The sequence below is a fragment of the Chiloscyllium punctatum genome, chromosome 47, assembly GCF_047496795.1.
Source record: "Chiloscyllium punctatum isolate Juve2018m chromosome 47, sChiPun1.3, whole genome shotgun sequence".
NCBI classification, from domain to species: domain Eukaryota; kingdom Metazoa; phylum Chordata; class Chondrichthyes; order Orectolobiformes; family Hemiscylliidae; genus Chiloscyllium; species Chiloscyllium punctatum.
The window spans coordinates 57,403,111-57,547,289 of NC_092785.1; the positions used below are offsets into that span (position 1 = coordinate 57,403,111).

The 144,179-nt window shown below is 46.1% G+C and overlaps 2 long non-coding RNA genes across 6 annotated transcripts; one reads left to right on the forward strand and one right to left on the reverse strand.

The window, feature by feature from the left end:
• The first annotated feature begins 2,219 nt into the window (after nucleotides 1-2,219).
• Nucleotides 2,220-61,781, forward strand: LOC140468639 (uncharacterized). Of its 5 annotated transcripts, none has more exons than XR_011955778.1 (7): nucleotides 2,220-2,299; nucleotides 5,761-5,843; nucleotides 12,737-12,841; nucleotides 24,466-24,592; nucleotides 31,448-31,575; nucleotides 50,059-50,128; nucleotides 61,543-61,781. It is a non-coding gene; the product is annotated as an uncharacterized lncRNA (long non-coding RNA). The 5 variants fall into 5 exon arrangements; XR_011955776.1 differs by lacking the exon at nucleotides 61,543-61,781 and adding an exon at nucleotides 54,250-55,647; XR_011955775.1 differs by lacking the exon at nucleotides 61,543-61,781 and having other exon boundaries at nucleotides 50,059-50,243.
• A 4,261-nt stretch (nucleotides 61,782-66,042) lies between these two features.
• LOC140468637 (uncharacterized) lies at nucleotides 66,043-92,347 on the reverse strand. Its single transcript, XR_011955766.1, has 3 exons — nucleotides 92,227-92,347; nucleotides 78,654-79,231; nucleotides 66,043-70,274 (listed from the first exon to the last, which is right to left on the reverse strand). It is a non-coding gene; the product is annotated as an uncharacterized lncRNA (long non-coding RNA).
• Nucleotides 92,348-144,179: the final 51,832 nt, after the last annotated feature.

The following is a 144,179-nucleotide window of genomic DNA, read 5'->3' on the forward strand; positions in this document are numbered from 1 at the left end:
GTGAGATATCTGAATTTCATGAATTGGTTCCTATCGCACTTTGATCAACAAAAATTATTCTTGGTTGAATCTACTCAAAGGAGAAAGTGACGACCAAAGAAGCTAGACATCAGAGTCAAAAAGTGTCATGCTAGAAAAGCACAGCAAGTCAAGCAGCTTCCGAGAAGCAGGAGCATTGATGTTTCGGGCATAAGCCCTTCATCAGGCATCACAGGCTTCAGAAAAATAACTGGCATAGACTGATGCCAATATATATGTACACGGGTCAGACCATGTTACTATCAGATTAGAGACTAATTTCAGATTTGGTACCATTCAGTGCAACATTTCAATATGATATTTACATATGTACCTAAAAGAGAAGTTGTCTAAAATTACAAGCTCTAGAATGATTTTACGATTATACTTGGAAATAAAGCTGGTGAACAAGAATGGCAAAGTGAAGTCCCATCAGTATCGCCTTGGGCAGTGTCAAGTAAGAATTTGACAACAGAGTTGCCACTTTAGTGTAACTTGCAGACTGGCCAAATTGCAGCAAAAATGTGTTCACTTTTATCTGCAAACTATTGAATGCAAAATCCTCCTAGCACAGTAATGAGGCAGAATTTTGGGATGTCATTTTAAAAATATATTATTTTCAAAGTTACTCACAATTAAGAGTGATCATTTGGTGCTGTCTGCATAACACAATATGAAGAGGAATTAACAAAAAAAAACATTATAACACAAATTCAGAGTCACTAATTCATTGATATTGCATGGGTCCAGCATTTATAAGTAATCAATTTTTAAAAATAAATACAGATACATTTACTAACTATATTGGAGTACAGTCAAGTTTCTTACTGAACTGTGACAGGATTGGACAGAGTCCACATGGATTTAAGAGAGGGGAATCATGCTTAGCAAATCTACTGAAAGAATCTACAGAGTTGAATATTAAATTAAGAAATTGCAGGACAATTAGAAAAGCTTATCAATAAACATGGTAGACTGGGTTTTGTGAAAGAGAAACTATATTTGACAAACTTATGACAATTCATTGAGGAGATAACAAGCAGGGCTGATAAAGGGCAATCCAATGATGTTCTGTATTTGGATTTTTAAAATGCAAATGATAAGGTGCTACATAAAAGTTAATTGCACAATTTCGGAGCTCATGGTATCAGGGTAATGTATTAGAATGGATTGAGGATTGGTTAACCACACTGGCTGTTGCTGAGTCCTCACTTGCAGTGCTGTATACAATGTTAGCTCCCATATTTAATAAAGGATAAACCAACATCGGAGACTATTCAAAAAAGATTCACTTAGCTACTTCGACGACGAAAGGGTTGACCTGCCAAGAATAAATAAGCAGGTGTGATCTTATGGAAACAAGATTCTGAAGAGTTTGACAGGGTGGATGTTGACTAGATCTTCTAGCACCAGTAAAGTCTCAAACCAGGGGACTTTACAGAAGGGATCATTGATTTTAGAAAAAGTAAGTGTTTTTTTTCTCTCATTGAATGGCTAGAATTTTCTCGCCCGAACTTTTGTGAAAGTTAAATGCGGGAGGGGAATGGTTGGCTTACTCTTCGGAGGGTTGTTCTGGCTTGTTGGGCTGAAGGGCCTGTTTCCACATAGTAGGGAATCTATGATTCTATCTCAAATTATTTTAAAAGAGGGCAGATAGATTTTTGAAATATTGAGCAGTTGAGGGCTATGCGGATCAAGCATAAAAGAGGTGTTGATGCCTGGGTTGGCCTAGCCATGATCTGATAGAATGGGGCAACAAGCTGAAAGAGATAAATTGCCTACTCCTGCTCCGATTCCTTGAGGCTCCGTTTCATGTTTTTCATGTCTCCACAGAAGAGTGCGATACAATGTGCTAAAGGTCTCAGATGTTGTGAAAATGGGGTGTTTATGTACTGATTCAGATGGCATTGACTCATCAATCACAGCTATACAGTCATGAGTAGGAAGGCAATTCCCTCCATGAATAAAGGAAATCTACTGCAGAGCTCACACAAAGGGAATTCCTACCCTCAGTAAACTCTCCCATCACTTTACCCAACACATCAGCAAAAGTAGGATACACTGCGCATGCTTTATCTAACAAAGGGCCCTCGGGTGATTGATGTCTACACCGGACCAATGAAAGGACGGTGGGCGGGGCTGGAGGACCTAGGGGAGGTTGGTCCTCCAACCAATCAAAGTTAATGAAGGGCGGAGCTAAACTAAACCATGTGATCACCCTCGCGCGCGGTGCAGAGTCACTGTAATGAATGTTCGGGAAGTTATGGAGAGAAAGGATACGGTAAGGAAAGAAATAAACAGGGAAACGGGAGAAAAACTGTGTTGCTATGAGCGGAGAGGTTTTACAAATTGTGCACGTCGGAAAACACAAATTTAAACGCCTCAGTCCCGTGTTTGCAGTAAATGGGGAATTGCCTCAGCGCGGCTACAGGGCTGAGTGAGCGCCGCCATTTTTATTCGGGGCAATGACTCACTGGACACGTGCGGAGCCGCCATCTTTGTAGGGGGCAACGTGCAGCCAGGCGCATGTGCAGCCTTTCTCGAGTGTAGAGTCATTGGGATCATAGCAGCCAATACTGCTCTGATTCACCTCTGGGCTCCCTCATAACCACTTTGTCAATATATAGCTTCGTCAGTCTCGAAAGTAATTTATAGACAAAGGGTTTTTCTCTGCGGTCCAGCCCCTGACCATGTACTGCTCTATTATCAGATTACTTTTTTCTTGAATATTTTTGAGTCAAGAATTCTTTTTTCCAACAAGCAAGTGTATTTTCCTTCCATTTCGAACTATCAAATTCTGCACCATTTTCATTACCTGTAATCCGTTTTGCACTCCCTGAAACATCAACTGTGTTTCTCCTTCCACAGAAACCAGTGATTAATGTCAAATCCCTGTTGCCTGTGGAGAGGGTGATGTTTGACTTTCTTGCACAGCAGCAGTTTGTGTGGTGAAGGTGCTCCGACAATGTGGTTGGATAAGAGACATTACAGAGTATTCATTCAGCAACAGTGATGATGATTTGAAAATAATGTCCAAATCAACAACTGTTTGTATTTCTATTATCATGCTTATAATTTCACAAAAATACTATTGAGAACTTTAGCCATAAGGCCAGAGATGGAGATATTAGGTCAGGTGACCAAAAGCATTGCCAAAAAGCAGGTTTTGAGGGATGTCTTAAAGGTGGAAAGCAAACCTGTGAGGTTTTGGCTGCGAATTTCAGACCATGCTGCTTCAGCAACTGTAGAAACAGCCACACAGATGAACTAATGAATTAACAAATGGTTGAGAGTCTCGAAGAAAATGGGTTGTCGAGGTCTCAAAGTGTGTGTGGTGCCGGGAGCTAGGGATTATCACAGCCAGGAATTAAATCAAGTGTGAAAATTTTAAATTGAAGGATATTGGCCAGGTGCTGGCAGGTAAGACTACATTGGGTTGGTGTATCTGGTCGGCATGGACGGGTTGGACCGAAGGGTCTGTTTCCTTGCTGTACATCTCTATGGCTGTATGCTGTTGATTCTAATTAGGAGCCTTTTGATGAATCAACAAGCAGAGATTTCGACTTTCTTGAGATTACAGGGAGGTTGAATGTGGGAAGCTGACCCTGAGTGTGTTTGGAAAATGAAGTCTGGAGATAACACACAACGGATGAGAGTTTCAGTACATGAGCTGAGATGAGGGTGGAATCAGCTACAATTAGTGGTCTTGGAGTGGGACTGAGTTGTCACACTCACCTCGCCTCACCTCTGGGATTCACCTGGTTGTCAGGTTGTGAATCAGGGCAGTAACACAATCGGGAGCTGAGTGGCCCTGGTGGTGCCTAAAATGAGTGTCACTCAGCTGGCTGTTGCTGAGCAGCTACTGCTTGGTAGCCCTGTCAATGACATCTTCCATCACTTTACTGCTGGTCGAGTGTGGACTGATAGATGGAAATTGGCTGGGTTGGATTGCCCTGTGTTTTTGTGTTGAACATCCCTGGGCAATGTTCCACATTGTCGGTAGATGCCAGTACTGGAGCGGTCCTTGGCTTGGTGGGTGGCAAGTTCTGGAGCACAAGATATCAGTATTATTGCCAGAATATTTGCAGGGCATGTAGCCTTTGCACTACTTAACCATTTCTTGATATTATTCAAACTGAATCGAACTGGCTCCAAACTCACATCTGTGATGTTGGAAACCACTGGAGAAGGCTGAGATGGGTCATCCCACTTTGCACTTCTGGCTGCAGATTGCTGCAAATGCTGTTGTCTTATCTGGTGCATGGTGTGTGAGGCTCCTCCATCAGTAAGGGTGGGGATATCTGTGATGCTTCCTCCAGTGAGTTGTCTAATTGTCCATCACCGTTCACTACTGGGTGTGGCAGAACTGCAGAGCTCCAATCTGTTCCATTGGATGTAGGATCACTTAGCTCTGTTGCTTGCTGCTGATGCTGTTTGATATGCAGGTAGTTCTGTTTTATAGCTTCACCAGGTTGGCACTTCGTTTTTAAGTCTGCCTGGTGCTGCTCATGGCATGCCCTCCTTTACTGTCCATTGTAATGGGTGAGTGCGGGATGTACAAACCCATGAGATTACAGATTGTGCTGGAGTACAGTTCTGCTGCTGTTGATGTCCCATAGTGCCTCAGAGATACCCAGTTTGAGATCCTACATCTCTTCGAAGTCTGTCCCATTTAGAACGGTGATAGTGCCACTCAACACGATGGAGGTTTTTCTTAAATTTAAGGCAAGACTTTGTCTCCAAAAGGAATGTGTGATGGTCGCTCGTACTGATACTGTCATGGCCAGATGGATCTGCCGCTGGTCAATTCATAACAATGAGATCAAGTATGTTTTTCTCTCTTGTTGGTTCCCTCCCCACCCGCTGCAGATTCCGTTGGGCAGCTATATCCTTTAGGACCTGGTCAGCTCAGTCAGTAATTCTGTTGCAGAGCAAGTCTCGATCATGGACATTGAAATCCTGTACCCAGAGTACATTTGACACCATTTTACTTCCTCAGTGCTTCCTCCAAGTGTTGTTCAAAATGAAGGAGAACTGATCCATCAGCCGATGGAGGACGGTACGTGGTAATCAGAAGGAGCCATGAGACCTACTGGTCTCCGGAGCCAATGCTGTGTACTCCCAGGGCAAATCCTCCCTGTCTGTACACCACTGAGCCACCACATCTGCCTGGTCTGTCCTGCCGGTGGGACAGGACATATCCAGAGATTTCAGGAGAAAGTGAAGACTGCAGATGGTGGAGATCAGAGTTAAGGGTCTGGTGCTGGAAAAGCACAGCAGGTCAGGCTGATGAAGGGCTTAGTCTTGAAACGTCAATTCTCCTGCTCCTCGGATGCTGCCTGACCTGTTGTGCTTTTCCAGCACCACACTCTCGATATCTAGGGATGGTGATGGTGGTGTCTGGTCATTGTCTGTAAGGGATGATTCCGTGGGTATGACTATGTCAGGCTGTTCCTTGACTAGTCTGAGACAGCTCTGCACATTTTGGCACCAAAATCCATATGTTAGTCTGGAGGACGTTGCACCATCGAGAGGGCTGATTCTGTGGTTGTAAGTTCTGGTGCCGTGTTAGTTGCCAACTGGTCCATCCAGTTTCATTCCTGTGTTGAGACTTTGCAGTGATTAATACAGTGAGTAGCTGGCTGGGCCGCTATCAGGTTGGCAGAATTTTTTTTCGCCATTGACAATGGTTTCATGGAGGTCATGAAATTCCTAATACATTGTTTTTTTTCTTGAATTCAGATTCCACCATCTGCCAAGATGGGATTCGAATCAGGACTTCAGTCGTTTGTTTTAATATTCTGGATAAAAGCTAAATACATCAGGTTTGTTCACTTATTTTAAATTTCACTAACCCTGGTTTTGTTTCTTTGTAAAACACTGTCCATCACCCTGTCTCCTCCATCCTCCCCTCCAACAACAAGTGAGGAGCACATGGAGTTTCTCTGTCACTAAGACTGAGATAATCCGATCTGCTGTTTCTCTCCCTCCCACTAGCCCACTGAGCCAAACTGCCTCACGTGGTGTTCCTGGTTTTTGTCCTAAACCTACATCTTTCTCCAGTCTCTTGCCAAGCCTTATCAGAGCTCACCTTGACCCTTTACCCTAATTTCGTTAAACTCACTTTCCAACTCTCTTTCCTCCGCTGCCGCCTCATCACTCCCCTTTGCCAATTCATAGATATTGTTCCTTGTTCTGTCTGTTGGTCTTTTTTGGTTATGTCCTTCTCTCCCATTCTGTGAAAAACTAATATTTGACCTCACCGTTGTTGGAAAATCCTGCTCCATCTCCACTCTCCCTTTCCTTTCTGAATTCCTTGCATTTGGTGTCCCTCAACGATCTATCTTTGGTCTCTCCTGTATCTCACGTACATAGTGCCAGGAGGTGATATCATCCAAAAACACTGTGTTAGGTTTGACATGTACACGGACGATGCCCAGCTCTCCCTCCCCATCATCCCTCTCCATTACTCCACTGTTACTCAGTTATCAAACTGCTTATCACATTCCCACTACTCGATTAGCTGCAGTTTCCTCCAATGAAACATTGTCATGGTTAAACCCATTGCCTTACCTTTACCTTTCTGCTGAGCCCCTCCCTCCCACTGGGAACTCTCTGAAGCAGAACAACACTCTTCACAATATTGCTGTTATATCTGACCCCAAGGTGACCTTCTGATCAGACATCCACACAATCACAACACCAGGAAATCCAATCTCTTAAACGTTGCTTTTCTCCACCTCACCCCAGCTCTATTGCTACTGAAACCCCTTACCCGCGTCTCTGTTGTCTTAAACTTGAATCCAAAACAGAACCCTTGATTCCGTGACTTAGAATCTCGTTTCAGACCCCCCTCTCAGTATTTACCCTCAGACACATCCTCTCAGTATTTGTCCTGTCAAACCCCTTAAGAATCCCATCTGTCTCAATGAGATCACCTCTCTTTCTCCAAAATCCAGTGAGTAGAGTCCCAACCTTTTCAGCCTTTATTTAAAAGATAATCCCTCCAAACCAGGGATCATCTCATTGAATCTTCCCTGAAATGCCTCCAATAAAGTGACACATTTCCTTATCTAAAGGGACCAAAACTGCTCTCATTACTGCAGATATGGTGGTCTCACCAGCACTTCCACACGTTACTCTCAGGTATATACTCCAAACTCTAATACTGAAAACTTTTGAAACAAAACATTCGATTCCCCTTCTTGATTCCCTGTTGTAACTGTGTGGTAGCTTTCTGTGTTTCCTGAACAATTACCCCTGGTCCCTTTGTGGTGCAGCTTTCTACAGTTTCCACCATTTAAATAGTACTTTGTTCTTTATTATCTCCTCCAAAATGAGTAACTTCCCATTTTCCCAAGTTACACCCCATCTGGCAACTTGTTGCCCCCTTCTCCTGTGCATCTCTCTCTTTTCATAATCCTCTTAGACCTTTACAGTTGTGCCTTTTCTAGGAGATATCCCCCCTTCTCATTCTTCCAAGCATTTACTGGGAGCCCTGGGCAGTGGGAAGCAGACAGAGTTGCTATCTTTTTAGGGATACGCTTTGGAGTGATTGGGAGGATCTTCCTACCCATTGGTCAGGATGGAGACAACTTGCCCATCGTTAGACATTAGCCTTTCACCCCCATGTCTTATTGATGAGGCAGAGCGGCAGCACGGAATGAAAGAAAAGAAAGTCATTCTTGTTCCCCATATCTCACTGGCGCTTGGATCATTTTCTCCAATGTGTCAAAGAACTGCTGTGTTCAGTCACATGAGATCTCCAGTTGGAATCTCCTAGAAACCCACAGATTTCCCTCTGAGTTGACTGCTGTTGTCCTCAAGGGTAATATGTACAGTAATCCTGGGCCACGAGGAGGGGATGGTGTGAGTTTCTAACTTGAACTGAGAGTGACAGATTTTATAAACTTGAATTACAGGATATTTATTATAGGTGGACATTCAGATAGAAATCTCAGTATATGTCTGCCAAACTCTAATTGCATTACTCAGTATATCAGGACCTGGATATTCGCATTGTGTGTGTGAGTATTGTGTTCCAGATCAATCCCATTTGCTGCTTAAAAATTCTCCTTTGAATCATCGCATTCTCTCAAAAGGTCTCCCCAAACCTTCAATGTGTCATGTAATCCTTTTATGATGACCTGATGAGTGTAAGGTTTCTTATTCTAATGTGTAATTTTTGTATAAGGATGTCTCAGAGAGGGAGCAGAATATTCCTAAAGGGGAGAATAACCATTTTGAGGGGAGGCTGTTGTTTATTGGTATCAATAACATAGGAATAGAAGAGTTCACATTATTGGATCATTGGAATCTCTTGTGGGGTAGAATTGACCTCCATCAGAAGGATGGATTGTACCTGCACTGGAGAGGAAGAGTTGCTAGTGCTATTCAGGAGGCATTAAACCAGTGAAGGATTGTGGGTAAACCGAAAAAAAAGTGAGGAAAGAGCTAAGTCTGAGGCTGGTACAGTTCAGACGTCAAATAGTCAAGGCAGGCAAAGGGCATGGCAGAGAACGAGGTAGGACTGAGCAGTTACACTGCACTTATTTCAGTGCAGGACGCCCGATAGGTCAGGCAGATGAGCTCAGGGCATAGTTTTGAACATGGCACTGGGATATTATGCCAATTATAGAGGCATGACTCAGGGATGGATAGGACGAGCAGCTTAATGTTCCAGTGTATAGATGCTATAACAAAGATAGAAAGGGGGCAACAGAGCAGGGGGGGAGGTATTTTTGATAAGGGATAACATTACAGCTGGGCTTCAAGAGGGTATTCCTGGGAGTACATCCAGGCAGGTTATACAGGTGGAACTGAGAAATAAGAAAGGGATGATCTCCTTATTGGGATTGTACTATTGACCCCTCCTCGCCCCATTCCCAATAGTCAGCAGGGAATTGAGAAGCAAATTTACGAAGACATCACTTATCTGTAAGAATAGTATGGTTGTATACAAGACTTGACCTTTTTTATTCATTCACAGGATGAGGGTGTCACTGGCTGGGCCCAAAGGGCAGTCACATTGCTGTGGGTCTGGAGTCACATGTAGTCCAGACCTGGTAATGATGGCAGATTCCTTCCCTGAATGATATTAGTGAATCTGATGGGGTTTTTTTTTCGCAACAATCGACAATGGATTCATAGTCATTCACAGATTCCTAATTCCAAATTTTTATCGAATTCACATTCCACCACCTGCCCTGGCAGGATTCCCACCCAGGGCTCCAGAACATTATCTGGGTATCTGGATTATCCGTTTAGCGAAAATATCACTAGGCCATTTGGCAGGATGAGTGAGTGAGGTATCCGTAGGACAGCACATCGGCACCAAAATTCCCATGGTCTCTGCAGAACATAGAAAGGGCTGGGGAGGGAAATATATTCCTGGAGGTGGGGTATGACTGTAGGTAGCAGAAATGGCAGAGGTTAATGCGCTGTATCTGGTGATAAGTGGGGTGGCAAGTGAGGACCGGTGGATTATATTCTTCTTGTGGTTGGAGGGGTGGTGTAAAGGCGAAGGTGCAGGAAGTGGAGGATCTGCATTGAAGGGCATTGTTGATCACGTGGATGGGAGATGTGGTCCTTGAAATAGGAAACCTTTCTGGGATGTCCTGGAGTGGAATTGCTTCTCCTGGGAGCAGATATGGCGGAAGCAGAGGAATTGAGAGTACAGGATCACGTTTTTACAGGAATATGCTAGAGGGTAATCAGGAGAGTAAAAAGGGGACATGACATATCTCTCGAAAATGGTTTAAGGAGAATCCAAGGAGATTCTACAAATACATCAAGGATAAAAGAATAACCAGACAGATTATAGGACACCTTAAAGACCGAGAAGGTCATCTATGGAACAACAGGAAGTGGGAGAGATACTATGCTATTCTGTTCTACAGAGTTTGGAGAAATAATAGTGATAACTTGAAAAGTGTCCATATTACAGAGGAGGTGGTACTGCATGTCTTAAATCTTAGCAAGGTGTATCCCAGAAATTTGTGGAAAGCTAGGAAAGTGATGGCAGTGCCCCTCCCTGAGATATTTATACCATCGTTTGTGACAGATGAGGTGCTGGAAGACATGTGTCATTATTTAAAAAGTGGTAAGGAAAGGCCAGGGAGCAAGAGGACAGTCACCCTAACGTCAATGGCAGGCAAGTTGTTGGAAGGGATTCTGAGGGATAGGATTTACATGTATTTGGAAAGACGAGGATTGATTAGTGATAGTCAACATGGCTTTGTGTGTGGAAAATTCTGTCTCTCTAACTTGATTGAGTTTTTTTGAAGGCAGACTGTGGACGTTGCCTATATGGACACTGAACGATGTTCACAAAGCAGACTGGTTAGCAAGGTTAGATAACATTGAATGTTGGGAGAACCCAACATTTGGATACAAAACTGGCCTGAAGGTAGGCGGCAGAGGGTGGTGATGGAGGGTTGCTTTGTGGACTGGAGGCCTGTGAGCAGCAGTGTGCTGCAGGAATGGATATTGGGCCCTTCAATAAATGACTTGGATGTGAATATATGAGGTATGGTCAGTACGTTTACAGATGACAGCAAAATTGGAGGTGTAGTAGGCTATGAAGAAGGTTAGTTCAGAATACGACAGGATCTTGATCAGATGGGCCATTGGAGCAAGGAATGGCAGATGGAGTACAATTTAGATAAATGTGAGCTGTTGTATTTTGGAAAGGCAAATCAGGGCAGGATGTATGCACTTAATGGTAAGGTCCTTGGGAGTGTTGTTGAACAAAGAAACCATGGTGTGCAGTTTCATTGTTCCGTGAAAGTGGTGTTGCAGGTAGGAAGGCTAGTGAAGGTGGCGTTTGGTATACTTATTGGTCAATTATTTGAATACAGAAGCTGGGACATCATATTGTGGCTGGACAGGACATTGATTAAGCCATTCAGGAATTCTGTTTTAAGTTCAAAATTCCCTGTTCTGGGAAGGATGTTGTGAATCTTGAAAGAGTTCAGACAAGATTTACGATTTTCCAGGGTGGGAGGATTTGAGCTAAAGGGAGAGGCTGAATCGGCTGGGGTTAATTTCCCTGGAGAGTCAAAGACTAAGAGTTGATTTTAGGGATTTATAAAATCACGAGGGGCATGGATATGGTGAACAGCCGGAGTCTTTTCCCCCCAGGTCCAAAACAAGAGCACATGGGCTTAAGGTTGAGAGGGCAAAAATTTAAAAGGGATCTAAGGGGCTACGTGTTCAAACTGAGCTGTGTGGAATGAGCTGCCAGATGAAGTAGTGGAGGCTGATAGAATTACAACATTTGAAAGGCATCCGATTGGTTACATGAATAGGAAGGGTTTCGAATGATACGGACCAATAGCTGGCAAACGGGACTCCATTAGTTTAGGATTCCTCGTTGGCATGGTCCAATTGGAACAAAGGTCTGTTTCTGTGCTGTATGTCTCTGACACTAATAAATGAAAATAAGATGTGTTCCTCTTTTGTGGAGAGCTAGCAGAAGCACAGATAATTGTCCTTGGAGCCGAGAAGGTTAAGCAATGATTTTGACCAGGTGCAGATTTGTTTCCAAGGTATTTAATTTGCAGAGAGAGAGAGAGGAATTGTTAACAACGTCACAATTTTGGTAACTATTTTCAAGTAATTGGCAACTATGCAGGGTGAATATGTGAACATTATTTTATTCAGTAAATTCTGAGCATCCGGAACAGTCTGAATAGCAGCTGGACACAGATTCAGCAGTTATTCATAAACAGATTCGGAATTTTACTTTTTAAGCAAAGATTTGGGGGGCTATGGGCAAATGGGAGGGGAGTTGGGACAGATTTGCAGCATCTCCAGAGGGAAAGAGTACAGCCCCAATGGGCTGAATAGCCCCCAGCCCCTGTGCTCTGTGATACTGCCCCATTCACTGTGAATGATGAAGCTCATCCCAGGGTAGAGAGGGAGGATACCACCACTCCACCTCACAATGGGCCTGATGTCAGTGTAGGCCAATAGGAGGCAGAGGGTGGGACTGGAGGACCAGGCAGTACCAGTTTGTCTTCCAACCAATCGGAGTGAATGAGGGTATCCTTAAGGCTGGATTTAAAGAAAGGCACATGTAGCAGAGATTTGAGAAACTGGAGGAGATTAGAGACAGGGAGCTTTCTGTGGCTGGAGAGGAATTATATAAATAACGAAGAGTTGTGAGGCTGGATGAGGTGACAGTGATCAGGAGAGTTGTGAGGATGGAGGAATTTGGAGTTAGTGAGGATTAGAGTCCTAATGTTATCCAGCAAGGAAACAGGCCCTGTGGTCCAACCAGTCCATGCCGACCATAATTCCAAACTGAACTAATTGTACCTGCCTCCGCTTGGTCCACATCCATCCAAATATTTCCTATTTACGTACTTATCTCTCTGAATGTATTTTAAATATTGTAATTGTATTCCTCTGGAAGTTCATTCCACACATGTAATTTTTAAAAAAAAAAAACCCTAATGTCTTTTCTCAAATCTTTCTCATCTCTTCTCAAAATGAATGCACCCGAACTTTGAATTCCCCTCTCTCCCGGCCATTCACCTTTATCTACACTCTTCACGACTTCATAAACCTTGTAATAAGGTCACCCCTCAACCTCCTACACTCCAGTGAAAACAGTCCCAGCCTCTCCTGATAACACAATCCCTCCATTCCCATTAACATTCCAGTAAATCTCTTCTGAACCTGCTCCGATTTAATGATATCCTTCCTATAACAGCACAACCAGAGCTGGGTTTAGAATTCCAGAAGAGGCCTCCCCAACATCCTGTACAACCTCAACATTACGTCCCAACTCCTATACTCAAAGGTCTGAACAATGAAGGTAAGTCTGATTGAACACCTTCTTAACCACCCTGTCTACATGTAACACAAACTTCAAAGACGTGAAGCCCTTGGTCTCTTTGTTCCATATCACTACTCAACGCCTTACGTTTAATGAGTGTAAGTCCCGCCTTCGTTTGTTTTATCAAGATTTATTATTTTGCATTTATTCCAATCCAAAAATCCTTTAAGTATAAAGGCAGTAGGAATATAATTAAGAGGGAAATCAGGAGGCAAAAAGGAGACATGAGATAGCTTTGGAAAATAGGGTTGAGGATAATCCAAAGGGCTTTTATAAATACCTGAAGAACAAAGGCTAACTAGAGAGAAAATAGAGACCCTCAAAGATCATCAAGGCGTCCATTGTGTGGGGCGAGATAGGGAGACAAGTATTTTGCATTAGTGTTTACTGTGAAGAAGTACATGGGAGATATAGAATGTGGGGAAATAAATGGTGACATCTTGAAAAAAAAGTCCATATTACAGAGGAGGAGGAGGTGCTCAATGAGTGGCTAAGGAGCTGGTGCAGGGGAAAAGGATTCACGTTTTTGGATCATTGTTATCAACTCTGGAGTAGAGTTGACCTGCATAAGAAGGATGGATTGTACCTGATCTGGAAGGTGTCTAATATCGAGGCAGGGAGACTTGTTAATGCTACTCAGGAGGCAGTAAACCAGCGAGGAGTGTGTGTAATTGCAAATAGATACTGAGAAAAGAGGTATCTCTGAGGCTGGTACAGTTCAGAAGGCAAATAGTCATTGCAGGCAAGGGCAAGGCACAGAACAAGGTGGGATTTAGCAGTTACACTGCATTTATTTCAATGCAAGAGGCCTGACAGGGAAGGCAAATGAGCTGAGGGTATGGTTTTGAACATGGCACTGGGATATCATGGGTATTATAGAAACGTGGCTCAGGGATGGAAAGGACTGGCAGCTTAATGTTTCCGGGTATAGATGCTATAGGAAGGATAGAAAGGAGGACAAGGGGAGGGGGAGTGGCATTTTTGATTAGGGACAGCATTATGGTTGTGCTTAAGGAGGACATTCCTGGGAGTCCGTACAGTGAAGTTATTTGGGTGGAACTCGGAAATAAGGAAGGGATGATCTCCTTATTAGGGTTGTCGCATGGGTTTCATCTGGGTGCCCTGGTTTCCTCCCACAGTGCAAAGATATGCTGGGTAATTTCGATTATCCAGGCTGAATTGCCACAGTGTTCAGGGATGTGCAGGTTGGGTGGATTATCCAGGCTGAATTGCCACAGTGTTCAGGGATGTGCAGGTTGGGTGGATTATCCAGGCTGAATTGCCCACAGTGTTCAGGGATGTGCAGGTTGGGTGGATTATCCAGGCTGAATTGCCCACAGTGTTCAGGGATTTGCAGGTTGGGTGGATTATCCAGGCTCTGGATTAGTGGTGCTGGAAGAGCACAGCAGTTCAGGCAGCATCCAAGTAGCTTCGAAATCAACGTTTCGGGCAAAAGCCCTTCTCGAAACGTTGATTTTGAAGCTACTTGGATGCTGCCTGAACTGCTGTGCTCTTCCAGTACCACTAATCCAGAATCTGGTTTCCAGCATCTGCAGTCATTGTTTTTACCTCCTGGATTATCCAGGCTGAATTACCCACAGTGTTCAGGGATGTGTAGGTTGGGTGGATTATCCAGGCTGAATTGCCCACAGTGTTCAGGGATGTACAGGTTGGGTGGATTATCCAGGCTGAATTGCCCACAGTGTTCAGGGATGTACAGGTTGGGTGGATTATCCAGGCTGAATTGCCCACAGTGTTCAGGGATGTGTCGGTTGGGTGGATTGTCCAGGCTGAATTGCCCACAGTGTTCAGGGATGTGAAGGTTGGGTGGCCCTGGGAAATGCAACGTTACGGGGGAGGTTAGGCGGCTCTGAGGGTCAGTGTCGATGTGATGGGCTGAATTGTCTCATTCCCCATTGTTGGGATTCTCTGATAATTCTATTAGTTTTAAAATAGTTACAGAAAATAATAGACCATATCTATAAGTTAAGTTTCTAAATTAGACAAAGGCCAATTTTGACAGCACAAGGGAAGCACTTTCAATCTTTGTTTGTGGGAGGTTATTCCCAGGGAAAGGGATGGCTGGAAAGTGGGAACATAAAAACATAAGGAATAAGAGCAGGAGTAAGCCATCTGGCCCCTCAAGCCTGTTCTGCCATCCATAAGATCAGGGCTGATCTTTTCATGGCCTCAGCTCCACATTCCTGCTCTCTCACCATAACCCTTAATTCTTTTCCTGTTCACAAATTTACATTTTGCCTTAAAGGCATTCAAGTTGATAACATCAAATGCTGCACTCGGCAGGGAATTCTACAGATTCACAACCCTTTCGCTGAAGAAGCTCCTCCTGAATTCAGTCCAAATCTGCTCCCCCTTATTTTGAGGTTATGCTCTAGTTTCAACCGTCCCCAGTGGAAATAACCTTCCAGCTTCTATCTATCTTACCCCCTTCATAATTTTATTTTTTTCGTCTCCAACCTCCCATTCTTCTAGATTACAATGACTCTAGAACCAGTTTTCTCAATCTCTCCACATACACCAACCCTCAACTCCTGACTCAAACTAGTGACCCTCCTCTGTACTCCCTCCAGTGTCAGTCCATCCTTGCTAATGTAAGGGGACCAAACCTGTACACAGTACTCCAGGTGTGGCCTCACCAGCACCCTGTACAGCTGCAGCATAACCATCCCTCTAGCAATGAAGGACAATATTCCCTTCACTGCCATAATTACCTGCTGCACCTGCAAACCAACTTCCTGTGATTCATGCACAAGGACAGCCTGCTGCATGTTTTCACCATTTCATCATCCAGTTTGTTGTTAGTCCAACCAAAATGTATGACCTCACATATCCCAACATTGAACTCCATCTGCCAGATCCTTACCCACTCACTTAACCTATCTGTATCCCTGTGCAGACTTACAGTGGCCTCTGCAGTCATTGCTCTACCTCATCTTTGTATCAAATGTGAACTCTGACACTGTACACTTGGTCCTCAACTCCAAAACATTTGTGTAAATTGCAAATAGTTGTAGTGCCAACACTAATCCAAACACCCATTTATCCCCATTCTTTATTTTTTGTTGGTTAACCGATCCTGTATCAATGATAACACATTACCCATAATGCTGTGCATCTTTACCTTATTCAGCAGCCTTTTGTGTGGCAACTTATCGAATACCTTCTGGAAATCCAGGTACACCACATCCCAGGAGTCTGCCTTATCCAACGCACTCGTTGTATCCTCAAATAATTCCAGTAAATTCTTAAACATGACCTGTCTTTCCTGAATCCATGCTGTGTCTGCTAAATGAGACAATTTCTACCCAGATATCTCAACACTAATTCCTTGAGAGATTCAAGCATTTTCTCCACTACAGAAGTTAAGCTAACGGGTCCTTTTTGAAAAATAGTGGCACCACATTTGCAGCTTCCAGTCTGTCAAACCCGTCCCAGAATCCAACAAATTTTAGTGAATTATCACGAGTCTATTTGTTATTCACACACTCCTCTCTTCCTCCCCCCCCCCCCCCCCCACCTGCCATCTCCTTTAGTCCCTGGGATGCAATCCATCAGGGCCTGGAGACCCATCTACCTTTAGGCTGTTATCTTTCCCAACATTACCTCTTTACTGGGAATGATTGCTTCTCTGTCCTCCTCTGCCATTGCCTCCATAGGCCTGCGACAATGAGAGTACACAGACAGTATGTTCCTGTTAAGGCCAAGGATGGTAGGTGTAGAGAATGCTGCCTGTCGAAAGAAATTGAGGGCCTGGTCAAGAAAATGAAGGAGGGATATGGCAGGTACAGAGAGCTGTTTTTGTGTGAATCCCTAGAGGAGTATAGGGGCAGTAGGAGTATACTCGAGGTAAACCGGGAGGGCAAAAAGGGGACATGAGATAGCTTTAGGAATTAGGTTTAAGGAGAATCCAAAGTGATTGTACAAATACACTAAGGATAACGAGTAACCAGGCAGAGAATAGGTACCCGCAAAAATCAAGGCTGTCTGTGGAACAGCAGGAGGTGAGAGAGATTCTGTATGAGCGGAGAGGTTTTACAAACAAAATGTGCACGTCGGAAAACACAAATTTGAATGTCCCAGTCTCGTGTTTTCAGTAAACAAGGAATTGCCTCAGTGTGGCTGCAGGCATGAGTGCGCGCCGCCATCTTTATTTGGGGCAAAAATTCACTGGACACGTGCGGAGCCACCAGCTTTGTAGGGGGCAAGGTGCAGCCAGGTGCATGTGCAGCCTTTCTCTGGTACAGAGTCATTGGGCAGGATTTACACAGAGCACATTCAAACTCAGAGAAATGGATGTTTATTTCGGGATTTGTTTCGTCATTCATTTAAATGGCTTGGTATCGTAAATGAGTTTGCAGGTCATACAAAATTGGAGGTATTGTGGATAATGAAGAAGGTTCCCTCAGATTACAATAAGATATTGATCAGATGGGGTTTAATTTAGATCAATATGAGGTGCTGCATTTTGGAAAAGCAAATCAGGGCAGGACTTATACACTGAATGACAAGGCCCTGGAGATGTTTGTAGAACAAAGAGATCTTGGACTGCAGGTTCATAGTCCTTGCAAGTCAAGTTGCAGGCAGGTAGGATGATGAAGAAGGTGTTCAGTATATTTTCCTTTATTGGTTTGAGCATTGAGTATTGGATGTGGGAGGTCATGTTGCTGTACAGGACATTCGTTAGGCCACTTTTGGAATAGTGTGTGCAGTTCTGGCCTGCCTCCTATCAGAAGGGTGCTGTGAAACTTGAAAGGTTTCAGAAAAGACTTACAAGGATGTTGTTAGGGTTGCAGGATTTGAGCTACAGGGTGAGGCATAAAAGGCTGGGTCTGTTGTCCCTGGAGTGCCATAGGCTGAGTGGTGATGTTATGGAGGTTTATACAATCATGAGGGGCATGAATAGAGTAAATGAACAAGATGTTTTCCCTGGAGTGGTGGTGTCCAGAAGTAGAGGACATTGCTTTAGGGTGAACAGATAAAATTTCAAAGGGGCCTAAAGGACAACTCTTTCATGCAGTAGGTGGAATGAGCTGCCAGAGGAAGTGGTGGAGGCTAGTACAATTAAAACATGTTAAAGGCATCTAAATAGACACATGATCTGATTAGGAAGCATTTACAGGGATATGGGCCAAGTGCTGGCAAATGGGAATAGATTAGGTTTGGATACCTGGTTAGCATGGATGAGTTAGACCGAAGGGTCTGTGTCGGTGCTATACATCTCTATGACTGTGGGATCATAACAGCTTACACTGTTCTGCTTCATCTCTGGGCTCCCTCATGACCACTTTGTCAATATCTTGCTTCCTCAGTCTCGAACAGACCCATTGGTCTGTTTAGTATTTGACTATTATTTTTACAGACATTTTTGTAAGTTAATTTTTCTCTGCCGCCCAGTCCCTGACCATGTGCTGCTTATTAATTTTTTTCTGGAAAATCTTTGACAGTCAAGAATTCTTTTTTCTAATTAGCAAGTGTATCTTCCTTCCATTTCGAACTATCAAATTCTGCACCATTTTCATTCCCTGTAATCCGTTTTGCACTCCCTGAAACATCAACTGTGTTTCTCCTTCCACAATTACCAGTGATTAATGTCAAATCCCTGTTGCCTGTGGAGAGGGTGACGTTTGACTTTCTTGTACAGCTGCAGTTTGTGTGGTGAAGGTGCTCCCACAATGTGGTTGGTTAAGAGACATTACAGCGTATTTATTACAGCAACAGTAAAGATCTGAATATAATGTCCGAATCAAGAACAGTTTGTAGTGTTATTATGCTGCTTGTAATTTCATAAAAATATTATTGGGAACTTTAGACATAAGGCCAGAGAAGGATGATATTAGGTCAGGTGACCAAAACCATTGCCAAATAAGCAGGTTTTGAGGAATGTCTTAAAGGAGGAAAGCAGACCTGTTAGGTTTTAGCTGCAAATTTCAGACCTTGTTGCTTTGACAACTGTAAAAGCAGCCACACAGGTGAAGTAATGAATTAACAGGTCATTGGGAGTCTCGAAAAGAATGGGTTGTCGAGGTCTCAAGGGGTGTGTGATGCAGTGAGCTAGGGATGATCACAACCAGGAATTAAATCAAGGGTGAGAATTTTAAATTGAGGGATGTGGGCCGGATGCTGGCAGGTGAGACTAGATTGGGTTGGAATATCTGGTCAGCATGGACAGGTTGGATTGAAGGGTCTGTTTCCAAGCTGTACATCTCTGTGGCTCTATGTTGTTGATTATGAATAGGAGCCTTTTGGTGGATCAACAAGTTTTGGTACAAGGGAGTACTTGGGCAGCAGAGATTTAGTTTTTCTTGAGATTACAGGGAGGTTGAATGTGGGAAGCTGGCCAGGAGTGTTTTTGGATAATGAAGTCTGGAGATAACACAAGGTAGATGAGAGTATATGAGCTGAGATGAGGGTAGAATCAGCTAGAAATAGTGGCCTTAGAGTGGGACTGGGCTGTCACCCTCACCTCGCCTCTGGGATTCAGCTGGTTGTCAGGTTGTGAATCAGGGCGGTAACACAATCGGGAGCTGAGTGGCCCTGGTGGAGCCTAAAATGAGTGTCACTCAGCTGACTGTTGCTGAGCAGCTGCTGCTTGGTAGCCCTGTTGATGACATCTTCCATCACTTTACTGCTGATCGAGTGTGGACTGATAGATGGAAATTGCCTGGGTTGGATTGCCCTGTGTTTTTGTGTTGAACATTCCTGGGCAATGTTCCACATTGTCGGTAGATGCCAGTGCTGGAGCGGTACTTGGCTTGGTGGGTGGCAAGTTCAGGAGCACAAACCATCAGTATTATTGCCAGAATATTGGTCGGGCCCATAGCCTTTGCACTACTTAACCATTTCTTGATGTTATTCAAACTGAATTGAACTGGCTTAAACTCACATCTGTGATGTTGGAAACCACTGGAGAAGGCTGAGATGGATCATCCCACTTTGCACTTCTGGCTGCAGATTGCTGCAAATGCTGTCATCTTATCTGGTGCATGGGTGTGTGAGGCCCCTCCATCAGTAAGGGTGGGGATATCTGTGATGCTTCCTCTAGTGAGTTGTTTAATTATCCATCACCGTTCACAACTGGGTGTGGCAGAACTGCAGAGCTCCGATCTGTTCCATTGGATGTCGGATCACTCAGCTCCTTTGATTACTGCTGATGCTGTTTGATATGCAGGTAGTTCTGTTTGGTAGCTTCACCAGGTTGGCACTTCATTTTTAGGTCTGCCTGGTGCTGCTCATGGCATGCCCTCCTTTACTGTCCATTGTGATGGGTGAGAGCAGGATTTACAAACCCATGAGATTACAGATTGTGCTGGAGTACAGTTCTGCTGCTGTTGATGTCCCACAGTGCCTCATAGATACCCAGTTTGAGATCCTTCATCTCTTCAAATCTGTCCCATTTAGAACGGTGATAGTGCCACTCAACACGATGGAGGTTTTTCTCAACTTTAAGGCAAGTCTTTGTCTCCAAAAGGAATGTGTGATGTTCGCTCTTACTGATACTGTCATGGACAGATGTATCTGCCGCTGGTCAATTCATAACAATGAGATCAAGTATGTTTTTCTCTCTTGTTGGTTCCCTCCCCACCCGCTGCAGATTCCGTTGAGCAGCTATATCCTTTAGGACCTGGTCAGCTCAGTCAGTAATTTTGTTGCAGAGCTAGTCTTGATTGTGGATATAGAAATCCTGTACCCAGAGTACGTTTGACACCATTTTATTGCCTCAATGCTTCCTCCAAATGTTGTTCAACATGAAGGAGCACTGATTCATCAGCCGATGGAGGATGGTACATGGTAATTAGCAGGAGCCATGAGACCTACTGGTCTCCGGAGTCAATGCTGTGTACTCCCAGGGCAAATCCTCCCTGTCTGTAGACCACTGTGCCACCACATCTGCCTGGTCTGTCCTGCCGGTGGGATAGGAACCAGCTGGTCATCTAAACAATGGGAGTGAATAAGGGGCGTGGCTAGTGGGATGACACGTCACCAGTAACTCTGCCTGTGCAGTGCCACGTGACTCGGCAGTTTGTGAATGTGGGAGATGCAAACAGGGAAGGGGAGAGTGGCCTCGGAGTCAGGGAGGTAATGAGGCAATTTAGACTGGGAAATTTTAATTACCCTCTGTGCGGTTCATAAGTCTGAATTAGAAACTCTTAGTCCCGCGTTTGCAGCAGATGGGAAAATGGCTGCGGCCCTCAGGCGGTGACAGGTTCTGGGATATGGCCGCCATCTTTATTATGGGTAAGGTACAGTGAGGCGCATGTGCATGTCCCCTTCCTAGGATGGGGGGGGGGGAGGGGGGGTGCGATTTGAAGAGAGGCATTTACACATCAAGCACATGCCAAGAAAAAAGTATGTCTTTATATACTTCCTGTACTGACTGTGTGAGTTTTGTTTTGTGAATTCATTTCATAGGATATTAAATCGGAATAATTGAGGCTGGGATCTCAAAAGCAAGTTTTTACAGTCAATGGAGTCATCAGGATCTGAATATAATTGGCATTTAACTGTGGAAGGAGAAAGTCTGTCTGATCTGTTTGTGGGAAAATATCCCCAATATTTTTGTTAAGCAGAAAGATGTACAAATTCATGGTTGGGTCACCCTTTGGGTATGTGCTCTGTTCTGGGCCGTGCAGCAGAGGAAGGAGGTATTGGCCTGAGAGGGAGCACAGATTTATCCAGATTACACCTCGTCTCTTTGTAAGAACTCTCAGATTTAGACCCAATCACCCACTCCATGATGTTAAGCTGCAAACTTCCCATTAAAAGTCCTTTTGGACTCAAATTCCAGTACCTTTTCAGGTGGAATGTTCCAGCTTCTGACAACTGTCTGTTCATTCAGAAACTACTGAGGTCCATGTTGACTCTGGGGTTACAAAGGGCTGAATTGAAAGATGAGGTGCTGTCCCTGAGCTCCCATTGAGATGCATTAGAACAGTACAGGAGGCTGAGGGCAGTGTAGGTGTGAGCAGACAATGAAAATGACAGGGCTGCACTGTGAGGGCTGCTTGGCTCAATGAGAGTGTTTTGGAGTTGGATGTAAATAGTGAGGTGAGACAGGGAGAAGGTGAAGCTGAAACTCCGTTTTAGTTCAGGCCGTTCAGAAATTCACAGTCCCAATGGGAACAGCCAGTTTTTAAGTGATACCTGTGGAGTATTTGTTAACAGTTTTTAAAGTATTTTTCCTGAGGGCAGTTGAGAGTTAACCACATTGCTGTGGGTCTGGAGTCACATGTAGGCCAGACCAGGTGAGGATAACAGTTTCCTTCCCTACAGGACATTAGTGAACCAGATGGGTTTCTAACATTCGACAATAGTTTCATGGTCATCATTCGCCTTTCCATTCTAAATTGTATTGAATTCCGATGCTGCCATCAGCCATGTTGGGATTCTAACCCTAATCCTCGGAACACTGTACATATCACTCATCTGGCAGGAATACCATTAAGCCATTGCCTCCCTTTTTAGCAATGTTTAAAAGAAATTTCCTTCATTCTGCGTGTACAATTAGAGTTAAAATACTGTAACGTCCATGTGTCAGCCTCTCCAAAAGGTCAATCAAAAGAAATTTGTTTGGGAGTGAAATATTTCACTTTTTTGGGCCAGTTTATTCAACAAAAAATAATCTAAATAAAAATCTTATGCCTCGGGCATGTAATTTCTGAAGCCGGAGGGGGATTACAGAGACAGGGAGGGTTGTGGGGCCAGAGGGGGATTGTTGTCCAAACATCACTGTGGTGTACATGGACTGCAGCATTTCAGGGAGGCGGTTAACCACCACTATCTCCAAAACAAGGAAAGGTGGCCAATAAATACTGGTCTGGGCAGCAAAGGCAACCCCCAGTGAATAAAACCAAGCAGTGACCTCTCTGAGCTGACTTGCTGTGAAGTTAAAACCTTCTCTGGAAATGGAGTGGGCAGAGATGAGAAACAGTGACATTTCACAGCTGCCCTCAGAGAGACCTCACCCTTGGAAATACTCAGAGCCGGGGATCAGCTCAGTGAGTTTCAGTCTCTTCAAATATCAATCTTTGTCGGTTTTATTTTATTTAATCTACAATCGTGAGTCCGGTGAGGATTTCTTTTTAATATCTTAGGGTCTCTTGATTCAATGTTTAAGATATAAAACGTAAGCATTAAGATATTCTCGGGCAGTATTTTTCGAGCAGTCAGACTGTGCCTTTGTCTTGGTCTGTAGATTGTGAAGGCGCAGAACTGGCCTGTTGTAGAGTGGCGTGCTGTTCCTGTTGGATGTGGGAGATTAGGGAGAGTTTCAATAATCTTGATGATTGTGTGCAGGAAGTGTGATTGCAAATCCTGTTGGATCACAAGGATTTGCGGAGGAGTGATTAAAGGCAGTGAGGAATTGACAGGAGCCGGGGAGTGTGATAGGTGGCAGTGTCAGGAATGCAGAATACTGCAGATACAGTCAGGTAGATGGGTTACCGCCAGGAAAGCGAGTAGTGCTAGGCAGGTACTGCAGGAGTCTCCCGTGGCTATCCCCATCTCAGACAAGTATTCTGTTTTGGAAAATGTAGGTGGTAATACACTTTCAGGGGAGTTTAGCACTGACAGTCAAGTTACTGGTTCTGAGACTGGCTTCTAACATAATGTGAGGTATATCCAGTTCCACAGGATCGATGGTGATAGGGGACTCTCTAGTCAGGGGCACAGTCTGCCGTTTCTGCAGCTGACAGTGAGACATCGGAATGGGGTGGTGCTGCCCTGGTGCCAGTGTCAAGGATGTCTCTGAGGGAGCAGAATATTCTCATAAGGGAAAATAACCAGTGGGAGGTCATTGTACATTGGTACCAATGGCATAGGAAGGGGAAAGCATGGGGTCCTGACGAGCAGGGAGACTTGCTAGTGCCACTCGGGAGGCATTAAACCAGTGAGGGAGTCGGGGTAATCCTAAAGAGATAGTGAGAAAAGAGGCGAGTCTGAGGCTGGTACTGTTCACCAGTCAGACTGTCAAGGCAGGCAAGAGCAAGTCACAGAATGAGGTGGGACGGACCAGTTGCACTGCATTTATTTCAGTGCAAGAGACCTGACAGGTCAGGCAGGTGGGCTCAGGGTATGGTTTTGAACATGGCACTGGGATATTACAGCAATTATAGAGGCATCACTCAGGGATGGATAGGATGAACAGCTTTATGTTCCAGGGTACAGATGCGAAAGAAAGGGGGCAACAGAGCAGGGAGAGAGGTGTTTTTGATTAGGGATAACATTATGGCTGGGCTTCGGGAGGATATTCCTGGGAGTACATCCAGGCAAGTTATTTGGTTGGTCCTGAGAAATAAGAAAGGGATTACCATCTTACTGGGATTGTATTATCGACTCTCTCCCAATGGTCAGCGGGGAATTGAGACACAATTTTACCAGGACACCTCAGTTATCTGTAAGAATAATATGGATACAATGATAAGTGGTTTTAACTTTACCAACATGGCCTCGGAGTGCTGTAGTGTTAAGGGCTTGGATGGAAAGGTATTTGTTCAGTGTGTACGAGAACATTTCAGAGTCAGTTTGTAGGATGTACCTGCTAGAGAAGGAACAAAACCTGACCTGTTTTCTTTATTCATTCACAGGATGAGGCTGTCACTGGCTCGACCAGCATTTATTGCTGCGTTTACCCAGAGGGCAGTTTACCCAGAGGGCAGTTAAGAGGCTGGTACACGTTGCTCTAGGTCTGGAGTCCCATGCAGACCAGACCAGGTAAGGATGGCATTTTCCTTCCCTAAAGGTCATGAGTGAACCACATTGGTTTTTCCAACAATTGACAATGGACTTCTTGTCGTCACTAGATTTTTTTCCAGATATTTATTGAATTCACGTTCCAAAATCTGCCGTGATGGGATTCAAACCCGGGTCCCCAGAACGTTATCTGGGTCTATGGATTAACTGTCTAGCGATAAGTTCACTCCGTCATCGCTGCCTGTTAGGAAATGAGGCAGGGTGAGTGACTGAGGTATCAGTGGAGCAGCGCATCAGCACCAAAAATCCCACAGTATTGTGGCTCAGTGGTTAGCGCTGCTTCCTCAGCACCAGGGACCTGGGTTTGATTCCAGTCTCGGGCAACTGTCTGTGCTGGAGTTGGCACTTTCTCCCCAGTGTCTGTAAGGGTTTCCTTCGGGTGTTCCAGTTTGCTCCCACAGTCCAAAGATGTGTAGGTTAGTTGGATCAACCATGTTATATTGCCCATAGTGTCTAGATGCAGTATGAGGTTTTGGGATGTGCAGGCAAATCTCTGCCTGATGTGAAAAGCTCCTTTTGGGGAGGTGTGTCCGCATTTCCCATGGCGGCAAGGGAGGGTCAAGGGTGTGGAGCGTGGGTTGGTGGGAGGAACAAGGAACCGAACAAGGAAAGTGCAGTGGGAATGGTCTCTGCGGAATGCAGATAGGGGTGGGGAGGGAAATATGTCTCTGGTGGTGGGGTCTGACTTTAGGTAGCAGAAATAACAGAGGTTAATGCGCTGTGTCTGGAGATGAGTGGAGTGGAAGGTGAAGACCGCAGGGTTATATTCTTTATTGTGGCTCGAGGGGTGGGGTAAAGGCGGAGGTGCGGGAAGTGGAGGGTATGTGTTGGAGGGCATTGTTGATCAAGTCAGAGGAAAATTACAGTCCTTGAAGTCGGCCTTTCTGGGATGTCCTGGAGTAGGATCCAAAGAGATTAAACAAATATATCACAGACAAAAGATTAACTGGACCAGAGAATAGGACCCCTTAAAGGTCAACAAGGCTGTCTATGGAACCACAGGGGGTGCAAAAGATATGGAAATATTTCACTTCATTTTTACTGGAGAAGTGTATGGAAGCTGGAGTGTTTGGAGAAATAAACAGTGATAACTTGAAAAGTGTCCGTGTTACAGAGGAGGTGGGACTGGATGTCCTAAATCGCATTAATGTGGATAAAGCCCTGGAAAATGATCAGATGTATCCTAGAACTTTCTGGAAATCTAGGGAAGTGATTGTTGGGCCTCTCCTGAGGTATTTGTATCGTTGATAGCGACAGGTGAGGTGCCATTATTTTTTTTTAAAGTGGTAAGGAGATGCCATGGAACAAGAGAACAGTGAGCCTGAAGTCAGTGGCAGGCAAGTCGTTGGAAGGGATTCTGAGGGACAGGATATCCATGTGTTTGGAAAGGTAAGGAATGATCAGGGAGAGTCAATGTGGCTTTGTACATGCACAGTTGGGTCTCACTAACTTGAGTGAGTGTTTTGAAGTGACAAAGAAAATTGATTAAGCCAGGCGGTGAACGTTGTTAATATGGACATTCAACAAGGTTCCACAAAGCAGACTGGTTCGCAGGGTTAGATAACATGGAATGCAGGGAGAGCAAGCCATTACAAAACTACCTTGAAGGTAGGAGACAGAGGATGATGGTGGAGGGTTGCTTTGCGGACTGCAGGCCTGTGAGCAGCAATATGCTGCAAGGATGGATATTGGGCCCTGAAATAAATGACTTGGATGTGAATGTATGAGGTATGGTCAGTAGGTTTACAGAAGACACCAAAATTGGAGATGTAGTGGAGAGTGAAGAAGGTTAGTTCAGAATACAACAGGATCTTGATCAGATGGGCCACTGGAGCAAGGAATGGCAGATGGAGTTCAATTTAGATAAATGTGAGCTGTTGTATTTTGGAAAGGCAAATCAGGGCAGGACTTATACACTTAATGGTAAAGTCCTGGGGAACATTGCTGAACAAAGGGACCTTGGAATGCAGGTTCATAGTTCCTTGAAAGTACAGTCACAGGTAGGCGGGGGAGTGAATGCAGCATTTGATACGCTCCCTGTTATTGGTCAATGCATTGAATGCAGCTGTTGTGACGTCATATTGTGGCTGGACAGGGAACTGATTAAGGCCCTTCTGGAATTCTGTTTTCAGTTCCAATCTCCCTGTTCTTAAAATAATGTTGAGAAACTTGAAAGGTTTCAGAAAACGTTTGCAAGGATTTTGCCAGGATTGGGACGGTTTGAGCTATTGGGAAAGGCTGAATAGGCTGTGAGTATATTCCCTGGAGAGTTGGAGGCTGAGAGGTGATCTTATAAAATCATAAAGGTATGGATAAAGTGAGCAGTCAGGGACATTTTGCCAAGTTCGGTTGGTCCAGAACTAGACGGTACAGGCATAAGGTGAGAGGGAAAAGATTTAAAAGGGATCTAAGGGGCATCTTATTCATGTTGAGGGCATTGCAAGTATGGAATGAACTGCCAGAGGAAGGGGTGAAGGCTAGCACAATTGCAGCATTTAAAAGGCATTTGATTTGGGTACATGAAGAGGAAGGTTTTAGAGGGATAAGGGTGAACCGCTGGCAAATGGGACTCCATTAATGCTCTCCGTTATTGGTCAATGCATTGAATACAGAAGCTGGGATGTCATATTGTGGTTGGACAGGACATTGATTAAGCCACGTCTGGAATTCTGTTTTCAGTTTGAATTTCTCTGTTCTGGGAAGGATGTTGTGAAACTTGAAAAGGTTTGGACAAGATTTACAAAAACGTTGCCAGAATTGGAGGATTTGGCCTACAGGGAGAGGCTGAATAGGCTGGGGCTATTTTCTCTGGTGAGTCCAAGACTGAGAGGTGACTTCATGGAGATTTATAAAATCACGAGGGGCGTGGATAAGGTGAGCAGACGGGGTCCTATTTCCTCAGGTTAGGTGGGTCCAAAACTAGAGCACCTGGGTTTAAGTTGAGAGGGCAAAGATTTAAAAGGGATCTAAGTGGCAACGTTTTCAAGCTGAGTGTGGTGTGTGTATGGGAGGGGCTACCAGATGAAGTAGTGGAGGCTGATAAAATCACAACATTTAAAAGGCTTCCAATTGGGTCCATGAATAGGAAGGGTTTTGATGGATACAGGCCAATAGATGGTAAATGGGAATCCATTAGTTTAGGATTCCTCGTTGGCACAGACGAATTGGACTAAAGGTCTGTTTCTTTGATCTTAATAAATTAAGATGCATTCCTCTATTTTGCGGAGAGCTAGCTGAAGCACAGATAATTATCCTTGGAGCTGAGAAGGTGAAGCAGTGATTTTAACCTGGTGCAGATTTGGTTCCAAGGTCTTGAATTTGCAGAGTTAACACTGTCATAATTTTTAGTAACTACTTTCAAGTAATTGGCAAATAATACAAGGTGAAAATGTGAACACTATTTTATTCAGTAAGTTCTGAGCATCTGGAACAGTCTGAACGACACAGATTCAGCAGATATTCTGAAACAGACTTAGAATTTTACTTTTTAAGGAAAGATTTGGGGGGCTATGGGCACGTGGGAGGGGACTTGGGACAGGCTTGCAGCAGGTTGAATAGCCCCCAGGCCCTGTGCTCTGTGATACTGCCCCATTCACTGTGAATGATGAAGCTCATCCCAGGGCAGAGAGAGTGATCAGCCCTCCACTCTCATCACAATGGGGCCCGGCTGATTGACGGCAGCTCCAGACCAATGGGAGGAGAGTCTGTGCGGTCCTGCAGCCAATGGGATTGAATGAGGGGTGTGGCCAGCAAGACAACACCTGTCCATGAGCTGTGCAGGTGCAGTGTCACTGTTTGGGGTTGGGAGAGACAGCAGAGACTGGGACAGAGGCTGTGGGACCTGAATTACAAACTCCTGGTAAATTAAAACTAAAAGAACTGCAGAAGATGTAAATCAGAAACAACGGGATTGTTGTAAAGGAGTTCATTCTCGGTCATGGATTGTAATCCATTGGCATTGTCACGTCGGTTCCAGTGCCGTGGGGAAACACTGGAAATATGATGGATGTAATGTAGGTTTCAGTTATTAAACTGTAAAAAGTGCAGAACAATTTACAAGGATGTTGCCAGGTCTCAGGGGTCTGAATTATAGGGAGAGGTTGGACAAGTGAGGATTTTATGTTCAGAGCAGAGGAAACTGAGGGGGTTCTTTTTTAGAAGTGTATAAGACCATGAGAGGCCATGGATAAGGTGAATGCACACAGTCTTTTTCCCAGGAGCTCAAGGATTGGACGGCTTGATTGGATCAGTTTAAGGTTAGAGTAGAAAGAATAAAAGGGAAGCTGAGGAGCAACTGTTTTACACAGAGGGTGGTATGTATATGGAATGAGCTGGCAGTGGAAGTGGTTCAGGCAGGAACACTCACAACAGGTAAAAGATATTTGGACAAATACATGGATAGGAAAGGGTCAGAACCAAATGGGCCAAGTGCAGGATGGACAGCGTGGTTGGACATTCTGGTCGGCATGGGCTAGTTTGGGCCAAAGGGCCTGTCTCTGCTGCAGGATGCTATGACTCTAAGTGCATTTGCTATTTCTCCGATTAACTCTGTTGGTATCCTGGGATGTATTCCATCAGGGCAATGAGACTTGTCTACCTTTAGCTCCATTAACTTGTCCAGCTCTAACTCTTTCGTGATAATGGTTATTATCTAGATTCTCACCTTCCTTAGTCTCCTTATCAATTACTGGCATGTTCTTCGTATCCTCCACTATGAAGACTGACTGCTGTGTGCTCATATTCCTGAACCCTGCTGGATAGGAATAACTAGGCACAGAACTCTGAGAGGTCTTCTTTGAGTCTTTATTGATGAGACATGGCAGCTCTCTGGATAGTGTACATGCAGAACACCTCCAGGCAGCATCAGGTAACCCCCCCGCCTGTCCGATATATGGCTCCCCTTCTTATACCTTTTGTGGTTTGTGACTTTGAATAGAGACTGTCTCTCAGTATTATCTCCATGGCAGCAGCAGTTAGAAAGTCTAGTTCAGTTCAGCACTTTGTGGTTAAACCACACACACCCCCCCCCCCCTCGCAAACCCCCGTGGCTCCCTCAAGTATCTGACAGGCACTTCAGTTTCAGTGGGGCTGTCTATCGGGATTCTGATGTGGAGGAGCCGGTGGTGGGGTGGACAAGGTTAAAAACCACACATCACCAGGTTATAGTCCAACAGGATTATTTGGAAGTACAAGCTTTTGGAGTGTGCTGTGATTTTTAACTCTATCAGGATTATCTCTATGGTAACAGTTAAGTGCTTCAACAATTACAGAGGCAATATGTTCCCCACACAATAGGTTCCCCTCTAGCAGTGTGAACTGATATTCTGGCCCTGGGGATAGTTATTCATCACTGTTCTCCCCCAATCCCATCTAGCTTTGTATTGATCTTTAAAGTTTTTCTAATCTCCTTGGTCTTTGCCAATCTGTGTGCATTCTATTTCAGTTTGATAGACTCCCTTATTTCCTCAGACACCCCCGGCAGATTATTCCTTTTCCTACAGTCCTTCCTTTTCCCTGATATATACTTTTGCTGAGCATTTAAAAAAAATGTTTTGATATTCCCGCACTGTCCGTCAACTTTCCCACCATAAAGTCTTTGTTTTCAATCTACATTAGCCAACTCCTGCCTCATCCTATTGTAGTCTCCTTTTGTTTAAGCACTGGATCTTGGGAGTGGATCTAATCTTCCAGCTTTTCATCTGTGTTCTAAGTTCAACCAGACTTCTCAGAATTCTTTTATCCGATTACGAGGGGAGGTGATGTTTCCTGTGTGTTTTGGTTTTCATTGTCAGAGACCTTGGCTTTGTAATAAAGTACAGGATAGATATTCACAACAGAGTATTCTGGACGCTGCGAATGTATGACACAATCTAAAACCATAAATCACTCTCTCCCATCAGTTTAAAATTGCAAAATCATTATCTCCTACACACTTCCTCACGATCTAAGCTTAGAATGCTAATCCACCTGACTATCTGTCATTTTCCGAAAATCTCCTTTGGTGAAGGTGGTGAGTTTTGGATTCAGCTTTCCAGTTATTACCGTAAGAAGATAAGCACTGGGCACAGGAGAGGCAATGCAGCCCTTTGAACCAGCTCCTCCATTTAATACGGTAATGATTGAGCTCACCTCGGTCTCAGCTGGATTTTCCCGCCTGCTCTCTCTCACGTTTCAACTCATTGCAAATTAAAAATCTGTATCTCTTCATTATAATTGGCTCATTGCCCTGGCATCCACTGCATTTTGAATAGGGAATTCCACAGATTCACAACACATTTTGACAAGTACATTCTTCCATATGAGAATAGAATAGAGTCCCTATAGTGCAGAAACAGGGTATTCATCCATTGAGTCCACACCAACCCTACAATGAACATCCCATTCAGACCCACTCGTTCCCTGTAGCATTCCATTTCCCATGGCTAATTGTCTAACCGGCACGTGCATGGACGCTATCAACAATTTAGCATGGGCAATCCACCTAACCTGCACATCTTTGGACTGTGTGAGGAAACTGGTGAACTGCACGAAACCATGCAAACATGGGGAGAATGTGTAAACTCCACACAATCGCCTAAGGTCCCTGACGCTGTGAGGCAGCAGTGCTAGCCACTGAGCCACCTCTGCTTCAAACCTACTGTGCCTTATTAACTTCCCTATCCCCCAATTGGCTGAATCTATGTTCCTTACGTCAGAAATCAGGTTGTCCAAGCGGATGTCTCAGGAAATCCCAGTGACAGCCCACATGTCCCGTGTGTCTGAATGGGGATCCGATACACAACATCCTCCATCCAACACTTTTCATTCACGTTCCAGAGACAGGGCTCCAGTGGCTGCATGAGGACTGCAACTCCCAAATTCCGTGGCAGGGAGCGCACGTTTGTGGTGAACCTGGCACTGCACACATACAGAATGTGGGTGTGTTTTGGAGCGTGTGCTTTGGGGTAAGTAGTGGAAAGTATTTCACACTGTGATTGTCTGGAGGAGGAACGTATTTGCTTGTAGTATTGATCTGTTGGAGGGTCAAAGTGTCACCACACCCACATGGGACCAAGTTACATTCCCAACTTGTCATAACACTGGAATCGACCAATGAGAAACAAAGAAGGATGTGACCCATTCTCCCAGACTGAAGGTTCCTCTTCTGTCCAGGATCTGCCACCTCCCTGTCTGTTTCCTTTTGTTTCATTCTGCTGTTACATTATTGACTTGCAGCAACTGAAGGGAAAGGAAGTGAACCCAGAAAGGAAGTGAACCCAGAAAGGGTGCAGAGTCTAACCAGGGACGGGATGTGGTGGCATAGACCTGTTTATCAACAACTCCATGAGAATGTGGAGGGTGTACATTAGGGGGTAGGAGAGTCAGAATGGTGAGAGAGAGTAAGTGGGCTGGAGGGTTACAGCTTTGGGGGAAGAAAGGGGAAAAATATATTCCAGAGAAACTAGAATAGTCTGTTCTGAGTTTCTCATCTGTGCATGTTCCTTTATACAGGGTGTAGATGGTGAAGATTTGCAGACTGAAATATCAACATCAGGTGCCGATCCTGATAAAGTTAATCAGAATTTGAAGAATCAAAGATGGAGAATCACTTGGCCAAAATCCTGTAACACTCTCCCTCCCAGCATGGTCGGTCTATCTGCGCCAAATGGACTGTGAATTGTACAAGCCAGCAGTTCACTACCATCTTCTGAAGGGTAACGAGAGATGGGGTATAAATGCTGGCTGAGCCAGAGATGCCCATATCCTGGAAATGGGTTCTATCTCTAGTTGCTGAAACCCAGTTGATGTTACTGCAGGATGATGAGGGAGGCTGAGTGCATCCTCCAGGAGGCAGCACCATCACATTACCCCTGCCTACACCCACACAGTAACACAGCAACGCCACTGGAACAAAAGGCAGTGAAGCCAAAGGAGGACTTAGATATAGTTCTTCGAGGTAAAGTCACGAAAGGGGATTGGAACACAGCAGGAACAGGAGACTGAGCTGGATGGTCAGCTGTTTCCCCTTGAATGGTGGAGCAGGATTGAAAGGCTGAATGGTCTCCTGCTGCGATCTCCTAGGTATGTATATAGTCATGGAGCCCGGGTAGGAAGAAGGGGGCAGGAATTCTCCAGGAGATTGCACTTCCACAACAGTTTTCAGTGAGGGATGGTTTGATGGATTTTATTTAATATTTATCTTTAACACAAGGTTTGTGAATTTGGTTTTAAAATATTGTAGCTATTTATTCCACAATAAATAAAACTAAAAGAAAAGAAATGAAACTATCTGAATATAACAGTTTTTAAAAATTTCAAACGCCCTGTAAAACAAAATCCTGTGTATTCCCAGACACCATCTCTTTCCAGTTACTCAAACTCCAGGGAAATATTCCCTCCCTGTCTGAACCTTTGGTTTGATTTAACTGTTTTTCAGTTCTCCTTCTGTGAGCTGTGAAGTGTTCTTTTTCCCCCCATTTCTCCTACCCAGACGTGTTATCTCACACAGCTGAGCAACCTTCCCACGTTCATCATTACGCCATTTTGGGTTTTTGTTAATATATAATCACCAGCAGTAAACCACCCGTGTAACCAATCGAATATTTACACACAAAGCCCATTACGGGCAAAGCAAGCTATTACAAATGACAGAGTGGGAAGGGACCAAATCAAAGTAGAGTTAGGGGTGAGATGGCAGCAGTGGAGATAAAGCACTGTATCCCCTGCGATGCCCACCTCTGTCTGAAGGCATCGAGAGCATTGATACATACCACATGCTCCTTCTCCAAGGACACCCTGCTTTATCCTCAATCATAGAATAGAATCCCAACAGTGTGGCAGGAGAGAATTGGTCCATCAAACCCCACCAACTCCAAAGAGCATCCCACCTGGAGCACTCCATCCTTTTGACACTGCATTTCCCATGGCTGATCCACTGAGTCTGCACAATCCTGGACACTGTGGACAATTTCGCACAACTGCTCCACCTAACCCACAAATATTTGAACTGTGCGAGGAAACCAGAGCACCTGGAGGGGGCCCACACAATCTTAGGGGAATGTGCAAACTCCAAACAGACTGTTGACCAAGGCTGGACTCCAACCTTGTACCTGGTGCTGTGAAGCAGCAGTGCTATAATCACATTTTAAATCAAAACAGATGATCCCTGCTCATTGTCACGTTGCTGTTTGTGGAGACTTATTGCCCAGAGAGACATCCTGAGATGCAGAAAGAGACAATATAAATTCAGTCAACTCCAGCCGAGTTAATGTGATTAACAACAACATCAATACTCCAACAGTGCCATCAGACCTCGTACCTACTCTATCATTTACGATTTTTAACCCATGGGAAGTTTGTTACCAGCTTCGATGACAGCCATAATGCTCTGACCACTTTGACGGAGCCAGTGCAAGTCAGTTCTAATAGTTATCAACAGATTGAATCTAAACAGGATGCCCCACAACAGGAAGTGCTCTGACACTCAATGCCCGTAAGCCAAGGTCATTTTCCTAAAACCACTCACGTCTGGTAATACCATTGAAGATATTTTACACAGTAACCTTTCAGTCTCAATTGTCAGTTCCAGTCCATGAAGCAGTCAGTAACATGCACCAGTGAATTGAATTCTAACAGCAGCATTGCCCTGACAGGAGAGATTGAGGAGTTTGAAGCTGTCTTCTCTGGAGTATCTAAACATGAAACACTTCAAATGAACAAAAATCTTAAAGAGCTTGAGAGGATAGATACAGGAAGGATGTGCTCTCTGGCTGGTGTGCCTGGAATAAAATAAGCACTAACTACGGTATCTTCACCCAGCATCCCCTTTAGCTGCATAAAAGTTTAATATTTATTTGCTGCTCTAATTACACTCCCAGTTTTAACTGCTGTAATGTTGATGACTATGCAAATGTATAAAATATAATTTAATCCATCCCAAAACCTCTCTGTACCTGTGTCTCACTTGTGCTCACCGAGACACTCATTCAATCTGACCTCTTTACAAACCCTGCCCGGATATTTCCTTAGAGGGCTCAGAATGAAATATTCACAGAATTGTTACTGTGCAAAAGGAGGCTGATTGCCTCATCAGCTCTCCAAAGGATCACCTCACTGAATGCTATTATTCTCCCTTTACCCCATAAACCTTCCCATTCGTCCGATTCTAATAACACCGGCGAGTTCACAAGTAACCACAGCGATTGGATTTGTTTTGTTTGTTCATGGGATCATGGCATCACTTGCTGGGACAGCATTTGTCATCCATTCTAACTGCCCAGGAGATGGTTCAGAGTCAACCATGTTATTCAGTGTCTAGTTTCATATGTAGACTGGACCAGGTCAGAGTTAATACAGTTTCCCAGACCCAATGACATGAAGAGTTGATTTCTGGCCTATTATCTTATTTCTGAAATGATAATGAATAATTTTTGCAGTTGAATTAAAAGTGAAAGACCAAAATGTGTTTTATTCTGATTGACCACATCTTCCTATTTTCTCAGTTGTTATTGACAGTCTCATTCCTCTCGCACCAGAACCTGTTCCAGAGAGTGTTACAGAAAAGGCAGAATGGTCAGCTGCAGGTGGTCACTTGACCGGTCACTGGATCCAAAGGTTCACTCTCCACAGATGCTACCAGATCTGCTGAATTTTTCCAGCAATTTCTGTTTTTGTTCCTGATTTCCCAGCATTTGCAGATGTTTCGTGTTTGAATATTGATCTTGCCTGTTGCAGAGGAGTTTATTGATGAGTTTGGAGAGTTTTGAACATTGCAACTTAGGCCACAAATCAGCCACGATCTATTGAATGGCAGAGCAGGGTTGAGGGGCTGAATGGCCTCCTCCTGTTCCAATGAAAGTTACCCATCGGCAGCTTGTTGTTACATTTCCCCTCACTGCTCACTTCACCTCCATGTCTAACACACTGTTACTGACTGAACAAACCTCCTGCTCATGTTCAGTGGCTCCCTCTACTGCCACCCGGATTTAACTCTCATCATGGGATGCTGTCTCGTGTTACTGCGGGAATGCCCACAAGGACTCATCCTGGAGCGTTATCCCGTGGGATCCAAAAATCCCGTTTATTTCCTTCTTCCTATTTCACTCTCAGTTTAAACCCATTCTCCTGTCATGCTCTTCAACATGCCCATGTGGGTGGACTAGAGGCAGCTGGCACCTGAGATTGAATCTGCCTCCCCCCACAATCAGGGATTTGGGAAAACACTCAGACAATGATCTATCCATCTGATTGTTGACTCAGACAGATAGGCAGAAAGAAAGATGCACATTTAGATAGCGCCTTTGATGACCCGGGGCAATGAAACATGCTTCCAACCCAATGATTTCAACTTCAATCTCTGAAACACAGACACAAAGCTTCCTACTTGTACCAGGTTGCCTCTCAGCCTTCTCTTTTCTTAAAAGTTTTAAGCTGTTAAGCCTTTCCTGGTGATTATAACCTCTGTGTTTCTGTCAGAGTTGTGACTGAACCTTTATTTTCCTGTTGTGAGTGATGCTAGTAGCAGAAACAGTTCCTGACTTGTGAGGGGTTTCGGTTGGAGTATTTATATTTACACATTCTTTCCCACCCTCACATACAGTGTGAAATTGATGTTAAACAGAAGGAAAGGATTGAGTGAGCACCCACAGAAACACAAAAGGCAGCATGTGTACCTGAGTTGAATGAACCTGGATTTAGGAAAATGTTACAACAATCACAACTAGTTAGAATTACAGAATCCCTTAGGCGCACAAAGAGACTATCCAGTCCATCGAGTCTGCAATGAACTGCTGTCCCACCCTACCTCCATAACCCCACATTTAGCATGGCTAACCCAACCCACCTAACCTACGCACTACAGGCCACGCTAGCACGGCCAACCCATCAAACCGGCACATCTGTGGGAGGGTCACATATTATGTCTAAGTGCTCAGGATTGTGGATGAAGGCTCACAAATACATGTCTCTGACGCTAATCCTCTTTTTTTTCAAAATAAAATCTGGGGGAAACTGCAGCCAGAAAGATTTCCAATTATCTCATGAGGAAGAGAATTCAAAACTCGTGCCACTGACCCAGGGGGCGCAGTGAAGTCACAGAGGTCTGGGAACCATCAGAAACGTAATGAGTTGTGAGCAAGGTGGGGGTGAGACAAGGATAAAAAGACAGTCTGTCACATGGGGGAAGGCAGGAGAGATTAAACAGTAGAAATGGTAGTCCCTCAAGGCCACAGCGAATGGAGTTAGGGCTTGGAAAGAAACAAGGAAACAAGCTGTCAAATAAATATATTTAAAAAACAGATTATAACAACATAGAGGGCAGAGTACACAGTCTGAAATTGCTGCTCTCGTTGGTGAGTACAGAACGCTAAAAAGCCTGGGTCATTCTATTACAGCCAACACATGCAGGATAGGCCAAGTGGCCTCGATCTGTGCTGTAACTTTCTGATAAATTTATTCTGACATTTGGAATTCAGGTCGGATGATGTTCATAAATTCTCAAATTGGACTTGACTTTAATATTCTGGAGAAATGTTAAATAAATCACAATGATCCCATTCTGCAGACTTTAGTCCACAGCCCTGCATGTTCCAGCATCTCAGTTACATCCATGTCCTTTTGTTCTAATGTGATGCTGGTTACTGCCTCTGCCACCCCATCAATGCGTTCCTGCTCCCCACCATCTCCGAGTGAAATGAATTCTTCCCTCCCTTCTTTCTGGGAATTAGTTTCAATCTAAATCCTCCAGTTTCTGACCTCACAGTTAATGAATAGCTCCTTCCTATCCACTCGATCTGGATTCCTCAGCATTTTATCACTTCAATTAAATCTCAGCTCATCCTCCTCGGAAATCATCCCCAGCCTATCCAATTTTTTCTCAGAGCACAAATTTTCCAATTGTAGAAACATTCTGATCAATCTCCTCTGTACCCTCTGGTGTGATCACATTAACCCTGGAATAAGGGGATCAGAAGTATGTGCAGTACTTTAACTGCAGTCAAACAAGTGTTCCTGACATTTCCCATGTCACCTCCGTGTTCTTGTGGTTGTCGCTCAGACAAGAAGTGTCCTGGTTTTCCCACTTGGAACTGGATGTGCACTCCATGGGGCTGGGATTCCCTACCATGTGTCTATTTGTTAACTAAACCTAAATTGACTTCAGATGAAAACAAGATTATCAGCTACCTACCAATCAACTTCTTCCGTTACACCCAAGTTACCTTACTTTTTAAAAATCTCTTTAAAATTATTACTATCTAAACACAACAGGCTTTAAGTTGCTGATCAAGTATTCAGATGTCTCCACTGTTACAATCACTTGAAGATTATCTTCACCTTCAGCTACATTTGGTGAATTGAACACTGATTGTAAATATATGAATATCAAACGGACTTGAGTTTTATGGTAATTAATCCAGTCTGACATTCTTGTTGGTTAATATCTTGAAGAGAACTGTCCTCAGAACTCCAGGTGTGCTCTGACTTCATTCACAACTGGATGTGGCTGGACTGCAGATCTTAGATCTGTTGTTTCCTGGATTGCTTTGCCTGTCTATCACTTTCTGCTTGTGCTGCTTGGAACACAAGTAGTCCTCTGGTAACTTCATCAGGTTAACACCTCATTTTTAGGTATTCATGCTGCTGTTACTGACATGCCCTCCTGAATTCTCTCAGTTGAATGAGGATTGATCCTCTGGTTTGATGGTAAGAGGCAAGTTGGGGAATATGCTGGGCCGTGATTCTGTAAGTTTTGTTGGAGTACAATTCTACTGCTGTTGGTGGAAGGAAAGGGCTAAACTCTTGCACTGTAAGCCATATATGTAAGAAGCTACATGCAGTATCATGAACACTGATTGGCCAAGAAATGAATTGCGAGCATCACTGTACAATGATGCAGGATCATAACTGCAGCAAGGGGAGATTAAGAACCAACTTGACATAGGAGTAGGGAAAGAAGCAGCTGATCACATTGTCTCATTAATAGTCACAAAGAGACTCTGTGAGATTATTGTACTGTTGGAGTTGAGGATGGAGGAGATCGGGGAGATGGAGAGCCCTTCTACAGAAACTAATCTGTCTGAGAGTTATGGGATCGACTTGATTGCCATGCATTTAATAGAAAGTTAATTGAAACTGTTTTTATCCCCAAAAGATAACAAGACAATAGAAACAAACCCCAGAATACATGGTTCAGAGATGGATGTCAATAGACCATCAACATCCAACTCCTGCAATTATTCAGCAAACGTAGGTGTGATTACCCTGTTCTGATGAACCAGAAAATCACTGTTCACTCTGTGCAGGTGGACAGCGATGTGGGGAAGGATTGGCCGAGTGGTATTGTCACGAGACAGTTAATCCAAAGCCCCAGATAACGTTCTGGAGACCTGGGTTCAAAGCCTGCTGCAGCAGATGCGGGGGATTTGAATTCAATTAATAAAATTTCTGGAATTTAAGAGTTTAATAATGACCATTAATCGATTGCCAGAAAAACCCATCTGGTTCAGTAATGCCCTTTCAGGAAGGAAGCTGCCATCCTTACCTGGTCTGGCCAACATTGTGACCTCAGACCCACAGCAATGTGGTCGACTCTTACCTGCCCTCTGGGCAATTAGGGATGGGCAGTAAATGCTGCCGGGCCAGCGACACCCTCATCCTGTGAATGAATAAAGGAAAATAAAAATCTCTACCCAGTGTGAATCTGTACATGTTCAACAATGTTGTGAACATTTCCAAAGCTAAGATCTCTATGTGCAAAACGTTATGAGCTGCCAAAACCATTGTTCATTACTTGGCGTGAACAAGAGAAAAAGATCCTTCAACTTGTGGTTATGAGTAAATTCATTGGTGTCTCAGCAGGATGGATGCCTGAGTGAATCCCTTCACACAGAGCAGGTGAACAGCTTCTCCCCAGTCTGACGGGTTTGGCTAATTTCTAGGTGGGATGGGTAAAGAATTCCCTTCTGGCATTCCCCACGTTTCCAGAGTCGGTCCCTAGTGTGCCTGCACTGGTGTTTTGCCATTTCAGATAAATGCTGGCAGAGTGTTATACACACCGTTACACCCCCCCTCCCCTCCCCTCCCCCACCCCAGAACCAAGTATAAAACAGTAAACATTATCTCCTGCTGTGGAGGGACAGCCTGTCTTGGTCTGAGTAGGAACATTGAGCCGATTTACCTCAATGACAATTTAATCGGTGACCAGAGCAAGTTAAGCAAGTCCAATTAAAATGCATTGTAGCACAGAAAGAGGCCCATCAAATCCAAGCTGGCGCTCTGTAGCAGAATCTCACATTCTCATTCCCCATATGTCTCCCAAACTCTGCAAGTTTATTTCCCTCAGAACTGATCTAATTGTTTTTATCAATCATTCATCTTCTCTCCCTGCACCACCATAATAGGCAGCATGTTCTGCATATTTCCAGCCAATACAGTCAGCAGAAACACTTGCTCATCTCCTGCTGTCTCAAAATCTCATATCTGATCTTAATTCTTGTGCCATCATCTATCGAATACAGATATTTTTGTCTGTTATATCTCGGTGTGTTATAATCTTATACAGCTTTATCAAAAATGTATTTAACTTATTTACTTCCATGAAAATAGCAATCTCTTCAAATCAATCCAGTGACTGCATTTTCATCATCAGTGAACCACTCCAGTAAGTCTGTACTCCACACCCTGAAGATCACTCATATCCTTCCTTGTTAATGTCTGTTTTGTTCCACAAATCCAGACGACACAAGTTTTCTGCACAACAGCAGTGGCTTTATTATTGGACAGCTGGCAAGAATTTCAAAGCATCTCTAAAGTTGCCGAGTGTCTACTTGTACAGACTCTTCTTCATGAATCTCTGCCTTACCCACAGAGACAGTATATTTAATAAGAATTAGACAAAGGCATATCAGTCACATGGGTGATTGTCATTACATAGTTTAAAGCAGGTAATTATGAATTTACAAAGCTTGATGAATGCCAATGTCCTGTGATAATGTGTGATGGATTACAGAAACTGATTATCGTATTGTCCACGATTATGTGTTGATGGGAAGAGATTAAGGCAGAAGGGTTCTTCTTTCAGTGAATGGGGGATTCACTTACCTATGCTCATATGGAGGGGAAGTAGTGAGACAATGGGAGCAGGAGGCAGTTTAACAGGGTTGTGCCCAGGACTCTCAGTCTCTGATTATCTGTCCGTCTGCAACTTCCCCTCTCAGCTCTTGCAGTCGCTTTGTCAGTTCTTTCACAAATTGTTTCACCCTATCCTTGCCATTGTACATCTCCTGCCCTCCCACTACCATACCCTCTGGCAGCTGCATAGTCCATCCGGTCACTAATTCAAAGGGGGATTGCTCAGTTCCCTTTGCTGGGGGTGACGTCAGTTTCATTAGGATTGTGGGGAGTACCCTAACCCATCCCGGCCTGTCTCTGTCAGGGCCTTAGTCAGACTAGCTTTCAGTGTCTGCTTCATTCCTTCTTCTGTCCCTGAGCTCTGGGGGTGGTGTGTGAGATGGGATTTCTGCTCAGTACCAAACAGGCCACAGAGCTGCTTAACTTCGTTTCCTGGAACATGTGTCCCTTGGTCAGAACCTGCAGGGGAATGCTTCCACCCTCTGAGTAAACCTGTTTATTAAGACCCAGCAGGATTTCCTTCCCTGGGATTGAGATGGGGGTGTAGGTAAAATCCATCTGTAATTGTTCCCCTGAGTCCCTGGGTCCCTTCGGCTGCCTCCATTTTATCCTGATTGTTTTCCCTGGCTCACACTGTGTACAGACTACACCCCTTCGACAAAACCTTCTTGTTCCAGAACACCCCTGTAGTTGATCATTCGATATTGCATTTTATCCTGCTCAATATGGGCCAGCCCATGATATGTTTTTAATAATGTTTGTCTTATACAGTGGCACTGCTGGATCATCCTATGTCCTATTACTGCCCCACCCTTTTCCCATTCCTGTTTCTCCTGCTATGGGACTGTTTCTGGAAATGTCTTTAAACTTTCCTTTCTCGCTTCTGTAGCTACTGCCACTGCATCCTCCTCAAATGTCTGCACTGTTTCAGTAAATATGCTCACCCATGCTCACCAACTACCCTGTTGGTGTGGCGTTTCTACTTTCCTGTCAGCTCTAATCTTCATTATTGCTGCTTCACTGGGAAAGTTAGCTGCTTCCAATAACTCTCTGACCTGTTCTTCATGCTCAATGTGGTCCACAGACAGGGTGATATACCTTCACCGAGCCCAGTCATGAACTATACCAAAGGCATGCTGACTGCGTGCATTTTGCCCCCCTCACCCCTGCTTAATGTCCGCGCTTCTGCCAGGGCTCGTGATGGTTCTCTATTTCTGGATAATTCCTCACAAAATTCCCACAATAATTAAACAATCCTAAAGTTTGCCTGATCCCTGTACGGTGTGCGGGTGGATAGTTTTATAATCATAGTTTTTGTTCCCGCTGGGTCTGTTCCCTCTCCCTTCCTGATTTGATCTCCCCAATGTGATATCCCCGTTCTGTCTCTCCCTACCTTCCCAGTTTCACTCTCTGTGTGTTAATTTTAAGCCTGGCCTGGCTAACCTGATCCAATACTCTGTATAATATCTGGATATGTTCTTTCTCACTGCTTGAGGTGATGAGGTGTTGGTAAGATCAGTGTGACGAAATCCATCAAACACACATCGGTGGGATATACTGGAATATTGCGGGATCCCCGAGGTAATAGTATCCTGGTGGACTGTTCTCCTCGGTCAGTAAACACCACTCTCTTCTGCCATTCAATGTCCACAGGTATTGACCCAGACTATTTCCAGCTTCTGTCAATCTATCACTGTCACAATTACTGCCTCTTCAGCCCCAGCTTTGATGAGATCCCATTTGTGTGGGGAATGAGAGGGCCCTCGATCTCTACAGAGTCGATAGATAACAACCCACTATCCTGTTTGATTTACACAGACCGCTGAGTGGGTCCGAGCTATAACCCACCAGATTCTCTGACTGTCCCAGTCTCCCTGCAATGTAGCTACTCCAGAGAATTTGCCTCTCCTTTTCTTTCTGTCCCAGTCCTGGCCGGAGCATCCCCATGTTTAAATTCGGGTGTTGATGTCAATAGTTGCCATTTTAGAAAAAATAGGAACAACTCCCAGAATGGTCCCTTCTTGAGTGTCACACCTCCATATCTGAATACGTTTTGTCATACTCCTGGTCTACATCGGGACAGGTTTGCTTCATCCACCTTCCTAGGTTCCCTCTCCGACTGCTCTCATTTTAGTAATTGAGGGGGTGAGGGGTAAATCCTTATCGGTAACTGACAAAGATGCTCCGGTGTTAGAATCATGCAAGTGTTGGCCCCTTAACAGCACGTCAATGAATATTCATGGGCTATGCATATATCGACATGAATACAGGCCACTCACAATATGAACACCTATCTCCCTCTCTCTGCCTACATTCCTTGTCGATGTGCTCTTTCCTGCTTCCCTTGTAACATTGTGGGTCTGATTACCCTCCCTGTACTGCAGCTATTCCCCTGTGTTTCTGTGTTTGCCTCAGCTCTCATGGTCCAATTCAGAATGTGGTTAGAATTATCTCCCACTGAGAGTCCCATGTTTATAATTACAGTTAAATAGGGTCCCATGTCATCTTTTAAATGCATCAAACCGATATCATCATCACAGTTTGGGGTGTGGTAATCCCCCATAGTCCTTACACACCTCAGGCTTCCTCTCTGTATGATCCTCGATATTACCCTTGGTTCCCTGAGACACCAAGGTTATTTTAGCCCATTCAGCCTGTCCCCTCCCCAGTGTGTCCCTGTAATATCTGTAAATGCCTGGAGGCACTCATCAGCTGTGCACTGGGGGGAACCGTCTCGCACCCCATCCTCTCATTGCAGGTACAGTTTCTGCTGTACACTTCAGGGCATCTTGGGCCGAGGGAGGGTCCATACATCATCTTCGGTGAGACTGTGTACCTCTCCTAATTCATCCATATTGTCCCAATAAGGCCCATTATTACCATTTCTCTATCAGGCTGGGTGTTCATTCACCAACATCTGTTATTCAGTGGGTGAACGGTTCAGGTTTGGTTTCTGTCAGTTCCCTTTGTTGCTCCCTACTGTTTAAGTTGAGCTTTGATGCCCAGTGGTGCCATAGAGAGGGCCTTCTGGGCCTTATAGGGCAGTGGGTCATCCCACCCATTGTCGTCCCTCTGTCCATACGTGGGCGCTTTGTCATCTAACCCGTTCCAGTCAGTGTCACCATCCTCACTGCCTTCTGAGGAGAGCGGGGCACTAGGTACCTCCCCCACTGTAACTACCACCTGGCCCTTTGGCTTTAAGGCCTCACGTCTGAGAGCCACCACCTTCACTTGTTCCTGTTTCCCATAATAATGTAACACATCCTGTCATTCCTGGAATAAAACAGAGCAAAATGTAAATTTGGTTTTACTTGAAATATTAATAATTTGACATTTACTTTACATATCTATAGAGGTGAAAATTCTACTATGATTATTTAAGTGAATTTAACGTGATCATACAATGAAAATAACTGATAGTCAACGACAATGAATGAACTGAATAATATGTGATTATTTGTACAAGTTCTTGCAATGAAAATTCAATTTTATTTAATGTTTGTCACCCATTACAACATGGGCATTGTTATTAGGGAATAAATTAATGGAAGGATATCAGAGAAAATAAATAGACTTTAATTTTAGCTTCACTGCAATAATGAACCAAAACAATATTTAGAAATATGGTTAAACTACATAACAAAGTTTCCAGTGTCATTATTGACATGAAAACAATTTTAGTTTGCAAGTTGTTTTATACTAAGAATAATTGAAAATGAATTGTGATTTGGAATACACCATTTAAAATATATTTTGAAGAGAATAATCAGATACTTTTTTGGAGGAAATTAGGAATGGCAGTAAATATATATTCATTGATATTAATAGTTTTAAATGTTGAGAAGTTGACTGGGATTATTTGTTTGAGAGTGGCTGCATGATTATAAAGACCAATTCACCATTTTCATTGCACTGTTGGTTTCACTAGAATCTGTTGTGGTCTGAGCTCTTGTTCTGTGCAGTGGACTGTCACTAATAGCTTAATTAACCTGCGAGTCCCTGATCAGGTTTCCTTTGTCTGTAAGTCAGTCTGTAAGTGAGCAACACACCTCCTTTTGTGGGGGGAAATAAATGGCAGATCACACTGAGAATGGTTTCTAGCACACACCATCAGCAGGGAAGGGTTTTTTCTAAAGATTTCCAATCTCTATCTACAAATCTGATTTGTCATTTTGTGGAGGATTCAGCCCCTTTGTTCTGAGCTGTTTTTATACAAGCAGTTGGTTCATTATGTCTTTGCCAAGAATGTTGTTTACTTTTCCCTATTACTGTGATTCTGCAGGTTCGCATATTCTGTGAGTCAGTAATGTTCAGTAACTGAACATTGAATGATTTTGTCTCTAACAGAACAGTGGCCTTGTTTTCAGTTAAGTATTCACTTTCCATTTCCTGGTTGTATTGAATGTTCCAGAACCAGACTCTGAGCAAGGTTTCCATTCACTTGTGTTGGAGTCACTGACAGCCACATGGTCAGTCAGTTTCAGCAGTTTGAATTCAATAATCATCTAGAATTATGAGTCTATTGATGAAATTATTCTCGATTGTCAGGAAAAACCCATCTCGGTCACTGATGTCCTTTAGGGAATGAAGCTGCCATCCTTACCTGATCTAGTCTACATGTGACCCCTGACCCACAGCAATGTGGTTGACTCTTACCTGCCCTCTGGGTAATAAATGCTGCCCATAGCCAGTGGCACCTACATCCAGTGAATGAATTTTCAACAAAGCTCTTAGTCCTGTGTCATGTGAGAAAGAAGCAGAAGGTGAAGTTTCAGCCCCTCAAGTCCACTCCATCATTCAATAAGGCCAGGCCTGATCTGTTAGTGATTTGTGTTCCATCTTCCCCCAACGTCCCTTAACAAGAACCTATCAACCTGTGTCTTAAAAATATTCATTGAGCACACCTTCTGGGGCAGAGAGTTCCAAAGTTGCACAGCCCTCTGGGAGGAAATAAATCTCCTCATCTCTGTCCTGAAAGGGTAAATCTAATTTTAAAGCAGTTCTCTTGAGTTCACGTATGACCCACAAGAGGAAACATCCTTTCCACATCCTCCTTAACAAACCATTCAGGATCTTAGACACTTCAGTCATGTCACCCCTCACTCTCCCAAACTCTGGCTGAAACAAATCCAGCCTGTCCAACCGATCCACATTTTATTACTGTCACGCCGGGTTGAAATGTTGTGTTGTGTTTATTATGCAGTGAATGCGTTGTTCCACTGTGTGGGCTCTAAGAGTCAACGTGAGCCATACTAGCTTTCCTGTCTCACTGTGTTACATATATCTTACATCACTGTGGTGATCCTATCCCTCCCTACCTCATATAACCAAAAAGAATGGCAGAGAGAGATCAAGGAAAGTTGTGAGAAAATGTGTTGTTGCCGAAAAGGTACTTGGTCTGTTTGTAGAGATTGCATTGTAATTGAAGTAACCAGTTAATGAAAAGTTACTGACAAAATATTTGAAGTGGAGTTGCTGCTGGTGATGGAAATGCTGCTGGTTGGTATAAGAGAGGGCTGGGGGGAATACTGTACTGATGAGAAAGTTGAGCAAGGTAACCTTTTATCTTTGTCAATAAGAAGAGGCAGAGATTGCAGCTAGGACAGCGTTGGAGCTGTTTTGATCTTGCAGACGTTATTTTAATATTTATTTAATGTGATGTGTGTGTCACTGGCTGGGCCCAGCATTTATTACCCGTCCCTAGTTACCCTTGAGAAATTGGTGCTGAGCTGTCTTCTTGAACTGCTGCAGTCTACCTGCTGTGGGTTGACCCACGATGCCATTGGGGTGGGGATTTCCAGGACATTCACCCACCGACAGTGAAGGAATGGCAATGTATTCCCAAGTCAGGTTGGGTTAGTAACTTGGAGGGGAACTTGAAGGTCGTTGTATTTCCATCTAGCTGCTGCCTTTGTCCTTCGAGATGGAAGTGGCCATGGGTTCCTTGAGTGTTGTTAGGGCTGCACTAATCCAGGCAAGTGGGGAGTATTCCATCACACTCCTGACTTGTGCCTGGTAGCTGTAGGGCAGGCTTTCAGGAGCCAGGAGTTGAATTACTCCTGTAGCCTCTGTATTTGTGTGGTGAGACCAATTCAGTTTCTGATCAATGATTATCCCCAGGATAATGTTGATAGTGGGTGTTCAGTAATGGTAACAGCATTGAATGTCAAGTGATGGTGGTTAGGTCATTTCTTATACGTGATGGTCGCAGCCTGCATTTGTGTGGCATGTATGTTACTTGCCCCTTGTCAGCCCAAACCTGGATATTGTCTAGATCTTGTTGTTCTTGGGGTTAGACTGCTTCAGTACCTGAGGAGTTAATTGTTTATCAACGTTCAATAATTACAAAATTATGCAAATTCCTTTTTCTATCAAATGTCATGGACTGTATCTTGTGGTCACTCTGATATTAACTTTCGTTATCTCCTTATTTTCTTCCTAATTCAGACACAAATGTTTGAACATCGATCAGGATTAAATTAAATAATTTAAAAACATACGTTTCTACATGTAAACTAATTGAATGAAATCCATTCCTTCTGTACTGTCTGCATTTTGAGCAAAAGTCATTTCTTTTCAATAATTACCGAATGGCTCATTTATTGTCCTCAATCCATCAATCCAGCTGTTATATTTTAGTCTTCAGTTTACCGATCTTAATGATGTCTAATCAACATCAGAGCAAAGGGCTTTTAAAATGTTGAGTCAACTTATTTGTTCTGATTACAACATATATTATGAATTCATTATCCTTATAATAATTACAGAATAATTTGTTTGTCTTTCTAACATGTCTAGTCAGATCCATATTTTAATTTAATCCATTGTTTCATTTAATCCATTGTAACAATACTATTGATTTCAGGTCAAGTATCCCACAGTGGAACCAATGATTTTGCATCCAGCATGCTTTGAAAACTGACTTTTGCTCATTTGAATAATCACAGTAATCTCAGCCTTATAAGTTCAGAGAACTGTAATTACTTTTCACTGCAATGATTGCTGTTCATGTCTACACATTGCACAGTCATATAGCAACATTAAATATCTCCTTCCTTGAAGTGCACTGATATATTTTCAAAAATCTATGTGTTGCTAATATGTAACTATTGTTCAGTTCAGTAAGGGGTATAAATGTGCAATAATAGCTCAGTACGTGAACTGATGTGAATATATTGCCGTGTACAAACTCACAATCATTGTGAAAATCAATTTTTATTTTAACCATGGAAACACAGTTGAATTAATTCAATTATATTTCACTTTAATGTTCGCATTCATTGTATTTCTAGTCACAATAAGAGTGAACTATTTCATGTGACAAAATTATTTAAAATTCATGTCACTTTTTCATGGACACAAAGTAGAATTAACACCCATTTTTGCTTTCCTTTACCCATCACAGTCAAGTTTGAATTGTAGAAAGTTAGACTGATACAGCATGAAATCAGGCCATTCAGCCCAACTTGGCATTCTGGCCAGGTTTCCGAAACTAAACTAGTCCCATTTTCCTGTGTTTGTCCCATATCCCTCTGGATGTTTTCTATCCATGTAACTGTCCGAAAGTCTTTTAGATGTTGTAATTGTACCAGCTGCTGACTTTCCTCTCACATCTCATCTCAATATGCCAAACACACGTTGTGAAAAGAGTTCCCCCTCAGATCCCTTTTAAAACTTTCCCCCTCACCTTAATAACATTCATACTTTAATCAGTGACCTGAAGCAAATAAATTCAAGATATTGTGACCATTATAATCAACAACAGATACAAGTTGAGAAAATGTTGGATTGAAAAGTAATTCAATTGACACTTAGATATTTTCTAATCAACTCTGAGGTGCTTTGACACATCTCGGTTTAAGGTAGGAATTGAACGCCTGCCTCCTGGTCTATTAGTACAGGCATTACCAGAGCCCTCCATAATGTTCCCATGCAGGAAGGGCAGGACTATAATCACATACTTACTGTGGTTACTCACAGGGAAAACTGCTCAGATATTTATCATGATAATTGGACTGGGATTGTATTAGACAGTTCCATTGTGTAATGGATAAAAAGAATGATGGAACGAAGCGACAATGATCTTAAATAAATATAAGTCTCATGATAATCAAATAAGTCAATATGTTTGAAGCAGTTATTCATATACATAAATTAACATTGACCTCCTTTGTAACGCACATGAATTGGAAATAAAGCATTGGCCATTCAATGTGACTACTCAGCGAAAGACAACTTTCTTTAGTTTCACAAAATTGTGATTTCTAAGAATTCAAGATTTATTGTAAAAGAATAGAGCAAACATTTGTTAATTCAGGTTTGTGTACACAAGAAACACGTGAAATTTAAATAATGTTTAATGTGAAAAATAGTTAGCTCTTTTGTAATAATCAGAAATATAGAAATGTTAGCATTGAAGTGAAATACAATCAGTACAAGAACGCAAAAAACTGTGGATGCTGGAACTCAGAAACAAAATCAGTAATTGCTGGAAAACAACTCAGCAGGTCTGGCAGCATCTGTGGGAAGCATTCAGTGTTAATACTTTGGGTCCAGTGACCCTTCTTCAGAATGTATTTTTGCTCACAGCCAATTCACTCTAACTAAGCTTCCACACTGAAAATTATTTTGCTCAGATTAAGAGATTGGAGAGTGCAATATTGTTTGTCAGTTGATGTATTGAGCCATTGTTCCACATCGACAGCTGGATATATTGCATTCAAACAATGATTACCAGTTAGACATTAGCAATAATTAGTTTTAAAATGGCTGAAACCAAATTTAAGGTTGATAAGAAAATCCTTATTGCAATGTAATTGGGCAGTATATCGGAAAAAACTGAAATATTGAAGTGAAAAATAATTAGCCATCTCTTAATTGATAAGGCTAATTAATAATTGTTCCATTAATATGAGAATTCAAATATAAGAGAATGAGATAGTTACTATGAGTGTGGAGTGAGAAAACTTTGGTTGATTACAGGTGTGTTGACCTGAAAAGAATGTTAATATTTCATTATGATACTGGCACTAAGAAATAATGGATTCAACTAAAATGTGAATCTCATGATGGTGTGAGAGTTGAAATGACAATTAAATAATAATTAATATCAGAACTCAACACGTAAAATGATTCAATATATTCAAAGCAGTTTGTACGGGATATTCATTAAGATCAGTAAACTGAGAATTAAAATATTGGGTTAATTTAAAACAAAAATCACACCTTCAGAGATATTCATCAGAATTGTTTTGTAATTGAAAAAACCTCATTTATTCAAGAATTCTGCATTTCCCTCATTTTCTGTCTTTTTTCCACAGGGATCTGTACTGGAACCCTTCTGGTTATGATACAAATATATAGAAGACACATGAATTAAAATCTAATTGGGTGAGTTAATAAGCTTGCAGATGATACAAAGTATTCGCACCTGCACTAAAATGCAGAAGGTTGTCGAAGAATGCAGCAGGAGAAAAAGATAAACTGCAGCTATGGGCAGAGAAATTAAAGGTAAACTTAATCCATACAAGTGTGAGGTGTCTCACTTTGGGAGCTCAAATGTTAAGGAAAAGTAGATAGTCAATGGCAGGACCCTGAACAGCTTTGTTGTTCAAAGGTATCTTGGCATTCAAGACCATGGCTCCCTGAAAGTGTCCATGCAAGTAGATCGGGTGGTAAGGAAGGCAAATGGCATGCTGGCCTTTATTCATCAGGGAACTGGTTACAAGAGTCAGGATATCATGTTGCAACTTCATAAGATTTTGGTTAAAGCATACTTAAAGTATTTATTTACTTCTGTTCGCCACATTACAGGAAGAATATGGAGGATTTGGAGAGGGTACAGAGGGCATTTACCAGGATGCTGCCTGGATTTGGAGACGCTGCTTTTTTGTGGAGTGGCGGTGGCTGTGGGGAAGAATTGATTGAAGTCTGTACAATCATGAGATACATAGGTAGAGTTGTCAGTCAGGAAGTTTCTTCCCAGAATTGAACCGTCAAAACTATGAGGCAAGCATTTCAGGCTTGGGGGGTGGGGGGAGTTCAAGGGGCATGTGAGGGGCAATTATTTTTTACACAGGGAGTGGCAGGTGTCTGGAATGAACTTCAAGGGTTGGTGGTGGAGGCAGATACATTAAGGCTATTTAATGTTCATTTAGATAATTTGGATGGATATGGATCAAGGGTCGGCAGAAGGGATGAGTTTCTTTTGCATTATGTTCAGCATTCCTGTGCTGCACAGATTTTTGAGAGAAAACTAATATCTCACTCATATGACATTTAATCTAATCAATATTTAGCCACTGGTGTCAGAAATAGGAAGAAAATAAGTAGAGAACGAACTTGAGTATAATCTAAAGATAGAGTTAATGACATTTACAGAGGTAATTTTTTGATTTTTTAAAATTATAATATTAATAACTTTGGAGATGTGTTGAAAATGTTTGCAGTTACTGATGTGCTGAGCCAAAATTACCCTTTTTAAACTGAAGATTGGACTAGAAACCTGTTAGAAAACTTGAAAATATTCAGTCAGGTGTGATGCACACCATAATTTAATCCATTGATTATTACTGCCAATACTACAATAAAAAAAATCAGGTCTACACCAAAAAGCATCGATTTTCCATCCAATGCTCATTGGAAATATTGGAATACTACTCATTTCAACAATCAAAGTAATCACAGCCTCATCGATTAAGAGATATCTAATGACATTTCACCAATAATTACTGTTTATTTCGAACAAACAGCAATGGGAAGTTTCTCAATTACCTTCAGTTCACTGACAGCATATTTATAATTTTAGTTATTGCTAATATCTAACCACTGATCAATCAAGAAAGGGATAGAAAAGTGGAATTATGGCTCAGTACATCAAGTGATGGAAAGATATTGCGGTGTTCACTCTCCCAATTATTGTGAATATCGATGTTTATTTTGATTTGATTTGAGTATATTTTTCTTCAACACAAAGATTTATTGTAATTCTGATCACAGTAAGATTTAAATATTTTAAATCTAAAAAAATTTAAATTTGTGACATTTTTTGTAAACACAAAAATAGAATTTACAGGTGTTTGCTCTTTCCTTTATCAATTGGAATTGTTGCAAGTTATATATTTGTGGAAGGAAGAGAAGATGTCTGCAGCTGAATAGTCACAGTGAATGATCTTTTCTTCCGATTCCGTCTGACTGCTAAACATTCTCATTATCTTTTTCTTTATAAGAAAAACTGCTTTAAACATATTCAACAGTTGTATTTTTTATGAATTTACAATATGTCGATTTATCTTTCTTCCAATTATCCTGATATTAATATGTAAGTGAGAGCATATGTGCTTAGTACAATTATTATCGTGAATTACTAGTACATTCTCAGTCCATGACACAGAAAAAGTCTAATTAATTCCAAGCCCAATTATCGGAATGAACACTGGTTAGTTTTCATTTGAGTAATCCCAATTGATTATAAGCCCAACCTTCCTTGTTGGGACGATAATGAAAGGCACTTGTGTAGCTCTAGTAGTGTGTCTCCTAAGAGACCAGATCACCAGATGCAGAGCCATAGCCTTGAAAGCTAGTGCTTCCAAATAAACATGTTGGACTATAACCTGATGTCATGTGATTTTTAACTTTGTCCACCCTAGTCCAACAGGGAGAAAGTGAGGACTGCAGAGCTGAAAATGTGTTGCTAGAAAAGCGCAGCAGGTCAGGCAGCATCAAAAGAACAGGAAGAAGGGCTTATGCCTGAAACGTCGATTCTCCTGTTCCTTGGATGCACCCTCGTCCAACACCGACATCTCCAAATTATTGTTGCACAAAGGAATTGTAATTTTTAAAAGAAAATATGACTTTAATTAAGATCTTTAACACACGATTATTAAACCCTTCCAATATTATTATAATACAATTGTAATTGAAAAAAAAATGCTCACTGAACACGGCACACACAACCACACAAATGTCTTCCTGGTCATCTAATTACTGCTCAAGAGAAAAGCCTGAGTAAATATTTTATTGTTCCTGAGAACAAGAATCACAGTAAATATTTGGTGAGCAGTTCCATCCAATAAATGCACTTGATTTCTGAAATTTCACTTCAGTAATTGCACACGACATATTTCGCTAAACCTAATAAAAATGCTTTATTCCAAATGAGCAAGGACGCTAACATCAGCATACATAGATTTCCAATCCCCTTGAAGTATTGCAAAATAAAATAATGTATTTTGGCTTGGTACAACTGTACTTGAAAACATTTTGAGCTCGCACATAAAAAATCTTTATCTGTTTATTCAGACAAAATAGTGAAACTTGGCACTGTAAATTTATTTTGACTTTCACTCACGAAAATACTCATGTGAATAGTTTCTCATTATCTTCCTAGTTCTGATCCAAATGTTGAAATATTTACGATAATAAAACTTCAGGAATAATTAAGTGTTCTTTGCAAGAATGGCATGAAGATTAGATTAGATTACTTACAGTGTGGAAACAGGCCCTTTGGCCCAACAAGTCCACACCGCCCCGCCGAAGCGCAACCCACCCATACCCCTACATCTACCCCTTACCTAACACTACGGGTAATTTAGCATGGCCAATTCACCTGACCTGCACATCTTTGGAGTGTGGGAGGAAACCCACGCAGACACAGGGAGAATGTGGAAACTCAACACAGAGAGTCGCCTGAGGCGGGAATTGAACCTGGGTATCTGGCGCTGTGAGGCAGCAGTGCTAACCACTGTGCCACTGTGCCACCATGCCGCCCACAAATGTTCAAGGTCCTCGAATTACTGTTGAATAGAATACTCTTCATAAGGGCCTTATTGTCTCGAGCCGATGTTTTCTGTGACTGGTATTTTTTTTGACTAGTGACTGATGTGTTTTCAAATCATGTGCACTGCAGAAGGATTTTTTTAATTTTCAATTTGTTATGAGCAAAAAAACTGTTTTGAACATGCTGATTTACTTTTTTTACTCCAAAGTTATTTATCAATGTACAATCATCACAAAATTATGGAAGCTCCCTGTATCTTACGTTCACTGTCATACGCACTTTCACTATCTACTTATTAACTTCCTACTTCTGACAGGAATGTCTAAACATTGGTTATGAACAAAAGTATATAAATTAAAAGTACGTCTCAAGAAGCAAACCAATGGATGGTAACGTGGCATTCTTGTAATCCTGCATGTTTGACCCAAAAACAATTCTGCTGAATAATAACTGAATTGCTCATTTTTGTGAATCCATAAAGCTAGCTATTATATTGTATTCCTCAGTTTACCGATATTCATGAATATCCAATCATCATCACAGCAAAGTGTTTTAGAATATTAAATCAATTTATTTTTACAGATTATAATGTTATTTTTCCAGTCACTGCCATTACAATAATTGTACAGTTATTGGAGTTAGTCTTTCTAACAAATAGTGAGAATCGCATTTCAATTGCATCAATTGTTTCTGAGTATGAACACTACAATATAAAAATCAATTTACTTCTCAGTTGAACGATCCCATAATGGAACCAATGACTTCCCATTCAATGCCTCATTGTAAATATTTGATGATTGCTCATTTGAATGATCACGGTAATCTCAGCCTGAAGCGTTCAGAGAACTGTAATTACTTTTCATTAGAATAATTCCTAGTCATTTCTCCACATTGTTCAGTGAAATAATCAACTAAGATTTCTCAGTATTCTTAAATTAACTGATAGAATTTGGACAATCCAATTACTGCTATTATCTAATCATTGTTCAATATAGTTCAGGGTATATCTGTGGAATTATGGCTCATACATGAAATAATGTAAAGATTTGCAGTGTGTGTTGTAAATATCTTTTTATTTTAACCTGAGCAAAAGTTGAATTGATTTAATTATGTTTCGCTTACATGTTAACATTTACTGTATTTATAAACACGGTACAAGTTAATCATTTTTCATGGAACAAAATCATTTAAAATTCTTGTGACGTTTTGAAGTACAACAAAAGGAACTAACATCACTATTGTTTCATGAAATAGTCACAGTACATTTTGAACTTTGGGAAGTGAACATTTCTGGAAAGAAGGAAAGTTGTCTTCAGATGAATAGTTGCATTGTGTGACTAATTAATTTATTTTCCTATTCATTTATGTTGCAAAAAACATTTGAATTTTCCTTTCATTCTGTGAAAACTTGCTTTGAACATATGGACTTATTTTATTGATTTTTGTTCATCAGTTTACAATGATCAAATGATTAGGCATTTTTTCCTCTCATGGATCATCATGAGATTCATATTTAATTAAAGTCATTATTGCTTTGTTACATCATTACTGTAAATACTAATTCATTTTGTCAGTTCATTACACACAGTAAATATGTAATTAATTCCCGTACAAATTATTACAATAAACATCTGATTCGTTTTCATTTGTGTTGCCACAGTAAGCATGTGACTATGGTCCTACCCTTCCGGGGTGGGGACATTATGAAGGGTCCGTGTGGAGCTCTGACAGTGTCTCTACGACAAGATCAGGAGGAATGATTTCAATTCCCACCTTCAGCAGAGATGTGTCAGAGCAGCTCCAAATATTCATGAGAAAATACCTGAGAATAGATTGAACTACTTTTCAAAACAACATGAAATATACTTCAATCTGCTGTGCATTTCAATCATCACCATATCTATTACTTATTTTCTTCAGGTCACTGATAAAACGATGCATCTAATTCTGCTAGTTCAACATTCCTTGAAAAAGTAATTGAGAATATTGCAATCTTAAATTTGGAAGAGTCGAAGAAATGATACTGATTTTTTTTTCTCTGTTTGAAAGAACCTAGTTCAGACATTTCAAGCACATAAATACTTATTCTCCAGTATCATAAAGGTGAAAAAATAAACAGTCAAAATTCCTATTCAGCAACTTCATAGTATTCATTGGTCAGTTGACCAACTAGAATTGTGACTAAATATTGCAATTCATCTAAATATTGTTATGTGCTTTGAACAAATTAAATTTCTTATTACTATTCATTCTTGAATTGTCAGGAATTTGTTTTTATTTTCCATCCACCTATTCATAATTCATAAGATTGATATGCTTTCAAAATATCGACATGTTCATTTGAACATTTAATTTGTCTCTCTCTCTCACTTATCTCACTTCATGCATGATAGCTTCAATGCATTTTGCTAATTAACTCTACGAAACTTAAAAATGTTGTTGACTTTACTTCTTTTGTATGCAAGAAAACAATGTAGGTACACCCATTTGTTCTTTAGCTCAAATAAGACTAAATTTTAAATTATTGAAAAGACTACACTGGGGGAAAAAGAACGATTCTTCATCTCAAATATCACATTAAATGACACTTTTTCAAATCATGTGACCTCTAAAATGATTTGTATTTTAATTTCATTGTAAGAAAAAAAAACTGCTTTGGAAATGTTAGAATTGTTTCTTTTACTTCCAGCATTAGTTGTCAATGAACAATAATCATGTAATTATCAGTCATTTTGAGCAAAATAATTTTCTGTAGCAAATGTCATTAACTCGACCTTTTGTTCACAATAGTACTCACTTTCCTGGTCTAATTATTTTCTTCCTTATTCTGACATAGATGTCTAAACATTTATCACGATAAAAATTAAAAAAATAAACATGACTCAACAAAAAAACCCAGTGTTGAACTGTGTCAATTGTTGCTGAGTATTTTTTTAGAATTATTAAAAAGACTTTTTATATATTAATTTTCTGTTTATCAATCTTAATTATTACGTAATCGATGTCAGAGCAAAGTGCTTTCAAAATATTAAGTTAATTTATCTATCAATATTCTAGAAACAATTAACAATTATAATAATTACACAGCACTTTGTGCTTGTTACGAAGTCTAAGTTAATGTGTTTTTAATATTTTCCATATTTCTTATTGTAAATGCTACAATATAAAAACCTGTTTGGTCGGGCCAATACACCCAGAAAAGACCAATAACTGCCCTTGTGACATCCTTTGTAAATATCTGACTTTTGCTCATTTGAAAGGTCACAGTCATTGATATTCAGAGAACACCAGTTACTTTACACTGCAATATTTCTCTTCATTTCTGCACATTACTCAGTGGAATAGTAAGATGAGATACCTCATTATTCTTAACTTTATTAATAGTAGTTTTAAAATCAATATGTTGCTGGGTAACAGTTAGAGGTGGGAAGGGGAAGAAACAGGCAGTGCAGGGTTCCCCTGTAGTCGTTCCCCTAAAAAATAAGTATGCAGCTTTGGAAACTGTTGGGGGGGACAGCCTTGCAGGTGTAAGCTGCAGTGAAGGGGTCTGTGGCTCTGAGATTCAGAAGGGAAAGGGGGAGAAGAAGAGAGCGCTAGTTATAGGGGACTCTCTAGTTAGAGGGACGGACAGGCGGTTCTGTGGACATGGGCGAGACTCTCGGATGGTTTGTTGCCTCCCGGGTGCTAGGGTCCGAGACGTCTCGGACCGTGTCTTCAGAATCCTTAAGGGGGAGGGTGTGCAGCCAGAAGTCGTGGTACACATTGGCACCAACGACATAGGTAGGAAGAGGGGCGGGGAGGTCATTCAAGAGCTCAAGGAGTTAGGCTGGAAGCTAAAAGCTAGGACAGACAGAGTCGTCATCTCTGGGTTGTTGCCGGTGCCACGTGACAGAGAGGCAAAGAATAGGGAGAGAGTGCAGTTGAACACGTGGCTGCAAGGATGGTGTAGGAGGGAGGGCTTCAGATATTTGGACAATTGGACTGCATTCTGGGGAAGGTGGGACCTGTATAAACAGGACGGGTTGCACCTGAACCAGAAGGGCACCAATATCCTGGGGGGTAGGTTTGCTAGCACTCTTCGGGGGGGTTTAAACTAATTTGGCAGGGGGATGGGATCCGGACTTGTAGTCCAGCAAGTAAGCTAGCTGTGTGTCAGGATGTCCAAGACTGTAGGGAGGCTGTGGAGAAGGTAGCACTGACAGGGACTACTTACGGACACAGAGATGGGCTCAAGTGCGTATACTTCAATGCAAGGAGTATCAGAAATAAGGTGGGTGAACTTAAGGCATGGATCGGTACCTGGGACTACGATGTTGTAGCCATCACGGAAACATGGATAGATGAGGGACAGGAATGGCTGTTGGAGGTTCCTGGTTACAGATGTTTCAGTAAGATTAGGGAGGGTGGTAAAAAAGGAGGGGGGGTGGCATTGCTAATTAGAAATGGTATAACGGCTGCAGAAAGGAAGTTTGAGGGAGATCTGCCTCTGGAGGTAGTATGGGCTGAAGTCAGAAATAGGAAAGGTGCAGTCACCTTGTTGGGTGTTTATTATAGGCCCCCCAATAGCAGCAAAGATGTGGAGAAACAGATTGGGAAACAGATTTTGTAAAGGTGCAGAAGCCACAGGGTCGTAGTCATGGGCGACTTCAACTTCCCAAATATTGATTGGAAGCTCTTTAGATCAAGTAGATTGGATGGGGCGGTGTTTGTGCAGTGTGTCCAGGAAGCTTTTCTAACGCAGTATGTAGATTGTCCAACCAGAGGGGAGGCCATATTGGATTTGGTACTCGGTAATGAACCGGGACAAGTGGTGGGCTTGTTAGTGGGTGAACATTTTGGTGATGGCGACCACAATTCTGTCACTTTCACCTTGGTTATGGAGAGGGATAGGTGCGCACAACAAGGAAGTTTTTACAATTGGGGGTAGGGAAATTACGATGCTGTAAGACAGGATTTGAGGAGCATACGTTGGGAGCATAGGCTGTCAGGGAAGGATGTGGTGGAAATGTGGGACTTTTTCAAGGAGCAGATACGACGTGTCCTTGATATGTATGTACCGATCAGGCAGGAAAGAAATGGTCGTGTGAGGGAGCCTTGGTTGACGAGGGAGGTTGAATGTCTAGTAAAGAGGAAGAAGGAGGCTTACATAAGGTTGAGGAAACAAGGTTCAGACAGAGCAGTGGAGGGATACAGGATAGCCAGAAGGGACCTGAAGAAAGGGATTAGGAGAGCTAAGAGAGGGCATGAAAAATCCCTGGCGGATAGGATCAAGGATAACCCCAAGGCATTCTATGCGTATGTGAGAAACCTGAGAATGACGAGAACGAGGGTAGGTCCGATCAAGGACAGTGGTGGGAGACTGTGTATTGAGTCGGAAGAGATAGGAGAGGTCTTGAACAAGTACTTCTCTTCAGTATTTACGAACGAGAGGGACTGTATTGTTGAAGAGGAGAGTGTGAAACGGACTGATAAGCTAGAAGAGATATCTGTTAGGAAGGAAGATGTGTTGGACATTTTGAACAACTTGAGGATAGACAAGTCCCCCGGGCCTGACGGGATATATCCTAGGATTATGTGGGAAGCAAGAGAGGAAATTGCAGTACCGTTGGCAATGATCTTCTCGTCTTCACTGGCAACGGGGGTGGTACCAGGGGACTGGAGAGTAGCGAATGTTGTGCCCCTGTTCAAAAAAGGGAATAGGGATAACCCCGGGAATTACAGGCCAGTTAGTCTTACTTCTGTGGTAGGCAAAGTAATGGAAAGGGTACTGAGGGATAGGATTTACGAGTATCTGGAACGGCACTGCTTGATTAGGGACAGCCAGCACGGATTTGTGAAGGGTAGGTCTTGCCTTACAAGTCTTATTGAATTCTTCGAGGAGGTGAACAAGCATGTGGATGAGGGTAGAGCAGTGGATGTAGTGTACATGGATTTTAGTAAGGCATTTGATAAGGTTCCCCATGGTAGGCTTATGCGGAAAGTCAGGAGGCATGGGATAGAGGGAAATTTGGCCAATTGGATAGAAAACTGGCTAACCGGTCGAAGTCAGAGAGTGGTGGTAGATGGTAAATATTCAGCATGGAGTCCAGTTACAAGTGGAGTTCCGCAGGGATCAGTTCTGGGTCCTCTGCTGTTTGTAATTTTTATTAATGACTTAGATGAGGGAGTCGAAGGGTGGGTCAGTAAATTTGCAGATGATACAAAGATAGGTGGAGTTGTGGACAGTGAGGAGGGCTGTTGTCGGCTGCAGAGGGACTTAGATATGATGCAGAGCTGGGCTGAGGAGTGGCAGATGGAGTTCAACCCTGCCAAGTGTGAAGTTGTCCATTTTGGAAGAACAAATAAGAATGCGGAATACAGGGTTAATGGTAGGGTTCTTGGTCAGGTGGAGGAACAGAGGGATCTTGGGGTCTATGTACATAGATCTTTGAAGGTTGCCACTCAGGTGGATAGAGTTTGTAAGAAGGCCTATGGAGTATTATCGTTCATTAGCAGAGGGATTGAATTCAAGAGTCGTGAGGTGATGTTGCAGCTGTACAGGACTTTGGTTAGGCCACATTTGGAGTACTGTGTGCAGTTCTGGTCGCCTCACTTTAGGAAAGATGTGGAAGCTTTGAAGAGGGTGCAGAGAAGATTTACCAGGATGTTGCCTGGAATGGAGAGTAGGTCATACGAGGATAGGTTGAGAGTTCTCGGCCTTTTCTCGTTGGAACGGCGAAGGATGAGGGGTGACTTGATAGAGGTTTATAAGATGATCAGAGGAATAGATAGAGTAGACAGTCAGAAACTTTTTCCCCGGGTACAACAGAGTGTTACAAGGGGACATAAATTTAAGGTGAAGGGTGGAAGGTATAGGGGAGATGTCAGGGGTGGGTTCTTCACCCAGAGAGTGGTGGGGGCATGGAATGCGCTGCCCGTGGGAGTGGTAGAGTCAGATTCATTGGCGACCTTTAAGCGGCATTTGGATAGGTACATGGATGGGTGCTTAATCTAGGATAGAAGTTCGGCACAACATCGTGGGCCGAAGGGCCTGTTCTGTGCTGTATTGTTCTATGTTCTATGTTCTATATCGAATAATTGTTCAATTTAGTAAAGGATGTAAATGTGGAATTATGGTTCCATATAATAACTATTGCAAGGACTTAGCAATGTAGAATCTCTCAATCATTGTGAATATTGCTTTTCATTTTAAACTTGGAAATATTTCTGAAATGATTTGATTGTCATTCACTTCAATGTTAACATTTATTGTGCTTCTAATCACAATAATAGTTGAATATTTTTCTTGTGCAAAATTATTTAAATTCTGATGAATTTTTTTGAAGTACACAAAAAAAGGATTGACATCTTTCTTGTTTCATTAAACAATCACGGGAAATGGTGACTTCTTAGAAATCAGACATTTTCAGAAAGAATGAAAGTTGTCTTCAGCTGAATAGTCCCATTGACTGACCATCATTTTGTTCCAATTTACGTGTAGAACAAAAAAAATTACGTTGCATTTCATAAAATGAGAAACTATTATGAACATCTAGAAGGATTGTATTCATTTTTATTTATCAATTTACAGTAATCACACAAATCTATCAAGTTGTCATTCCACAAATTATCATAAAAGTCATATTTAATTAAGACATCTGTTAACTCCCATCATTATTGTAAATTACTATTTAATTTTAAGTATATTACACATAGGATCCATCCATTTAATTCCAATCCAATTATCACAATAAACATCTGATTAATTTTCACTTGACTGACCACAGTGAGCATGTGATTATAGAGCTGCCCAGCCTGGTTGGGAACGTTATGAAGGAATGTTGTGCAGCTCTGATAGTATCTCTGTTACCAGACCAGGAGGTACAGTTTCAATTCCCACCTTGCACAGAGTTGTGTCAGAGCAGCTCTGAATGTTGATTAGAACATATCTAAGAATCAATTGAATTGCCTTTCAATTCAAAATTAGATATGCTTCCATCTGTTATTCATTCCAATAATCACAGTATTTGCTGTTTATTTTATTCAGGTCACTAATAACAGAATGTATCTAATTCCACTCAATCAATATTCGTTGGAAAATATTTAAGAATGCTGCAGTCATACAGATGAAATATACAAAGTAATGATATTCATTGATTTTCTTTTGTTCTGAAGAGCTGAGTTAAAACAGCACATAGAACTTGATGCTCCAGTGCTATAAAAATGAGGAGAAAAAAATACATTTCTTGTTCAGTTAAATAAACAAATGCCAATTCCTTTTATTTATCAATTTTTAATTATTAATCAGTTTATGAATTGTGTGAAATTTGTTTTTCATTTTCCACTCACCTATTTATATTGAATGTGAGATTGAACTGCTGTGAAAATATCCAAGTGCATTCATTTGAAATTTGATTTTGCATATTTATCACTGTGGGATATATATAAAGCAGTGTTACTTCTGCAATCATAATTGTTTATTCAAGGTAAATGAACTCGCACCAGTGTATAATTGTTTCAGCCAAGAGCCGAGTTAACAAGAATGAAAACTATGTGAATGAAATATATTATTGCTTTTGTATTAGCTAAAATGTGCATACAAGAATGAAATGTGTCTGCAAATAATGGTAGATGTTATAGACAAATAGTTAAGGTGAGGGGAGGGGGTGTAGGTTAAGCTAGATATGCCTGTACAAACAGTTACAAGCATCTGTTTCCTGCTTCAACAGGAACAAAAAAAACACCATCAAAAGGTCATAAGGCTAGGTGTAAATAAAGAAAAAAAGGAAATTATGCTATGGTTAGCACGGAAACAGATGGCAGTGAAGAAGGATAAATAACAATAAGACCACAGAGGGAGGTGGTCAAACGGCCTTATGAGGCCAGAGATAAACATTTTGTCAGGGACGAAGCTGGATGAGTTCAGAAATAAACAGCCGATTTAGATTAGAAATAGTTGTAAACAGTGAAGGAGCAATGGGAGGAGGGAAGAGAAACGAATTACATAAATATTGTGTACTCGTTAAATTCAGTGTGTGTGTGTGCCTTGTGGACAGTGGACACCACACCTCTCTTGCAACAGCGTAATAAACGACATTACTGATTCAAGTCTTGTTCCGGACTGAAGTTATTGAAGTGACTGAACTTCATTTCTCACAATCACTTATCTCATTTATTGCATGATGTCTGAAGTGTGTTTTGCTCAGCAATTCTATCAACTATTTAAAAAGTCGAATCTTAAATAAGATCCTTAACACCTAATTACCAATCTATTCCTAATTCATGTAAATATCTCAATTTTCTTGAAGTCAATGTTCACACAAAACAGTGCACATGAAGCGACACAAAGATATTCATCATCAGCTGATTACTGTTCAGTGGAATAACTTGAGTATCTTATTGTTCCTGAGACTATTGACAACAGTAAGCATTTGTTTACTCGTCCATACAGTAAGTGCATTTGATATCTTATATTTCAGTTCAGTTGTTAATGACAATTTTTGTTGTTTAAACCAATAATTCTAATTTATCATGGATATTGACTGTAATACAATAAAACTGGAAACATTTTTTAAAAATATTCTAACAATCTTTAAGCTCCTCTTCTGTTGAGTGTGTGCAAAAGATAATTCAAATTATAACCATTTTTGTTGCAAATTCAACAAACGCTACATTTTGAATTTATGAACTTCTTACATATTTGCAAAAAGGTTAGTCTTCACTGTATGTCATATTAAAAGACTGCTTTTTCCAATCATGCATGCTATAAAATGATTATTGCTTTCATTGCATTGTAAGAAAAGAAGTGTTGAATTTTTTGTTGTTTCAATTCCAACATTATTCATTATTGTAGAATAATGACACAATTATTACAATCGCTTCATATACCACCCAGCAGTGACTTCATTGTTTGTTTATTTCCATGCTCATTTTCATGATCTATTAATTCTCTTCCTAATTCTGACACTTTGATTATAATATTAATCAACATACCATCTCTACAAGGAATCCAGTGGAAAGAAATTCGCAATTTGTATATTGCATATATTTTTGAGTTCAGAAAAGAATTTTGTTCAATAATTACTGAATGTCTCATTTTTTCTTTAATACGTAAAGCTAGCTACTATGTTTTATTCCTTAGTTCCCTGATCTTAATAAATACTCAATCGACATCACAGCAAAGTGCTTTTGAAATATTGAATCATGTTAATTCTTCATATGCATTGCAGTGTACAATCTCTCATTCATTGTAACAATCAATATTTATTTTACCTGTTGAAACATAGTTGTATTAATGTAAATATATTTCACTTCAATGCTAACACTTAAGACTTAAGCATTTTTCATGCAACAAAATCCAATGAAAAAGCATCAGCATCTCTTTATTATTTCATTAAACAATGACAATAAATTTTGAATTTTTGAAAGTTGAACATTTTTAGAAAGAAGGAATGTTGTCTTCAGTTGAATGTTCGCATTGAATGACTTCTTCACAGTATCTGCTGTTTATTCTCTTCTTCGGTTTCCCAAGAAAAGAAATTAACTAGTTCTGTTGGTTCTAAATTCCTGAAAAATATTTGTGAATGTTGTGGTCTTAAAGGTGAAAAGGCGAAGTGATCGTAAGTGATTAGTTTTTTGTTCGAAAGAGCTTGATTCAAACATTTCGGACATTCACATTGTTATTCTGCCGTGTTACAAGGAGAGAAAACAAGTCGCTTTCTTCATCTGTAAAGTAAACATATGCCACTTCCAATTATTCATTAGTCAGCTAATTACCTACATTTGTTATTAAAAATTGCAATTCATCTAAATATTGGAATGACATTTGATCAAATTAAATTTCTAATTATTTTTCATTCGTGAATTGTTGGAGTTTTTTTTTGGTTTCCATTCATCTATTCGTATTGAATGTAAATTTTATATGCTTTGACAATAGCGGAGGGTGTTTATTTGAAATTTGTCTTTGCATACCTCTCACTGATTTTACTTATTGCATATAGTTGCACAGTGGCTCAGTCATTAACAATGCTACCTCACAGTGCCAGGGATCTCGGTTTGATCCCATCCTCGGTGACTGTCTTTGTGTACTTTGCCCATTCTCCCCAAGTCTATGTGACTTTGCTGTGGTTTCCTCCCACAATCCGAAGAAGTGCAGGTTAGGTGAGCTGGCCATGCTAAATTGCACATTGTGTTCAGGGATCTGTATATTAGTCAGCAGTAAATGTCGAGGAATATGGTTGGGAAAGTGTTTGGATGGGTTACTCTTTGGAGGGTCATTTTGTTTCAACGAAATGACCTGTTACCACACTGTGCTAACAGGGATTCTACAATAGTTTAATTGCGCTTCTCTAAGCAATTCTAACTTTTTAAAAGTTGACTTTAGTTAATACCTTGAACACTTGATTATCAGTGTTCCTAAATCTTGTAAAATATCTCAATATTTTTTAAATCATTGCTCACACAAAACACTAAACATGAGGCCACACAAAGGTCTTCATGACCATCTAATTACTGTTCAGTGGAATAATCAGAATTGTTCCTGAGATCAATCCCCACTGCGACAGTAAGGATCTGGTTATCATTCCCTCCAATAAATGCAGAAGTTGTCCTCTGGTATTTCAGTTCAATAATTACACACGATACTGGTTGTTCAAAGCAGTGGTTATTCTTTATTATGAATGGCAAAGGATTCTAATGGAAGAGGTGTTCATATGTCCGAATGTGTTGCATGATCACAAACAGTTTTCAGTCCAAATATTGCACAAAAAAGTGTAAATTTGGTTTTGTTCAACTACTGAGGCTAACATTTTCAGTTCATGTCCATTACAAATATTTGGAGAAAGTGAGGAAAGCAGATGCTGAAGATCAGAGTCAAGAATGTGGTGCTGGAATAGCACAGAATGTCAGGCAGCATCTGAGGAGCAGGAGAAACCATGTTTCAGGCATAAGCCTTCATCGGAAATCTCCGGCTCCATGGATGCTGCCTGGTCTGCTGTGCTTTTCCACCACCACACTTTCGACATTAAAAAAAATTTGCTTATTTGGAGCATATACTCTCTGTTTCCTCTATAATTTAAATTTACTGTGCTTTCTATTCACTCAAGTTCTCATTTTAATAGCTCCTCATTTTCGTCTTAATCTGATACAAATCTCAAAACTCCGGGCACAATAAAAGCGATATGAATTATTAACTAGCATCTGGACAAGAGAACCAATGAACAGCTACATAGACCTCTTGAACAACAAAGATATTAGAATTAAAAAAGCAATGCCTTCCAAAAAAATCTCTGTACATCTGTATCCTTTTTCAATTCAATAATCCTGCAAATAGCTGCAATATAATTGTCAGTTGATCTCTCTTAATGACTATCTAATCAATGTCATTGTAAACCACTGATAAAATTGAAACATTTTATTTGTTAAAATGCAAAGATTCATTCTCAATTCGTTATTACAACAATAAGTGAACCATATTTTATCTGTCCGCTAAGGTCAAGTGACCTGTGGCCCATAATTGAACATTCTAAATATTCCGACAGCTGGGGAAAGCAGAGCGAAAAAGGTCAAAGTAAAGGAAACAGTAGACAAAGTAACCAGCTCCAGAAAACAGTGGAAAGCCCGGTCAAAGAGCTCACAAAGGTTCGGGAGATCCTGTTACAACCAGCCCAAGAGCTGTGTTTTGGAGAGGTTGAAGCAGACTTCCTGGCACCTTGACTTCCAGCCAGTGCCTGAGCATTAGACACCTCACTTGAGAATGACGACAAGTGAAGGGTGTTTGCACGAAACACATTGAATGCTTAGAATCCAGAATTTTGGTAAAATGTTGTGAAACATTTCCCAGATCATGGAAATCAGCTCAACATTATTGAAATCAAAGTACTTGTAATGGTCTTCAAGACCATTAATTACTGGTCGGTGAAAAACACTTTGTACGTGCCTTATTGTGCTCAGGATGAATAATCATAGCAAACATCACAGTCTCACCAGATCCAAACATATGGAGGAGACACCTTATTATAATTTACACACTACATCTTTCCCAGACCCATGATGACATGTTATGACTACGTGTAACATGTATCGAGATGAAGCAAGTCCTGAATATAGGATTTATTTTCTGATAGATTTCCAATCCAAAAATTATGATAAAATGATATTGTGGTTCATTACATTGTCAACAGATCCCCATTAAATGTATTTATCCGTTTATTCAGAGACATTATTGAAACAAATACGTTGATAAATGCTGTTGACTGTATGCTTCTGTGAAAATAAATCTTCCTTATTGACTTATTTTCATTATAATTCTGACTCAAATGTCTAAATATTGATGATATGAAAAATTGCATGAATTAAATACAATGCAGAATTTGTTCTTGTTATATATTATATTTCTCCAGAAGACAAGTAGAGAAACCAAGGATAGAAGTCTTGAAGATCTGAGAATTGTGAATGACAAACCATTTCTGATCAACGTTCACTGAATGTCTAATGTCTTTCCATGTCATCACGCCAGAATTTGCATTCTCAGCTGACAGATTAAGAAATATCTAGTCAACATCAGAGCAAATCCATTTGGAAATATTGAATCATTTACTTTGCCAAAGTTCTAAAATTAATTATCAATTCATTGTCATTCCAAAAATCACACAGTAATTCAGTTTAGGTTTTGAAACAAACATCATCAAATTCACATTTTAATTTAATCCATTATTTCTTAGTGTCAATATTAAAAGAAGAATAATAGTTCTCTTATTCCAGGATAACGCAAACACAAACTAATTAATGATTCCCTATCCAACACTCACAGATAATATCTGTTCCCTTCTCATTTGAACGTTCACAGAAATCATTGGATTAATATTCGTCCTTACATATTAAGAGACGTCTGATTATTTTACACTCCAATAAATGCTGTTCATTTTTACACATATGAGATTTCTAATCATTTTTAAGTTTGCTATGAAATGTTTTTAAGATTAATTGTTGCTTATATCTAATATTTAAGAATTGATCAAATCCAGTATATCCAGCTTTAAGTGTGAAATTAAGGCTCAGTAACGTAAACGTATTGCATTGTACAGAAACCAATGGTAGCGAATGGTGATTTTTATTTCAATACTTGAATCTTAGCTGATTTGCTGTTCTGGGCATGGCCTACCCCCACCTGCAATAGAATGGTCCATATTGGCTCATACAAAATGCCTGACAATCAAAAACACGCAGCCTACCTTAGAACTAAAATACAAGGTGTCAGGGGGTGATAAACGACACTAACATTCTGTTTCAGCCTTAAATTAAAAGAAAGCACACTACCAATGGACCTACTCCAACGCCAGGACTACAGCATTCCAGAAATTTCTTGATAACAGCATGCCGACATACAGACAAATGACCAATCCTGATCCTCATAAATGAAAGGATAATTGTCCCAGTAAATGAATAAACAGCAGCTGCAGGGTGCAGCCCAGTTAACTCACTAAGCAGCTATCATGACAACAGAAAAGTTCATTTGTCAGATATAGTTATTATTTTACAGTTACTCAGAATATTAAACAAAGGTTCTAATTACAGATTCTTGAGTATAATAGGGGAAATTTGCAACATAAGTTTGATATATGTAACCAATGCCTCCTAAAAACATTATAGAAAAGCATTTAGCCAGAGATTTGAAGTTAGCTAGTTTTAGGAATTAACTTCACGGTATGATGTTGACTGCTCATTAATTATAAAGTCCTGACAGAAAGAGTAGCTGTATAATTTTACACAATATAACAAACTTTATAACTAAGTCATATTACTAATCTTATAGCAAGTAAGCTAAAATTAACTGTCTTTTCTATTTCTTTGTACTATATAATTAAGACAGTGAACGATATGAGGAGTAATTGGCTTTGATAAAATAAAATATAATGAATAGCAGAACTCAAAATGTCCCAACTGATAAGATATCCTGAGAGAGTTCAGGAATAACTTTGGAATCTAAGTCAATAAGATGCATGGAAAGATCCCAATAGGAATCTGGGGATGTCCATTAGAATGCCCATCTGCGATTATGTGTTTCAATTGGGTGGCTGGATGAGGAGGGAAGGGCTGTAACCACATTGCATGTGGCCATTGTGATGCAGAAAGTCCATAAAAATGCTGCTTTTTACTGTACATGTTACAGTGTGTTATGGATCTCCCTTCCGAGATTGGCCACGGGGGACGATCCCTTCATTAACTGGTTGCTGCATGAGTAAACATCTTCCACATGCCTGAGCTCAGATTGCCTCCTGAGTTTTCATTCCCTGCCAGTGAAAACAATTCTACAGCTATGATGACATTTCAATTCAACACATACATTTATTGTGTGTGAAATGATTACATTCAGAGCGATATAATTTTCATGATAAAATTGCTTTACATTTACTTTTTTTGGTGTACAAGAAAACATTTCAATTATATCCATTTGTTCTTTTGTTCAACCAACACTAAGTTTTAAATTATTGTGAAGACTACAATGGGGGAAACGGGAACGAGTCTTCAGCTCAAATGTCATATGAAATCACTGTTTCCTTTTTTCAAACAAATTGCCCGACAAAATTATATTTATTTTCATTTCATTATAAGAAACAAAATTGCTCGGAAATGTTGACAATTCTCCTTTTCCTCCCATATTAGATGTCAGTGAACAATAATCACACAATTATGAGAATTCCTTTCCGTATCAAATGTCAGTGACCCTGTATTTTGTTCACAATAATAGTCACTTTCATGGCCTAATTCTTTTCCTCCTAATTCGAAAATAAATCTCGAAACATTTATTGTGGTAAAAATTACATCAACAAAATTGACATGACTCTTCAATAAAACTATTGGAACCATATAAATCTTGCATTGCCTGCATTTTTAAACAAAATCATTTTATTCAATTGCTGCTGAATGATTTTTTCACACCATCCAGCTAAGTTTTATGCTTTAATTTTCAGTTCCTTAATCTTAATGAATATCCAATCAACTTCAGAGCAAAGTGTTTTCAAAATATTAAGTCAATTTATCTATCAGGATTCTAAAAGCAATTATCAATTACAATAATTGCACAGCAATTTAACATAGACTTGGTAAAAATGCAGTGTTTTTTTGAAAATTCCATTCATTATTTCTTGTTGTCAATGCTACTATATTAATACCTATTTGTTCAGGCCCATGCACATACCAAACGACCAATAATATCCCTTGCAAAATTCTTTGTAAATATCTGATTTTTGCTCAGGTGAAATATAACAATTATCTCAGCCTTTGAAATTCAGAGAACTCCAATTACTTTTCCCTGCGATATTACTCTTCATTTCTACATATTACTCAGTCTAATATCAAGATGAGATATCTCATTATTCTCAAATTCACAAATATATATTTTTAAAATCAGTTTGTTGCTAATATATCTTATATCTAATAATTGTGCAATCCAGTAATGGCTACAAATGTGGAATTATGCTTCTGTACAATAAATACTGCAAGGACATTACAATGTACAATCTCTCAATCATTGTGAATATTGTATTTATTTTAAACTTGGAAACATTTTTGAATTGATTTGATTATAATTTACTTTGATTCTGACACTTACTGTATATCCAATCACAATATCAGTAGATTATTTGGAGGTCTCATCGTCCATTCCAATAATCACAGTATCTGCTATATACTTTCTTCTAGTTACTCATAGCAAAATGTATCTAATTCCACTCAATCAATATTCCTCAGAAAATATTTGAGAATGTTGCAGTCATAAAGCTGAAATATACAAAGTCATGATAGTCATTAATTTTCTCTTGTTCTGTAGATCTTAGTTAAAACAACACAGAATTTTATGTTCCAGTGCTATAAATATGAGAAAAGATCAATTACTTCTTCAGTAAAATAAACAAATGTCACTTGCTATTATTTATCAATTTTTAATTACTGGTCAGTTTATGAATTGTGTGAGATTTATTTTTAGCTTTCCAGTCATCTATTTATATTGAATGTGACATTGAAATGGTGTGAAAATATCAGGGTGTGTTCACTTGAAAGTTCAATTTGCATATCTCTCACTTATCCCATTGATTGCATGATGGTTTAAGAACGTTTCATTCAGCAATCCTCGTAAATATCAAAAACTGTCTGATTTTAAATCAGATCATTCGCACCCAATTATCACTCTGTTCCTAATTCATGCAAATACCTCAATTTTATCGAACCCAATGTTCACACTGAACAATACACATAAAGCAACACAAAGACTTCCATCACCATCTGATTATTGTTCAGTAGAATAACCTGAGTAAGTACCTTATTGCTCCTGAAACCAATGACAACAGTAAGCATTTGTTTACTATTCCATGCAACAAGTGGAACTGATATCTTCTATTTCAGTTCAGTAGTTAAAGATGATTTATGTTGTTTAAAACAATGCTTCTACTTTATCACGGATATTGACTGTAATACAATCATGCAAACAACAAACGTTTTGTCATTCTAAAAATCTTTAAGATTACTTATTTTAAATTTGTGTGCAAGAGATATTTCAAATTACAACCGTTTTTGTTGTATAATTCAGCAAACCTAAGTTTTGAATTTGGGAAAGTTTCCATTTTTGCAAAATGGAAGTAGTTTTCAGTTTATATAACACAGTAAATGACTGGGTTTTTTTTTCCAAATCACGTGCTTTGCAAAATGATTATTGGTTTCATTTAATTGTAAGAAAAGAACTGTTTTGAACATGTTAATTCTTTGTCTTTTCTATTCCAACATTATTCATCACTGTACAATAATGAACAATTATTATAATTCCTTTATGTACCAAATGTCATTGACTGTATCATTTGTTCACTTTCATGCTCACTTTCATTATCTATTAACTTTCTTCCAAATTCTGGCAAAAATGTCTGAATTCTGACCATAATATTAATCATCTAAATTAAAATAACATGTCTCTATGATGAAACCATTTGATAGAAATTTATATTTCTTGTGTTACCTTCAGTTTTTAGTAAAGAAAGAAAAACATTTCTATAATCACTGAATGGCTCATTTTTTCTTCAATTCATAAAGCTAGTTACTATATTTTATTCCACAATTTACCAATTTTAATAAATATCCAATCAACATAACAGCAAATATTTTGAAATATTGAATCATTTTAATTGCTCATATAGCAACATTATCAAGTCATTGTCATGGTAATAATCGTGCAATTATTTAAGAAAGTCTTTTGAACAAGTAAAGTGAGATTCACATTTTAATTTAACCAATTGTTTCTGAGTACCAACATTGCAATATGAAACTTTATTTTCAGGTCAAGTTTCCCACAGTGGATCTAAGGACTTCCCATCCAACATTAATTGTGAATGTCTGATGTTTGCTTATTTGAATGATCTCCGTAATCACAGAATTTAAATTCACAGACCTGCAATTACTTTTCATTGCAATAATTCCTGTTTGTTTGCACATATTCCTCAGTCACATAGCAAAACGAGATTTCTCATTATTTCTAAATTCATTGATCGAATTTTATAATTCAGTTGTTGCTCATACCTAATAATTATTCAATCCAGTACGTGCTGTGAATGTGGAATTATGGGTCTTTACATGAATAACTAATATAGTGTGCAATCTCTCAATCATTGTTAATATTAATTCTTATTTTACCCGCAGAAACATAATTGAATTCATTTAAATATATTTCACTTTGATGCGAACATTTACTGTATTTCTAATCATCATAAGATTGAAGTATTTTTCATGACACAAAATCATGTATAATTCCTGCGTTTTGTTAAGTCAAATGAAAAAGAATTAACATTTCTGTATTGTTTCATTAAACAATGACAATGGATTTTGAATTTTTCAAAGTTGAGCATTTTTGCAAAGATGGGATGTTGTCTTCAGCTGAATAATCACATTGAATGACTAATTCACAGAATCTGCTGTTTATTCTCTTTGAGTTCCCAAGAAACCAAATTAACTAATTCTGCTAGTTCTAAATTCCTGGAAAGTATTTGATATTGTTGCAGTCTTAAAGATGAAGAAGTCAATGTGATTGTACTGATTTCTTTTATTGGGAAGAGCTTAATTCAAACATTTCAGGCACATAAATTGTTATTCTGCAGTGTTACAAAGATGAAAAGCAAGTCAATTTCGTCATCAGTGAAATAAACAAATGTCACTTCCCGTTATTCATTAGTTAGCTCATTCCCAAATTTGTATTTAAACAATGCAATTCACCTGAATATTGTTGTTCCCTTTGATCATATTAATTTTCTAATTATTGTTCATTCATGATTTGTCAGGGATTTCTATTTTTTGTTTTCGATTCACCTATACATATTGAATGTAAGATTGATACGCTTTGGCAACATCAGAGAGTGTTCATTTGAAATTTGACTTTGCACGTCTCTCACTTATCTCACTTCTTGCATGGGGTTAGGCATTGAGAACAGAGGATCAGTGGTTAGCACTCGTGTCTTACAGTGTCATGCACTTGGGTTTGATTCCATCCTCGGCCACATGTTTTTGTGGAGTTTGCATGTTCTGGTTAACTCCCACAATCCAAAGATATGCAGGTTAGGTACATTGACCATGCTAAGCTGCATGTTCTGTTCAGGGATGTGTAGGTTATGTGCATTAGTCAGGGGTAAATGTCCAGTAATCGGAGAGCAGAATGGTGCTGAGTGGATTATTCTTTGGAACGTCAGTGTAGATTTGTTGGGCCAAATGGCCTGTTTCCACACAGTAGGGATTCCATAAACTTAGAATTGTGTTTTGCTAAACAAAACTGACAATTTTTTAAAATGTTGCATTTAAAACTTATCTTTAACTGTCAATTGTCAATCTTGTAAAATATCTCAATGTTACTGAAATCAACGTTCACACAAAACACTGCACATAAAGCCGCACAAAGCTCTTCATGACCATCTAAGTACTGTTCAGTGGAATAATCACAGTAAAATGTTATTGTTTCTGAGATCAATCACCATTATCACATAAAAGATCTGGTTATCATTCCCTCCAATAAATGCAATCGTTGTCCCTCTGATATTTCAGTTCAGTAGTTATACACCATACTGGTTGTTCAAAGCATGGTTATACTTTATTATGAATGGCCAAGGGTTCTAACGGCAAGAGGTGTTGTTTGATCTGATTTGTTGCATGTTCTCAAACAGGTTTTCACTATAAATATTGCAAAAAATGTGTTAATTTGGTCTTGTTCAACTGCTGACGCGAACATCTTCAGTTCGTGTTCATTTAACATATTTGGAGAAAGTGAGGAAAGCTGGAGCATTGGAAAAGGGCAGGCACATCCAAAGAGCAGGTGTATCAACCTGTTGGGCATTAGGCCATCATCAGAAAAGATTCCTGATGAAGGGCTCATGCCCAAAACGTCGATTCTGCTTCTCCTCGAATGCTGCCTGACCTGCTGTGCTTTTCCGGCACCACTCTCTTTTGACATTAGAAATATTTGACTGAATGTTCAGAGATAATACTAAAAGTTGCCTCTGTCAATTTAATTTACTGTGCTTTCTATTCACTGAAGTTTCCATGTTAATTCTTCCTCTTTTTCTTCTTAAATCTGATGCAATTTTCAAAATACGAACACATTTGCATTCACATGAATTATAAATTTGATTTCTCTTCAAGAAAACCAGTGAAAGGCGATATAGAATTCTTGAAAAGCCTACACATTTGAATGAAATAGCAATTCCTTCCAAAAAATGTTTGCACGTCTGAATCTTTCTTTCAATTCAATAATCCTGCAAATAGTTTATAATTGTCAGTTGATCTCTCTGAATGAGTACCTAATCAATGTCAATGTAACCAGCTGAAACATTAACATCAGATTGATAACTGGGTGTTAAAGACCTTATTTGAAGTGAACAAATGTCTGGAATTTACTTGAATTCCACCAGAAAACATTCTTGAATCATAATACAAGAAATGAGATATGTGAGAGATGTGCAAACCTTATTTTTAAATGATAAACTCCAATATTTTCAAAGCATTTCAATCTTACGGTCAAAATGAACAGGTGAATGGAAAAATAAAAACAAGTATCTGACAATTCATAAACTGAACAACAATTACAAATTCACTTTGATCAAAGGACAGAGTAATATTTAGATGAATCACAACATTTAGTTACAAAGTAGGCAATCAGCTGACTGACAAGTAATAGATGGTAGAGTTTGTTAGTTTACTGAAGAAGGTATCAACTTTATTTCAAATTTATAGCATGAGAGAACAATGTTTAATGTGTTTCAATTGTTTGGACTTGCCCCTTTGTAACAAAAAAAAATCAATCTAATTACTTAGACATCGTAATCTTGAATTCTGCAACAGTTTCAAATATTCTCCAGGAATTTATAAGCGACAGAATTCGATACAGATATCCCCACTATCCGAAAGTAAAGCGTTATTATGAAACCTTACATAATCTGAAAAGGCGTTAGTCGAAGAAGCATTAATTTATATGGGAAACATGTCCCCTTTTTTCGTAAAAGTGAAAATCTTCTTCAGATTTCTTTCACTTAGAGAAAACAGGGATAGATGAAAGTCTTTTTGTAAAAGCAAAGTGGCTAAAGCGAATTTTCCAACACATATTTCTTGGTAACCTGGTAATCTGATAAGTATCAGATTTTGTGATTATTGATATAATAGATAAAAGCAGATCTAATGTTGTATTGAATAGCAATTCAATCTGTGCTTAGGTACTCTCTAATCAACATTCAGATAGCTCTTGATATATTTCTGTTGGAGGTGTGAGTTGAAACCTTCCCTCGGGTTTAGTAATAGAGATACTACCACAGCTCCATAAGCTCCTTTCATAATGTTCCCACTCAGGACGGTAGGACTGCAATATTGTGTCTCATTGTAGTTTCTCAAATGAAAACTAATCAGCTGTTTATTGTTGTAATTTGAATGGGAATTAATTAGGTAGTTTCTGTGTGTAATGAACTGGAAATTAAACAATATTTTAAAATAAGAATAGAATAAATGAATAATACTGTTAAATAAACAGGAATCTCATGACAATTCTTTAAAATACAAATTGACAAAACTGCGTGATCATTGCATGGGACAAGGACTGCACAAAACACTACATAGGACAAACAGGAAGACAGCTAACGATCCGTATCCATGAACACCAACTAGCCACGAAACGACACGACCAGCTATCTTTAGTAGCCACACACACAAATGACAAGCAACATGAAGTCGACTGGGACAACACTACCATTATAGGGCAAGCCAAACAGAGAACAGCCAGGGAATTCCTAGAGGCATGGCACTCATCCACAGACTCTATGAACAAACACATCGACCTGGACCCAATATACCAGCCACTACAGCGGACAGCTGGAACTGACAACCGGAAGCAGCAGAGACAGGCCACTATAAATGCCGGAGGAAACGGCACAGAAGCACTTCACAGGAGGCTCCCAAGCACTGAGGATGTCACCTCAACAGGGGACGAAACGTTTGCAAGACAAATTCCCAGCTCGGCAAACAGAACCACAACAATGAGCACCCGAGCTACAAGTCTTCTCCCAAACGTTGAACATCCAGGATTAGTCCTTGTGAGCATTCCTGCAGTAATACAAGACAGCATTCCATGATGAGAGTTAAACCCGGGTGGCAGGAGAGGGAGCCACTGACCATGAGCAGGTTTGTTCAGTCAGTAACAGTGTGTTAGACAGGGAGGTGAAGTGAGCAGTGAGGGGAAATGTAACAACAAGCTGCCGATGGGTAACTTTCATTGGAACAGGAGGAGGCCATTCAGCCCCTCAACTCTGCTCTGCCATTCATGATGATCATAGCTGATGTGTGACCTAATGTACAACTTTCAAAACCGTCTAATTTCATCAATAAACTCCTCTGAAACACAAAAGATGAGTTTTGGAAAACTAAACATCTGCAAATGCTGGGAAATCAGAAATTGCTAGAAAAATTCAGTAGGTCTGGCAGCATCTGTGGAGAGTGAACCGTTCGTGTCCAGTGATTAGTCAGGTGACCAGCTGTAGCTGACCATTCTGTTGTTTCTGTAACACTGGAACAGGCTCTGGTGCGAGGGGAATGCGATTGTCGATAACAAACGAGAAAACAGGAGGACGTACTCAATTAGAATTAGGAATTCTCTTACCCCTCCCAGTGGGACACCCACCGACACAGTCACACTGCGGAGAGGCTGTTCACCTGCCCCACGTATGGGAAGGGATTTACTCGATCTTACAATCTGCTGAGGCACCAGAGATAGCACAGTGGATTTAGACCCTTCACCTGCTCCATGTGTGAGAAAGGATTCATTCAAATCTCTCACCAGCGGAGACATTAGTGCATTCCCACTGGGGAGAGGCCTTTCACCTACTCAGTGTGTGGGAAAGGATTCACTCAGTCCTCTGATCTGCTTAAACACCAGCGAGCTCACTCTGGGGAAAGGTCATTCACTTGTTCCCAGTGTGGAGGGAGATTCACTCAAATGCAGCACCTGCGGAATCCCTAGTGAGTCCACATTGGGGGAGAGGCCATTCAGATGGTCGCATGTGAGAGAGGATTCAGTGATTCATCCTGCCCCACTGAGACCCCAGCGTGTTCACACTGGGTAGGAGCTGTTCACCCCTCTGTGTGACACGGGATTTGCTGCATCTTCAACACAATTGAGAGCCCAGTGAGTGCTCACAGGGACGTGGTCATCCACCTGCTCCGTGTGGACTGCAGGACTCTGATTCTGATGTTACTGTCCATCAGAGTCAGGAGTGGACCTTGTACATGATGACACTGTTGGAGTATTGATGTCGTTGTTAACCACATTAACTGGGCTGGAGGTGACTGAACTTACATTGCCACTTTCTGAACCTCAGGATGTCTCTCTGAGCAGTAAGTCTCCACAAACAGCAATGCGACAATGAGCAGGGATCATCCGTTTTGATTTAAATTGTGATTGTAGCACGGCTACTTCACAGCACCAGGTACAGGGTTGGAGTCCAGCCTTGGTCAACGGCCTGTGTGGAGTCCCCACATTCTCCCCGTGATAGTGTGGGTCCCCTCCAGGTGCTCTGGTTTCCCCACAGTCCAAAGATGTGCAGGTTAGGTGGATCAGTTGTGCTAAATTGTCCAGTGTCCAGGATTGTGCAGAATAGGTGCATCATGGGAAATGCAGTGTTACACTGTTAGAGTGCTCTGGGCGTGATGTTCTTTTGATGGTTGGTGGTGTCTGATGGGCCACTGCTCTCCTTCCACACTGTAGGGATTTTATTCTATGATTGAGGATAAAGGCTACACAGCAGGGTGTCCTTGGAGAAGGAGCATGTGGTGTGGATCAATGCTCTCGATGGGCACCGCAGGGGATATAGTGCTTTATCTCCACCGCTACCCCCTCCCCACAACTCTACTTTGATTTAGTCCCTTCTCACTCTGTCACTTGTAATGGTTTGCTTGACCTGTAATAGGCTTTGTTTGGAAATATTCAATTGGTTACACAAATGGTTTACTGCTGGTGATTATATGTGTAGATTAGAGTGGTGCTGGAAAAGGACAGCAGGTCAGGCAGGATCCGAGGAGCTGGAAAATCAACGTTTTGGCGAGAGGCCTTTTCCAGCACCACTCTAATCAAGGCTCTGGTTTCCAGCATCTGCAGTCCTCACTTTTGCACTGCTGGAGATTATAGGTTAACCAAAAGCACAATGGCAGAATGATAATTTTGATTGTGGGAAGGTTGCTGTACTCACATTTCTGGGTCAGAGAAATGGGGAAAAAGAACGCTTCACACCTCACAGAATGACAACTGAAAAGCAGTTAAATCAAACCAAAGGTTCAGACAGGGAGGGAATATTTCCCTGGAGTTTGAGTAGCTGGAAAGTGATGGTGTCTGGGAATAGACAGGATTTTGTTTTACAGGAGGTTGAAAGCGTTAAAACTGTTATATTCAGACAGTTTACGTTATTTTCTTTCATTTTATTTGCTGTGCAAAAAGCTTTTGCAACATTTTAAAGCCAAAATTTAGAAACCTTGTGTTAAAGATAAATGTTAAATAAAATCCATCAAACCATCCCTCACTGAAAACTGATGTGGAAATGCAATCTCCTGGAGAATCCCTGCCCACTCCTTCCTACCCGTGCTCCATGACTATATACATACCTGGGAGATAGCAGCAGGAGGAGACCATTCAGCCTTTCAATCCTGCTCCACCATTCAATGGGAAACAGCTGACCATCCAGCTCAGTCTCCTGTTCCTGCTGTGTTCCAATCCCCTTTCATGACTTTACCTTGAAGAACTATATTTCAGTCCTCCTTTAGCCTCACTGCCTTTTGTTCCATTGGCGTTGTGGTGTTACTGTGTGGGTGTAGGCAGGGGTAATGTGATGGTGCTGCCTCCTGGAGGATGCACTCAGCCTCCCTCATCATCCTGCAGTAACATCAACTGGGTTTCAGCAACTAGAGATAGAACCCATTTCCAGGATATGGGCATCACTGGCTCAGCCAGCATTTATTCCCCATCTCTAGTTACCCTTGAGAAGATGGTAGTGAGCTCCTGTCTTGAACCATTCACAGTCCATTTGGCGCAGATAGACCGACAATGCTGGGAGAGAGAGTGTTGCAGGATTTTGGCCGAGTGATTCTCCATCTTTGGTTCATCAAATACTGGTTAACTTAATCACAATCTGCATGTGATTTTGAGATTTCAGTCTGCAAATCTTCACCATCTAGCACCCTGTCTAAAGGAATATGTATAGATTAGAAATTCAGAACAGACAATTCTAGTTTCTCTGGAATATCTTTTTCCCCTTTCTCCCCCCAAAGCTGTAACCCTCCAGCCCACTTACTCTCTCCCACCATTCTGACTCTGCTACCCCCTAAAGTACACCCTCCCCATTCTCATGGAGTTGTTGATAAACAGGTCTCTGCCACCACTTCCCGTGCCTGGTTAGAGTCTGCACACTTTCTGGGTTCACTTCCTTTCACTTCAGTTGCTGCAAGTCAATAATGTAACAGCAGAATGAAACAAAAGGAAACAGAAAGGGAGGTGGCAGATCCTGGACAGAAGAGGAACCTTCAGGCTGGGAGAATGGGTCAGATTCTTCCTTGTTTCCCATTGGTCAATTCCCACTGTTATGACAAGTTGCGAATGGAACTTGGTCCCATCTAGGCGTAGTGTCACTTTGACCCCCCCCAACAGATCAATATTATAGGCAGATGCGTCCCTTCTCCAGCCATTCACAGTGTGAAATGCTTTCTGCTAGTTACCCCAAAGAACATGCTCCAAAACCCGTCCACATTCTGTCCATGTACATGGCTGGGTTTCCCCACACACGTATGGTCCCTGCCTCAGGGCTTGTGGGAGTTGTAGTCCCCATGAAGCCTCTGGGGACCTGCCCCTGGAAAGTGAAAGAAAGTGTGGGCTGGAGGGTGTTGTCTATAGGATATCTATTCAGACACACAGGACATGTGGGCTGTCACTGGGATTTACTGAGACATCCACTTAGACACCCGGACTTCTGACGTAAGGAATGTACATTCAGCCAATTGTGGGGTGGGGAGGGTAATAATGGGCAGCAGATTTTAAGCAGAGGTGGCTCAGTGGCGAGCACTGCTGCCTCACAGCGTCAGGGACCCGGGTTTGATTCCAGCGTTAGGCAACTGTGTGGAGTTTACACATTCTCCCCATGTCTGCATGGTTTTGTTCGGTGCTCCAGTTTCCTCCCACAGTCCAAAGATGTGCAGGTTAGGTGGATTGGTCAGGCCAAATTGCTCACAGGGTCCATGCATGTGCTGGTTAGGCAATTAGCCACGGGAAATGCAGGGTTACAGGGAATGGGTGGGTCTGAGTGGGATGCTCATCATAGGGTTGGTGTGGATTAGATGGATGAATACCCTGTTTCTGCACTATAGGGACTCTATTCTATTCTCATGAGGAAGAATGTACTTATCTCGATGTGTTGTGAATCTGTGGAATTCCCTTTTCAAAATGCGGTGGATGCCAGGACAATGAGCCAATTTAATGAAGAGATACAGTTGTTGAATTTGCAATGGGTTGAAGGGTGAGAGAGAGCTGGCGGGAAAATCCAGTTGAGACAGAGGTGAGCTCAATCATCACTGTATTAAATGGTGGAGCTGGTTCGAAGGGCTGCATTGCCTCTCCTGTGCCCAGTGCTTATCTTCTTACGGTAATAACCAGAAAGATGAATCCAAAACTCACCATCTTCACCAAAGGAGATCTTCAGAAACAGCAGGATAGTCAGGTGGATTAGTGTTCCAAACTTAGATAGTGAGGAAGCGTGTAGGAGATAATGATTTTGCAATTTTAAACTGAGGGGAGACAGTGATTTATGATTTTAGACCTTGTGTTGTGAATATCTATCCTGTACTTTATTACAAAGCCAAGGTGGTCGCTGACAATGAAACCCAAAACTCCCAGGAAACATCGTCTCACCTCATAATCTGATAAAAAGACTTGTGATAAGTCTGATAGAATTTAGAACACAGATGGAAAGCGGGAAGATTAAATCCAATCCCAAGATCCTGTGCTTAAACAAAGGAGACTACAATAGGATGAGGCAGGAGTTGGCTAATGCAGACTGGAAGCAAAGACTTTACTGTGGGACAGTTCTCAGACAGTGGAGGAATATCAAAGTAATTTTTCAAATTTCTCAGCAAAAGTATATATCAGTGAAAAGGAAGGACTGTAGGAAAAGGAGTAATCTGCCATGTCTAAGGCAATAAGGGAGTCTATGAAATTGAAGTAGAAGGCATACAAATTGGCAAAGACCAAGGATAAATTCAGAGATTTTAAAACCTCAAAGATCAACAGAAAGCATGATGGATTTGGGGATAAAAAGTGATGAGTAGCTATCCCCAGGGACAGAATAGCAGTTTACACTGCTCGAGGGGAACCTATTGTGTGGGGAACACATGGCCTCTGTAATTGTTGAAGCACTTAACTGTTACCATAGAGATAATCCTGATCAAGTTAAAAATCACAGCACACTCCAAAAGCTTGTACTTCCAAATAAACCTCTTGGACTATAACCTGGTGTTGCGTGATTTTTAACTTTGTCCACCCCACCCCAACCCTGGCTCCTGCACATCAGCATCCTGATAGAGAGCCCCACGGAAACTGAACTGCCTGTCAGGTACTTGAGGGAGCCACGGGGGCGTTGGGGGGGCGGGGGTGGTTAACCACAAAGTGCTGAACTGACCTCGACTTTCTAACTGCCGTTGCCATGGAGATAATACTGAGAGACAGTCTCTATTCAAGGTCCCAAACCACAAAGGTTTAAGAATGGGAGTGGCACATCGGACAGGAGGGGGGTTACCTGATGCTGCCTGGAGGTGTTTTGCATGTACACTATCCATGTAACTGCCATGTTTCATCAATAAAAGACTCAAAGAAGACCTCTCAGAGTTCTGTGCCTGGTTATTCCTATCCAGCAGGGTTCAGGAATATGAGCACACAGCAGTCAGGCTTCACAGTGGAGGATACGAAGAACATGCCAGTAATTGATAAGGAGACTGAGGAAGGTGAGGACCAAGAAACAATCATTATCACGAAAGAGTTAGAGCTGGGCAAGCTAATGGAGCTAAAGGTAAACAAGTCTCCTTGCCCTGATAGAATACATACCATGATACCAACAGAGTTAGGGGGAGAAATAGCAAATGCACTTAGAGTTATAGCATCCTGCAGCAGAGACAGGCCCTTTGGCCCAAACTGGCCCATGCCAATCAGAATGTCCATCCACACTAACCCCATTTCCCTGCACTTGGCCCATCTGCTTCTGAAACTTTCCTATCCATGCATTTGTCCAAATGTCTTTTACGTGTTGTTAATATACCCACCTCAACCACTTCCACTGGCAGCTCATTCCATATACATACCACCTTTGTGTAGAACAGTTGCCCCTCAGTTTCCCATGTATTCTTTCTCCTCTAACTTTAACCTGATGCCCTCCAACACTTGAGTCCCTGGGAAAAAGACCGAGTTCATTCACCTTACCCATGCCTCTCATGGTCTTATACACTTCTATAAAATATTCCCCCACAGTGTCCTCTGCTCTAAACAAAAAAGTCCTCACTTGTCCAACCTCTCCCTGTACCTCAGACTCCTGAGACCTGGCATCATCCTTGTAAATTTCTTCTTCACCTTTCCAGTTGAATAACTGAAACCTACACTGCATTCATCACATTTCCCGTGTTTCCCTACGGCGCTGGAACCGATGTGACAACACCAATGGATTACATAATTCACTCCATTACAACAATCCCATTTTCATAGATTTTTCCATGATCCAGGAATCCTTTGGTCTTTCTGGTTTCATGGCTAATTGTCCTCATACAAAACCAATCTGTGGCTTGACTATTCCAGGGAAATGTGCCATGATTTTTTAGACTTTCAAAAACCAAGTCCCCACACTAACATGGACTTCACTGTCTCAGTACTTTTCCAGTCACACTGACATTTGAAATATTCACCCACGGACAGAATACACACCTTTCCTTCCAGATGAAAAGGCCAATGATATTCAGATCGGCACGGATCAAGTAACATGAAGTTCAATTTGAATTTCTCAACTGCAAATCCCCCCTTTGAATATTCTATAACAGAGAAAACAGAAAGTGCTGGAGATCCTCAGCAGGTCTGGCAGCATCTGAAATGGTGACAGATGCAGGAAACATTGCAGCCTTGAAGAAGTGTTGAGATGATCACACCAGGCACGTGTGCTTGATGACCGGTATGGATAAGATGGGGACAGGGATCCCTTTCTGGAAGGGCCTTGGTGAGACCACACCTGGAGTACTGTATACACCTTTGTTCCCCTTTTCCAAGGAAGGCTCTCCTGGTTATTGAGAGTGTGTAAAGGAGGATCACCAGATGAGTCCTGGGATGGGAAGATAGTTAAGGACTGCAGGTGCTGGAAGTCAGAGTCTGTACAATGTGGACCTGGGGAGGTGCAGCAGGTCAGGCAGCATCAGAGGAGCAGGAAGGTTGATGTTTTGGGTCGGGACCCTTTGTCAGTCTTGATAAATAACCCTGACCCAAAACGTCAACTTTCCAGCCCCATCGTATTCATGCTGGTCATCAAGCACCTATTTATGCTAGTCCCATGTTGTGGCACTCAGCGTGTAACCAATATTGTAGTGCTTGGTGTGATCATCTAAACACTTCTTTAAGGCTGCAATGTTTCCTACATCTGTCACCATTTCAGATGCTGCCCGACCTGCTGAGGATCTCCAGCGCTTTGTTTTTTTTGTAGATTTCCAGCATTTTGCTGAAGCACATAGAGTCATCGACATGTAAACAGCTCCAGATTTTGTTGACTCACATTCCTGGGATGTCAGGACTGATGGATGAAGAGGGACTCAATCTTCGTTTAATCCTCCTTTCCTGTGGCTTTCTGAGCCGCTAACTACATCATTAATATTCTACCTCCCATTCCCTGTCCTGAATCTGACCCATCTAAGCCTACACTTTCGTTCCCATCCCCCTGCCAGGCTAGTTACAAACTCACCAATGGAACTGGCAAAAGCCCCCACCAGATTTGTCTCAGCTCTGCCCAGGGGTAACCAGTCAGGCTAGTACAGGTCCCACCCAGAAACAGTCCCAGTGCCTGAAGAATCATAACCCTTCTCTGGTACACCATTTCCCCAGCCACACATCCAGCTGATCGACCTTCTCATTCCTGCTCTCATTAGCACATGGCACTGGGAGTAAGTCTGACATTATTACAATTCAGGAGCTTCATTTTAATGCATCTCTGCTCTCCCTATGTCCAGCTTTCAGGCCCTCATCCCTCTGTTTAGCGATGTCCTTGGTATCTGTGTGTTGCACGACCATGGGTTGTTTACCCTCCAGCTCCAGAATGTCCTGCAGCCACTCCATGATATCATGGATCTTGGCACCAGGGAGATTACATACCATCCTGGATTCATGTCTGTGGGCACAGAAGTGCCTGGCTGTACCCCTGATTATTGAATCCCCTGTCACTATAGCCCTGCCACTTGCAGTCCTCTTGTTCTGATCAGCAGAGCTCTCTGTGGTGTCATGAACCTGGCTGTTGCTGATTTCCCGAGAAGCCACCCCACCCATTCCCGCCCTTACAGAATCCCAAGTGGTATACAGTATCTGTATGAGAAGGGGATAACAACGGGGGACTCCTGTACTCCCTTCCTGAGCCTTTTACTAGATCTGATGTTCACCCATTCCCTTTCTGCCTGTGTAACCCTCACCTTCAGTGTGACTAACTCACTAAACGTGCTGTCCATAACATTCTCAGTATTGCAGATGCTCCACAGTGAGTCCACTTTCAGCTCCAGCTCTGAAAAGCAGTTTCCCAGTAGCTGCAGATGGGAACCCTTCCTGCACAAATAGCCGTCAGGGACACTGGAAGCAGCCCTTATTTCCCACATTGTGCAAGAAGAGCACACCACGGGTCTGAGGGCTCCTGTCATAACGTCTCTCGACATTCATCTAGTTATTCCCATTAAGAGAATTTAAATGAGTGAGTAACCTTCCTTCACTTCAAACATGTCCATTATAATACCAAAAAAACATCTTTACTTAAGCTGATATGTCATACTTTAAAAACTTAAATACTCCGCAGGTATCACTGACAAATTGGCTATTCCCATTGGGACTGTGAATTTCTGAAAGGCCTGAACTAAAACGGAGTTTCAGCTTCACCTTCTCCCTGTCTCACCTCACTATTTACATCCAACTCCAAAACACTCTCATTGAGCCAAGCAGCACTCACAGTGCAGCCCTGTCATTTTCATTGTCTGCTCACACCTACACTGCCCTCAGCCTCCTGTACTGTTCCAATGCATCTCAATGGGAGCTCAGGACCAGCATTGCATCTTTCAATTCAGCCCTTTGTAACCCCAGAGTCATAATGGACTTCAGCAGTTTCTGAATGAACAGACAGTTGTCAGAATCTGGAACGTTCCACCTGAAATGGTGCTGGAATTTGAGTCCACAAGGAATTTCAATGAGAAATTTGCAGAGAATTGGAAGTAGGGAGTTTACAGATTAACATCATAAAGTGGATGATTAAGACAAAATCTGACAGCTCCTGCAAAACGACGAGGTGTAATTTGGATAAATCTGTGCCCTCTCTCAGGCCAATACCCCCTTCCACAGCTGCAGGGCCAAGAATTGAACACATACCCCAAGGGTTATCCAATCATGAACTTGAACATCTTTCTGCTTTTGGTTTGACAAAAATATTGAAGATATTTTCCCACAGACAGAACAGACAGACTTTTCTCGTTCCACAGTTAAATGCCAATGATATTCAGATCCTGATGACTCCGCTGACTGTAGAAACTTGTTTAATGAGATCCCAGTCTCAATTATTCTGAATTAATATCCTATAAACTGAATTCACAAAACAAAGATCACAGTCAGTGCAAGATGAATAGTGAAGGTAAACACTTCTCTTGGTATGTGTTTGATGTGTAAATGCTCCTCTTCAAATCACCCCGCCCCCACCCAGGAAGAGGACACATTCATGCTCCTTGCTGTACCTTGCCCCAAATAAAGATGGTGGCCATAACCCAGGTCCTCTCACTGCCTAAGGCCCAAGCCATCTTCCCCTTTGCTGCAAACGTGGGACCAAGAGTTTCTAATTCAAACTAACTACCTGCACAGAGTGTAACTACACCCTCCCAGTCTACACTGATACATTTCATCCGGTTTCTGCTGCCATTTTCCCCTTTCTCCTTTCTGCCTCCTGCACACACCATGGGTCATCACGGGTCCAGTGACCCTTCCTCAGAACCGATGACAGCTGGGAAAATTAGAATCCCTTCAGGAAACAGGCCCTTTGGCCCAACAATTCCACACTCACCCTCCGAAGTTTATCCCACCCAGACCCATTCTCCTACTCTATTACTCACCGTTTACCCGGACTAATGCACATCCCTGAACCCTACAGGAAACTTAGCTGGGCCAATTCACCGAACCTACAGATCTTTAGACTACAGGAGATAGGGGTTAAAGAGTAACTCATAGGTGGAGACAGAGCCCAAAGAGACACAGGAACATTTGGAAAGATAAAGGAGTGGGGAGTTGGAAAGCTGTTAATGGAGGAGACAAGAACCTTCTAGCATCTCAGTGGCGGTGGTGAAAGTGGCGGCTGATGATCTACATTATGCCTGCAAAAAAGACCTTGAGCTTCCAGTTGCCTGCTCTTTAACACACAAGACTGTTCCCTGTCCAACATCTCTGTCTCATGCTTACTGCAGTGTTCCAGTGAAGCTTGATGCATGCTGGAAGAACACTTCAGAACATACCAAATGGCTTCCTATTTCAAGGACTGCAAATGTCCCCGCACATGTGGTCAACAATGCCCTCCAGTGTATCTCCTCCACTTCCCACACCACTGCCCTTGAACCCCACCCCTCCAAATGCAACAAAGATGGAATCCCACCATCCTCACCTTCCACCCAGATACAACGCATCATCCTCTGCTCTTTCCACCATCAGATCCAACCCCCTGAGATATATTTCCCTCCCCATCCCTTTCATTTCCACAGAGATCATACCTTCCGTGACTTCCACGTTAGATCCACACTCCCCACCAACCCACCCTCCACTCCAGGCACCTTCGCTTGCCACTGCAAGAGGTGGAAAACCTGTACCTACACCTTCCCCTCACCTCCATCCAAGGCACCACTGGATCCTCCCACATCCAGCAGAGAATTCCCTGCCCACCCAAACACCTCACCTATTGTGTCCCTTGCTCTCAGGACGCCAAATTGTGGAGTATTTCAGGGAACATTTCTGGGACACATACACCAGCCAACCCCACCGCTCTGTAGCTGACCATTTCGGCTACCGCCCACCCCCTCCGCCACCACGCTGCCAAGGACATGCAAGTCCTCCATCCCACAAATCCGAGCCACCCGACACCTGGAGGAAGAACACCTCATCTTCCACCTTGGGAACTTTCAACCACACGGCATCAAGGTTTCCTCATCTCCTCTCCCCCAACTTATCTCCGATTCAACCCTCCAACTCGGCAAGACCCTCTTGAACAGCCCCACCTGATATTCTTCCTTTCCAATTGTCCATTCTACCCTCCATCTACAACCACCTATTGCCTCCCTCGCTCCCTTCGCCCAACCCCAAACACCCCTCCCTATTTATCTCTCAGCCATATTCCACCACCCACATTTCTGATGAAATGCTGACATGCCCAATATGTCAATTCTCCTGCTCCTTGCATGCTGCCTGACCTGCTGTGCTTTTCCAGCGCCACACTTTAACACAAGCTGGAAGAACAACACCTAATCTCCCACTTGGGGACCCTTCAACTCTCTGGCTTCAACATCAAATTCAATAATTTTAAGTCCTGAACTCTCCCACGTCCTAGTGTCTTTGCCCCCTACCCCACATACCAGGCCTTGTTATTACGTAGCCTGTCATTACACATTACCTATGGTTAGCCACTAACAGTCCCCATAAACAGCTATTCATCCTCCCCCCGTCAGATCGTTATCCACTCCTTTGTCCAACTGCTCCTCTCTCTCTCTTTGGACTCTATCCCCACCGATCATTTACTCCTTAACCCCTACCTTCTGTATAAAAACGGACATTTTTTTTCTCAGTAACATCAGCTCCTGAGGAAGCGTCACTGGATCGAAAATGCGAAATGATTTCTTTTCACAGATGCTGCCAGATCTGTTGAGCTTTTCCAGTACCTTCTGGTTGTGTGTGATTTACAGCATCCGAAGTTCTTGTGGTTCTAATTTACCCGGAGTATCTAGTTCAGGTCCAGCAGACTGAAACAGTGTTTATCAACCTTCCCAGTCCACACTAACTCCATCTCTCTCCCAGTATCTGCTGTCTCTCCCACTCCTTCACATTCAGTCCCCCCTCACAGTGACACTGCGTCTGCAAAGCTGATGGTCATGTGTTGGCCTGCTGGACCCACCCCTCATTCACTCCCATTGGCTGGAGGATCATGCCAACTCTCCTATTGGTCTGAAGCTGTGTCAATCAGCCAGGCCCCATTGTGACCCGAGTGGTGGGATCCTCCCAGGTGCATCAGAGGCTGAGGGGTGACCTCATAGAGGTTTATAAAACCATGAGGGGCAATGGGTAGGATAAATAGACAAGGTCATATCCCTGGGGTCGGGGAGTCCAGAATGAGGGGGCATAGGTTTAAGGTGAGAGGGGAAGAATTTAAAATGGATCTGAGGGGCAATTTTTTTCCCCCACTGAGGTTGGTGCATGTATGGAATTTTCTGTCGGGAAGTGGAGGATGTTGGTACAATTAAACCATTTGGCATCTGGATGGGTATATTTGGCATCTGGAAGGGTGTAGAGTGATATGTGCCAAGTGTTGGCAAATGGGACAAGATTAGGTTGGGATATCTGGTCAGCATGGCCCAGTTTAACCAAAGGGTTTATTTTCATGGTGTACATCTCTACGGCTCTGCCCTGTGATGAGCTTCATCATTCACAGTGAATGCGTCAGTATCACAGAGGACAGGGGCTGGGGGCTATTCAGCCCATTGGGGCTGTACTCTCTCCCTCTGGAGATGGTGCCAATCTATCCCAACTCACCTCCCATTTGGACATAGCCCTCCAAATCCTTCCTTAAAAAAGTTAAATTTCAAATTTGTTTTGACAATAACTACTGAATCTGCCTCCAGCTCTTGGTCAAACTGTTCCAGATGCTCAGAACTTAGTGAGTAAAATAATCTTCACATTTTTAACCTGCATTATTTGCCAGTTACCTGAAAATAGTTACTAAAAATTGTGACGTTAAAAATTTCTCACTCTGTCTCTCTGTAAATGAAATACCCTGGAAACAAATCAACTCCTGGTCAAAATCACTGCTTAACCTTCTCAGCTCCAAGGAGAATTGTCTGACCTTCTGCTAAATCTTAATTTTAATTTATTAGTGTCATAGAGATGTACAGCACAGAAACAGACCCTTCAGTCCAACTTGTCCATGCTGACTAGATATCCTAAATTGATCTCGGCCCATATGCCAACAGTTGGCCCATAGCCTTCTAAACCTTTCCCAATCACATATCCAATGAGATGCCTTTTAAATATTGTAACTGTACCAGCCTCCACACTTTCTCTGGCAGCTCATTCCATACACGTACCATGTTCAGCTTGAAACTTTACCCCTAATATCCCTTTTCAGTCTTTTCCCTCATGCCTGTGCTTTCTAGTTTTGGACTGACCTAAACAGGAATAAGACCCTGGCTGTTTACCCTATCCATGTCCCTCACGATTTTATCAACCTCTATGGTCACCTCTCAGCATCTGATTCTCCAGTGAAATCAGCCTCAGTCTATTCAGCCTCTCCCTATAGCTCAATCCCTCAACCCTGGCAACGTCTTTGCATTATTTCTGAATCCTTTCAAGTTTCACAATATCATTCCGATAGCAGGGAGACCAGGACTGAAAACAGAATTCCAGAAGTGGCTGAATGAATGTCCTGTACAGCCGCAAAATGACGTCACAACTCCTGTACTCAATGCACTGACCAATAAAGGCAAGTACACCAAACACTTTCTTCAGTACCCTGCCTATCAATGACTCCACTTTCAAGGAACTATGAACCTGCACTCCAAGATCTCTTTGTTCAGCAACACTCACCAGGACCTTTCCATTAAGTGTAGAAGTCCTGCCTTGATTTGCTTTTCCAAAATGCAGAACCTCATATTTATTTAAATTAAACTGCATCTGCCACTCCTCAGCCCATTTAATTGGAGTCTCATTGTACTCTCGGGTAACTTTGCTGTCCACTGCACCTCCAATTTTGGTGTCTATTGTAAACCTACTAACCATAGCTCCTATATTCACATAGAAATCATTTATATAAATGGCAAAAAGCAGTGGACCCAGTACACAGCCTGACAGCATATTGGTCATCACAGGCTTCCAGTCCAAAAAGTACCCTCCACTATGACACTGACTTCTCAGCAAGGTTAGAGCTCATGGCATACAGGGAGAACTAACCATTTGGATACAGAACTGGCTCTTCAGACTGGAGGCCTGTGACTAGTGGACTGTTACAAGGATCACTGCTGGATTCACTACCTTTCATCATTTATATCAATGACTTGGATGTGAACATCAGAGGTATAGTTAGTGAGATGACACCAAAACTGGAGGTGTAGTGTACAGTGGGATCTTGATCAGATGGGTGAATGGGCTGAGGATTGGCATTTTGGAAACTCAAATCTTAGCAGGACTTATACACTTAATGGAAAGGACCTGCTGAGTGTTACTGAACAAAGAGACCTTGGAGTGCAGGTAGATAGGATAATGAAGGCGGCATTTGGTATGCTTTCCTTTATCGGACAAAGTATTGAGTACAGGAGTTGTGAGGTCATGTTGTGGCTGCACAGGACATTGGTTAGGCCACTTTTGGAACGTTGTGTACAAATCTGGTCTCCCTCCTATTGGAAGGATGTTGTGAAACTTGAAAGGGTTCAGAAAAGATTTACAAGAACTTTGCCAGGGTTGAAGGATTTGAGCTAGGCTGGGGGTTGAATAGATTGGGGCTGTATTCCCTGCAGCGTCGGAGGCTGAGAGGTGATCTTATCGATGTGTATAGAAACATGAGGTGCATGGATAGGATAAATAGACAAAGTCTTTTCCCTGGCGTGGGGGATCCCAGCACAAGAGGGGATAGGTTTATGATATGAGGGGAAAGACTTTAAAGAGACTTAAGAGACAATGTTTTCACACAGAGGGTGGGACGTGTATGGAATGAGCTGTCAGAGGAAGTGGTGGAGGCCATTATGATTGCAACATTTAAAAGGCATCTTCATGTGGATATGAATAGGAAGGATATGGGCCGGGTGCTGACCGGGGGGACTAGATTACATTGGGATATCTGATCAGCATGTACTGGTTGGACCGACGGGTCTCTGTTTCTGTGCTGTCCATCTATGACTCTTTGACCTTCCAGCCAATTCCATATCCAAACAGCTAGTTCCGCCAGAATTCTATGGTATTGAACCTGCTAACCAGTGTTTTATGTGAAACCTTGTGTCTTTCTCAAGTCCAAGGTACTGATTTCAATGCACAAAGCTATGCTGACTCTCCCTAATATTTTCTTGCTTTTGCAATGACATGTAAATCCTGTCCCTAAGAATCCCTTCCAACAACTTCTGTGCCACTGACTTCAGGCTCACCGGTCTATAGTTCCCTGGCTTTTCCTTACCACCTTTCTCAAATAATGGCACCAATCCTCCAGCACCTCACCTGTGGCGATCGATGATACAAATATCGCAGCGAGGGGCCCAGCAAAAGCTTCTCTAATTACCCACAAAGTTCTGGGATACACCTGATCAGATTCCAGGGATTTATCCATCTTTATGCATTTTAAGACATCCAGTACCTCCTCCTCTGTAATATGTACACTTGCCAAGTTATCACTATTTATTTCTCCAACTTCTCTAACTTCTCTATCCCCTTTCAGTAAAAACTGACATGAAATACTCACAGAATCTCTCCCACCTCCTGTTGTTCCATAGGCAGTCTTGTTGATCTTTGAGGGTCGCTATTCTCTGCCTAGTTATTCTTTTGTCTTTAGTGTATTTGTAGAATCTCTTTGGATTCTCCTTAAACCTTTTTCCCAAAGCTATCTCATGTCCCCTTTTTCGCCTCCTGGTTTCCCGCGAGTATACTCCTACTACCCTTACAGTCCTCTAGGGATTCACACAAACACAGTGCGGTCTGTACCTGACATATCCTTCCTTCATTTTCTTGACCACAGCCTCAATTTCTCAGGTCATGCAGCATTCTCGACGCCTCCCAGCCTTGGCCTTAACAGGAACATACTGTCTGTGTACTCTCATTGTCGTAGGCCTATGGAGGATGTGGCAGATGAGGACAGAGAAACAATCATTATCAGTAAAGAGGTCGGGTTGGGAAAGCGAACAACTCATCCTTATCTCTGTAATTCCTCTCTAGCCTCAGAACTACCACTATCTCTGCATCAAAGACATCTCAATCTCTGCAACATCCTCCAACCTCTAATCTCCTCCAGTCTCAACACACTCTCTATCTTTAATCTTGTCCACCCTCTCAAATCTCTGTGATGTGCCTTTCTTTAATTCCAGCCTTCAGGATAACCAATTTTTATTTCAGATTCATGCACCCAGAGATCCACAATGTCCTGCTTAACCTCTGTCACATTTTTCCTCCAAAAAACATTATTTAATCACGTATCATCTATTCTAATATCACCTTCTCTGACCTGGTTTCTATTGTGGCTTGTCATATTCCTATATTACGCGTTTGTGGTCTACATGAAAAAACCGGTTTGTGGTCCATTGGATTTATGCTGTAAAGAAATCTCCCAGCTAACTATTTTAATCCCATTTTCCAGCACAGAGCCCATAGACCTGTCAGCCTTGGCCTTGCAAGTGTGTTCCGAAATAGATTTTAAATGCCTTCAGGATTTCTGTCTCTCACTCTCTTCCAGACAGTGAGGTTTAATGCAACTGTTGCTCTATGCTATCACCCACAGGAACACAGAGCAGCTGGGTCTGTGCGAACCACAGATCGCCCACACATTGTGAAGGATGGCAGGGTCCCTGACAGGGGGCACAGCAGATTTACCAGGATGGTTCAAGGAATGGGGGATTTTAGTTGCAGAATTTGTGGGCCTTTTTTTAACATTAATTGTTCTCGTGACATGTGTGTTGCTAATACACATCAAGAATAACCATCCGCAATTAATGGACTCTCCTTTTCAAACTCTCCCCTTGCCTGCGCTGTGGTAATATTCAGGTTAACCACTACCAGACATCTCTCTCTCATGAGAGAGCAGTCCTATGGTCGGGGAGGACAATGCTGACTTGATCTTTTACACAGTGATGCCACTGTGCCTCGAGGGTGGGGAAAGGGAATGCTGAAGGTGGTGGATGGGAAATCACTCGGGTACAGTACTTTATCCTGGAGGATGTTCACTTTCTTTAATATTGTTGGGGGGGGGGTGCACTGATGCAGGCAAGTGGAGAATGTTCCAACACAATCCTGATGTGTACCTTATAGAGAGCAAACAGACATTGGGGAATCAGGAGTTTGGGGTGTTCTCCTTGTAGCAAAAGAAATTTGGGGAGCTGTGACAAAGTGGTTTACAAAAGTTACGCATTATTATAATAAACCTTAGACCCTTCAGCTCATTATACAAGGATTCCAGGACACATGTTGAAGATTTGGGAAGATCTATTGAAAGGATGGTTTGTTTCAAGGGAGAACTTTTATTCAGCAAATGGTATTGATCTGGAACACAATACAAATATCCAGGCCCTGATGTATTGAGTAATTCTGTCAGTTTGGCGTTACAGTGACTGAGATTACCATCTGAATATCTGCCTATAATACAAGATTATAAAATCCGTCACTGTCAGTTCAAGTTTGAAACTCATACAATCCCTTCCTCCTGGCCCAGGAGGACTGTACACATTACCCCTGGTGGAGGTCAGCAGGCTCTTCAAGGGCAAATCTATGTGGGTTTCTATGAGTTTCCACCTTGGGACTTCATGTGACTGAACATGGGACAGAATATCCCAAGATTCAGTGAGATATGGAGAGTAGGATTTGCCTCCTTTTCTTTCTTTCCGTTCTGCCGCTGAGCCTCCTCAATAAGACATGGGGTGTGAAAGGCTCATGCAGCTCGATGGGCAAGATGTCTCCATTCTGACCAATGGGCAACAAGCTCCTCCCAGTCATGAAACAGAGTATCCCTGAAAGATAGCAACTGCGCATGCTTCCCACTGCCCAGTGCTCACAGTACATGTTTCGAATTATGAGGGGGGAATCTCCTAGAAAAGGCATAACAGGAAAGTTCCAAAAGGTTATAAACAGTTTACAGAGAGATATTCACAGGAAACTTGGGCAACAAGTTGGCAAATAGAGTATAACTTGGGATAAACTGTAGAAGGCTGCATCACAAAGGGACTGGGGGAAAATGAGCAGGAAACAGAAAGCGAGCACACAGTTACAACAGGGAATCAGGAAAGGGAATGGAATACTGTCCCTTATTTCAAAGAGTTTGCAATATAAGAGTTTGGAGTATATACCTTAGGGCAACTAAACAAATGGCAAGTGAGACCACATCTGGAGTAACGTGAACAGATTTGGTCACTTTAGTTCATGAAATAGAGCAGTTTATTGGAGGCATTTCAGAGAAGATCCATTGGGATGATCCCTGTTTTGAAGGGATTATCCTGTAAGCAAAGGGTGAACAAGTTGGGAATCTACTCACTGGACTTTGGAAGAATGAGAGGTGATCTCTTTGAAACATACAGGATTCTGTCAAGGTTTGACAGGGTAAATATGGAGAGGATGTGTCCCATTACGGTGAGTCTTGAACCAGATTCTGGATCAGTCGCGGAATCAAGGGTTCTGTTTCAGATTTCTCAAGTTAAAGGCAACACCAACACAGGTTAGGGTTTCAGCAGCAATGGAGCTGGAGTGAGAAGGAGATAAGCAACGTTTTGGAGATTGGAATTCCTGGTGTTTGTGATTGTGTAGATGTCTGATCAGAAGGTCACCTTGGGGTCAGATATGAGAGCAATATTGTGAAGAGTGTAGTTCTGCCTCAGACACTTCCCAGTGAGAGGGAGGGACACAGCAGTAAGGGAAATGAATTTGGAATAGCAACTGAAGGCAATGGGTTTAACAATGACAGTGTATCATTGGAGTGAATTGCAGCTAATCGAAGCGTGGTAAGCAGTTTGATAACTGAGTAATAGTGGAGTAATGGAGAGGGATGATGGGGAGGGAGAGCTGGACATTGTCAGTGTACATGTGAAACCCAACACGGTGCTTTTGGACAATGTTACCTCCTGGCAGTATGTAGGTCAGAAACAGGACGGGCCAAGGATAGACCCTGGAGGGACACCAAATACAAGGAATTCAGAAAGGAAAGGGAGAGTGGAGACGGAGCAGGATTTTCCAATGATGGTGAGGTCAAATATTAGGTTTTAGCAGAATGGGAGAGAAGGACATAACCAGAAAAGACAGACAGACAGATCATGGAACAATATCTGTGAATTGCAAGGTGGGGGTGGGGGGGGGGGGGGGGGTTTGGGTGGTGACAAGCAGGAGGATGAGACAGAGATTTGGAATGTCCATGATTTAGCTACACGAGGGTAAATGGTCAAGATGACCTCTAATAAGGCTTGACAAGGGACTCGAGGAAATGAAAATGTAGGACTAAAATGGGGAGCACCCTTGTGAGGTAGTTTGGCTCGGTGGGCTCGTGGAGAGGGAGGAAAGAAGCAGAGGCAGCTGATCGGATTGTCTCAATGTTATGGACAGAGAAACTCCATGTGCCCCTCACTCTTGTTGGAGGGGAGGATGGAGGAGACAGGATAATGGACAGTGTTTTTATTTCCAAAACAATAAACAAAACCTTGATAGTGATTCTAAAAATAAGTGAACAAACCTGTCGTATTTATCATTTATCAAGAATATTAAAATATACAACTGAAGTTCAGGTTTGAATCCCAAATCGGTAGAGGGTGGCTCTGAATTCAAGAAAAAAAATAACTGGAATGAAGAATCTACCGTTTGCCATGGAACCATTGGGGATGTTTTTCTGCCATTGACAATGTCCTTGAGGGAAAGAAACCCGACAGTAAGCCATCAAATCACTCATTGTATTAATCACTGCACAGTCTCAACAAAGGAATGAAACTGGATGGACCACATTACATCTACCAATGCACTGGAAAATACAACCACACAATCAGCCCTCTTGACCCTGCAACTTCCGCCTCACTGTGGGCCAACAACAGCAGCAGAACTGTACTCCAGCCCAATCTGAAATCTCATGGCCTGATATCCCCCACTTAACCATTAACATCAAGCTGGGGATCAACCCTGGTTCAATGGTGAATGCAGGAGGGCATGTCAGGAGCAGTACAAGGCATACCTAAAAATGAGGTGCCAACCTGGTGCAGCGACCAAACCTGCATGCCAAATAGCACAAGCAACACTAAATAGAACTAAGTGATCCCATAGCCAATAGATTAGATGTGAGTTCTGCAGTTCTGCCACACCTAGTCAAGAATAGTGATGGACAATTAAACAACTCACTGGAGGAAGCATCACAGATATCCCCACCCTTACTGATGGAGGGGTCTCACACATTCATGCAACAGATAAGAGGACAGCATTAGCAGCGCTTTTCAGCCAGCAGTGCCAAGTGGATGAGCCTTCTCCATTGGTCCCTGACATCACAGATATGAATCGACTTGGTTGAAAACTCATTTCAAATCAGATCAAGAAATGGATAAGCAGTGTAAAGGTATGGGCCCTGCCAATATTTTGGCAATAATACTGTTGGCTGTGCTCCAGAACCTGCTGCCCACCAAGGCAAGTACTGCTCCAGCACTGGCACCGACTGACTTTGTGGAACATTGCTCAGGGATGTTCCAACACAAAAACACAGGGCAGATCCAACTCAGGCAATTCCCCTCCATCAGTCCACACTCACTCAGCAGTGAAGTGATGGAAGGCTGATGCACCTGCTCAGCATTAACCTACTCAGCGATGCCCAGTTTGGGTTATGCCAGGGCCACTCAGTTCCTGAGCTTGTTACAGACTTGATTCACAAACTGACAAACAGCTGAATGAGGTGAGGATGACAGGCCAGACCCCCTCCAAGTCCACTATTTCGACTTCAGTGATATCACCAGACCTTACCACAGTCTCAGCTCATTTGCTGAAAATCTCATTCATTCCATTTATTAACTCTAGATTTCATTATCTAAACCAACATCCCACATTCACCCTCCCGATAATCTCAAGAATATTGAAAACTCTACTGCCGAAGTGCTCACTTGTACCAAAACTTGCTGATCAATCAAAAGACTCCCATTTATAAGCAACAACAATTTACTTTCGCACCTTTGAATTAATTCCTGGCTGTAATCATTCCTATCTCCCTGCACCACACACCCTTTCATATCTCAATAACTCATTTTAGTTCAGACTCTCAATGATGTGTTTATTTTTGAGTTCACCTGTGTGACTGTTTCTATAGATTGCAAGGGAACATGGTCTGGAATCCCTACTCTAACCCCCTAAGATCTGCTTTCTTCCGTTAAGGCATTCTTGAAAAACTGCTTATTTGGCAATGGTTGTGGTCACTGGACACAATATTCTCCATCTGTAGCCTTATGTCAAAACTTCTCAATAATATTTTTGTGAAATTAAAACCATGATGATTTGTACAGATATCTTCTACTCTTCAATATCGCTGAGTGAATAATCTGTAATGTCACTTACCAACCACCTTCACCATACAAAGTGCAGCAGTACAAGGAAGTCAAACATCACCCTCTCCACAGGCAACAGTAAACCATTGTTTACTGGTTTCTGTGGAAGGGGAAATACACAGTTGATGTTTCAGGGAGTGCAATATGAATTACAGGAAATGAAAATGGTGCAGAATTTGACTGTCAGAAATGGAAGGAAAATACACTCGCTTATTGGACAAAAGGATTCTTGACTGTCAAAGATATTGTGGAAAAAATAACCTGATAATGGAACAGCACATGGTCAGGAGCCGGGCAGCAGTGGACAATTCATTTACATTCCTGAAGAAGGGCTTATGCCCAAAACGTTGATACTCCTGCTCCTCAAACTCTGCCTGGCCTGCTCTACATTTTTCAATTAATTTACAAAACAGCTGTGAAAGTAATAGTAAAATACTATACCGAGCAAAAATACACCCATGAGAGACTGAGGAAGCTAGATAATGAACAAGTGGATATCAGAGAACCCAGAGGTGAACCAGAGCAGAGTTTACTTTTATGATCCCACAGTCAAAGATGTGCGAGCAGCAGCTAAGGTAAGACTGTTTGTTTTAGAAGTACTTACCGGTAGCGGGCAGCGGTGTTTTTTTTTCACTCCCTCTTCACAGAAAGAGCAGGAGCAGCAGGGGGAAGTGACGATGACCAGAGAGGCAGCCGAGACCCGGAAGCAGGTAGAGCGTAAGCTTACCTGGGTAGGTTTGTTTCCCCTTTAAAAGCACGCAGCTGAAGATGGCAGATGGATGGGTGACAGTGAGGGGGACTGGGAGGAAGCAGCCAGTGCAGGGACCCCCTGTGGTCGTTCCCCTCAAGAACAAGTATACCGTTTTGGATACTTGTGGGGGGGTGGGGGGACTTACCAGGGGTAAGTAACGGGGCTCAGGCCTCTGGCACGGAGCCTGTCCCCGCTACTCAGAAGGGAAGGGTGGAGAAGAGCAGAGCAATAATAATTGGGGACTCGATAGTTCTGGGCACAGATAGGCAGTTTTGTGGGAACGAGAGAGACTCACGTTTGGTATGGTGCCTCCCAGGTGCAAGGGTACGTGACGTCTCTGATCGTGTTTTCCGGGTCCTTAAGGGGGAGGGGGAGCAGCCTGAAGTCGTGGTCCATATTGGCACCAATGACATAGGTAGGAAAAGGGCTGAGGATGTTAGACAGGCTTTTAGGGAGCTAGGTTGGAAGCTCAGAGTTAGAACGAACAGAGTTGTTGTCTCTGGTTTGTTACCCGTGCCACGTGATAGAGAGTCGAGGAATAGGGAGAGAGAACAGTTAAATGTGTGGCTACAGAGATGGTGCAGGAGGGAGGGATTTCGGTACTTGGATAACTGGGGTTCTTTCTGGGGAAGGTGGGACCTCTATAAACAGGATGGTCTGCACCTGAACCTGATGGGCACCAGTATCCTTGGGGGGAGATTTGCTAGTGCTCTTGGGGGGGGGGGGGGGGGTTTAAACTAACTCTGCAGGGGCATGGGAACCCAGACTGTAGCTTTTGGGTGCAGGACCTGGAGTGTAGGGAGGTTAGGAATATGGCATCAATATTAAAGGAGGGTGCCTGTAAACAGAAGAGTGGCTTGAAGTGTGTATACTTTAATGCCAGAAGTATACGAAATAAGGTAGGTGAACTCTCAGCGTGGGTTGGTACCTGGGACTTCGATGTTGTGGCTATTACGGAGACGTGGCTAGATCAGGGACAGGATTGGCTGTTGCAGGTTCCAGGGTTTAAATGTTTTAGTAGGGTCAGAGGTGGGGGTAAAAGAGGGGGGGTGTGTGGCTTTGCTTGTCAAAGATAGTATTACAGCGGTGGAAAGGAAGATGGACGAAGATTTGCCATCTGAGGTAGTTTGGGTTGAGGTTAGGAATAGGAGAGGTGAGGTCACCCAGTTAGGAGTCTTTTACAGGCCTCCTCATAGTCCTCGAATCGTTGAAGAAAGGATTGCGAAGATGATTCAGGAGAAGAGTGACAGTAATAGGGTGATTGTTATGGGAGACTTTAACTTTCCTAATATTGATTGGGAAAGCTATAGCTCAAGTTCGTTAGATGGGTCAGTGTTTGTGCAATGTGTGCAGGAGAGTTTCCTGACACAATATGTAGATAAGCCAACAAGAGGTGAGGCCATAATGGATTTGGTTCTGGGTAACGAACCAGGCCAGGTATTAGAACTAGAGGTAGGTGAGCACTTTGGGGACAGTGACCACAATTCGGTGATTTTTACTCTAGTGATGGAGAGGGATAAGTGTGTACTACAGGGCAAGAGTTATAGCTGGGGGCAGGGAAATTATGATGCGTTGAGGCATGACTTAGGATGTGTGGATTGGAAAAGTAGATTCCAAGGCAAGAGCATAATTGATATGTGGAACTTGTTCAAGGAGCAACGATTGAGTGTCCTTGATAAGTACGCACCTATCAGGCAGGGAGGAAAGGGTCGTGTGAGGGAGCCGTGGTTTAATAAGGAATTGGAATCCCTTGTTAAATGGAAGAGGGCGGCCTTTGTAAAGATGAGGTGTGAAGGTTCAATAGGGGCGATTGAGAGGTATAAGGTAGCCCGGAAGGACCTGAAGAGAGAGCTAAGAGCAGCAAGGAGGGGACATGAAAGGTCCTTAGTTGGTAGGATTAGGGAAAACCCTAAGGCTTTCTATAGATATGTTAGGAATAAAAGAATGACTAGGGAAGGAATAGGTCCAATCAAGGATAGTAATGGGAAGTTGCGTGTGGAGGCTGAAGAGATTGGGGAGGCACTGAATGAATACTTTTCGTCAGTATTCACTCAGGAACAGGACATTGTTGTCGATATGAAAACTGAGGCACGATTAAGTAGAATGGATGGTTTTGAGATATGTAGAGAAGAGGTGTTGGAAATTCTGGCAAGGGTGAAAATAGATAAGTCCCCTGGGCCTGATGGCATTTATCCTAGGATTCTCTGGGAAGCAAGGGAGGAGATTGCAGAGCCATTGGCCTTGATTTTTGTGTCCTCTTTGTCTACAGGAGTAGTGCCAGAGGACTGGAGGCTAGCAAACGTGGTTCCCTTGTTCAAGAAGGGGAGTAGGGATAATCCTAGTAACTATAGGCCAGTGAGTCTCACTTCTGTTGTGGGCAAAGTCTTAGAGAGAATTGTAAGGGATAGGATTTATGCACATCTGGATAAGAATGATGTGATCAAGGATAGTCAGCATGGTTTTGTGAAGAGCAGGTCGTGCCTCACAAACCTTATTGAATTCTTTGAGAAGGTGACTAAGGAGGTATGAGGGGAAAGCGGTAGATGTGGTATATATGGATTTTAGTAAGGCGTTTGATAAGGTCCCCCATGGTAGGCTACTGCAGAAAATACAGAGATATGGCATTGAGGGTGAGTTGGAGGTTTGGATTAGGAATTGGCTGGCTGGAAGAAGACAGAGGGTAGTAGTTGATGGCAAAGGTTCATCTTGGAGTGCCGTCACTAGCGGTGTTCCGCAAGGATCTGTTTTGGGACCATTGCTGTTTCTCATTTTTATAAATGACCTGGAGGAAGGGTTAGAAGGTTGGGTGAGCAAGTTTGCGGATGATACGAAAGTCGGAGGAGTTGTAGACAGTGAGGAAGGATATGGCAGGTTACAGCGGGATATAGAGAAGCTGCAGAGCTGGGCAGAAAGGTGGCAAATGGAGTTCAATGTAGCTAAGTGTGAGGTGATTCACTTTGGTAAGAGTAACAAAAAGATGGGGTACTGGGCTAATGGTAGACTACTTGGTCGTGTGGAAGAGCAGAGGGATCTTGGTGTCCATGTACACAGATCTCTGAAAGTTGCCACCCAGGTAAATAGTGCAGTGAAGAAGGCATATGGCGTACTGGCTATTAGTGGTAGAGGAATTGAGTTCCGGAGTCCTGAGGTCATGCTGCAGTTGTATAAGACTCTGGTGCGGCAGCATCTGGAATATTGTGTGCAGTTTTGGTCGCCATACTATAGGAAGGATGTGGAGGCACTGGAACAGGTACAGAGGAAGTTTACCAGGATGTTGCCTGGTATGGTAGGAAGATCCTATGAGGAAAGGCTGAGGCACTTGGGGTTGTTTTCATTGGAGAAAAGAAGGTTTAGGGGTGACTTGATAGAGGTGTACAAGATGATTAGGGGGTTAGATAGGGTTGACAGTGAGAACCTTTTTCCATGTATGGAGTCAGCTATTACAAGGGGGCATAGCTTTAAATTAAGGGGGGGTAGATATTGGACTGATGTTAGGGGTAGGTTCTTCACTCAGCGAGTCGTAAGCTCATGGAATGTCCTGCCAGTAGCAGTAGTGGACTCTCCCTCTTTATAGGTATTTAAGCGGGCATTGGATAGGTATATGGAGGATAGTGGGTTAGTGTAGGTTAGGTGGGCTTGGATCGGCGCAACATCGAGGGCCGAAGGGCCTGTACTGCGCTGTATTCTTCTATGTTCTATGTTCTCTCTCTCTCCACCCATCTCTCTCCACCCATCTCTCTCTCCACATCACTCTCCATCCATCTCTCTCCCCCTCTCTCCCCCCTCTCTAACCCCCTCCCCCTCTCTCTCTCCCCATCCCACGCCCACTACCTTCCCCTCTGTCTCCGCCCCCTCTCTCCCCCTCCCCGTCTCTCTTCCGTCTCTCTCTCCCCACCTCTCTCTCCCTTCCTCTTTCTCCCCACCTCTCTTCCCGTCTCTCCCTGACTCTCTCCCCATCTCTCTCCCCATAATTTCTTCCCTAGCCCCCTTTCTAGCTCCATACTCTCTCGCCACTCTCTCCCCACTCACTCTCCTCTCTCTCTCTTTCTCTCTCTCCCCACTCACTCTCCTCTCTCTCTCTCTCCCCCGTCTCTCCCACTCTCTCCCCCATCTCTCCCCCTCTCTCCCCACTCTCTCTCCCCCTCTCTCTCCCCCTCTCTCCCCCTCTCTCTCCTCCCTCTCTACCCCCTCTCCCCCTCTTCCCCCTCCCTCCCCCTCTCTCTCCCCCCTTTCTCCCCCTCTCTCTCCCCCCTCTCTCCCTCTCTCTTCCCGCTCTTTCTCCCCCCTCCCTCACCCCCATTCTGTCCTCCTGTCTCCCTCTCCCTCCCTCTCTCTCTCCCCCTCTTCCCCCCACTCTCATGTCTCTGTCCCCCGCTCTCCTGTCTCTCTACCGTCTCTCTCTCCCACTTCTCTCTCCCCCTCTCTCCCATCCTCTCTCTCCCCTTCTCTCTCCCCCCTCTCTACACCCCACTTTCTCCACCCCACTGTCTCCACCCTCTCCCCCCTCTCTCTCCCCACACTCTCTATCCCCGCTCCTCACCCTCTCTCTCTCACCCCCCGCTCTCTCACCCCCACTCTCTCATCCCGCTCTCTCACCCCGCTCTATCAAACCACCCTCTCCCTCTCTCTACCTCTCTCTCTCACCCCCTCACTCTCCCCCTCACTCTCCCCCTCACTATCCCCCTCACTCTCCCCCTCACTCTCCACCCTCTCTCTTCCCCCTTTTTATCCCTCCGCTCTCTGCCCCCTCTCTCTCTCCATTGCCTCTCTCTCTCTGTACCCCCTCTCTCCCCACGATTCTCTACCGATCTCCACCCACTCTCCCCACACCCCCTCTCTCCCCTCCCTCTCTCTCCCTCCTTGCCTCCTCTCTCTCTCTCTCCTCTCTCTCTCTCTTCCTCTCTCCCCCTCTCCCTTGCCTCCTCTCCCTCCCCTCTTTCGCCCTCCCTCTCTAGCCCCTCTCTCTCTACCCCTCACGCTGCCCTCTCTCTCTCTCTTTTCACTCTGTCACCTCACTCTCCCTCCCTCTCTCTCACTCTGTCCCCCAATCTCACTCACCATCTTTCTCTCCCCCTTTCCCTCCCCCCTTTTTCTGCCCTCTCTCTCTCCCCCAACCCCCACAATTCCCCCGACCTCTCTCTCTCACCCCCTCTCTCTCACCCCTTTCTCTCTCACCCCTCTCTCTCACCCCCTCTCTCTCACCCCCTCTCTCTCACCCCCTCGCTCTCACCCTCTCTCTCCCCTTCTCTCTCACCCCCTCTCTCTCACACCTCTCACTCGCCCCACTCTCGCGTGGTCGCTCTCTCAACCCCAGTCTCTCCCCCTCTCTCACCCCCTCTCATACACCCTCTCTCTCACACCCTCTGTCTCACCCATCTCCCCACTCTCTCTCCCGTTACGCAAACCTCTCTCTCCCCCACTCTCCCAAACACCCTCTCTCCCTCTCTTCCCCCTCTCTCCCCCTCTCTCTCGCCTCTCTCTCTCACCCCCTCTCTCTGCACCCTCTCTCGACCCCCTCTCTCTCGCCCGCTCTCGCTTGTCCCCCTCTTTCACACCCTCTGTCTCGCCCCCTCTGTCCCCCGTCTCACCCACTCTCTCGCCTTTTTCTCTCTCTCCCCTTTCCCTCCCCTCTCTTTCTCACCTCCTCTCTCCACCCCTTTCTCTCCATCTCTCTCGCTTCACTAGCTCCCTCCCCTTACTCTGTCACCTCACTCTCCCTCTGGCTCTCACTCCATCCCTTTCTCCCTCCCTCCCTCTCACTCTCCCCTCTCTCACGCCCACTCACTCGCCTGTCTCACCCCCACTCACTCCCCTCTCTCTCTCCCCCCTCTCTCCCCCTCTCTCCCCCTCTCTCTCTCCCCCTCTCTCTCGAAACGCCTCCATCACTCCCTCTCTCTACGCTCTTTCTCCACCCCGCTCACTCCCTCTCTCTACACATCAATCTCTTTCTCCCCTCTCTCTGTCCACTAACTCTCTCCCCCACCCTGTCACCTAAATCTCTCCCCTCTCTTACCCTCCCTCTCTCACTCCCTCCATCTCTCCCCCTCTTACTCTCCCCTCTCTCCCCGCTGTCTTTCCCCAATCTCTCCCCAATATCTTCCCCCACTCTCACCGCCATCGCACTCCCCTCTCTCCCTCTCCCTCTTTCTCTCTCCCCCTCTTTTCCCTCTCTCTCCACCCTCTTTCTCCCCATCCCTCTCTCACCCTCTCACTCTCCCTCTCTGTCTCTCAATTGCTCCCTACTCTCTCCCCCAATCTCACTCCCCCACTTTCTCTCCCCATCTCTGCCCCTTTCTGTCCCCCTTTCTCTGCCCCCATCTCTCTCCCCTACATCCCACTTTTCCCTCCCTCTCTGTCACCCACTATCTCTTTTCCTCCCTCTCTGCCCCCTCTCGCTCTGTCCCCCCTCGCTCTGTCCCCCTGCCCTCTGCTCCCCTCCTCTGTGTCCCCCCTTCCTCTCTGTTCCCCCCTTCTATCTGTCCCCCTCTCTCTCCCCTTCTCTCTGTCCCCCCCTCTCTCTCTGCCTCCCTCTCTTTGTCCCCCTCTTTCTGCCCCCCTCTGTCCCCCCAGTCTCCCTCTCTCTGTCCCTCTCTCTCTGACCCCCCTCTTTTTGCCACCTCCCTCTTATTCCCCACCCCCCTCTGTCCCCCTCTCTCTGTCCCCCTCTCTCTGTCCCCAATCTTTGACTCCCCCTCTCTCTGTCATTCTCTCCCTCTCCCCCGTCCCCCTCTCTCTTCCCCCCTTCTGTCCCCCCTCTCTGTCCCCCCTCTGTCTGTCCCCCTCTCTCTTCCCCACTTCTGTCCACCCCTTTTTTCCCCTCTCTCTGTCCCCCCTCTCTCTGCCCCCCTCTCTGCCACTCTCTCTGTCCACCCTCCCTGTCCGCTGTCTCTCAGTCTCCCCCTCGCTCTGTCACCTCCTCGCTCTGTCGCCCCCTCGGTCTGTCCCTCTGCTCTCTACCCCCCTCCTCTCTGTCCCCCAATTCCTCTCTGTTCCCCCGTCTCTGTGTCCTCCCTCTTCCTGAACCCCTATGACCCACTCTCTCTGTCCCCGTCTCTGTGTCTCCATCTCTGTCCCTTTATCTCTGTCCCCCTCTTTCTGACCTCCCTCTCTCTGTCCTCACTCTCTCTGTCCCCCACTCTCTATCCCTGTCTCTCTCTGTCCCCACTCTCTGTCCCCCTCTCTCTACCCCACTCTGTCCCCCACATTCTGTCGCCCCCACTCTGTGCCCCGCTCTCTGTCCCCCCTCTGTCCCCCCTTTCTATTCCCCTCTTTCTGAACCCCACTCTGTCTGCACTCTCTCTCTCCGCCCTCTTTCTCCGCCCTCTCTCTCTGTCCCCATCTCTCTGTCCCCTTCTCTCTGTCCCCCATCTCTCTGTCCCCATCTCTCTGTCCCCATCTCTCTGTCACCCTCTCTCTGTCCGCACTCTCTCTCTCCGCCCTCTTTCTCCGCCCTTTCTCTCTGTCCCCATCTCTCTGTCCCCATCTCTCTGTCCCCATCTCTCTGTCCCCATCTCTCTGTCCCCATCTCTCTGTCCGCACTCTCTCTCTCCGCCCTCTTTCTCCGCCCTTTCTCTCTGTCCTCATCTCTCTGTCCCCATCTCTCTGTCCCCATCTCTCTGTCCCCATCTCTCTGTCAATCTCTCTCTCTCTGTCCTCATCTCTCCGCCCTCTCTCTCTGTCCCCATCTCTCTGTCCCCATCTCTCTGTCACCCTCTCTCTGTCCGCCTCTCTCTTTCCCCCTCTCGTTGTCCCCCTCTCTGTGTCCCCCCCACTCTGTGTCCCCCTTGCTCTGTGCCCCCCTCGCTGCACCCCTTGCCCACTTCTCTCTGTCCCCTTCTCTCTGTTCCCTTCTCTCTGTCCTCCTTCTCTCTGTCCCCCCTCATTCTCCCTCACTCTCTGCCCACTCTCTCTGCTCCCTGTGACACCCATCTCTCTGTCCCCCATATCTCTGTCCCCCATCTCTCTGTACCCACCCTCTGTTCCCCCCTCTGTCCCCGTCCCTCCTCTTTCTGTTCCCCTCTTTCTGTCCCCCCTGTTTTCCCCCCGTCCCCCCCTCTGTCCACCCCTCTCTGGCCCCCCTCGCTGTCCCTCACTCTCTCTGCTCCCCATGGCCCCCTTTCTCTGTCCCCGTCTCTCTGGTCCCCGTCTCTCTGTCCCCCGTCTCTCTGTCCCCTGTCTCTCTGTCCCCGTCTCTCTGTCCCCATCTCTGTCTCCCTCTCTGTCCCACCTCTCTGTCCACACCCTCTGTCCCCCCCTCTGTCACCCCATCCCTCCTCTTTCTGTCCCCCTCTCTCTGTCCCCCTCTTTCTGTCCCGCTCTCTCTGTCCCCCCTCTCTCTGCTCCGCTCTCCCTCTGCCCCCTCTCTTTCCTCCTCTCCGTGTCCCACTCTCTATGTCCCCTCTCTCTATCCCCCTGTCTCTGACCCCCTCTCTCTGTCACCCCTTTCGCTATCCCTCTCTCTGCGTCTCCCTCTCTGTCCCTTTCTCTCTGTTCCCTTCTCTCTGTTCCCGCTCTCTCTGTACCCCACTCTCTGTCCCTCCTCTGTCTGCCCCCTCTGTCCCCTTCTCTCTGCCCCAGTCACCCTCTTTCTGTCCATCTGTCTCTCTGTCCCCCCTCTCTCTGACCCCACTCTCTCTGTCCCCCTCTCTCTGTCCCGCTCTCTCTGTCCCCCCTCTCTCCCTGTCCCCACTCTCTCTCTGTCCCCCCTCTCTCTCTGTCCCCTCTCTCTCTGTCCCCGTCTCTCTGTCCCGCTCTCTCTGTCCCCCCTCTCTCCCTGTCCCCACTCTCTCTCTTTCCCCCCCTCTCTCTGTCCCCCCTCTCTGTCCCCAGCCTCTGTTACCCCTTCCTCTTTCTGTTCCCCTCTTTCTGTCCCCCTGTCTGCCCACCCTCTCTCTGTCCGCGCTCTTTCTCTGTCCCTCTCTCTCTTTTCCCCTCTCTCAGCACCCTCTCTGGGTCCCGACTCTCTCTGTCCGCTCTCTCTCACTGTCCCCCCCTCTCTGCCCCCTCTCTCTTTCGTCCTCTCCGTGTCCCACTCTCCTTATTCCCTCTCTCTATCCCCCTGTCTCTGTCCCCCCTCTCTCTGTCACCCCCTCTCTGTCCCTCTCTCTGTCCCTCTCTCTGTCCCTTTCTCTCTGTCCCTTTCTCTCTGTTCCCGCTCTCTCTGTACCCCACTCTCTGTCACCCCTCTGTCTCTCCCCCCATCTGTCCCCCCTCTCTCTGTCCCCTCTCTCTCTCTGACCCCCCTCTCTCTGACTTAATCTCTCTGACCGCCTCTTTCTGTCCCCCCTCTCCCTGAACACCCCTCTCAGCCCCCTATGACCCCCTTTCTCTGTCAGCCGTCTCTCTGTCCCCATCTCTGTCCACATCTTGTTCCTTTCTATCTGTACCCCCTCTCTGTACACCACTCTCTGTCCCCCCTCTCTGTCCCCACTCTCTCAGTCCCCCACTCTCTGTCCCTGTCTCTCTTGTCCCCCTTCTGTCCACCTTTCAATTTCCTCCCTCTCTCTGCCCCCAATCTCTGCTCCCCCGCCCCCTCTCTCTGAACCCCTCCCACAGTCGACCTCTCTGTACCCACTCTTTCTGTCCCCCTCCCTCTGTCCCCCCTCTCTCTGTCCCCCACTCTCTGTACCCCCTCTCTGTCTCCCCCCCGCACTCCCCCCTGTACCACCCCCTCTGTCCCCTATCTCTGTCCCTTCTCTCTCTGTCCCCCCGTTCCCCTCTCTCTGTAGCCCCTCTCTCTGTCCCCCTCTCACTATTCCTGCTCTCTCTGTCCCCCTCTCGTTGTCCCCCGCTCTCTGTCCCCCCTCTCTGTCTCCCCTCTTTCTGTTGCCCATCTCTTTGTCCGTCTCTCTATTCCTGCTCTCTCTCTCCTCCTCTCTCTCCCTCCTCTCTCTGTCCCCCGATCTCTGTCCCCTGATCTCTGTCCCCCGCTCTCTGTTCCCCCCTCTCTGTCGCCCCTCTTTCTGTCGCCCCTCTCTCTGTCCCTCTCCCTATCCCTTTCTCTGTCCCTCCTCTCTCTTTCCCCCTCTCTCTGCCCCCTTCTCTCTCTCCCCGCTCTCTGTCCCCCCTCTTTCTGTCTCCCCTCTCTTTGTCCCTCTCTCTATTCATGCTCTCTCTCTCCTCCTCTCTCTGTCCCTTCTCTCTCTGTCCCACTCTCTCTGTCCGCCTCTCTCTGCCCGCCCTATCTGTTCCCCCCCTCTCTGTCCCCGTCTCTCTGTTCCCCTCTCTATTCCTCCCTCCCTATTTCCCCCTCTCTCTGCCCCTCTCTCTGCTCCCCTCTCTCTGCACCCCTCACTCTGTCCCCCTCCTCTCTGTCATCCTGCTCTCTGTCCCCCGCTCTCTGTCCCCCGCTCTCTGTCCCCCGCTCTCTGTCACCTCCTCTCTGCCCCCTCCTCTGACCCCCTCCTCTGACCCCCTCTCTATTTCCCCCTCTCTATTTCCCCCTCTCTCTGTCCCCCTCTCTCTGCCCCACTTACTCTGTCCCTCTCTATCTGTCCAGCTCATCTCTGTCCCCCTCCTCTCTGTCCCCCGCTCTCTGTCCCCCCGCTCTGTCCCTCTCTATCTGTCCAGCTCCTCTCTGTCCCCCTGCTCTCTGTCCCCCTCTCTCTCTGCCCCCCTTTCTATATCCCCATCTCTATGTTCCCGCGCTCTATGTCCACCCTCTCTCTGTCCCCCTCTCCGTCCCTCCTCTCTCTGTCAATCTCTCTCTGTCCCCCCTCTCTCTTCAACCTCTCTGCACCCCTCTCTCTGTCCCCCATCTCTCTATCCCCATCTCTCTGTTCCAGCGCTCTCTGTCCCCCGTTTCACTGTCCCCCTCTTTGTCTCTCCTCTCTATATCCCCCTCTCTCTGCCTCTCTCTCTGCCCCTCTGTCTGCCCCACATCTCTGACCCATCTTTCTGTCCCCTCTTTCTGCCCCCTCTTTCTGCACATTCTTTCTGTCCCCTCTTTCTGTCCCCTCTCTCTGCCCCCCTCTCTCTGTCTGCACTCTCTCTGTCCCCCCTCTCTCTGTCCACCCTCACTCTGTCCCCATCTCTCTGTCCCCATCTCTCTGACCCCCGTCTCTCTGTCTTCCCACTCTCTGTCCCCACTGCCTCTGTCCCTGCGCTCTCTATCTCCCCTCTCTCTATCCCCCTCTCTCTGTCCGCCCTCTCCCTGTCCCCCTCTGTCTCCCACTCTCTCTTTCTCCACCTCTCTGTCTCCCCTCTCTGCCCCCCGTCCTCACGTCTCTCTGTCCCCCTAAGTCTGTCGCCTCTCTCTCTGTCATCCTTCTCTCTGTCCCACCCGATCTCTGCCCGCTCGCTCTGTCCACCCTTCCTGTCCCACTGTCTCTCTGTCGCCTCTCTCTGTCCCCCTCTGTTCCCTCTCTCTGTCCCTCTCTCACTGTCCCCCTCTCTCTCTGCCCCCCGCCACCTCTATCTATCCCCCCTCCCTGTCCCCTTGTCTCTGTCCTCCCATCCCTGTCCCCTGACTCTCTGTCACCCCCCTCTCTGCCCCCTATCTCTCGCCCCCCGCCCCCTCGCTCTGTCCACCCACCCTGTCCCCTTGTCTCTCTGTCCGCTCTCGCTCGCTCACCCCTCTCCATCCCCCTTCACTCTGCCCCCCCTCTCTCTGTCCCCACGGTTCTCTGTTCCCCAGGTCTGTCCCCCCTCTCTCTGTCCCCCTCTCTCTGTCCCCTTCTCTCTGTCCCCTTCTCTCTGTCCCCTTCTCTCTGTCCCCTTCTCTCTGTTCCCTTCTCTCTGTACCCTGCTCTCTGTTCCCTTCTCTCTGTCCCCACTCTCTGTCCCTCACTCTTTGTCCCTTTCTCCCTCTGCCCCCTCTCTCTGTCCCCATTCTCTCTGTCCCCCTCTCACTGTCCCCCTCTGCATGTCCCCCTCTCTCTGTCCCTGTCTCACTCTGTCCCCTCTCTCTCTGACCCCCCTCTCTCTGTCCACCTCTCACTCTGTCCACCTCTCTCTGCACCTCCTCTCTGCCCCCTCTCTCTGCCCACCCTCTCTCTGCCTCCCTCTCTCTGACCCCCTCTCTCTGACCCTCTCTCTCTGCCCTCCCTCTCTCTGCCCACTCTCTCTGCCCCTCTCTCTGTGACCCTCTCTCAGCACCCTCCCTGAAACCCTCTCTCTGCCCCCCTATGACCTCCTCTCTTTGTCACTCATCTCTCTGTTCCCCCCTCTCTCTTTCCCCCTCTCTCTTTCCCCCTCTTTCTGTCCCCCTCTCTCTGTCTACCCTCTCTCTGTCTACCCTCTCTCTGTCCCCACTCTCTCTGTCCCCCTCTCCTTGTCCCCACTCTCTCTGTCCCCACTCTCTCTGTCCCCCATCCCTCTGCCCCCCATCTCTCTGTGTTCACTCTCTCTGTCCCACTCTCTCTGTCCATCTCTCACTGTACCACGCTCTTTGGCCCTGTCCCTCTGTCCCCGTCTCTCTGTACCCTGTCTCTCTATCCCCCCTCTCTCTGTCACCCCTCTCTCTGTCCCCCTCTCTCTGCCCCCCTCTCTGTCACCCTCTTTCTGTCCTCCCAACTCTCTGCCACCTCTCTCTGTTCACTCTCCCTGTCCCTCTGTTTCTCTGTCCTCCCCTCTCTCTGTCCCACTCTCTTTTTGTTCCACTCTCTCTCTGTCCCTCTGTCTCTCTATCCCCCACTCTCTCTGTTCCCATCTCTCTGTCTCCATCTCTCTGTTCTCCTCTCTCTGTGCCCCCCCTCTCTGTCCCCTATCTCTCTGTCCCCAATCTCTCTGTCCCCCCTCTCGTTCCCCCCTCTCTGTCGCCCCCGTCTCCCCCTCACTGTCCCCCTCTCTGTCCCCCCCTCTCTCTCTGTTCCCCCCCTCTCTCCCCCTCTCTCACTCCGTCTCTGTCTCTCACCTCTCTCTCTTCCCCTTTTTCTCTCCCCCTCTCTCTGTTCCCCTCTCTCTGTCCCACCTCTGTCTGTCCCCTCTCTCTGTCCCCCCTCTCTCTGTCGCTCTCTGTCCCTTTGTCTCTGTCCCCCCTCTCTGTCCCCCACTCTCTCTGACCACACATCTCTGTCCCCTTCTCTCTGTCCCACTCTCTCTGTCCCCCGATCTCTGTCCCCCTCTCTCTGATCTTCTCTCTCTGACCACCTCACTCTGTCCCGCTCGCTCTGTCCCCCTCTCGCTGTCCTTCTCTCGCTGTCCCCCTCTCGCTGTCCCCCACTCTCTGACCCCCTCTCTGACCCCCTCACTCTGAACCCCCTCTCTCTGTCCCCTATCTCTGCTCCTCCTCTTTCTCTGTCCCCCTTTCACTCTCCCCCCATCCCCCCTCTCGCTGCCCCCCTCTCTCTGTCCCCCAGTTTCTGACCATTCCTCCCTCTGTCCGCCTGTCCACCCCCTCTCTGTCCATCCTTCACTCTGCCCCCCTCTCGCTGTCCCCCTCTCGCTGTCCCGCTCTCTCTGACCCCCTCTCTCTGACCCCCTCACTCTGACACCCCACTCTCTCTCTCTGTCCACCCCTCACGTTGTCCCCCTCTCTATGTCCCGCTATTTCTGCTCCTCCTCTCTTTCTGTCCCCCTTTCACTATCCCCCTCTCTGTCCCCCCCTCTCGCTGTTCCCCCAACCTTCGACCTCTCTCTGCCCCCTCACTCTGTCCCCCCTCTCTCTGACGCTCTCTGTCCCTTTGTCTCTGTCCCTCCTCTCTGTCCCCCACTCTCTCTGACCACACATCTCTGTTCCCTTCTCTCTGTCCCACTCTCTCTGTCCCCTGCTCTGTGTCCCCCCCTCTGACCCTCTCTCTCTGACCCCCTCACTCTGTCACGCTCACTCTGACCCCCTCTCTCTGTCCCCCTCTCTCTGCCCCCCTCTCTCTGCCCCCTCTCTCTGCCCCCCTCTCCCTGTCACCCTCCTCTCTGTCCCCTCCTCTCTATCCCCTCCTCTCTGTCCCCCTATCTCTGCTCGTCTTCTCTCTCTGTCCCCATTTCTCTTTCCCACCTTTCTGACCCCTTCTCGCTGTCCCACTCTCTCTCCCCCCCCCGTCCCCCAGTCTCTGACCATCCTCTCTTTGTCCGCCCGTCCACCCCCTCTCTGTCCACCCCTCGCTCTGTTCCCCCCTCTCTCTGTCGCCCTATCAATATTCCCCTCTCTCTGTTCCCCTCTCTCTGTCCCCCTCTTTCAGTTCCCTCTCTCTGACCGCCCTCTCACTGACCCCCTCTCTCTGTCGGCCTTTCTCTATCCCCCCTCTCTCTGTCTCCCCTCACGCTGCCGCCCCGTCCCCTAGTCACTGACCATCCCTCTCTCTGTCCGCCCGTTCACCCCCTCTCTGTCGACCCCTCGCTCTGTCCCTCTCTCTCTGTCCCCCCCTCTCTGCCCCTCCTTTCTCTCTGTCCCCTTTCATTATCCCCCGTCCTCCCTCTCTGTCCCCCGCTCTCTGTCGCCCCTCTGTCTGTCGTTCCTCTCTTTGTCCCTCTCTCTATTCCTGTTCTCTGTCCTTCTCTCTCTGTCCCCCGATTCTCTGTCTCCCGCTCTCAGTCCCCATCTCTCTGTTCCCATGCTCTCTGTCCACCCTCTCTGACCCCACCCTCTCTGTCCCCCTCCCTCTGTCCCCTCTCCCTCTGTCCCCACTCTCTCTGTCACCCATGTCTCTCACCCCCATTTGTCCCCGTCTCTCTGTGCCCCTCTCTCTCTCCCCTCTCTCTGCCCCCCTCTCTCTGTCCCCACTTTCTCTGTCCCCCTCTCTCTGTGACCTTCTCTCTGTGCCCCTCTCTGTGCCCCCTCTCTCTGCCCCCCATGATCCCCTCTCTCTGTCCCCCCACCCTCTGCCCCCCTGTCCCCACTCTCTCTGTCCCAACTCTCCCTGTCCCACCTCTCTCTGTCCCCCCTCTTTCTGTCCCCGCTCACTCTGTTACCCATTTCTCTGCCCCCCCATCTGTCCCCTCTCTCTGTCCCCTTCTCTCTGTCGCCCTCTCTCTGTCCCCACTTTCTCTGTGACCTTCTCTCTGTGCCCGTTTCTGTGCCCCTCTCTCTGTCCCCACCCTCTCTGCCCCCCTCTCTCTTTGACCCTCACTCTGTTACCCCTCTCCCTGCCCACCATGACCCCCTCTCTCTGTCCCCGTCTCTCTGTCGCCATCTCTCTGTTCCCACGCTCTCTGTCCCACCATTCTCTGTCCCCCTCTCTTTACCCCTCTCTCTGTCCCCCTCTCTCTGTCCCCCCCTCTCTGTCTGCCCTCTCTGTTACCCCCCTCTGCCCCCCTCTCTCTTTGCCCCTCTCTCTGTCCCCTCCCTGAAGCCCTCTCTCTGCCCTTCTATGACCTCCTCTCTATGTCCCTCATCTTTCTGTACCCCCTCTGTCCCTCCTCTCTCTGTCCCACTCTCTCTGTCCCCCTCTCTCTGTCTCCACTCTCACTGTCCACCTCTCACTGCCTCCTTCTCGCTCTGCCCCCGTCTGTGACCCCATCTCTCTGTCCCCCTCTCGCTGTCCCCCCCTCTTCCCCCTCCTCTCTGTCCCCCTCCTCTCTGTCCCCTACTCTCTGTCCCCTACTCTCTGTCCCCCTCTCTCTGTCCCCGTGTCTCTGTCCCCCCTCTCGGTCCCCCTTCTCTGTTTCCCCCCTCTGTCCCCCTCACTGTTTCCTCTCTCTCTGTCCCACTCTCTCTGTCCCCCTCTCTCTGTCCACCTCTCTCTGTACCCCCTCTATGTCCCCCTTCTCTGTTCTCCCCTCTGTCCCCCTCACTATCTCCCCTCTCTCTGTCCCCGACTTTCTGTCCCCACCCCCCGTCCCGCCTCTCTGTCCCGCCTCTCTGTCCCACATCACTGCCCCTCCTGCCCCCCCTGTACATCCACCCCAGACCCCCCACTCGCGGTCCACCCTCTCTCGGTCCCCCCTCTCTCTGTCCCCAGTCTCTCTGTCCCCCCCTCTGTCCCTTTCTCTCTGTATCCCATCTCTGTCCCCCAACTCTCTGTACCCCCTCTCTCTCTCCGCCCTCTCTAAGTTCCCACGCTCTCTGTCCCGCCTCTCTCTGTCCCCCTCTCTCTGTCCCCTCTCTCTGTCCACCATCTCTCTGTCCCTCCTCCCTGTCTCCCTCGCTCTGTCTCCCTGAACACCTCTCTGCCCCCCGTCCCCCTCTCTCTGTCCCCACTCTGTGTCCCATGCTCACTGTTCCCTTCTCTCTCTCTGCCCCCTCTCTCTGACCCCTCTCTCTGCTCCCCTCTCTCTCTATCCCCCACTCTCTGTCCCTGTCTCTCTGCCTCCCTCTCTCTGCCCCTCTCTCTCCCGCTCCTCTCTGTCCCCCTCCTCTCTGTCACTCTCTCTCTGTCCCCACTCTCTCTGTCCCCCCTCTCTCTGAACTCCCTTGCTCTGACCCGCTCTCCATGAACCTCTCTCTCTGCCCCCTATTACGCCCTATCTCTCTGTGCCCCCTCTCTCTGCCCCCTAACTCTGTCCCCACTCTCTGTCCCCCACTTTCTATCCCACCTCCCTCTGTACCCCTCTCTCAGTCCCCCTTCTCACTGACCACCTTCTCGCTGCTCCCCCTTCTTACTGTCCCCCCCTTCCTGTCCCCCACTCTCGCTGACCCCCTCTCTGCTCCCCCGTAACCCCTCACTCGGTCGCCCCTCTCTCTGTCGCCCTCTCACTGTTCCCCTCTCTCTGACCCCCCTTGCTTTGTCCCTCCTCTCTCTGTCCCGCTCTCTCTGGCCCCCTCTCTCTGTCCCCCCTCTCTCTGCCCCCCCGATCTGTCCCCACTCTCTGTCCCCTCTCTTGCTGTTCCCCCCTCCCCGTACCCCCTCTCTCTGTTGCCCCTCTCTCTGTCGCCCCTCTCTGTCGCCCTCTCACTGTTCCTCTCTCTCTGCCCCCCTTGCTCTCTCCTCCCTCTCTCTGTCCCCCTCTCTCTGTCCCCCCTCTCTCTGTCCCCCCTCTCTCTGCCCCCCTCTCTCTGTCCCCCTTCTCTCTGCCCCCTCTCTCTCTGTCTCCCCTCTCTCTGTCCCCATCTCTCTATCCCCCCATGTCTTTGTCCCCCTGTCTCTATCCCCCCTCTCTCTGTCCCCCTCTCTCACTGTTCCCGTCTCTCTGTCACCCCTCTCTCTGTCGCCCCTCTCTCTGAGTCCCCTCTCTCTGACCACCCTCTCTGACTCCCCTCTCTCTGCCCCCTCTCTCTCTGCCCCCTCTCTCACTGACCCCACTCTCTCTGACCCCACTCTCTCTGACCCCACTCTCTCTGACCCCACTCTACCTGCTCCCCTCTCTCTGTCCACCTCTCTCTGTCGCCCCAACTCTGTCCCCCTGTCTCTGTCCCCCTCACTCTGTCCCACCTTGCTCTCTGCCCTGTCTCTCTCTGCCCCCTCTCTCTGCCCCCTCTCTCTGCCCCACCTCTCTCTGGCCCCTCTCTGTCCCGCTATCTCTGTCCCAACTCTCTGTACCCCCCGTCCCTCTCTTTCTGCCCCCCTTTCTCTGTCCCACTCCTCTCTGTCCCTCTCTCTCAGTCTCCCTCTCTTCGCCCACCCGTCCCTCCTCTCGCTGTCCCCCTCTCTCTGTCCCCCACTCTCTGTCACCCTTCTCTCTGTTCCACCTCTCTCTATCCCCCCTCTCTCTGTCCCTCTCTCTCTGCCCACTCTCTCTCTCCCCCGTCCGTCTCTCTCTGTTCCCCATCTCTCTGTCAGCCCTATCTCTATCCCCCCCCTCTCTCTGTCCCTCTCTCTCTGCCCCCGTCCCTCTCTCTCTGTCCCCCCATCTCTCTTTCCCCCAACTTTCTGTCCCCCAACACTGTCCACAACTCTCTGCACCCCCCTCTCTCTGTCCCCCTCTCTCTGTCCCCCTCTCTCTGTTCCACGTTCTCTGTCCCTCTCTCTCTGCCCTCCTTTCCCTGTCCCCTTCTCTCTGTCCACCCCTCGCTCAGTCACCCTTTCACGCCCCCCGCTATCTGTCACCCGTCTCTCTGTCCCCCACTCTCTGCCTCCTCTATCTATCGATCCTCTCTCTGTCGCCCACTCTCTGTACCCTCTTTGTTCCCCTATCTCTATTCCCCCTTCTGTCCCCCCCCCGTCCCGCCTCTCACTGTTCCCCTCTCTCTGTACCCCATCTCTGTTTCCCCTCTCTGTTCCCCCCTCTCTGTCCCCGCTCTCAATGTCTACCCTCTCTCTGCCCCCAACTCTCTGTCCCACCACTCTCTGTACACCTCTCTTCCCGCCTCTCTGCCCCCCCTCTATACAACTTTCTCTGTCCCCCTCTCACTGTCCCCCCTCTCTCTGCACCCCCGGCCTCCTCTCACGTTACCCCCTCTCTCTGTCGCCCCTCTCTCTTTCGTCCCTCTCTCTGTCGTCCCTCTCTCTGTCGCCCTCTCATTTTCCACCCTCCACCCTCTCTCTGCCCCCCCCTCTGCACCCCCTCTCTCTGTCCGCCCTCTGTCTGTTCCCACGCTCTCTGCCCCCTCTCTCTGAGCCCCCTCTCTCTGACCCCCCTCTCTGACCCCACTCTCTCTGACACCACTCTCTCTACCCCCTCTCTCTGTCTTCCCTCTCTCTGTCCCCCCTCTCTCTATCCCACCATGTCTCTGTCCCCCTGCCTCTGTACCATCTGTCTCTGTACCCCGTCTCTGTCCCCCCTCGCTCTTTGCCCCCTCTCTCTCCCCCCTCTCTCTATCCCTCTATCTCTGTCCCAACTCCCTGTTCTGCCTTTCTCTGTCCCTCTCCTCTCTGTCCCCCTCTCTCTGTCCCCCTTTTCTCTGTTCCCCCTCTCTCTATCACCCCTCTCTCTGTGCCGCTCTCTCTGCCCCCAGTCCGTCTCTCTCTATCCCCCATCTCTCTGTCAGCCCTCTCTCTATCCCCGCTCTCTCTATCCCCCTACTCCCTGAACACCCTCTCTCTGTCCACCCTCTCTCTGTTCCCACGCTGTCTGTCCCCTTTTCTCTGCCCACTCTGACTGTCCACCCTCTCTCTGACCCCACTCTCTCTGACCCCACTCTCTCTGTCCCCCCTCTCTCTGTCCCCCTCTCTCTGTCCCCTTCTCACTGTCCCAATCTCTCTCTGTCCTCCCTCTCTCTGTCCCCTTCTCACTGTCCCCATCTCTCTCTGTCCCGCTCTCTCTCTCCCCCTCTCTCTGTACCCCCCATCCCCCTCTTCTCTGACCCCCTCTGTCCTCTCCCTCTCTGTTCCCCCTCTCTCTGTCCCCCCACTCTCTCTGTCCCTCCTCTCTCTCTCTGTTCCCCATCTCTCTCTCCCTGCTCTCTCTGTCCCCCCTCTCTGTACCCCCCTCTCTTTCGCCCCTCTCTCTGTATTCCTCTCCCTGTCCCCCCTCTTGTACCCCACTCTCTGCCCCCCCGTCCGCCATCTCTCTGTCTCCCCCTCTCTGTACATCCCTCTCTGTCCCCCTCTCAGTCCCCCTCTTCTCTGTCCCCCTTCTGTCCCTTCCCTCTCTATCTCCCCTCTCTGTGCCCCTCTCTCTGTCCGCCCTATGTCTGTTCCCGCGCTCTCTGCCCCGTCTCTCTGCCCTCCTCTCTCTGTCCCCACTCTCTGTCCGCCCTCTGTCTGTTCCCGCGCTTTCTGCCCCCTCTCTCTGCCCCCTCTTTCTGTCCCCCTCTCTCTGTCCCCCTCTCTCTGTCCCCCTCTCTCTTAAACCACTCTCTCTGCCCCCCTCTCTCTGCCCCCCTCTCTCTGCCCCCCTCTCTCTGTCCCGCTCTCTCTGTCCCCCCCCTCTGTCCCCTCTCTTTGACCCCACTCTCTCTGACCTTCTCTCTCTGTGCCTCTCTCTCTGTCCCCCTCTCTCTGTCCCCCTCTCTCTGACCCCACTCTCTCTGCCCCTCCTCTCTCTGTCCCCCTCTCTCTGTCCCCCTCTCTCTGTCCCCCTCTCTCTCACCCCAATCTCTGTGACCCCACTCTCACTGCCCCCCTCTCTCTGTCCCCCTCTCTCTGTCGCCCTCTCTCTGTCCCCCTGTCTCTGTCCCCCCTCGCTCTGTCCCACCTTGCTCTCTGCCCCGTCTCTCTTTGCCCCGTCTCTTGCTGCCCCCTCTCTCTGCCGCCCCTCTCTCTGCCCCCTCTCTGTCCCGCTATCTCTGTCACAACTCTCTGTCCCCGTCCCTCTCACTCTTCCCCCCTTTCTCAGTTACTCTCCTCTCTGTCCCCCTCTCTCTGTCCCCCTCTCTTCGCCCTCCCGTCCCTCCTCTCTCTGTCCCCCTCTCTCTGCCCCCCTTCTCTCTGTTCCACCTCTCTCCATCCCTCTCTCTCTGTCCCACTCTCTCTGCCCCCCCCCCTCTCTGCCCCCCGTCCATCTCTCTCTGTCCCCCCATCTCTCTGTCCCCCCATCTCTCTGTCAGCCCTCTCTCTATCCCCTCTCTCTCTCTGTCCCTCTCTCTCTCTGCCCCCGTCCCTCTCTCTCTGTCGCCCATCTCTCTTTCCCCCAACTCTGACCCCAACACTCTGCACCCCCTCTCTCTGTCCCCCTCTCTCTGTTCCCACTCTCTGTCCCAATTCTCTCTGCCCCCACTCTCTGTTCCTCTCTCTCTGTCCCTCTCTCTCTGCCGTCCTTTCTCTGTCCCCTTCTCTCTGTCCACCACTCGCTCAATCCCCCTTTCACGCCCCCCGCTATCTGTCACCCGTCTCTCTGTCCCCCACTCTCTGCCTCCTCTCTGTATCGATCCTCTCTATGTCGCCCACTCTCTGTACCCTCTTTGTTCCCCTATCTCTATTCCCCCCTCTGTCCCCCCCGGCCCGCCTCTCACTGTCCGCCTCTCTCTGTACCCCATCTCTGTTTCCCCTCTCTGTTCCCCCCCTCTGTCCCCGCTCTCAATGTCTACCCTCTCTCTGTCCCCAACTCTCTGTCCCCTCCACTCTCTGTACACCTCTCTCCCCGCCTCTCTGCCCCCCTCTCTATACACCTTTCTCTGTCCCCCTCTCACTTTCCCCCCTCTCTCTGAACCGCCGGCCCCCTCTCACGTTACACCCTCTCTCTGTCGCCCCTCTCTCTTTCGTCCCTCTCTCTCTGTCGCCCTCTCATTTTCCACCCTCTCTCTGCCCCCCCTCTTTGCACCCCCTCTCTCTGTCCGCCCTCTGTCTGTTCGCACGCTCTCTGCCCCCTCTCTCTGACCCCCCTCTCTGACCCCACCCTCTCTGACCCCACTCTCTCTGTCCCCCTCTCTCTGTCCCCCTCGCTCTCTGCCCCCTCTCTCTCTCGCCCTCTCTCTGCCCCCTTCTCTGTCCCCCTCTCTCTGTCCCTCTATCTCTGTCCCAACTCTCTGTTCCGCGTTTCTCTGTCCCTCTCCTCTCTCCCCCTCTCTCTGTCCCCCTTTTCTCTGTTCCACCTCTCTCTATCACCCCTCTCTCTGTCCCGCTTTCTCTGCCCGCCGTCCATCTCTCTCTGTCCCCCCATCTCTCTGTCAGCCCTCTCTCTATCCCCCCTCTCTCTGTCCCCCAACTCCCTGCACACCCTCTCTCTGTCCACCCTCTCTCTGTTCCCGCGCTGTCTGTCCCCTTCTCTCTGCCCCCTCTGTCTGTCCACCCTCTCCCTGTTCACCCTCTCTCTGACCCCACTCTCTCTGACCCGACTCTCTCTGTCCCCCACTCTCTCTGTCCCCCTCTCTCTGTCCCCTTCTCTCTGTCCCCCTTCTCTCTGTCCCCCTCTCTCTGTCCCCCTCTCTCTGTACGCCCCCGTCCCCCTCTTCTCTGTCCCCCTCTGTCCTCTCCCTCTCTGACCCCCCTCTCTCTCTCTCCCCCACTCTCTCTGTCCCTCCTCTCTCTCTTGGTCCCCCCTCTCTCTGTCCCCCATCTCTCTGTCCCCCCTCTCTGTACCCCACTCTCTGCACCCCCGTCCCCCATCTCCCTTCCCCCCCTCTCTGTACACCCCTCTCTGTCCCCCTCTCTGTCCCCCTCTTCTCTGTCTCCCCTCTGTCCCCTCCCTCTCTGTCCCCCCACTCTCTGTCCGCCCTCTGTCTGTTCCCGCGCTCTCTGCCCGCTCTCTCTGCCCCCTCTCTCTGACCCCACTCTCTCTGACCGCATTCTCTCTGCCCCCCTTGCTCTGTCCCCCCTCTCTCTGCCCACCTCTCTCTGTCCCCACTCGCTCTGTGCCCCCTCTCTCTATCCCCCCATGTCTCTGTACTCCCTGTCTCTGTCCCCCCGTCTCTGTCACCCCTCGCTCTGTCCCACCTTGATCTCTGCCCCCTCTCTCTCTGCCCCATCTCTCTCTGCCCCCTCTCTCTGCACCCCCCTCTCTCTGTCCCCTATCTCTGTCCCAACTCTCTGTCCCCCTCTCTCTGTCCCTCTCTCTCTGCCCCCTTTTCTCTGTCCCTCTCCTCTCTGTCCTCCTCTCTCTGTCCACCCCTCGCTCCGTCTCCATGCCAAGCCCCCCGCTTTCTGTGCCCCGTCTGTCTCTGCCCCCCCCACTCTCTGCGCCCTCTCTCTGTATGCCCTCACAGTGCCCCCTTTCTCTGTCACCCCCTCTCTCTGTCCCCCACTTTCTGTACACCCTCTTTGTTCCCCTCTCTCTATCCCCCTCTGTCCCCCACTGTCCCGCCTCTCACCGTCACCCCTCTCTATGTCCCTATCTCTCTGTACCCCATCTCTGTCACCCCCTATATTGTCCCTTCTCTGTTCCTCCCCTCTGTCCCCCCTCTCAATGTCTCCCCTGTCTCTGTCCACAATTCTCTGTCCCCCCACTCTCTGTAGACCTCTCTGTCCCGCCTATTTGTTCCCCCACTCACTGTACCTCTTTCTCTGTCCCCCCTCACTTTCCCCCTCTCTCTGCACCCCGGCCCCCTCTCTCTGTCCCCTCTCTCTATCGACCCTTTCTCTGTCCCCCTTTTTCTTACCCCTTCTCTCTGTTCCCCCTCTCTCTATCCCCCTCTCTCTGTCCCTCTCTCTCTGTCCCCCTTCTCTCTGTTCCCCTCACTATATCCTCCCTCTCTGTCCCGCTCTCTCTGCCCCCCGTCCGTCTCTATTTGACCCCCCATCTCTCTGTCAGCCCTCTCTCTCTATCCCCCCTCTCAGTTCCTCTCCCTCTGCGCCCCCGTCCCTCTCTCTCTGTCCCCCATCTCTCTGTCCCCCCTCTCTCTGTCCCCCTCTCTCTGTCCCCTTCTCACTGTCCCCATCTCTCTCTGTCCTCCCTCTCTCTGTCCCCCCTCTCTCTGTCCCACTCTCTCTGTCCCCCTCTCTCTGTTCACCCCGTCCCCCTCTTCTCTGTCCCCCCTCTGTCCTCTCCCTCTCTGTCCCCCCTCTCTCTGTCCCCCCACTCTCTCTGTCCCTCCTCTCTGTCTGTCCCCCATCTCTCTCTCCCCGCTCTCTCTGTCCCCCCTCTCTGTACCCCCCTCTCTGTCGCCCCTCTCTCTGTCGCCCCTCTCTCTGTCCCCCCTCTCTGTACCCCACTCTCTGCCCCCCAGTCCCCCATCTCTCTGTCTCTCCCTCTCTGTACACCCCTCTCTGTCCCCCTCTCAGTCCCCCTCTTCTCTGTCCCCCCTCTGTCCCTTCCCTCTCTATCTCCCCTCTCTGTACCTCTCTCTCTGTCCGCCCTATGTCTGTTCCCGCACTCTCTGCCCCCTCTCTCTGCCCCCCTCTCTGTCCCCACACTCTGTCCGCCCTCTGTCTGTTCCCGCGCTCTCTGCCCCCTCTCTCTGCCCCCTCTCTCTACCCCCTCTCTCTGTCCCCCTCTCTCTGCCCCCCTCTCTGTATCCTGCTCTCTCTGTCCCCCTCTCTCTGTCCCCTCTCTCTGACCCCACTCTCTCTGACCTTCTCTCTCTGTGCCCCTCTCTCTGTGCCCCTCTCTCTGTCCCCCTCCGTCTGTCCCCCTCTCTCTGACCCCACTCTCTCTGCCCCTCCTCTCTCTGTCCCCCTCTCTCTGTCCCCCTCTCTCTGTCCCCCTCTCTCTCACCCCAATCTCTCTGACCCCACTCTCACTCCCCCTCTCTCTGTCCCCCTCTCTCTGTCGCCCTCTCTCTGTCCCCCTGTCTCTGTCCCCCCTCGCTCTGTCCCACCTTGCTCTATGCCCCGTCTCTCTCTGCCCCCTCTCTCTGCCCCCCTCTCTCTGCCCCCTCTCTGTCCCCCTATCACTGTCCCAACTCTCTGTCCCCCGTCCCTCTCACTCTTCCCCCCTTTCCCTGTTACTCTCCTCTCTGTCCCCCTCTCTCTGTCCCCCTCTCTTCGCCCTCCCGTCCCTCCTCTCTATGTCCCCTCTCTCTGCCCCCCTTCTCTCTGTACCACCTCTCTCCATCCCTCTCTCTCTGTCCCACTCTCTCTGCCCCCCTCTCTCTCTGCCCCCCGTCCGTCTCTCTCTGTCCCCCCATCTCTCTTTCCCCCAACTTTCTGTCGCCCAACTCTGTCCCCAACTCTCTGCACCCCCTCTCTCTGTCCCCCTCTCTCTGTTCCCACTCTCTGTCCCAATTTTTTCGTCCCATCACTCTCTGTTCCTCTCTCTCTGTCCCCCTCTCTCTGTTCCACGTTCTCTGTCCCTCTCTCTCTGCCCTCCTTTCTCTGTCCCCTTCTCTCTGTCCACCCCTCGCTCCGTCCCCCTTTCACGCCCCCCGCTATCTGTCACCCGTCTCTTTGTCCCCCACTCTCTGCCTCCTCTTTCTATCTCTCCTCTCTCTGTCGCCCACTCTCTGTACCCTCTTTGTTCCCCTATCTCTATTCCCCCTTCTGTCCCCCCGTCCCGCCTCTCACTGTCCCCCTCTCTCTGTACCCCATCTCTGTTTCCCCTCTCTGTTCCCCCCCTCTGTCCCCGCTCTCAATGTCTACCCTCCCTCTGTCCCCAACTCTCTGTCACCCCACTCTTTGTACACCTCTCTCCCCGCCTCTCTGCCCCCCTCTCTATACACCTTTCTCTGTCCCCCTCTCTCTGTCGCCCCTCTCTCTTTCGTCCCTCTCTCTCTGTCGCCCTCTCATTTTCCACCCTCTCTCTGCCCCCCTCTTTGCACCCCCTCTCTCTGTCCGCCCTCTGTCTGTTCCCACGCTCTCTGCCCCCTCTCTCTGACTCTCTCTCTCTGACCCCCCTCTCTGACCCCACCCTCTCTGACCCCACTCTCTCTGTCCCCCCTCTCTCTGTCCCCCTCGCTCACTGCCACCTCTCTCTCTCTCCCCCTCTCTCTGCCCCCTTCTCTGTGCCCCTCTCTCTGCCCACCTCTCTCTGTCCCGGTCTCTCTGTCCACCTCTCTCTGTCCCCTCTCTCTGATCCCACTCTCTCTGACCTTCTCTCTCTGTGCCCCTCTCTCTGTCCCCCTCTGTCTGTCCCTCTCTCTCTGACCCCACTCTCTCTGCCCCTCCTCTCTCTGTCCCCCTCTCTCTGTCCCCCTCTCTCTGTCCCCTTCTCTCTGACCCCAATCTCTCTGACCCCACTCTCACTGCCCCTCTCTCTGTCCCCCTCTCTCTGTCCCCCTCTCTCTGTCCCCCTCTCTCTGTCGCCCTCTCTCTGTCCCCCTATCTCTGTCCCCCCTCGCTCTGTCCCACCTTGCTCTATGCCCCGTCTCTCTCTGCCCCGTCTCTCGCTGCCCCCTCTCTCTGCCCCCCTCTCTCTGCCCCCTCTCTGTCCCCCTATCACTGTCCCAACTCTCTGTCCCCCGTCCCTCTCACTCTTCCCCCCCTTTCCCTGTTACTCTCCTCTCTGTCCCCCTCTCTCTGTCGCCCTCTCTTCGCCCTCCCGTCCCTCATCTCTCTGTCCCTCTCTCTCTGCCCCCCTTCTCTATGTTCCACCTCTCTCTGTCCCACTCTCTCTGCACCCCTCTCTCTCTGCCCCCCGTCCATCTCTCTCTGTCCCCCCATCTCTCTGTCAGCCCTCTCTCTGTTCCCACTCTCTGTCCCAATTCTCTCTGCCCCCACTCTCTGTTCCTCTCTCTCTGTCCCTCTCTCTCTGCCCTCCTTTCTCTGTCCCCTTCTCTCTGTCCACCCCTCGCTCCATCCCCCTTTCACGCCCCCCCGCTATCTGTCACCCGTCTCTCTGTCCCCCACTCTCTGCCTCCTCTCTCTATCGATCCTCTCTCTGTCGCCCACTCTCTGTACCCTCTTTGTTCCCCTATCTCTATTCCCCCTTCTGTCCCCCCCCCGTCCCGCCTCTCACTGTCCCCCTCTCTCTGTACCCCATCTCTGTTTCCCCTCTCTGTTTCCGCCCCTCTGTCCCCGCTCTCAATGTCTACCCTCTCTCTGTCCCCCCACTCTCTGTACACCGCTCTCCCCGCCTCTCTGCCCCCCTCTCTATACACCTTTCTCTGTCCCCCTCTCACTGTCCCCCCTCTCTCTGAACCCCCGGCTCCCTCGCATGTTAGCCGCTCTCTCTGTCGCCCTCTCATTTTCCACCCTCTCTCTGCCCGCCTCTTTGCTCCCCCACTCTCTCTGTCCGCCCTCTGTCTGTTCCCACGCTCTCTGCCCCCTCTCTCTGACCCCCTCTCTCTGACCCCCCTCTCTGACCCCACCCTCTCTGACCCCACTCTCTCTGTCCCCTTCTCTCTGTCCCCCTCGCTCTCTGCCCCCTCTCTCTCTCCACCTCTCTCTATCACCCCTCTCTCTGTCCCGCTTTCTCTGCCCGCCGTCCGTCTCTCTCTGTCCCCCCATCTCTCTGTCAGCCCTCTCTCTATCCCCCCTCTCTCTGTCCCCCAACTCCCTGCACACCCTCTCTCTGACCACCCTCTCTCTGTTCCCGCGCTGTCTGTCCCCTTCTCTCTGCCCCCTCTGTCTGTCCACCCTCTCCCTGTTCACCCTCTCTCTGACCCCACTCTCTCTGACCCGACTCTCCCTGTTCACCCTCTCTCTGACCCCACTCTCTCTGACCCGACTCTCTCTGTCCTCCTATCTCTCTGTTCCCCCTCTCTCTGTCCCCCTTCTCTCTGTCCCCCTCTCTCTGTACGCCCCCGTCCCCCTCTTCTCTGTCCCCCTCTGTCCTCTCCCTCTCTGTCCCTCCTCTCTCTGTCCCCCACTCTCTCTTTCCCTCCTCTCTCTCTCGGTCCCCCCTCTCTCTGTCCCCCCTTTCTCTGTCCCCCCTCTCTGTACCCCACTCTCTGCACCCCCGTCTCCCATCTCCCTTCCCCCCCTCTCTGTACACCCCTCTCTGTCCCCCTCTCTGTCCCCCTCTTCTCTGTCTCCCCTCTGTCCCCTCCCTCTCTGTCCCCCTTCTCTCTGTCCCCCTTCTCTCTGTCCCCCCCTCTCTGTCCGCCCTCTGTCTGTTCCCGCGCTCTCTGCCCCCTCTCTCTGCCCCCTCTCTCTGCCCCCTTCTCTCTGTCCCCTCTCTCTGACCCCGCTCTCTCTGAACGCATTATCTCTGCCCCCCTTGCTCTGTCCCCCCTCCCTCTGCCCACCTCTCTCTGTCCCCACTCGCTCTGTGCCCCCTCTCTCTATCCCCCCATGTCTCTGTACTCCCTGTCTCTGTCCCCCCGTCTCTGTCACCCCTCGCTCTGTCCCACCTTGATCTCTGCCCCCTCTCTCTTTGCCCCATCTCTCTCTGCCCCCTCTCTCTGCACCCCCCTCTCTCTGCCCCCTCTCTCTGTCCCCTATCTCTGTCCCAACTCTCTGTCCCTCTCTCTCTGTCCCTCTCTCTCTGCCCCCTTTTCTCTGTCCCTCTCCTCTCTGTCCTCCTCTCTCTGTCCACCCCTCTCTCCATCTCCATGCCAAGCCCCCCGCTTTCTGTGCCCCGTCTCTCTGTGCCCCGTCTCTCTCTGCCCCCTCCACTCTCTGCCCCCTCTCTCTGTACGCCCTCACAGTGCCCCCTTTCTCTGTCACTCCCTCTCTCTGTCCCCCACTTTCTGTACACCCTCTTTGTTCCCCTCTCTCTATCCCCCTCTGTCCCCCACTGTCCCGCCTCTCACCGTCACCCCTCTCTATGTCCCTATCTCTCTGTACCCCATCTCTGTCCCCCCCTATATTGTCCCTTCTCTGTTCCTCCCCTCTGTCCCCGCTCTCAATGTCTCCCCTGTCTCTGTCCACAATTCTCTGTCCCCCCACTCTCTGTAGACCTCTCTGTCCCGCCTATTTGTTCCCCCACTCACTGTACCCCTTTCTCTGTCCCCGCCCCTCACTGTCCCCACTCTCTCTGCACCCCGGCCCCCTCTCTCTGTCCCCTCTCTCTATCGACCCTCTCTCTGTCCCCCTTTCTCTGACCCCTTCTCTCTGTTCCCCCTCTCTCTATCCGCCTCTCTCTCTCCCCCTCTCTCTGTCCCCCTTTTCTCTGTTCCACCTCTCTCTATCACCCCTCTCTCTGTCCCGCTTTCTCTGCCCGCCGTCCGTCTCTCTCTGTTCCCCCCATCTCTCTGTCAGCCCTCTCTCTATCCCCCCTCTCTCTGTCCCCCAACTCCCTGCACACCCTCTCTCTGTCCACCCTCTCCCTGTTCCCGCGCTGTCTGTCCCCTTCTCTCTGCCCCCTCTGTATGTCCACCCTCTCCCTGTTCACCCTCTCTCTTACCCACTCTCTCTGACCCGACTCTCCCTGTTCACCCTCTCTCTGACCCCACTCTCTCTGACCCGACTGTCTCTGTCCTCCTATCTCTCTGTCCCCCCTCTCTCTGTCCCCCTTCTCTCTGTCCCCCTTTCTCTGACCCCTTCTCTCTGTTCCCCCTCTCTCTATCCACCTCTCTCTGTCCCCCTCTCTCTGTCCCCCTTCTCTCTGTTCCCCCCTCTCTATCCTCCCTCTCTCTGTCCCACGCTCTCTCTGCCCCCCCGTCCGTCTCTGTTTGACCCCCCATCTCTCTGTCAGCCCTCTCTCTCTATCCCCCCTCTCAGTTCCTCTCCCTCTGCGCCCCCGTCCCTCTCTCTCTGTCCCCCATCTCTCTGCCCCCCTATTCTGCACCTCCTCTCCCTGTTCCCGCGCTGTCTGTCCCATAGAACATAGAATATAGAAGAATACAGCACAGTACAGGCCCTTTGGCCCTCGATGTTGCGCCGATGCAAGCACACCTAACCTTCACTAGCCCACTATCCTCCATATGCCTATCCAATGCCCATTTAAATGCCCATAAAGAGAGAGAGTCCACCACTGCTACTGGCAGGGCATTCCATGAACTCACGACTCGCTGAGTAAAGAATCTACCCCTAACATTTGTCCTATAACTACCACCCCTTAATTTAAAGCTATGCCCCCTCGTAATAGCTGACTCCTTACGTGGAAAAAGGTTCTCATGGTCAACCCTATCTCAACCCCCTAATCATCTTGTACCCTAATCATCTTGTCCCCTTCTCTCTGCCCCCTCTCTCTGTCCCACTCTGTCTGTCCACCCTCTATCTGTCCACCCTCTCCCTGTCCACCCTCTCCCTGTCCACCCTCTCTCTGACCCCACTCTCTCTGTTCCCCCTCTCTCTGTCCCCCTTTCTTTGCCCCCCCACTCTCGCACCCCACTCTCACTGAACCCACTCTCTCTGTCCCCCCCCTCTCTCTTTCTCGCTCTCTGACCCCATCTCTCTAACCCCCCTCTCTCTGACCTCTCTCTCTGTCCCTACCTCTTTGTCCCCCACCTATCTGTCCTCCCCTCTCTATACCCTCCTCTCTGTTCCCCCCTCTGTCCCCCTCTTCTCTGTACCCCTCTGTCCCCTCCCTCTCTGTCCCCCTTCTCTCTGTCTCCCCTCTCACTGTCCCCCCTCTTTCTGTCCCCCATCTCTCTATCCCTCTCTCTCTGTCCACCCTCTCTCTGTCCCCCTTTCTCTGAACCCCTTCTCTCTGACCCCCCTCTCTGTCCGCCCCCCTGCTCTTCCCCCCCCACTCTGTCCCCCCTCTCTCTGTCCCCCTTCTCTCTGTCCCCCTTCTTTTTGTCTCCATCCCTCTCTATCCCCCCTCACTCTGTCCCCTTCTCTCTGTCCCCCTTCTTTCTGTCTCCATCCCTCTCTGTCCCCCCTCTCTGTCCCCCTCTCTCTGTCCCCCTTCTCTCTCTCCCACTTCTCTCTGTCTCCCTCCCTCTCTGTCCCCCCTCTCTCTGTCCCCCTCTCTAGTTCTCCCCTCTCTCTTGACGTCCCCTCTCTGGTCCTCCTCTCTCTCGCCCTCCTCCTCTCTCGCACTCCCCTCTTTTACACTCCCGTCTTACACTCTCCCTCTCTCTCGCGCTCCCTTCCCTACCGCCTCTGTCTCGTCCTCCTCTCTCTCAACATCTCCACTCTCTCTCTCACCCCTCCCTCTCCACCTCTCTCGCCCTCCAAACCCCCCCTCACCTCTTTCGCACTCTCCCTCCCTCTCGCCCTGCCCTCCCTCTCCCCTCTCTCTCGCCCTCCCCCTCTCTTGCCCTCCCCCTCACTCGTGCTGCCTCACCTTTCTCAACCTCTCCTTTCCTCTCACCCTCCCCTCCCTCCGTCCCCTCTCTCACCCTCTCCCTTCCTCTTGCCCTCCCTTCCCACCCTTCGCTCGCCCTCCCCTGCCTCCATCCCCCTCTTGCCCTCCACCCTCTCCATCCCCTCACTCGCCCTCGTCTCTCGCCCTCTCCCTTCCTCTCGCCCTCGCTTCACTCCCCTCTCTCACTCTCTCCCTCACTCTCGCCTCCCCTCCCTCTTCCCCCTCTCTCACCCTCCTCCTCTCTCGTCCTCCCCTCTCTCACTCTCACCCTTCTCTCGCCCTCCCCTCCCTCCCTACCCTCTCTTGCTCCCTCTCTCCCTCTCGCCCTCCCCTCCTTCCATCATCTCTCACGCCCTCCCTGCTGTCTCGCCCTCCCCTCTCTCGCTCTCTCCTTCCCTCTCACCCTCACGTCCTTCACTCCCCTCTCTCGCCATCCCGCTCGCACTCCCCCTCTCACCCTCACCCTTCTCTTGCCCTCCGCTCCCTCCCCTCTATCGCCCTCCCCTCTCTCGCCCTCTCCATCCCTCTCGCCTTCACCTCGCTCCCCCTCTCTCGCACCCCCCTCTCTCATCATCCCCCTCTCTCGCACCCCCCTCTCTCACCATCCCCCTCTCTCGCCCTCTTCTCTCTCACCCTACCATCTATCACGCTCCTCTCTCACGCCCTCCTCTCTCTCACCCTCCTCCTCTCTCACGCTCCCCTTTCCCGCCGTCCTCTCCTTCCCTCGCCTGTCGTGTCCTCCGCTCTCTCAACCTCTCTCCTCTCTCGCCCTCCCCACCCTCCCTCCCCTCTCTCGTCCTCTCCCTTCCATTCTCCCCTCTCTCGCCCTCCCCCCTCTCCCATCCCCTCTCTCGCCCTCTCCCTCCCTCCCCTCCCACTGTCCCCTCTCTCCCTCCCCTCTCTCATCCTCTCCCTCCCACTCTCTCCTCTCTCGCATTCCCCCACTCTCCCATCCCCTCTCTCGCCCTCTCCCTTCCTCTCTCTCTCCCTCCCCACCCTCCCTCCCCTCTCTCATCCTCTCCCTCCCACTCTCCCCTCTCTCGCACTCCCCCTCTCTCCCATCCCCTCTGTCACCCTCTCCCTCCCTCTCTCTCTCCCTCCCCACTTCCCTCCCCTCTCTCGCCCTTCAGTTTCTCACCCTATCTCTCCCTTGCCCCTCTCTCTCTCCCTCCGCTCCTTCACTCTTGCACCACCTTATCACTCTTGACCCCCTCAATCAGTGTCTCTCTCTGTCCCCACCTCCCTCTTTTTGTCTCTGACTGAATCGCTCTCCCTCCCACCCTTTCTCTCAGTCACAATCTGTTTTCCTGCTCCTTCCGTCTTCCTCTGACCAAGTGACTGGGGGTTGGGGGTGTGATTGGTCGTGAGGCTGCCTGTGGTGGGGGGTGGCAGATGTGGGAGGTAGGAGGAGGGGAAAATGGGGTATAGATGGAACTGCTGGAGGGAGACAGAGACGGCAGGACAGAGAGAGTGAGGGTGAGGGGAAAGGGGAGAGTGGAGGCAGGTGGAGAAACTGGGGTTGGGGGTTGTGTGTGAGAGGGGGAACGAGGGAATGTGAAGAGGAGGGGTGGTGAGAAAGAGGGAGAGAATTGTGTAGAAAGTGGGGGGAAGATGAAATGGGGAGACCAGGCTGCAGTGGTGGGACAGGGGGAGTTAAACCCAGCTCGTGAGCTCAGGGCGCGGTGCCCTCCCCTTCCCTGAGGCCCAGGACTTGGGGCTGAGTCTGTCTCTCTCTAGCTCAGCTTCTCCAACACAAAGACACACAACAACATCGGTCACTCTGCTGCTCGGCACACTTTAATCAACATTTTTATTGGTTACAAATGGAAGTGATGGATACAGTCAGTGGGATGGTGCCTTTTCTCAGTGGCCCCTGAGTTGTGAGAAACATTGAAATGTTTCCCTGTAACCCCCCTGGGGGATAAGGATGGACAAACCAGCGCTACCCTCAGTCTGTTACCATAGCGACAGGCTGCTCCATCGCTGAAACACTGAACTGAAATGAGAAAATCCCGGATGGATTGCTTAATGAGGGAATTTGATGGATGGGTGGATTTGTGTGAAGGGATATTTCAGCACATTCTTCAGCTGCTGCCTGAACTTAGTCTGGGTCACAGCATAAATCGCGGTGTTTGTGCAGCAACTGAGGAGCTGCAGCATGAAGCCCAATTCCTGCACAAAGTAAGGGATATTCACAGAGTCATACCCAATATCCCACATCCGGGTCCATATAGAATACAGCATGAACGTTGACCATAACAGGATGAAATTGGCCGAGATCACAAACAGTAAAATGATGGATTTTTTTCGGTTTCTCATTTCAGTGTCAGACTGAGCGTCCCCATTGGTGTGAGCGCGGAGTCTCCTGCGGGCTCTGCTGGTCACTAAAATGTGTCTGACGGTGAGAACATTGAGCAGCAGAATCAGGAGAAATGGGACACACGGGGTTAGAATGTGGTGGAGGAACTCGATTGTGACCCAGACAATGGAGAATAGAACACCGTCTGTTACATCACAAAACCAGGGGGCGGTTCCGCAGCCGATACCGAGCCTCGAGCATAAAATACCAGGAAATGTTGTTTAAACAGCTCAGCACAGTCACTGCTCCCAGAACCACAGCCGCCGTTTTCTCACTGCAATATTTACTTTTCAGCTTCTGGCAACAAATGGCCACAAACCGATCAAAGGTGAAAGTGACGGTGAACCAGACAGAGCAGTCAGTGGCTGCATAAAGCAGGACGGCGTGGATATTACACACGGGGACGGAGTCCATCAGGAAATAAAACTGTTCCCCATAAACAATGGGAATGTGTCTCAGGATCAGGTCGAGGAAAATGACCAGGAGATCCGCCGCTGCCATGGCCCCCAGGTAACGTCTGACACATGGAGACAATCCACAATCTTTATAAAGCAGGACGTAGATGGTCACTACGTTAACTGTGAGGACGGAAAACAAACCCATTATCCATCAGCCTGGAGGCAAAGGGACCCGTTTGATCGGGGACCCAGTGAGACTTTCAAATGTGTCCCTGTATTCAGGGATTTATTAAAATAATTGGAGCTGGAATAACAAATGGGAAGGTTGGAATTACTGACAAAAATGTGACATAAACCACAAGAAACCCTCCCTCCCCAAACACACAGAGACACATCCATAAGGACAGATGGTTTCTAGAACATTCCCTCACACTCGATCCCTCGAGAGCAGACACAGGTCACTCCTTCCCAGTTCCTAATGCGGAAGGTGGAAACGTTGCTGTCCTGAAGGATTCTCTCCCAGTTTCCTGAAGACAAACGGAGTTTGGGAATTTCTGTATTTTGCTCTAAATTGTGGTCGATCCTGTGTCGTGGAGAAATGTAAACGCAGGGAAAACGTATTCACCCCTTTAACTGCCCGAGGGACCTTCGGAACAGTGTCTCCTTCTCCCTGGAACGGGATCTCTTCCCTTGGGATCTTATCATTTGTTCAATTCACTGACGTCCGGCCGTTCACAAACAATGTCAGGGACAGAACGTTCCGGGGAATGTCTGTTATAGAATGTCAGGGACTGAACGTTCCGGGGAATGTCAGTTATAGAATGTCAGGGACAGAACGTTCCAGGGAATGTCAGTTATAGAATGTCGGGGACAGAACGTTCCAGGGAATGTCAGTTATAGAATGTCGGGGACAGAACGCTCCGGGGAATGGCAGTTATAGAATGTCAGGGACTGAACATTCCGGGGAATGTCAGTTATAGAATGTCCGGGACAGAACGTTCCAGGGAATGTCAGTTATAGAATGTCGGGGACAGAACGTTCCAGGGAATGTCAGTTATAGAATGTCGGGGACAGAACGTTCCGGGGAATGTCAGTTATAGAATGTCGGGGACAGAACGTTCCAGGGAATGTCAGTTATAGAATGTCAGGGACAGAACGTTCCGGGGAATGTCAGTTATAGAATGTCAGGGACAGAACGTTCCAGGGAATGTCAGTTATAGAATGTCGGGGACAGAACGTTCCGGGGAATGTCAGTTATAGAATGTCAGGGACAGAATGCTCCGGGGAATGGCAGTTATATAATGTCAGGGACTGAACGTTCCGGGGAATGGCAGTTATAGAATGTCCGGGACAGAACGTTCTGGGGAATGGCAGTTATAGAATGTCGGGGACAGAACGTTCCAGGGAATGTCAGTTATAGAATGTCGGGGACAGAACGTTCCGGTGAATGTCAGTTATAGAATGTCCGGGACAGAACGTTCTGGGGAATGGCAGTTATAGAGTGTCCGGGACGGAATGTTCTGGGGAACACCTTGACCTGTCAATCACCTTACCCCCATCCACCCCACCCTCCTCTCTGACCTATCACCTCTCCCCCTGTAAACCGGGAGCCATTCTCCCCCCCACCCTCCCAGCATGTAGGACTGTGTACCCCACTCCAGTACATTGATCTGTAAACCGGGAGCAGTTACCCTCCCAGCATGTAGGACTGAGTACCCCACCCCAGTGCATTGATCTGTAACCCAGGAACAGTTACCCTCCCAGCATGTAGGACTGTGTACCCCACCCCAGTGCATTGATCTGTAACCCAGGAACAGTTACCCCCCCAGCATGTAGGACTGTGTACCCCACCCCAGTGCATTGATCTGTAACCCAGGAACAGTTACCCTCCCAGCATGTCGAACTGTGTACCCCACCCCAGTACATTGATCTGTAACCCAGGACCAGTTACCGTCCCAGCATGTAAGACTTTGTACACCACCCCAGTGCATTGATCTGTAACACTGTGTTAGATCCCTGCCCAGTGTGGGGAAACTTGCAGCCCGGGCTGGAAGTGACAGGATGTACAGCTCCCACACATTTACAGCTCCATATCCCCATTGTTGCCCTGACAAAGGGGGTGCTGTGGGTGTTAACATCACTGTCAGAGAGACCAGGCGGGGGAATCAGTTTAAATATCATGACATGGGAGGGGTTTGGGGTATAGACAGAGAGGGGGAGACTGAGAGACAGTGTCATGGAAGGATGTGTTCCCAGGTTGCAGAATGCTGAAATGTAGCCACTTCCATACCATCCTGTAACAAGAGCCTGTCTTCCCAGGAAAGATGGGAAAATGGGATATTTGAGCATTTGTTCTACAGCTTTGTAAATGGGAGTTGTTTCAACAGAATCTATGATTCACAAGGCTGAATCAAACAAAAAACTGTGTCAGTGACATTATCCCTTTTTCTGACAGAACGATTATCTGCACGATGCTGAGGTAGTTTCCTGGTGCTATCGGATCAAACTCACCTCCTGAACTACCCACCCCACCCCATGGTGTCCCTCTCATTCAATACCAGCCCGATTCTCCCACCCATCATGGCTGGAGGTACTCACCATCTCCCGGGCGACCCTGGGTATTCATCGTTCCCTAACACTGGGGCAATCTATAAAAGGCCAATGAGCACACGGTTGCGCTTTCTCAGTTAGGAGCTGCCCTGCGCAGTTTACCCTGAGCATGGGGGATAAGGGGCAATTACACTGCGGTTTGTCGACAGGGGCACGGACACTTCATCAGAGTATAATGTGATGAAGTTGAAAGTGTGTACTGTACCTTTAAGAGAGGGTGAATGCTGCTCTGAACTGAGAGCTTACAAGCTCCTGTGATATGAGAGGGTGGCAGACCCAGAAACAATATATTGCTATAGAGCTGGAGTCGGGTAATAAGCAGTTAAGAGAAAGAGGGCCCCAGAGTTGTGAATAGTTGATGTAAAATGTTCACTTTCAGAGTGAAAAAAATAAATTGATGTTTTTATTTAAACAGTGGAGTTGGCGGATCTGTCCCTCATATATTAACAGTTTACGAGGTGAATTGAGCATTTCTTTGTGTCATTGAAGTTCCCAGATGAGCTTCATGCTGTATCCTTACCATCCCCATGTGTGGATCTGTGCACCTCCACACAATCATCTATTGTATCCGCTACACACGATGGGGCCTCCTCTATATTGGGGAGACAGGCCGCCTACTTGGGGAACATTTCAGAGAACACCTCTGGGACACCCGGACCAACCAACCCAACCACCCCGTAGCCCAACACTTCAACTCCCCCTCCCACTCCAACAAGGACCTTGGACTCCTCCATCGCCAGACCATAGCAACACGACGGTTGGAGGAAGAGCGCCTCATCTTCTGCCTGGGAACCCTCCAACCACAAGGGATGAACTCAGATTTCTCCAGTGTCCTCGTTTCCCCTCCCTCCACCTTGTCTCAGTCAAATCCCTCGAAGTCAGCACCACCTTCCTAACCTGCAATCTTCTTCCTCACCTCTCTGCCCCCACCTCATTCCGGCCTATCACCCTCACCTTAACCTCCCTCCACCTATAGCATTCCCAATGCCCCTCCCCCAAGTCCCTCCTCCCTACCTTTTATCTTAGCCTGCTGGACACACTTTCCTCATTCCTGAAGAAGGGCTTATGCCCGAAACATCGATTCTCCTGTTCCTTGGATGCTGCCTGACCTGCTGCGCTTTTCCAGCAACACATTTTCAGCTCTGATCTCCAGCATCTGCTGTCCTCACTTTCTCCTCGGGTAATAAGCAGTTAAGTGAAAGAGGCTCCCAGAATTGTGAATTTTTGATGTAAAGTGTTCACTTTCAGAGTGAAAAAATAAATTGATGTTTTTATTTAAACTTTGGAATTTGGGAGTTCTCTGTTCCTCATATTTTAACAGTTTACGAGTCGAATTGAGCATTTCTTTACGTTTCATTTAACTTACTAGATGAGCTTCACGCCATTTCCTAACAATTCCTGTCAGTGAATGTGCGTGTCTGTGTGTGGGGCAGGTCTGGCAGTCTCTGTGGTGCTTAAAGTGATGAAATGCCACCCTCTGCTGGCCTCCACACGCCACTGCAAGGCATTGGCAGAGGGTGAAAACCAACAGGGATTCATTCAGAGATGGGGAGGGAGAGGGCAGCTGCTCACCGCACCATCCAAACTGATGTCTTATCCATGGACTGATCTAAACGTCCTTTAAACGTTGTAACTGTCCCTGCTTTCACCACTTTCTCTGCAAGTTCATTCCACACACAAGCCAGATTCTGTCTAAAATAATTAACTCTTATGACTTTTGTAAATCTTTTTCCTCGCCCCTTAAAATATCCCTCAGTTTTGAATCCCCAACTCTAGGGAAAAGACATCAGCCCTTCAGCTTATCTGTACCCCTCATTATTTTGTAAACTTCTGTGAAGTTACCCCTTAACCTCATCCTCTCCAGTGAAAAAAGTCCCAGCATACCCAGCCTCTCCTTATCGCTCACTCCCTGTATTCCCAACAACATCCAGGTTAATCTCTTCTCAACCCTCTCCAGCTTAATAATATCAAGGTCAATAATATCAAAGTGAATAGTCAAGGTATTTTCTAAGGGTAGGGGAGACCAAAACTAGAGGGCAGAGGTTTAAGGTGAGAGGAGAAACATTAAAGCGACCTAAAGGGCAGCATTTTCACCCAGAGGGTGGTGTGCCTATGGAATGAGCGGGCAGGATGACCAGGCTGGACACAGTATTCCAGAAGAGGTCTCACCAATGTCCTGTACATCCTCAACATGACATCCCCATTCCGATACTCAAAGGGTCTGACCAATGAAGACAAGTGTGTTAAACACCTTCTTAACTGCACTATCTATATGAGATGCAAATTTTAAAGAATTAAACCTGAGGGCCTAGGTCTCTGTACTACAGCACTGACAAAGGCTCTACTTTGAATTGTATAGGTCCTGCTGTTGTTTGATTTACCAAATCCAGTGCCTCGCATTAATCCAAACTAAACTCCATCAGCCACCCCTCTGCCCATTGTGTGATATTACTGCTACCTCCCCTCCCCCTTCAATTTTAAAACGCCCATTCCTCTCCAGACGGCCTGCACACTCCGGCCTTGATTTTCACAAAGACCCTAAGCTTGGTTTGCCTTGTGTGGTTAGGGGGAGGAGGGACAGATTGCAGAAACAGTCAGTGGGGAGGAGAGGCTGGACAATAATCAGCGGCCTGGTGTCATTTCATGGTTTTAGGAAAAGGGGAGTTGCACGTGAGAGGTGGGTAAGAGTGATCGGTGTTTTGGGGTCAGAAATTAAGCTCTTCCTTCGTCTCTGCTGTTCAGTAACAAATATCCATTTGAGACCCTTCATTAGGCAGAGTGTGTCTGCAGGATTTCTTTCCGAAATATTTCAGACTACAGATAATAGCAATTAATCAATGGCATAGCACGTTACTCAATATCCTACAGTTGAGACAAATATCTTGCATTTGTTTAACAATACAAAGGGTTTTGTGTAGTTCAGTAATGGGAACCTGATTATAATACATCCACACCGAACTGAAAGTGGGCACTAAAATATGACCCAAAATCTGGGTATGGTAGTGTAGTGGGTAGTGTCCCTGTCTCTGAGCCAGAACTCTGGATGTGATTCCAATTCCTGAACATGTGTGTTAGTGTTCCTAGCTCTGGACTATAAGGCCTGGATTTAATTCCTGCCTGTTGCAGAGGTATGTCACATCATGTCAGGACAGTCTGATGAACAAATACACAGGAGAATACTGTGACAGCTTTATGGGTATTGCTGAGTGATGCTAGTCCCTCCCTCTGGGCACAAAGGTCTCGGTGTAAATCCCACAGAAGTTTCTCATGATAAATCTGAACAAACTGATTAAAATGGATTTAGAATTGTGACTTGATGGATAAGGGAGCGGTGTCAGTATTGAATTTCAGAATTTAGGCCCGGGATGACTGAAAGTACAGCGATTCGTGATCATTGGAGTCACATTTCGCAGCAGTAGTGGTTTATAAAATCAAAATGGCCATGGATAGGGTGAGTATGTCAGGGTTTATCCCCAGGTTAGGGGGGGCCAAAACTAGAGGGCATTGTTTGAAAGTGAGAGGGGAAAGGTTTTGATGAGACCTAAAGGGCACCTTTTCACACAGAGGGTAGTGTGCATATAGAATGAGCTGCCAGAGGAAGTGGTGGAGGCTGGTACAACTACAGCATGTAAAAGGCATCTGGGTACTGACAGACCTGGCGAACTTTTCCAGAAATTTCTGCATTTGTTTAAAAATGCAGTCATTTTAACACAGGTATTCTGAATAAATTAAATATTTTATTTTTTAATGACGCAGGGCCATGTAAACATATTTCAAATCAGTCGAGACCATTTTCTGCGAAGGGTACGGCTCTGTGTATGACAGCAGCAATGATGCACCTACATGGAGCAGGGAATGTGATGGAGACATAGTTTGGACAATGTACAAGGAGACCTCACATGGTCCAGTTTGGGAGAGGATGACATTACTGTGTGATTCAGCTCAGAGAGGGAGAAAATGTAACCTGCCCGAGAAGGAATGGCCTATCACACACTCTCTTCTTCGTTGTTCCTCATCACAGCAATGTGTGCAAGCTAAAAAATAAATTCTACAGTCATCTTTACTTTTATAGAATCACTGCAGTGTTGAAACAGGCCCTTCGGCCTAACAAGTCCATACCAACCTTCGCAACCCTTTTCCCTATATTTACCCCTGACTAATGCACCTAACCTATAATTCCCTGCACACTACAGACACCTTAGCGTGACCAATCCACCGAACCTACACAGTTTGTGGTAGGAAACTGGATCACCCATTAGAAGCTCACACAGACAAGGGGAGAATGTGCAAACTCCACACAGACAGTCACCCAAGGCTGGAATCAAACCCAAGTCCCTAGTGCTGTGAGGCAGCAGTGCTGCCCACCGTGCTGCACTTTGGGTGATCCTGACCAGAATTTACTGGAATCTCCTCAGTGCCTAAAGCAAAGGGAATTCAGCCAAATCCAAACTCTCCCAGGATGAAATCCCATTGCTAGCAGCTGTGTGTGTACAATATCTTCAGAAGCAGAATAACGTTTTGGACAATCTCAATTTTTACTTTTGTCATGAGTTCCATTAATATCTGGACAAAGTTCTTTCAAATTAAATTGCAGAAATTTTGTTAATCTGTGTGTGTTTGTGTGTGTGTGTGTGTTTGCATGTGTGTGTTTGTGTGTTTGTGTGTTTGTGTTTAGAAAGGGAAATATTAGACCATAAGACATAGGAGTGGAAGTAAGGCCATTCGGACCACCGAGTCCACTCAGCCATTTAATCATGGCTGATGGACATTTCAACTCCACTTACCCGCATTCTCCCCGTAGCCCTTAATTCCTTGTGACATCAAGAATTTATCAATCTCTGCCTTGAAGACATTTAGCGTCCCAGCCTCCACTGTTTCTCTGTGGCAATGAATTCCACAGGTCCCTCCACTCTCTGGCTGAAGAAATGTTTCCGCATTTCTGTTCTGAATTTACCACTTCTCATTCTAAGGTGTAACGGAAACAATTTCTTAGCGTCCACCCTTTCCAAACCATTGATTATATAATTGCAATACCCAAACAGTTTGCCATTCATCTTTCCATCATTGTTTGAGTAACATTGCTCTGGATCATAAACGTGTTGTTGTAGCAGATTAAAAAAAACTAGCCTGACTTGTTGCTGAAACTGACCCTGACCCAGTCTGAGACGGATATTATCGGCCATATCACTAACTTGGTTTCATTTAATATTTGTTGTGAGCAGTGGAGGTGTGGGACTAGAAAAGGAAACAGTGACCCCAAAAAGCCGGGGAACTATAGATCGGTGAGCCTGATGTCAGTGGTGGGTAAGTTGTTGGAGGGGGTTCTGAGGGATAGCATTTACATACATTTGGGAAGGCAAGGGCTGATCGGGGTAGACAACGCGGCTTTTTGCATGGGAAATCATGTCTCATTAATTTGATTGAGTTTTTTCAAGAGGTGTCAAAGAAGATTGATGAAGCCAGTTTGGTAGACATTGTCTATATGGACTTCAGCAAGGTGTTCATTTAAAGAACAAAGACCAAAGAAAATATACAGCCCAGGAACAGTCCCTTCGCCCTCCAAGCCTGAGCCAATCCAAACGTACTGTCTAAATCGGTCGCCCAATTCCTAACCATCTGTATCCCTCTGCTCCCCACCTCCTCATGCATCTGTCCAGATGCATCTTAAAAGAATCTACCGTGCCTGCCTCTACCACCAATGCTGGCAACACATTCCAAATGCCCACCACCCTCTGTGTGAAGTACTTACCATATGTATCCCCCTTAAAGATTCCACCTCTCACTTTGAAAGCATGACCTCTCGTTATTGAATCCTTCACCCTGGGAAAAAGCCCGTCTCTATCCATCCTGTCTATACCCTTCATGATTTTGTAAACCTCAATCAGGTCCCCCCTCAATCTCCTTTTATCTAGTGAAATTAAACCGAACTTACTCAGCCTCTCTTCATAGCTGGTATTTCATTCTGATTGTTAGACAGATGAGTAAGGTTTGGTCACAACGGATACAGAGGAAGCTAGTCACAATTGGCTTGAAGGAAGAGGGATATTTTTCAGCCTGGAGGCTTGTGAGCAGCAGTGTGCTGTAAGAATCAGTACTGAGTTCACTGCATTTCATCATTTATGTAAAGGATTTAGATGTGAATATTGGGGCCATAGTTAGTAAGTTTACAGATGACATCAGAAAGGTGGTGTAGTAGATTATCTCAGAGTACAAGACCGCAATTAGATGGGACAAAGGGGCAAGGAGTGACAGATGAAGTTTAATTTAGATAAATACAAAGTTTTGTATTTTGTGAACGCACACCAGGGCAGGAATTATACACTTAATGATAAGGTCCTGGGGCATGTTGTAGAACAAAGGGACATAGTACTGCAGGTATATTGTTCCTTGAATGTGGACTCGCAGGAAGACAGAGTGGTGCAGAACACATTTGGCACATTTGTCTTAATCAGTCAGAGCATTGAGTATAGGAGTTGTGGTGGGATGTTGTATCTGTACAGGATGTTGTGAGGCCACTTTAAGAATACTGCGTGCAACTCGGTTTTCTGCAGAAATAACTGACCCGGATGTTCCAGGACTGGAGGTTTGAGCTTTAGTGAGAGGTTGATTAGGTTGAGGTGCTTTCTCCTGGAGTGTCAGAGGCTGAAGGGTGACATTATAGAGGTTTATAAAACCATCAGGGGCATGGACATTTTGAACAGCCACGTTCTGCTCTCCAGGATAGCGGAGTCCAGACAAGAGGGCATTGGTTGGAGGGGAGAGGGCGAATGATTTAGAAGGGACCTGAAGATAAATGCTTCACACAGAGAGTAGTGTGTGTACATAAAGTGCTGTCAGAGGAAGTGCTGAAGGCGGGTACAATCGCACATTTAAAAAGTATCTGAAAGAGGAGGGATATTGGCCAAATACTAGCAAATGGGACTGGATCAGATTTGATATCTGATCGGAGTGAACAGATTGGACTAACGGGTCTGTTTCTGTTCTGCATGATTCTCTGATTCTATAAGAAGGATGTTGAATAATTCTGAAAGGACCTTTCAAGTCGGAATTCTCTTCTCTGGAAGTTTATCGTGCCTCTATGTTCACATTGATTGAAAGCTGCATTAGTTAAATATTTGACAGGGAAGTGAGTCACGGATAATGGGATATAGACAGGAAAGTGGGGCTGAGTCCACAACCTGATCAGCCACAATTTTAATGCCGGTTGGAGAAGGTTCAAAGTATCTAATGACCCACTCCTGCTCCTCAGTCCCATGTTCCTGTGTTCCATTCAGCCCCTCAAACCTACTAGACAGGGACAGTTGGAGGCAACTTACTCCTATAACCTGGTGCACAGAAACAGAGGAGACAATTCAGCCTCTCAATACTGTCACACATGCTTTGAAGTGATTTGGGAAAAGTAATTGGAAAACCCAGGCTGGGTATGAAAGAGGCCCCTCATCTCTCTTCACAGAGCTTCCCCTCTCTGCAACTTGTGATTCATTTGTTGGTCATGTTGTAGACCCAGATTCACTGTGAATACAGCCCCCATACCTCAACCAGAGTTGGCTCACAAAATCCTCTGGTCTCCCTGACTGCAATATTTAGTATTTGCACATTCATGAAAATAACACCCACTAACTCTCCAATAACAGAATGTGAGAACATCAGAAACAGGGGCAGGTCGTTCACTCCCCAAGCCTGCCTTGCCCTTCACTAAGATCATGACTGATCTGCTCTTGGTCTCAAATCCTCTTTCATACCCAATTCTTCATAGCCCTCACCTCACTGTCAGGTCAATATCCATCTACCTCCTCTTCAAATACTTTCAGTCATCTAGCTTCCCGAACACTCTTGAGAAGAGAAATTCTGACATTCAATCCCACCTGTTTGAAGAAAACACTTGCTGCTCCTATATCATGGTTTATTGATATGAACAAAAGAGGTTGAGACAAGGGTTCAAGTAAAAATGACTGGCCCTGATATCAAGGCTGTGGTTGACTTCTGTTGACATCAAGGATCTTAACAAAACTGAACTTAATGGGAATCAGAGTAAACTGTCCAGTGTTTGGAGTCAAACATGGCACAAAGGAAGATGTTCATCATCTCAGTCCTGGGTCACCTCTGTGGGAGATCCTCAGGGTAAGTTCCTCTTCACAAACAGCTTCAGCTGCTTCATCAATGTCTCCCCTCCCCACCATAAGATCAGAAGTGGGGATGGTCACCGAAGATGCCACAATGTTCAGAACATTTTGTTCCCCCCCTCAGCTCCTGAGCTGGTCTGTGTCCGTGTGCAGCAAGACCCAAACTCCATTGAGACTTGTGCTGTTAAATGGTCCATAACATTCATCTACCAGCGCTGCCTGACACTGCACATTGCCACAGTGAAACAAGAGTTCATTCAGCACCTCACGCTAGTTTCACAGGAATATGAGGAAGCATTCAGGCCATTGACACTATTGGAGAAGAACAGGGACAGCCCATTCAGTGCCTCCAGTCTATTACTCAGGAAGAGAAGGAGTCGAGTGTGATGGACCACACCAGAGCCCCTCGAAAATATTTGAAGGCGGTCACCTAGACTCTTTTTTTTTATTTTAAAGGGAATATAAAGTGACTGTTCCAGATGCAATGTGACAGGTCAAACTACTCGGTGTGAAGCTAAACACTATTTATTGAAACGGGAAAGATAAAATGGATGCAAAGAAAGAGGAATTTAGAAAATCATAATTCCATTAGACAAGTTAACAGAATAACAAATCAAGGAACTGTTACTAATGAACTGTACCAATATAGGAAAATCCCAAAAACACAGCCCCTGGCAGAAAGGAAAATTCAGACACAGATTGTCACAAACATTTCTCTAATACGGGAATTGAAAACAGCACCAAGAGAAAATTCAGAGAGAGTAGCACCCAGGAGATAGTCACTGAAGATTCCAACTCTGTGCAGACCCCAATAGTTTCTGATACTACTGAGAAACCAAAACCCAGAGATCCTAATCTGTAACAGCTGGCCACACCCATTCAGGCTGCATTAAAATAAACCCAAGACCTCCCTAGCTGTTTACTCAGTGGTCTTAACTAACCAGTTTGGTAACGTTCATTCACTCTCTCTCTTAAAAGAAACCAGGACAAAATAACCTCTCAAAGCCTGTAGCATCATCACACTTGTCAGTACATCGAGCTGTCAAACAGGAACCAGGGGTAACCCAATCAGGCCCTTGGTCCTGTCCAATCGGAAGAGGAAGAAGCCAGTCAGTCCCTTGAGTCTCTTACACAGGAACAGGAGGAGGCCATTCAGCCCCTAAAGCCACTTGCACAGCAACAGGATGAGGCCATTCAGCTCCTTCAGTCTCTTACACAGGAACAGTACGAAGCCATTCCCCCCTCAACGCACTTGCAAAGCGACAGAATGAGGTAATTGATGCTGATTCCTGATGAATGGCTTATGCCCAAAACGTGGATTCTCCTGCTCCTCGGAACTGACTGACCATCTGTGCTTTTCCAGCAATCTACTGTCTACTACAATCTCCAGCATTGGCAGTCCTCACTGTCTCCCAATTGATGCTCCAATATGATGAACAAGTGGGGCAGAGGCTGCACAGACAGACTGCTCCACGTTGTTCCTCCTGGCTCCGTTGCTCATGATGAACACGTGGGACTTTAACGTGGTTTTCTAGTGGTGAGCAGGGAAGCCATATGTCTTGTGTGAAGTCTCAACAAGGCACCTTCCATCTCTGAGAAGCCAGCCTTTCTCTATGCAGGGTGGAAGCTGGTGGGAATGGCTACCTGTTTCAGATCGAAGGTATTATGGCTGATGTTGGGGATTGTGAACAACATGGCGTTCAGTACGGGTTCACACGCCAACAGCACAATAACATGGGGAGAGTTAATTTAGGCATATAAACTATTAGGAAAGTCACGTTAGACTGATGAATCGACTCTCTGTGTTCAAATAACGCTGATCTTTCTCATGTTGATCTTGTCTAGTGCACGTCCTGTTCAGTATAACCTGTGTGCCTTACTCTGTCCAAGTCTATTTCCACCCGATGATCTGTCTGGCTATGCTTACTATGATCTGCCTCCACTGCTCATAAATAAAGTCTTTCCCTGTACTGAGGTACACGTGACAATAAATCACACCAATCAATCCTGGGT